The following is a 144,179-nucleotide window of genomic DNA, read 5'->3' as shown; positions in this document are numbered from 1 at the left end:
AGTAAACCTAAATAAATAACATGTTTTCCTTGTTCTTTAATAATGTGATTTTTTCTTTTTGATTCTTTTCTTCTATCTTCCATTCTTCCTTCCTTCTTTTCTTCTTTTTTGTTTTAAAGATTAGTCTTAGTATAAATCCCTGTCTACCCTGAGACTCACTCTACACATTAAGCTATCATAGGACATCAGAGAGCTCTGCCCACTTTTTTTCAGGGTGCCTGAATTATAGGTGGTCACATCACAAGTGGATAGTTTGGTTCATTTAAATAGATTAATAAGAATGAGTGACTGAGCCTGGCTGCTTAGAGTAATAAAGACTCAGGCTCTGGTCCTATCTACAGTTACAGAAGTTGGCTCCCATCAAATTTAGCCCTCCTGCTTTTAAGTCCACTGTCTTCCAACTATGACCAATAATAATTATTATTCCAAACAATAAAAATATTGTTTTAATTTATCATTGATTCTTCTATAACTCATCAAAGGAGTAGGGTAGGGGTCTGTCCTTATTCTCCAGATGATGAAATCTGGGTTCACAGAAATATTTAATTTTGAATATGGTTAAGTGTAACTGTTCTGTAGTGGGTAGCCATCCCAGCATTGGCCTGGAAGTTCCAACCCCCATTGAGGCTTTGGTAATGGTCACGCCCACAAGGCAGGGCTGAGGGAGGAAGCTGAAGACCCACGATCGAGAGGAGAGGTCTCTGTTGGGTGTGGGACCCTGGACGCTGGAGGTAGACTGAGCAGAGTTCTCCAGAGAACACCGCCGCGGACTGCGCCATACCTTTGCCAGACCCTACAACCTATCCCTTCATTTGTAAGCTACCCCACAAAATAAACCTCCCTTTTAACTATGTGGAGTGGCCTTAATAATTTCACCAATATCATTCATCTCACTCATCCTGTCATTCTAATGCCTCATTAAAAGAAGTTTAAGCCTCCTAGGTAAGACATGGTTCTACCGACCTGTAATCATGGTATTTAGAAATTGGAGACAGATATTTTAGTATTTCAAAGACATGCAAAGTGAACCTGGCCAGTTAAGTATGGTGTGAGACTCATGGTACCAAGGGAGACTGTGACTGGTTTCATGGCTTTGTCCATAGCCTTCCCTGCAGCTCCAGAGCTACAGGGACATAGCTCCAGCAAGTGTCTGCTGAGGTACTGATACCCAGGGTTTTCTATTCTTGATTATGTTTCCTGACTATGGCAGCCTAGGTCACTTTGGGGGCAGACTCCTGCTGCTCATTGAAGAGTAGGATCCTCCTGCTGGTGACAGACTTATCTTCAGGTAAGGCTAAGCTCCCTAACCACTTATTTAATGCTGTGTGTTCAGCTCTTTAATCATGCACACACAACCAACAGAAATGGACTCAGCATGTTTTATTCATCTCTTTGTGTATACTTAATCACACATACTTAACAAGGAAGAAATTGGAAGGGGAGAATTTGTGAAGGAATAGAGAGAGGACAAGGAAGGCAGAAGGAAAGTGATGTAAAAATTTTTTATTAAAATATATAAAAATACATTTAAAATAAAAAAGCAGCTAGAGTGATGGCTTAGAAGTAAAGAGCATTTTGTGCTGTTCCTGAGGACACAGTTTTCATTCCCAGAAACTACCTGGTACCTAACCATTTCTTATAGCACCAGTCTGAAAGGGTCTGATGCCCTCTTCTGGCCCCTGAGGGTACTGCACACAGACACTTGCGGGCAAATACCCATATTCATAAAATGAAAATAAAGTTTAAAAAATATAGAATTCTCTACAGTGATATCACAGCCCTGAGACGAGCGCAGGCAGAACTAGTTAAAATGAACTCCTTCCCATCCTGCATGGAAGCACCTGTCTCCTTTTTCTGGGCCAACATACTCAGTGGCAAAAAAACAGCCTTATTCGGAGGTTAGAATTGTTCATCTAAGAACAGCATCCACAGTACCGATATGTGACTTTTCTTTGATGATTTTTGTATTTGTGTGCTCTGCCCTATGTATGTGTGAGAATTAAAGGTAATGATACATCTTGTAAATGTATTGATTTGAATATCATTTAAACATAGGTTATAATGTATGATCTAAAAGATAGATTTTTCTCTCTAAATCTTCATCACTATAAGTGTCAACACTTGAAGTCTTTTGACACTGTTTAAATTGTTTAAAGTAAACTTGTGATTTGATCCTAAAAGAGACTTAAGGATGATATCACATATGGAATGCAAAATCTGTTTTGGCTGGCTTCTCTTTTAGCATTAGCCAGAGATGGGTGCATGCTGTTACTAAAGAAATTTTTGCCTATTAATCATTTAAGTATGTAGAGTGACTGAGTCCTGAGATGACATATTAATTCTAAAACAGTTGTACCTCCAAAAATTAAGAAAATATTTCTGAGACAAGCGTTCTTATATGGACTCAGGTGGCCTTGATTCCAGTCATTTGCTTCCCAGAGAAATGACCTTATTGTCCTCTTGATTAAACCAACTAAATTCTTAAATCAAAGGGCTGTACCACCACTGAGTTTTAAAATTACTCATTTGAGTCATGTAGTCGACTGTCCATTGCAGTAACAGGTAAAGAATTTACATATGGAGCATGGCCTCTACTTCAGACCAGAATAGGAGGAATAATTTCTTGTGCACACTGCAGGGGAACATAGCATAGGCAATCAGCTGCTGAAGTTAACATTTTGAACTATCACCTGACTGTAGCAGGGTTAGTCATTTTGTAATTTCCCATCATGTATTAATTGATGTCATGTGAATGAAGGCAAGCCAGATTGGTGGCTGTACAACTTGGTGGGTGGGGGCGTGTAGCTTGAGCCAATGAAGGATAAATTTCCAACTAGGGGGTTCTCCTTTGCAGATATGTTCAATCCAGTTCAGCATAGTTAAGTCATCTCAGAAAGTTGAGACACAGGTCATTGGCTGTAGCAGTGTGTGTCAGGTTACAGATCTCAGCAGCTAACACTGAACATATAAGCAATGTCAAACAGTATTTTATTAATGCCAGTCCTCTACCAGGAAATGGACTGCTCTTTTTCTTTTAATTAAGAAAATGTCTATTCATTTTACATACCAACCACAGTCCCCCGTCCTCCCTCTTCCCACCCCCAAGCCTTCACCCCAAACCACCCCTCATTCCTACCTCCTCCACATCAAGGTCTCCTATGGGGAGTCAGCAGAGCCTGGTACATTCATTTGAAGCATGTCCAAGCCCCTCCACCCTGTACCAAGGCTGCACAAAGTGTCACACCTTAGGCATTAGGATCCAAAAAGCCTGCCCATACACCAGGGATAGATCCCAATCTCACTGCCTATAGCCCCCCCCCCCAGTTCAAGCTAAACATCTGTCTCACTTATACAGAGGGCCTAGTCCAGTCCCATGGGGGCTACACAGTTATTTGTCCACAGTTCATGGGTTTCCACTAGTGTGGTTGGTCATCTCTGTACGGTTTCCCATCATGATCTCAATGTCCCTTGCTCATAGAATCCCTCCTCTTTCTCACTGATAGAACTTCTAGAGCTTGGCCTGGTGCCTGGCTGTAGATCTCTGCATCTGATTCCATCTGTAACTGGTTGAAGGCTCTATGATGACAAGGTATTCACTAATCTAGTAACCAGAGTAGACAAGTTCAGGCACCTTCTCAAATATTGCCAGTAGTCTAAGGTAAGATCACCCTTGTGGATTCCTGGGAACTTCCCTAGTACCGTTTCTTCCTATTCCCACGATGTCTTCATTTATCAGGGTACCTCTTTTCTTGCTCTCCCACTCTGTCCCTGTTCCAGCTCAAACCTCCCATTTCTTTATGTTCTCATCACCCATTCTTTGCCTTCCATTACTCCCGCTCACTCCCAGTTGCTGTGGATATCACTCTGTGTAATTAAAATGCTGATTGGCCAGTAGCCAGGCAGGAAGTATAGGCAGGAGAAACAGAGAAGAGAATTCTGGGAACAGGAAGGCTGGGACAGACACTGCCAGCCGCCGCCATGAGAAGCAACATGTAAAGAAAGCAACTGGTAAGCCACAAGCCATGTGGCAAAGTATAGACTAACAGAATTGGGCTAATTTAAGATAGAAGAAGTAGATAACAAGCAGCCTGCCATGGCCACACAGTTTGTAAGCAATATAAGTTTTTGTGTGCTTTCTTGGTTGGGTCTGAGTGACTGTGGGACTGGAGGGTAAGAGAGATTTGTCCTGACTGGGCCAGGCAGGAAAACTCTAACTACACCCAGTTTGCTCATATAGGTCTCATCTATTTCTCCTTCACTGGGTTATCTATGTATTCCTCTTAGGGTCTTCTTTGTTAGCTAGATTTTCTGGAGCTGTGGGTTTTATTCTGATTATCCTTTGCTTTACATCTAGTATCCACTTATGAGTGAGTACATACCATGTGTGTCATTCTGAGTCTGGATTACCTCACTCAGGATATTTTCTAGTTCTATCCAATTTCCTGTAAATTTCATGATGTCATTGTTTTTCTCTGCTGAGTAGTACTCCACTGTGTATTTGTAACACATTTTCTTAGTCCATTCTTCAGTTGAATGCCCAAGAGTGGTATAGCTGGGTCTTGAGGAAGACTGATTGCCAATTTTTTGAGAAACCTCCATACTGATTTCCAAGGTGATTGTAGAACTTTACATACCCACCAATAGTGGAGGAGTGTTCCCTTTGCTTCATATCCTCTCCAACATATCTTCAGTGTTTTTGACCTTAGCCATTCTGACAGGTGTAAGATGGTATCTCTGAGTTGTTTTGATTTGCATTTCCCTAATGACTAAGGATGTTGAGCAATTCCTTAAGTGTCTTTCAGCCATTTGAGATTCTTCCATTGAGAATTCTCTATTAAGCTCTGTAGCCCATTTTTTAATTGGATCTTTCAGTATTTTGATGTCTAGTTTCTTGAGTTATTTATATATTTTGGAGAAGTGCCCTCTGTCACATGTGGAGTTGGTGAATATCTCTTCCCATTCTATAGCCTGCTGTTTTGTCTTATTTACTATGTCATTTGCCTTACAGAAGCTTCTCAATTTCAGGAGGTCCCATTTATTAATTGTTGCTCTCAGTGTTTGTGCTACTGGTGGTATATTTAGAAAGTGGTCACCTGTGCCACTATGTTAAAGACTACTTTATACTTTCTCTTCTATTAAGATTTATGAAGAAATCGATTAAGATTTCTCTTCTAATTAGATTCATGTTGAGGTCTTAGATCCACTTGGACTTGAATTTTGTGCATGGCAATAGATATGGATCTATTTTAAATTTTCTCCATGTTTATATATAGTTATGCCAGCACTATTTGTTGAATTTTTTCCATTGTACAAATTTTGGCTTCTTTTTAAAAAAAAAATCAGGTGTTCATAGGTGTGTGGGTTAATGTCAGGGTCTCCAGTTCAATTCCATTGATCCATATTTCAGTTTTTGTGCCAGTACCAAGCTGTTTTTATTACTATACCTCTAGAACATATCTTGAGGTCAAGGATGGTGATGCCTCCAGAGGTGCCTTTATTGTACAGGATTCTTTTAGCAATCTTGGGTTTTTTGTTTTTTCAAATGAAGTTGGGTATTGTTCTTTTCTAGGTCTGTGAAGAATTGTGTTGGGATTTTGATAAGGATCACACTGAATCAGTAGATTGCTTTTGGTAAGATTGCTATTTTTACTATGTTAATCCTACCTACCCATGATCATGGGAGATTTTTCCATTTTCTGATATCTTCTTCAATTTCTTTCTTTAGAGACTTAAAGTTCTTGTCATACAGGTCTTTCACTTGCTTAGCTTGAGTTACCCCAAGGTATTTTATATTATTTGTGGCTATTGTAAAGTGTAATGTTTCTCTGATTTCTTTCTCAGCCCTTTTATCATTTATATAAGAGGGCTACTGATGTTTTTATTTAATCTTATATCCTGCCACATTACTGAAGGTGTTTATCAGCTATAAGAGTTCCCTAGTAGAATATTGGGAGTCATTTGTGTATACTATTATATCATCTGCAAGTGGTGTCTGTGTCTGAGGAAGCCTCTCTTGGTTCAATTGATACTCTTGATCTAATTAAGGCTCTTGGCCCAATAGGTGCTGATGGACTCTGTGTCTTAGTGAGCAGTTCTTAGTCTAATCAGCACTAGTGGGCTTTGTCTCAGGGAGCAGCATTTCCCAATCAGTGCAGGATGGGCTTATGGGTACTATTTTCACTGGTGCCATAGTGGATGACTGGTATGGTGAATGGGGTAGGGGAAGAATCTGCTGCACAGTCTCTAAGGATACACTGGCTAGGGTGTGGGGTGATCGGCACAGAATGTGCCCTCAGGGCCTAGGGGTTAGAGACCTGGTCTGCCCAGTCCAGAGATGCAGTCTTACCTGTTTGCAATAGGTGCAGTGTGGACTTATGGGTCTGGTGGTCACTGGTGTCACAGGGGATGGTTTCTTGGCAAGGGGGCTGGGGAAGAGGCAGGTGCCTGGTCCCTGGGGCTCCACTGGCTGGTGAAGGCCATGGAATGTGCCTCTGGGGCCTAGAGACCTGGTCTGCTCAGTCCAGAGGTGGAGTCTTACCTTTTCCTAATTGGTGCAGGGTGGGCTTTGAGTCCATTCAGCTCTTATACAGCTTTGGGGATATCTGTCCTTTGGCATTTTCTGTAAAGTTACTGGATAAACTATAGTTGACTGTAAAAAACTTAGGGTGTTCTTCTGTAACATTATAATGCAATGTTGAGATTGGTTCTCCTTTAAATTCCTCCTTCTAGGGCTTGGACCTGCCTAGGATCAGTGTGCTGGGCTCTGCTGACTCCCCATGGCAGACCTCGATTTGGGGGATGTGGGGATGCAGGGTAGCTTGGGAAAGAGGGCTGGGGGTGGGAGGAGGGAGGGGGTCTGTGGATAGCATGTGGAGTGAGTAGAAAATTTCTTAATAAAGAAAAATGAAAAAAATTAAAAAAATTACAAACAAAAAAAAAAAAAGAAAAATAATTGAGTCTCAGTAGCCCAGCTAGCTTAAACTCTATTAATCTTAATGTTGGGAGATGTGTTCACAGGTTTTTTTGGGGGGGGGGGGGGGCATCATAGCTGAAACAAAGCTTTGAAAATAACTTAAAGTTAGACTAAAATGTTTTTCTCAAATAGCTTCGAGGTGAAAAACCCAAGAAGGCAATATAAAGTTTTAGAAAGGCACATAGTTGAAAGAGAAACTCATAAAGCTCAAAGAACAAGAACAAAGCAGCCGAATTATACTTAGCTGATGTGACTTTCTTGCTTATTTTAATTGGTTGATAACCAAAGGTGATGATTAATTACTTATACTCATTTATGCTCTCAATCTCCTGAAATAAAAAATAAAAAAAAAAAAAAAAAAAAAAAAAAAAAAAAAAAACTATTGATGAGTGGGTACATACCCTAAAGATTTCAGGTAGAGCCGGGCGGTGGTGGCACACGCCTATAATCCTAGCACTCAGGAGGCAGAACCAGGCGGATCTCAAGGCCAGCCTGGGCTACCAAGTGAGTTCCAGGAAAGGTACAAAGCTACACAGAGAAACCCTGTCTCAAAAAACCAAAAAAAAAAAAAAAAGATTTCAAGTAGAACTGACTGATTCTTTTTCGTATGTAAAAGTTTAAAAGTTTAAATTTGCGGTTCTTTTAAGATTCCTTGTAAGAATTCTTTCAAGATAAGTAATAAAGTGATTGGTCCTTTCTTTGTAACTCAAAATGCAGCCTGACAGTAAAAGAATATCTTGCTTGCTTACACTCTGTTAATCTAAAACAAGTTGCTTGGGTATGAATGTATATGGGTTCTTGGGAGAATTTGTTTTTCATCTATAATACATAAAATGTTTAATCATGTAGGGGATATGGAAAACATGCTGGTTCCCCCCCCCAGCTGAGGATCGAACCCAGGGCCTTGTGCTTGCTAGGCAAGCGCTCTACCACTGAGCTAAATCCCCAACCCAACATGCTGCTTTTTACTTGTATTAATTGTAATAATTCATTTGGAAAACAGAATATAACCATATTGTCATTAAAAATTTTTTTTTCCTTCTAAGTCTGAGTGTCTCTATGATCTGTTTTAAGTTTTTCTAAGACTTGTACCTTGGCACTCACATTAACCAACATTTTTAGTGATAAAACAAAATGATCAAACAGATAATATTTATAATTGACATTATGTAAATACCATCTAATTCATTATCTTCATATTTAATTGTTCCATCTTCGAACTCTCCAGCGTATTTATCATACAGAGACCTAACTCCCTCCAATGTAATAGTGTTTCCAATTTTTAAAGTGAGAAAAAAACTTTCCCTTTTAACTAATTGCTGCCTTTAAGAATTTCCAACTGTCTCACCAAATCTGCCAATGATAATGATGTTTCAGATGAAGAGAGGAAAACCTTGTTGATGGGGTAGTGACTCTGGTTCCATGTAGCTATGGCCTGGGCTGGTAGCTGCAGAGCCACAGGCAAATGACATTTTTGTGGATTGGTGCCCCACAAGTTGGATGCCAGATGTAGCATGAATTCTAACTAGTCTTAATAGTAAAATCCCAGAGCCAGAGTTGGTCAGTTTGGGCCAAGGGAGTCTTTGCCCTGGAGGAGATGGGAATGAGGGGTGGGCTAGGGGGAAGGCAGTGGGGAGGACAGGGGGATCTATGGCTGATATGTAAAATTAAATTAAATTATAAAATTAAAAAAATCATCTTAGCTGAGAAGGAATAAAGATTGCTGACACTTGTCCATGGGGATTTGTTATAATGGCAAGTCAAGTTGTATATATGCTTGAAATTTTCAAAAATAAAAAGGTTGAAAGAAAATAAAAAAACACTTCTAAGAAAAAAAAAAAAAAAAAAAAAGAACACCAGAGCCAGATATTGAGGTAAATGCTAAAAGATCAGAGATACACAGGAGCAAGCTACAGCCACCTTTTCCCTCACCAATACCTCAGTCAAAAAGTGGGTAACTCCTGTCTCCACTCTGCCATATTACTTCCTCTCGCTGCCCAGCTATATTACTTCCTCTTTCCTGTCTGAACAGATCTCCAGATCTCTATGGTTAACTAGTGCCTAGATTCAATCTCTGATCTTCAGGCAGGTTTTACTTGTTAGAGCACAAACAAAATATTACCACCCACAGGCATGTAACAACTTGGCCTATAGCTATACATGCATATTGTACTATACTGCCTACAGTCCTAAATTTGACATTTCAAATTAAATAGATAAAAACTCAACACTGAGGGAAGATTAATGCAGGTATTATAAAGATCAAAGGCAAGTTTTAATCTAATTTAGTACATAGTAAACACTACCAAATATGTGTTCAGTTTGTCTCACTTCTGAGTTTAGAACTTACCAGCAGAGAGAGATTTTTTGATCCTCTTATCAATACTTTCCATTTAATTTTCTTCTTTGTAAAACTGTAATAATATACTATTTAGGCTACTTTCAAATGTCAACAAGAGCGTCAAATGTATCTCAGCAGTTTCTATTGTTCATTCAAAACCATATTTAAATGTACCTTGAGGAGCATAAGGTCACACAGAATATTATAATAAAAAGATTCAGATATTATTCAATTATATCTATATAACTTTAATTACTTCCAATGATCAGTAATGAATAATTCTCCAAGACGTTAGTGTGTAACATTGAAGTTTTCAGTACTTTTTGATATTTCGGATATCTTTAGATTTTACCTGCTAAACTTCTATCATCCATATAGTTTTAAATACTCTAACAGAATTTCAGATTTTCTGATGAGGCATGCTCTACATATCAATTTAATATAAAAGAAGATGAGAACACATTTCCAGGGAAAAAATGGGATAAAAAAACATATACCTAGAAGCTTCACAATCTTAGAAGCAATACTTGTCGCTAAAACATGCAAGTGTCCTGTCTAATAAAACAATTTCAAATTTAAGTAATGAATTAATTTACTGAATTTTCTGAATTCTCAAAATTTAGGAACCCTCAATAATCAATTGATATTGTTTAATATGAAAATGGCATATACTACAAACTCTAAACATAATTTTTCACACTAATTCCTAGAGAATAAGAATGGATATTCCAAGACTGAAGTTCTGTCAATGGTTCCATTGAATTCCTACAAAGACACCACAGACTTCTCTCCTATTATATTTGTACTGTTCTTGAGTTCTTTTTAAGTTTTTGAAAATTTCAAGAATGCTGTAAAGATTATCTTTTCTTTTACTTTTGAACACAATGAAAATAAAAACAGATACAGAAACCATAAACTGTTCTTCTAATCCCGTAAATCAGTAGGCTGAGGCAGTGGTGTGATCATAATAAGGCCCTGTCTCAAAGAAAGACAAAAATATATACATTACATGTAAATGTGTACCTTCAAAGATATACTTATTCTAGAATAAAGAGTAATTTTATGAGAAGCAGGTGGGTCTTTGTAAGTTTGGGCCAGACTTTTCTAAAATATCAAGATCCATTCCAGCCAGTTCTATACTAAGAACAAAATTCTGAATAAAATATATTATTTTATGTTATGTTTCATTCCTGTTATAAAGGACTTTGAAAGAATGGAATTTTGGTATCTGTTATATTCCAGGAAAAGACAAATAAATAGTGGAAATTAATTACAAAGTGAGGTTCAATTCAGCAAATGACTATGGTTGAAAATGACTAACAAACTGCTTGCAAATGCAAGTAATCAACAATAATACACATGAAAAGGAAACAAAGCCAAGAAGTAGTTATGGGTTAGTTCATTTATGAAGAAAAACAAAAATTAAGAAAAAATATAAGTAACTAAACCATCACAAAGCCCAAGTGTCCACTCAAAAATTCTAAGTTACAGCTCTTTTCTCAGGGCAGGGAAACATATCCAGGATCTCCAGCCTAACCCTTGAACAGAGAGAAGATTTGACTCAGGTACTGTATATAATAATTAACCAGAAGATGATTTGCTAGGCCAGATTAGGAAGCTATTGAGGACATTTCCACTGTTCTTTCCTTTAACATGCCACATTTACATGCAATGTTGTGAGATTACTAGGGATATTGAGACCCTAGGAGGATAGATAGATGGAGTCCAACATTAGCAGCTATCTATACTCAAATCAGGAACACTATTGACTATACCCCAAAAGTGAGCAAGCTTAAAAATTCTCTTTGATGTAATTGGTAGGATATTTACATGTGAGAAAATAAAAAAGGAGATGAATCCCAGAAACAATCATATTGCACTTGTACAACAAAGTGCTTTGACCTGATGAGTCACCTCAAGATCTCACAAATACATATAAATAAGCTTTTATAAAGTAATTGTTGACATTTAAAGTCAGTGCAAATAAATGATGATGGATTTCAGAAGGCCTAGGAGGCGATTTCAAGCCTGGCAGTGGAGAAGGTGACAAGATATTGCATGTGGTCTGCATTAGGGGGATGGCAGTGCTGGGAAAGGCTTTATGGTGGCTGGCCATAGCAAGAATAAATGAGAAAAAAAGTCAGTGCAAATATACTGTGTTATGTGATTGTGTTTTGAACATACAATAACTAACTCAGGATTACTACTGAACCATCTTAGGTCAATTTCATGAGTTGGGAGATTTTATTGATTAAAATAATTTTATCGGTTGGAGATTTAGATCAATGGTAGAGCATTTGCCTAGGAAGCGCAAGGCCCTGGGTTCGGTCCTCAGCTCTGGAGGGAAAAAAAAGTTTAAAAAAATAATTTTTTCTAAAGCAATAGTGGCTACAACTACCCAAATTCACTGTATCCACTGGTCTATGTAGTTGCTAACACCAGCTTGAAATTTCTCTAGTGCTAAACATTAGGTAGATGCCTTTGCCACAGGACAAAGTTGGCTATTGAAGATGCATACAAATTATAATACCATCCATTAGTATAGGCAGGTGACAGGGAAGTCCTTATACTTTAAAATATACAGAGTATATGTACTAGCAAATGATTCCTCTAGTTTGGAGATTTCAGTACCATGTTGAGAGTTACTCTTTCTGTGTAACTCTCCAGAGCTACAAATTACAAATATCTACATTACATCATTTTTACTTAAAATTTCATTTTCTAGGATTCTTCTCCTAACTGCCATGATTCAGAGTAACTCAGACAGTGTTGAGTAAGCTGGAGTAAGCTCTTCTTGTAATCCTGACAAGCAGCCAAACTTGGTTATGATTACTCCACTCATGTTGAGTATTTAAATCCCACATATCATCTACCCTCAATTCTGTGAATGGCACAATGGATGTGAACAAATGCCCTCAGTCTCTGCAGATTCTGTTATATTATAGCTCTCATTGTCTGAACCTCTTTCATTTCTAACTCTACAAGAATCAGAAAACCTAGCTCTTCTGGTCTAACACTAAATTTTAATGATTTGTAGGAGTATATATCATATAACCACAGCACTGCAAACCTGGAAGGAAAATGGCCTTGAATCAGTGGCCTCCCTGGGTGAGATAGCAAAACAACAAAACAATTCCATTCAGGATAGTAAGGACAGAAAGAAAATCACATTTGAGGTACCATTTTTTGTTCCAACTTTCTTCTTTGTTGCTGTGATTAAATCCCCTTACCAAAAGTAACTCAGGTAATGAACAGCTTTATTTGGTTGATATCCTAGGTCACATTTCATCCTTGTGGGAGCTTAGAATAGAAACTCAAGCTAATAAATGAAGACAGAACATGAGGAAACACTACTTCCCAGTTTTCTCTCATGGTCTTGTGCTAAGGTAGCTCTCTTATACAGACCAGGCCCACTTGCTTAGAGATATTGTCAACTCAGTGGAAGAAACTTCAAATGTCAATCATAATAAACACAATCTCTCCCAGAAACAGCAATCAGATGTTCTGATCTAGGCACACCTTAAACTGAGATGCCCTCAGATGACTCTAGGCTATGTCATGTTGACAGCTCATGCTAATTAGGAAAAGGAGACAATAATATATGAGGTTTTAAAGACCCAAAGCCAATATATTAATTATATCCAATCACTTAACCAGCAAAATACAAACATGAAGATAGCAAAACAAGAAAACACAGATATGCCAGGAAATGGGATAAGGCAAGCCTCTAAGATCAAGAAAAGAAAACTAAGACTGTCTCCCCACAGAAACTTCCAAAACCAATAAAAACTCAAAGAAATCATAAGAAGAAATTTCCTAAATTCGAAATTAGCGAAGGTCAGTCATTTTCCAGAGAAACAACAGTATAAGTTGGTAATAAAACCAACAACATAAATGGCAGCACTGAAAAAATTGAAACAAAAAAAAACATACCTACAAAAATATATCATGGACCCTTAAACATGAACAACACGATTCTATCAAAATCAAATACAAGAAGTCACTAGTATCACTCATCCTGTACACACTGTAATCTCCTTTGCCAATAACAGAAAACAGGTTGTGTGAGGAAGGTGTTGCACCAAAATTGGAGAGATTCACTCAAAGCCTCCAGAAGTTTTCTTTTTTGGTTTTTGAAATAGGGTTTCTCTGTGTAGCTTTGTGTGTGTGCCACCACTGCCTGGCACCTCCAGAGGTTTTAACATTGTAGGAAATACTTCTGACTACTAAAAGCATGTCGTTCTCTTATGATAAAAGAAAAGGATAGGCCAGATGGTGGTAATGCACTCAGAGGTAGAAGCAGGCAGATCTCTGTGAGTTGGAGTCTAGCCTGGGCCACAGAGTGAGTTCTAGGAAAGGTGCAAAGCTACACAGAAGAAACCCTGTGTTGAAAAAATAAAGAAATGAAGGAAGGAAAGAAAAGAAAAGAAAAGAAAAGAAAAGAAAAGAAAAGGATGTCTATTAGGATCATTTCAACAACATTTTGTTTTCTATGATTGCTGATTGCCTGTAAGTCTACATCAGCGTGAGAAAATGAAAACTTAAAAACAAAATGCAAGATAACAGGTTTTAAAAGAATCAGTCTACACCAAAAGCAACTTGGTTTTCTCTAATTGCTTTATAAGTCATGAGAACTTTTGAAAATAAGTTTATTGCTATTTTTGCATATGTTTGTAAATGAAAGGGTATGTTTTCCGTATGTATACAGAATCAGGAATAGTAGATAGTTATGAACATCTCAACTTGAGTATTGGTATCTGAACTGATGTTATCACCAAAAAGAATATGTGCTGAGGCACCTGCTAAGACATTTTATCCAATAAACCAAGTCTTTCACAGATTAACAACAAGAACAACAAAACCTAAATAAATATAGAAGCAAATAAATAATCCTTGGAAACATGAAGTATCAAAATTAAAATGTTGTATGTGGTCAATAAAGTGAATGCAATCCAATGAAAAATACCCAACAATTTATAAGAGGAATGTTGACTAAAAAGCTACATTTACAGTGGAAACACCCAGAATGATTAATGAGATTATGAAAAATAGTACACAGATTGACATAATATGACTTCTATACTTATCACAAAGCTGCAACAATAACAAATATGAACAATGTTTGTGAAAGAATAATGGAGACAGAGAGAAAAGCCAAGAAACCAGGAAGAATAATATAGTCAACTATTGATCCAAAGACCAAAGGAAACTTAGCCAGGAAAAGTGTAATCTTGACTAATGTTACCCAGCTACCTATGATTATATTGTCTAGAAATTACGGAGTTGGAGATTTAACTCAGTGGTAGAGTGCTTGCCTAGCAAGCTCAAGGCCCTGGGTTCAATCCTCAGTTTCCAAAAAAAAAAAAAAAAAATCAAAAACAAAACAAAACAAAACAAAAACCTGCACTTTGTATTGTCTAGAAATTAAATAAACTGACTTCACAACTACCACAAAATTAACTCAAAGTGACCTTTAATTTGTAGTTTCTGACCCTCTAGCTCCTGATAGCTTTTCCAAAGACAGAAACCCCATGCTATAGAGCTCTCTGCAAAAGGAGGTGATCTTCTGCAAAAGGAGGTGATCTCCTGCTATGACTATGCAGCTTCTTATGCCTCATTGTGTTTTCAGGTAAACCCAGCCCCACTGATGCCCAATCCCAAAGCAACATAGAAGAATAATTTAAAATCTACTTCCTGTCACATGGATTATGGCACAAGATGTCAATTTTGTCCTATCAATCCCCCCAACACCATGCACATTTGAGACACCTCTGAAGCTCAGAAATGCCTTTGGTTCATTGAAACTAAACTTTATTGAAACACACCATTACAGCTGGTGGTAACAGAAATTTAAAAGCATTATAATCATATATTGCCCATAGGGTGATCCACATCACCAACTTTCTAACAGTTTCCATATTATTTGTAGCATTTATATGACAAATCCAAAAGTGAAATGCAATATTCAAAACTTCTAAAAACAAGACACGCCGGGTGGTGGTGGCTCACGCCTTTAAACCCAGCACTCGGGAGGCAGAGGCAGGTGGATCTCTGTGAGTTCGAGGCCAGCCTGGTCTCCAAAGTGAGTTCCAGGAAAGGTGAAAAGCTATACAGAGAAACCCTGTCTCAAAAAAAACAAAACAAACAAACAAACAAAATAAATAAATAAATACAGGACACTTATTTTTCCAAACTATCTTTCCACTGCACACCAAAAGAATGCCTGTGTGTGCACACTGAACACTGATATTACAAGCATCATATCCTCCCATTCCAGAGTCTCCTTCTACCAAGGAAATCCATGTACAGAGAGGCACAGAGGACAAGTATGACTGCCCAGGTCATGACATGAACCAATAAAATCATAGTCAGGCTCATGGTCCATCCAAATCCAATCCGAAATGTCAGCTCAACAGACCTACTCTGATCACTCTACACTCACCATGGCATTACTTCTGGTCTTCCTTACAACTTATTACAGCCAAAGTAAAAGAGAATCCTGGAAAGAACATGGAAGCTACCTGCCACTAGTACTTTCAATTGCTAAGCCTTCCAAGAGTCCCTCATAGGCTAGACTCATCCAGCTGGATGTGAGAATATTAGCAGCTCCCCTTCGGGTGATTAGAGAGCAAATGACTCAGACAACACAGTCCTTCCAGCTCTGCCCTTCCAGCTCAGTAGACAGGGCCACAGTGTAGAAAATTTCTATTTTTTTGTAGACATTCTTCTACTCTCCTAGAGCATATTCTGTTCCTCATCCAAAGCACAGGGTCCTTTGTGTGCACATTCCTTTATACAATCAATGTGTAATGCAGCCAACCCATTGCCTCCTGGCTGAGAAACCCTGCAGCCAAAGACAGGTCACATTCACACAGTAACTGTTGTTACTGGGCAAACTGTTGTTAAAGAAAAACAGGCCATGAATTAGAAAACAATGATGGGTCATGGTAGGGCTTGGAGTCAGGAAAGAGAATGTAGATATGATGTAGTTATAATCTCAAAAAATTATTTTGAAAAGTGAAACAGGCTTAATTGCCATGTGCTCCAGAATTTAGGGATTTGTATTAGCGCACATCAAAAATTTCTCAACGCTCTTATCTTTGGGTGCACATCTAAAACCTAAAACATAACAGTCTTGTTAGGCATGACCACAACATTTTACCCAGATCTATTTTGATTGAACTACTATAACTATAGCAATTTGATTTCATGATAAGGTCAGTACTTTAACCAAGTTCTTAATTGCCCTGATCTATAGACCCCAATAAAAGGCCAAACAGGACATTAATGGAACATCTAAAAATGATTACCTAATTCCACATTGATAATCTCAACTACTGTTGAAGTAGAAATCTCTCAACCCCCATCCTGTGTCTCCCTTTTTGCACTGTTACTCCACCAGCTTCAAAGTTGGTCAATGAACTCAATTCTTGCACAGATCCTCTTCATTTATAAGTCTCCACTAAAAGCCAGAAACATTGGAGGTCATTCATTAACTAACTGGTTTATTTTCTTTCTTAATGACCAGTCAAGGCCCAGAATGGAAGGTGTTGCAGAACTATCTTTCCAGCACTGGGCAGCAGAGACAGGATTAGGTTTTCGAAGCAATTCTGAATTATAGAGCATAAGACAAGCTTAAGCTGCAGAAGATATTGCTGTACATGGAAGTCAAAAATCAACATCACTTGAGAGAAGAGCAACGCAGCTAGTAAAGACCTAGAAATGTTGGAGAAGAGAAACAATAGAGAGAAAAGCAGTAATGCACTTAAAGAAAATATTTTAAAATGTACTGATTAGTGATTTTCAAAATGATAACATAATATATTTTTAAGATAAAAAAAACCTTAGCTATATTGATTTTGAAAAATAATAAGACTTTTGCTAGCAAACGGAATTCCTTACTAAGCAACAGATTAATATTGCCCATATGCATATTTTGGCTGCTGAGATATATAACTTGACACATAGAGTTACAGTCAATGGCCTGTTCCTCAAACCTCTGAGATAACAACTGTATCAAGCAGGATTGAATGTATCTGCGTAGGAGAGTTGCCTAATTGCAAATTCAATATTCATTGGGTTAAGATAATCTTCCCAAACTCTACACTCATACAATCTGGTCTGTGATCATTCATGTGACATGAATTAAAACATGCTGGAAAGTTACAAAATAACTCCTGCTACCACAGTCAGGTCCTTTTTCATAATATTGACACTAGTAGCTGATTGCCTACCCTGCTTCCCACTGCAGTGTATACATTAAACAGTTCCTTCTATTTGGTCTGAAGTCAAAAGCAGTGCTCCACATGTGAAACCTTTTCCTGTGACTGCATTGAAAGTCAACTACATGACTTCAAAGGATAATTTTAAAACTCTGAAGTGGTACAGTCATTTAATTTAAGAATTTGAAGGTGTAGTATAGAGGACAGCAAAATCATTGGCCTGGAGAGCCAAAGAATAGAAGTAAGGCCACCAGAGTCAGCATAAGAGAGCTTGTCTCAGAAACATTTTTTTCTAACAGGATGGAAATGCAGATGTTCTAGAATTAATATGTCTTCCCATAGAGAAACCACTTCATACACTTAGGATATTAATAAAGAAAAATACTTTTAATAATAGTATGCATCCGTCACTAGCAAATGCTCAAAGAGGATACAGCCTAGACACATTTTGCATTCAACAAATGCTATCATCCTTGTGTCTTTTAGCTTCATGCTTCAGGTTGCACTTCGGACAATTTAAATAGAGACAGTCAACTTGTAGATCTAGCCATTTTAGGCAGATTGGTTAGTTACACAGGAAAAATATTCTCAAAATTATTTCTTAAACATACCAGTGAACTGAAACAGCAGGTCATTCTGTAGTGACAGGGTTCTGAATTGAAGCTGGCAGAGGATGGGAATGATAGGAAAAGTAGAAGATGGAAATGATATAAGCTGTATTGGGGAAGTCTTGCACAAGCTATATTGCATGGCATGTAAGCTTCTTAAGAGGAATAGCATCTTGTATACTACAGCCATGGGGGAAGTGGAGGGAAATGGATGACTCCTAGGAAGTCAGCAGAAACTATCCAACAATGGGACATACTCAGAGAGGAGTCTAATCAAACAATGCTGCAAAAGGGAATACAGATCACGAGATCATTATTGAGTAAGCCCACTAGTGGTCTTGGGCCTCATAACCATAGCTCTATATGGGATCTGAAACAACCCTACCACAAAGGCCCTGGTTCTAGACCATTACCAGCTCACCAAAACATATTCCTGATTTTAGGGAAGGAGCTCTGTTTTAATGTCAATACATCAGGCCCTTAGTGAAAGCTCTGAAAAGCTAAGCCTCAGGATGTTACTAGCTCTTCCAAGAATGTTCCTCTTCCTTGCCTGGGGGTCTAAAGAAAAGCATTGGCTGCTCAGGCCAGCCCTTATAACAACAGTGTTTTTCTTTTCAAATAATTGTCTCCTGGTATCATATTGCCCATCTGGCAGAACTATGCTTTTCTCAAGAAGACAACAGGAGCTTTATAGCACACCAGGCCTTAAAGGTTGGTTGTGACCCTGTAATACCTCAATAAGCAGCTGTTGGAATCTCATTTTTTGATATAGGTTTGGGTCTAGTGGCTGGTTATCTATCAGCAGTGGCTCCTTTGTAATGGTTTGGAGCCAAATGTCTGGACAATAGTGATGAACAAATGTATACCCTACCCTTCTAATCTCTAACAAACCTGGTTAGCATGTATTGTAGATGAATTTCTAAGTAGTCTTATTAAATAAAAGACATAGAGTCAAATATAGGGGTGAAAGCCTTAGAGTTCAGGGAAATAGTGAGAGCCACCAACCACCTTACCTCACTAGCTCTGTAGCTTCCAAAACGTGAGCTACTTCTGGTCTAACCTGTGCCTTTATTGCCTTGTTTTGCTTTTCTGCCCTCTCATTGGTTCTTAGCCCAGCTACCTCACTTCTTTGTCACTGCCTGTCTATAGAGACCTCCAGGTCTCTATGGTTGGTACTGGGATTAAAGGGGTGTGTCACCATGCTAGGCTCTGTTCCCTAGTGTGGCCTTGAATACACAGATACTCTGCCTGCCTAGTGATCAGATTAAGTGCTACCACTGCCTAAATTTGTGTTTACCGTAAAATGGCTTGCTATTTTCTCTGATATCCAGGCAAACATTTACTAACATACTGTAGTTAGAATTTCCTGCCTGGCCCAGTCAGGACAAATCTCTCTCACCCGCCAGTCCCACAGTCGCTCAGACCCAACCAAGAAAGCACACAGAAACTTACATTGTTTAGAAACTGTATGGCCGTGGCAGGCTTCTTGCTATCTGCTTCTTCTATCTTAAATTAACCCATTTCTGTTAGTCTATACTTTGCCACATGGCTTGTGGCTTACTGGTGTCTTTACATGTTGCTTTTCATGGCGGCGGCTGGTGGTGTCTCTCTCTAGTCTTCTACTTCCCAGAATTCTCTTCTCTCTTGTCCCGTCTTATACTTCCTGCCTGGCCACTGGCCAATCAGAACTTTATTTACACAGAGCGATATCCACAGCACTACAAATATAATACCATCACATTTCACCACATTGTACTTATCATGGGGGTGCATTAGAGATAGTCCTCCCTCAGGTAAATTTGATTTTGTGAGACTTACTATCTCCTAAGCATTAGTAAATCCATTTTATCACCAATTCTACTTTTCTACATCACGTCTTAGTAGTGGAGTGCTACCCAATGCATGAGATGCCTTACAACCTCCAGATAATTAGCTATAAATTATCTTACACATAAAAGTTAAATGCAAAATACTGAACGTCTAGAAGGTACTGGAATATACTCACCAGGTTTGGCAGCCTGCTTTCCATGAGTGCACCAAAAGCATGTTGAAGTTGACCATAAAGATGTTTTTAAGCACAGCTCCCTATTCCAGTGTTGTGAACAGATTTAGCCACAGAGCAGTTATTCAGAGGCTTGCTCCTGGGTCCAGGAAGTTTTAAGTAATACATGGGACCTCAGAGAACAGGGATTCTGCAGGCAGGTTCCCCTCCAGATATGAGGAGGACCCACCACACTGGATCCTACACCTCACCCTCTGCTCCACCCCATATGGAGACAGTAGCCCCTCACTCACCTTGTCATGGTTTCCCAGTTCAGCCATGCTCTCTGCTTAGCTACTTGCAGCAGGACTCACAGTGGTGTCAGCTCCTCTTCAAAGCAAAGTCTGTAGCCAGTGGCAGCAGGCAGAACCCTGCACCACTTTTTACTGGCAGGTCACCTGGAGGATCTGATTGGCTAGTGACACATGAGTGACAAGAGCACATCCCATAGGTTCACAATGTGCTTAAAAACACAGCACAAGGGTTCCTGTCCCTCCCTTCCACCCCAGACAAAGATTGTTTATAGCAGTTGCCACTGGCTACAAAAGCAGACCCTGCTCTCTTCCTGCTCTCCATAGGCACTTTCCCTTCATCCTCCTGGACACAATGTGGCAAGCTTGTACAGATCACCATACTACATGAGTTGGAGAGATTCCCTGTCACACAGTTGAAAGGCACATGAGGATATGCTTGTTCTGTGACTTCACATTGAGGTCAGGTAAACTGAAGGTACTTTTTACTTCATTGTCACAGGGACTTCAGACAACCAGGAAAGAAATGCAGGAAGTGGATCACAAACAAGATAACAGGCCTTTCTCCCATCAGAAAACTGGGTAATGCCTCTGTTGCTTAAGGAGTTTTACTTCTGAAATTCAGAGCTAACCGTTGGCAAATTAAATAATAATAAAGAGTAGTCTTCATAGAAGATTGAATACTTAGAGAATAATGGAGCAAGGTAGAATGCATTTATGAGCTACATTGTTAGACATCACATTTTCCTCCATAGGCTGGTGAAAAAAACAAAAACAAACCACAACTGAGTTATTCAAGGTTCTCTACATAATTAGGACTGGTGGAATGAATCTCTCCATGTATATAGAAAGTTGATTTCATAGAATGTCTTACAAGCATGTAGGATGAGAAGGAGATCATTTTAACTAGTCCTACCTGCTGTCTGTCTCAGAGTTGTGACATCATTGCAGAGAATTTCATTTTTAAGCTTTATTTTATTTTATGTATGTAGGAGCTTGCCTCCAGGTATCTATGCAGAGTACTTGCAGAGGCCAGGAGAGAGTGACAGGAGATGGTTAGGTATAAGGGAACCTGTGTCCTATGGAACAACACCTGGTGCTGCTTTTACCTGTTAAGCTATCTTCCTAGGCCTCTTCTTTATTTGAAATTTATTTTCATACCTTTTAATTAATATGTATTGAACCAATTTTCCCCTCCATTTTCCTCTTTCCATCCCTTCCAAAATTCTTCCCTTCCAATTTCTTCCTTGTTAAGCATGTGAAAATATGTATGCACAAAAATATGAATAAAACCTGAGTCCATTTCTGTTGGTTATGTTTATAGGGATTTGAGGATGAACATATTGTATTGGATATGCAAATAGGGAGTTTATCCCTGCCTGAGGCTAATTCTCCCACCTGAAGGAGAATTCTACTATTTAATGTGCAACAAGAGTCTTATCCTCAAGTGCTCTAGGTGCCTTGGACAGGAAATATAATCAAGAATAGAAAATATTATCAAGCATAGTAAACTTGAGATGGTAAATACCTCAGCTAGCAATTGCTGCTGCTATGGTGCTAATTTCTGGAGCCACAGGGAAGATTGTGAACATTGTCCTAAGCCAATCAGAGTCTCCCTTGGTTCTGTGATCCTCTCCCCATACCCCAATAACCATTTTTACTTTGCATGACTTTAAAATCCAGAAATTCCTACCTCTACATTCTAAGTACAATGATTACATGCCTGGGTTGGATGGCTTCTGTAGTGGGTAGCCATCCCAGCCTTGGCCTGGAAGTTCCAACCCCCATTGAGGCTTCGGTAATGGTCATGCTCACAAGGTGGGGCATGGGGAGGAAGCTGAAGACCCAGGATGGAGAGGAGAGGTCTCTCTTGGCTCTGGGACCCTGGACGCTGGAAGTAGACCAAGCAGAGTTCTCCAGAGAACACCACCGGATTGCGCCATACCTTTGCCAGACCCTGTTACCTATCCCTTCATTTGTAAGCTACCCCACAAAATAAACCTCCCTTTTAACTATGTGGAGTGGCCTTAATAATTTCACCAATAGTCTTCAACTGCATTTAGTGAGGAATTAGAATGATGGATGAGTAACAAGAGCAGTTACACTTATCTATATTTAAAAACTACTTATGTCTGTGAGCCTGGGTTTCACCATCTGCAGAATAAAGAAAGGTCATTGATGAGTTATAACAGACACAATAATAGAGAAAAATAAAAATTCTCATAGTTGAAAGACAGTGAACTTTAAGGCAGGAAGGCTACATTTGATAGAAACTTTCTTCTGTTACTGGAGAAGGGACCAGAACCTGTGCCCTGGCTACTCTAACTAGGCAGGCTCAGCCACTCATCTTCAGTAAGCCAATTAAATGAACGAAGTTATCCAGTGAGTGACATGCCCACCTATAATGCAGACCACTCTAGAGGCAAGGTAGACAGATCTCTCTTATGTCCTAGGACAGCCTAGTCTATAGTATGGGTTCCAGGTAGCCAGGGAAACATAGTAATACTATTCTTTACAAAAAAAAGAAAAAAGAAAAGGGAAAAGGAAATTATTAATAAAAATTTAAAACATGATATTTATTAAATTGACTAGTTTGGAACTAATAAAAATATAAGATAACCAATCCATTCTTGGGATTCTAAGAAGTTTAAATAGAAGGCAAAAGATTTGCAAAACTAAGAAATCTAATGAAGCCAGGTAATTAATTTTTCTCATCTTTAAAACAATCTGCATTCTCATCTGGAGGATTCAAGTCTTTTTCCACAATGAGATGTCCAGTGAAATTATAATTTCATGTGGTCCACTGTTTCACTATTTGTTAGCCAAAGGGAAAGATATAATATATCTCTTTATAATATCCTTATTCCTACCAGTAATGTAGATTATAGTGATTGACAGGGTAGGGATTGAGGAGCTTTAAAGCCCAAGTGTGGACCACAAAGTGACGTCCTGCAGGAACTTGTCACTGACAGCTACATGTAGGTTTCAAAAACAGGAAAGAATGGAAGACCTGGAGTGCACTGATTCATTGAAAACAGGGTAGAAAATGCCTTCCCAGTTAATAGCACTGGAGTTTCTTTCAGAGCACCCAGTTTTCATTCCTAGAACATATAGAAACTCACTATTATCTGTAACTCCAGGATCAGGAGTCTGCATCTCCAATTCTAGGGGGTCTGACACCCTCACACAGACATCTGGTGATCTTGATCTTATCTATTCTTATGTAATGGTTGGAATGATTGGAATGTCAGGTAATTTTCCTTACTTGCTGGCCCATTCTTGGGTGGATCCCTGGGTGGTGTCATTTTATGGATCCATGTGTTTTCTACCTGTAAGCCTCTCATGGCAGCTGTGTGATCAAGCTGTTTTGTGCCCCCTATACACTTCACCAATATCTTTCAGGCTTGTCCACAAATGTGGTTGAAATGCTGCCAATGTTGTTGGGCGGTGATGGCGCATGCCTTTAATCCCAGCACTTGGGAGGCAGAGGCAGGTGGATCTTTGTGAGTTTGAGGACAACCTGGTCTACATAGTGAGATCCAGGAAAGGTGCAAAGCTACACAGAGAAACCTTGTCTCAAAAAACAAAAGAAAAAAGTAAAGAAAGAATTGCTGCCATTGTCTACTTCTGGGTGGTGCCTGCATAATTTATAGAACCAGCAACTGACCCTAGTCTTCTCTTACTCAGCCAACCAATCATAGGGAATACCCTATGAGCCTATAGGTGCATGCTTGACAACAGAATGCATTGTAACAGGTGCAGCACCATAGGCATTTGGGCAACTTCTTCATGTAGCTTGCTTGTGCCTTCAGATTTGTTCTTTTACTGTGTGTGTGTGTGTGTGCATGTGTGTGTGTGTGTGTGTGTGTGTGTGTGTGTGTGTGTAGACTATGTAGCACAGGCTGTGAAACTCACAGAAATCTTCCTTCCTCTGTGTCCTGATTACTGGTACTTAAAAAATGAACTACCACACACAGTTTGAAAAATAATATTTATGGTTTAAGTCTTCTCTATTTATGGTGGCCAGGGAGGCCAGGAGATGGTGGCAGAACCCCTGACACTGGAGTTAAAGATATTAGTGCACTTCTATATGTTCTAGGAATGGAAGCTGGGTGCTCTGAAAGAAGCTTCAGTGCTCTTAACTACTATGGTATTTTCTATCTTTAGTTTTCTATTCTTGATTATGTTTCCTTTCCAAGGCAGCCTAGTCGAGATCAGACACATGACACTGATTAAAAAGTAGAATTCTCCTCCATTTCCATGAAATAACTAATTCAGTTGTAAAACTATATGGATTTGTATTACTTCTTTTTCTGTAGTTGTGATATAATGTCTAGGTCAAATTATAAGAGTTTATTTTGGCCCTTGCTTCCAGAGAGATACAGGATCACCATGAAAGTGTCATGACAAGTGTCAGAATGTCAGCTAAAAAAGGCTTTATATCTTTAAACTGCACATCCTTAAACTGCAGCCTGAAGCAGAGAGTGGGAACTGGAAATGGTGTGTGGATGTGAATTCTCAAAGCCTTCTCCTAGTGCCATATTTTCTCCAGCAGGGCAGCCTTTCCTGAATCTTCCCAAATTATACCACCAACTTAAAAGAATTGAGTTCTCTAACTTCAAGACTGTATTTCTTGTCTAGACAATACCCTTATAACTTCTGCATTGTGGCCACTGATGGTGTGATATGTTTGTAATACAGTTTTATCCACAGGGTCATGGTCATCAAAAGGAACAAAGTCAAAGCCTATTTTTGGCCTAGACTGCCTATCAGCAATTATTTCAGTAGTACCAATTTTTCAATATTCCTCAAATAATCTCTAAGATGGTGTTCCTCATATCTTTGTTTCCACCAACAAATAGCTTCTTCACAGTCACATGAGCCCCTGGTTTTTCAGATTCCTCTCTTGCTACAGCATGTTTTGGCTCAACTATCCTCCCACCAATGGAATGAGGTCTTGCAGCTATAGCAGCATCAACTTTGGCCATTGATGATAAAATTACAAAACAAATCCTGCTATCTTTTGCTTACAGGATCCCTCATAACCCTACAGTCTTTGAGCTTTCCCCATTGCTCATAGTAGCTTCTCAAATTTTTTTCCTATGGTTTCAAAGCTTAAGCCATCAATAAGGAGTTTATAGAACCATTCCTTTTCTCTCATTTTCCTTTCCAAAGGGACAGTTTCTAAAGTCTCTTGAGCACAGACTCAGTGTCTTCAGGCAGATTTCCCATAGCCTCCCAAGTTGAGAAAGATCTCTGTGGACACATATGCACAGAATTCATGCTGAAATTGTGGTGAGAGCAACCACTGTTAGAGAACTTGCACACAGGACCCAGCACTGCTGCTTCTGCCCTTCTTGATGATTTTTAATTTGATATTATACTGACTGTTTCCTCAATATTTAAGTAAGATAGATTATCAGGGAAATTTTTATTCTTATTTTTTGTTATCTCTTGACTAAAGACTTTTTTGGGAGGTAGTACTTTTGCTTGGCCAAATGTGCTTGCTGATGGAATAAAAGAATGATTAGATTCTAATGGAGATGTAAAATTTGAATTATTTATTAGGACAAAATTGGAGTTTAGTCAAAGTTAGACACATGGCTAGCATTCTGTGGGGAGATCTGACTGAAGTTTTCAGCAGATCTCTGTATAAAATGGTGACTAGGAATGCTAAGGCTCTTAGTCATTGTGTTAGGTGGGTTTGCAAGCCAAAGCTGAAGGATTGTGAGAAAATAGATGTGGCTCATGTTAGTATTTAAGTGGCGCTAGGAACACATCCCGAACACGACAAGACCACAGAAGAGTTTTATTAAAGAGGATAGAGGTGACAGGCCTGCGTGAAACACACGTGGGTGAGGAGATAAGGGGGCTCATGCAAGATGGCAACGGCTTTTTAAAGGTTGGGCCGCACATGCGTACAGGGACTCCTGTGGGTACTCCAAGCATGCGTGTAGATTACATGGCTGCGCGTGCACTTTACGCAACCATGTAAGGCCACAGAGTCCCAGTCCCGCAAGATGTCTGACCCGGAGATGGCTATTCTGAACCAGAAATAGTTAGGTGGTCTGCTGGGCAAGCCCAACCGTGTGGACATGTAATCTCTATCAGCTCATTCCTGAGTAATGACCATAATAGGAGGAAGACATTCTTGGGAAGATCGGGTGACATTCTGAATGTGCTGTAGCCTCCACCAGATCTGAGATAAGGATTGGATGAAGGTAGTGGTTTATAGGAAATAGTATTGCAGTGGTCATCAAATGGATTTGCAGCTACACAATGCTTGGAGTTTAGATTTGGTACAGGTGCATACTCAGAAAATGGAGGAAAGGAAGGTCCCTGCAAAGAGAATATAAACGAAAAATAGATGATATTAATGCAAGAGGTAAGTATAAATGTCAGTATCAGCACACACAACTTGGCATTGGTCAAATTTCTCTTAAGTACCAAGACAATTAGTGTCTTCAATTGCCCTTCCCAGTGTTTATATTTAATTTTACATGATAAAAATATTTTGAGCTGGAGGGATGATGCCTTAATTACTGTTCTATAAAGAGACACTGTAAAGAGACACCATGACCAAAGCAATTTCTATAAAAGAAAACATTTAATTAATTGTGAACTTGTTTACAGTTTCAGAGGTTAGTCTATTATCATCATGGTGGGGAGCATCACAACACACAGGCAGACATGGTACTGGAGAAGTAGCTGAGAGTTCTGCATTCTGATTTGTAGGCAGAGAAAGATAGAGACAGACTTTGGGGTTGGCATGGGCTATTGCAACCTCTAAGCCCACCTCCCAGTGACATACTTCTTACAACAAGGCCATTCCTATTAATCTCTGTAGTCTTTTCAAATAGTACCACTCTCTGGTGACTGAACATTCAAATATATCACCTATGTGGGCCATTTGTATTCAAACCACCACAAATGGCTTAGTGGTTAAAGCATTTATTGCTCTTCCAGAAGACCCAAATTTGATTCTGAATAACTATATCAGGCAGCTCACACCACCTGTAACTTCAGCTCCAAGCAATCTGATGCTCTCTGATATCACCTGCACTCAGGTACACATATCTACAGTAACACACAAATACAAATGATTTTAAATTAAATAAAATATATTTAAAAATATGTTTCTCTCATTTAGGAATAGAAATGAGGCATGCTTTTCTAGCTCAAACTCATTGCTACTTCAAAGTCCACTTAACTCTCAAAAGAAGCCTATCATTGAACTAGGGAGATGGCTCATCACTTAAAAGCAATTGCTGCTCCTTCAGAGGACCTGGATCCATTCCCAGCATCCATGTGGTGGCTCACTGACACACACACACTATCTCTCCTACACGCATCTGAAGATTTTAAAATAAATCTCCAGAATGTGGCAAGAGTTATTAGCATAGGGCTATGAGAATTCTGCTGCAAGCCAGAAATCCCAAAGGCCTCATGTGACACTGAATGTTTACCCATTACAAAAGTTGCTGGATTTCCAATTTGGAAAGCACACTCTTCTAAGTCCATGATTAGCCCTCTCAGAAATTGCATCACCCAGTACATTGGGAACTTCTGGAAACCTAGTCTAACATCTAGAAACCTAGTCTAACTTCTGGAAACCTAGTCTAACACCCCACTACAACCTTGATCAGGTGGTGTGCACAAAAATATTCACAAATTCATTCCACTTTTATAAAAAGGCTGAATAACAAGTGTTCTGGGTATCAATTTTATCTCAAATAATGTCATAAAATAGACTCTCACCAGGGTTTTGAACAGGCTCAGATGACAGCCATCTTTATTATTCTAGATAAAGAATAACAGATGCTTGAGAAACAGGTGAATGAACTAGGATGAGAAGGAAGAAAAAAATAGAAATATAAAAGAGGAGATAAAAAGCTGAAGAGTTAGAGCCACAGCAATGAGCACCAGGAACTGCGATATTCCTGTTTTTTGATACAAGAAGACAATGGCACAAGCAGTCTGACAAAGGGCCTGTAGAGTATGTCTCCTTACCTAAGGTCTATTCAGTCCAACAGAAATTGATTGCAGTTGTTTGGTTTGGAAGAAACTTTATTTATAGTCTGTACTCCTTGGATGCCTACCATGCACATCTGGGACTAAAACTGCACTGACCACTCAGCATCACAAGCCTACAACAGGATTAGGAGATGCACAAGTTGTTCACTGTCAGTTTATCTTCCATATTCTCAAACTCTTCAAAGCACAGTTATAATTGCTGCTTAAGCCCAAAGTTACAGCAACTTCCCTTTCTCCTCCTATTATATAATAATAGTATTGCATGCCAATTCTTTGAGTCCTGTTTAAAATTGAAAAAAAAAAATCACTCCATTTTACACTGAAATTCAAATTTCTCACTATTATTTTAAAAGCTATTTAAAAAACATCACCTCTAGATTGCACTACCAGAAAAGCTACAAAGCTTTTGCTTCCTGGAAAGAAAAGCAATGTTGCCATTAGACTGGTCTAAGTACAAAGAGCACATTCTGCATATCCTGTTTATCTCCTTCTACTGGCAGGTATTTCCATCCTTCTCAGTATGCCACCAAACTTAAATGCAAACTCCTCTTTACATGCTGATGTTCTTTCTTCTAAGCACAGCTGGGGGCCCAGAGCTGGTTTCTGTATGACCTATCCCAGTTCTTGTTCACTGTTGCCCAGAAGCTGCAAAGGCCCTTCGCTACCCTTGAGCCTTCTGGCTGTGGTTCACACTATAGTCCTATTTGCTGCTCCTTCTTGAATCCTTAGGGCTATGGGCACTCAGTGGTCAGTTAGTTGGTCTCTCTGTTCTGGGACATGGTGAACAGTTCTTACTGAAGAGGTCCATGTTTTCCCATGTCTATATTTCCACATAAAGAGTCAGAAGCATTGGTCATACCCAACAACTGTGTAGCCTTGTAGTTGAAAATCAACTGCTTCCCACTTGTTCCCTAGAAGCAGCAGAGAACTGAGAGGGCTTCATATAGGGTTTCTTGGGGTAAGGGTGAAAGAGATCCCTGCACACTGAGGGCTTCCTCTTGCACCCCAGATTAGACATGAACCACATCCAAACATCTGTTTTCATCGAGAGATCCTTTATTAGTGGGAGAAGAAAAGTTACAGTGGTTCCTTTCTCACTCAGTCAGAAGGTCTGTGTCAGAATGGATTAAGAGGAAAATGGGAGGTCTGTGTTAGAATGGGCTAGGATGTGGCAGTAGAGGAGATGGACAATGAGTTGGCAGGGGAAAGGAAAAGGGTTATTTGTTCCAGTGGGATAAAGACTGCCTCTGGATAGAAGAGAGAAAAATGTGGCATATAGGAAGATGGTTTATAAAGGTAAAGGGGGGAAACTTTTGTTACTATAAGATGTCTAATTTTAATTGGACATGTTAATTAGGTGAACCAAAGGGGGGCTTTGATTGCTGGGCCTTGGTTGTCAGCATCAGGAGGATAAAGTATCCAAATAAGGGAATAGTGTTGGTTAAATTCCAGATGTTGGTTAAATAGGTGCTGCTGGTGGCTGGTCACTGTCTGTGGTGGCCAGCTGGAGGGGTGTGCTGGTTGGCAGAATAATCATGAGCCATGGTTACCTTTCTAGAGCTTTATTGAGAGAAAGGGGGAGAGAGAGAGAAAGACAGAAAGAGACACAGAGAGAAAGGGACACAGAGAGAGAGAGAGAGAGAGAGAGAGCAACAGAGAGAGAGACTGCACAGAGGGGAGAAGGGAGAGAAAAGGGAGAAGGGAAGAAGGGGGGAAGAGGGAAAAAGGCACAGAGAGGGCCACCCGCTTTTTAGGCTGGCCAGTGTCCCATAATTATGATGCAATTAAGGACATAAGTCTTACAAATAGAGCTTGGTGGCTAGCATTAGGTAATGTAATCTAATGGTTTTCAGCAAGGCAGAGGGAACAGGGAAAAGGACAAGTTATGCAGGAACCACATGCTTGAGTGGGCAAGTATCCCATAGGGATGGAGGTGGCAAAGCATTCCAGTGTGGCCTGGAATTGGTGAGCTTTATCTGGAAACTCAGGGATCAGTAGGATTTTGTGGCCTGATCTTAGAGCAACTTCAGGGATTGGTGGAATTCTGTACCTGGTCTTGGGCCTCTTTTTTCTGTAGTGTGGCCACCTCTGTCTTGTGGGGCTGAAAATAGCAGCTATGGCAACTATGGTAGTCTGGGGTTGGAGACTGAACACTTGGGCTTCAAGAAGCTAATATTCCCAATTTTTGTTTACTATTGAGAAAAAAATCAGGGGTCAGGACAGCAATGTTATCATTAGTCAACTTCTTGTTGAATGGGGGCATTGAAATCCTTGGGGCAAACTTGATCTTTGCCATTAGGGTATCATCAGCAGTTGTAGGACTCAAGCTCCATACATAGGGGCTGGTAATCCTATAATAACAACTGATTAAAAGTCTTGTAAGAAATCTTTTGGAGGGAGCTGGAGAGATGGCTCAGTGGTTAGGAGCATTGGCTGTTCTTCCAGAGGTCCCGAGTTCAATTCCCAGCAACCACTTGGTGGCTCACAACCATCTAAAATGAGATCTGGTTCCCTCTTCAGGCCTTCAGGCATACATGCAGGCAGAACACTGAATACATAATAAATAAATCTTTAAAAAATTTTTTTAAAAGATTTAAAGTTTAAGATAAAAGAAATCATTTAGATCTGTTATTGAAGAAATCTAGAAAACAAGAATATATGGTTTGTGACTAGTAGGATTAAGAAAAGAAGTGTGTTTATGAAGGATAGTATTCAGTTGCATATTGGACTGTCAGTCATCTACTAGCCAGAGGAATAGAGCTGTTTCTTACATGTTTGGAGATCCATCTGGAGATAAAAGATTGTATTTTTAACTATAATTCACAGGTTGACATGAAAGCAGCATTCCTCCCTGAGAAAGATACAAAGACCATCTCTCTTGCTGTTAATAAACCTAATCCTTGCCTATTTCGTAGTAGCATGGAGGCCAGCAAGTCTATTTGGCCCTGGAGGGTGAGAAGGATCTGAGCCATCTGTTAAAGATCTTGGATAAACTGAGAAGAAAACTGATAATAGATAGAGAAGTAGTCAGTCTTACTGTTCCAGTGACAATGCCAGCAATTATTTCCAGGGCTGCAAGAAGGGATCTTATAGCTGAAAGTTTTTCTGGTCCTGCCTAACTCCTATGGCCCTGCAGTCCACAGCCACTTAGACCCAAGTAAACACACAGAGGCTTATATTAATTAAAACTGCTTGGCCATTAGGTCAGGCCTACCACTGACTAACTCTTACATTTAAACTCAGCTGATTTCTGTTAATCTATATGTTGCCATGTGTTGCGTGGCTTTACCTGTGTGTCATTACATGCTGCTTCCTGGATGGCAGGCTGGCATCTACTGACTCAGCCTTCCTTTTCCCAAAATTCTCTTTGTCTGCTTATACTGCCTGTACTTCCTACCTGGCTACTGGCCAATCAGCATTTTATTTATCAACTAATCAGAGGAACACATTTACAGAATACAAAGCACTATCACCCAGCAGCGTCTTGTTGTTGGTTGTTTTTACCATTTTGGGTTTTTGAGGGTCCTTTGCTCTTGGGAGACCACCACTCATCTTCCAAATAAACACAGAGGCTTATTCTTATAAATGCCTGGTCATCACTTGGCTTGTTTCTAGCCAGCTTTTCTTAACTTAAATGATCCCATTTACTTTTTGCCTCTGAGCTTTGACCTTTCTCATACTTCTCTAAATCTTATTTTCACTCTTATGCCATGATTGACTGGGTAGCTGGCCCTAGCATCCTTCTTTCCTTGTTCTCTTGCTCTTTTTTCTGCCCTAGATTTCTCTTTCTATTTATTTATTGCAGCCTCACCTATTCTTATCTCCTGTCACAATATTAGCCATTCAGCTCTTTATTAGATCATTGGGTATTTTAGACAGGCACAGTAACACAGCTTCATGAAGTTTAACAAATGCAACATAAAATAATGCAACACATCTTTGCATCATTAAACAAATGTTCCACAGCAGAAACAAATGTAGCACACTATGAAATAATATTCTACAAGGGCGCCTTTTAGGGTCTGTTTAAACACTTAATTTTTCATTTGACTTCCTGTCCAGTGCCTTTGCCAGAATCCTGATTGATTTTTATTTGATTAATGATATCTGCATTTTTTTTTTGGCCTGGCACTGTGATTAATGTAGAGGATTCTGAGTCTCCACCTTCAACTCATTGTCAGTAGAGAAAAAATTAGTTTTAAAAGAAAATTAGATTTCAACACTGTAATTGAAAAAAAATCCCACATCCCCAAGTCATGATTTAGAAAAATCTGTAGTAATTCTTAGTTATCCAGAGTAGTGTGTTGAAATAAGACATCATGCAACTTGAACATGTAGGTCTTGAAATTAATTCCATATGTGGACCTAGGTGAACTGCACTCTTCTTCTGTCCCAGGGGCTGACAGAGAGTAAAAATCAACCATTGCCTAATTAAACAGAACCTGGAGCAGCTGTCATGTTCCCAAATGACTTAGTCATTCCCTGATAGTTGAAAAACCATCATACAGTCATACAGTCATTTCAGTAGCCTTCTTTTCTTTCCATACAACATTGTAGTTGGGACCAGAAAGTCCCTTTATTTTATTTTATTTTATTTATTTATTTATTTATTTGTTTATTTATTTATTTATTTATTTGGTTTTTTTCAAGACAGGATTTCTATATGTAGCTTTGTGCCTTTCCTGGAACTCACTCTGTAGCTCAGACTGGCCTCAAACTCACAGAGATCTGCCTACCTATGCCTCTCAAGTGCTGGGATTAAAGGTGTGTGCCACCAGTGCCCAGCTTAGAAAGTTCCTTTAGAACACAAAAAATGGCTGATACTATAAATAAACTTATTGGATTTGCCAAGCCCATAAGTAGCAATGACTTCATATTTGAACAGCAAAGTAGATTATTTGCCACATACATTAAAGTGATGATAAATCTTAAGCAGTTATAAGTTTGGCTTTAGTAAAAGCATGATTAAGGTATTTCATCATTGATATTGTGTTCTAGCTTTTTAAATTTATTCGTCTAGATTTCATCAAATGAGGCAGTATAACTTCTTATGCACACATATAAATACTGAAAAGGGTTCACCAAGCATACCCCTGTGGCACCAGTGACCACTGAAGCCATGTTCCACTCCTGTACCAATTAGGAAAAGAGGTGAGGCCCTGACCTCCTGGCTGGACAGCCCATTTCTCTATCCTCTAGGCTCCAAAGACACATTCCATGCCCCTCCTCACAGTAACCAGAGCCCCAGAGACAGGGCAGCAGTCTCCTCCTCCTCAACAACCATTATCCGAGGCACCCAAAACCACAGAAGGCACAGGCCCCATGTATACCAATTGAAAGAAGAGTGACCCAGAGCTCAAACTGTATGGATTGAAGGAATTACAGGGTAGAAGGCAATGTATTCAACAACATAAAAAAGCAATATGGCATCACCAGAACTAATAATCCTGCATCAGTGAGATCTGAGCATTCCAATGCAGACGACCCTGTAGTTAGAGTTTTCCTGCCTGGCCCACAGTCAGGACAAATCTCTCTTACCTGCCAGTCCCACAGTCGCTCAGACCCAACCAAGAAAGCACATAGAGACTTATATTGCTTACAAACTGTATGGCCATGGCAGGCTTCTTGTTATCTACTTCTTCTATCTTAAATTAACCCATTTCTATAAATCTATACTTTGCCATGTGACTCGTGGCTTATCATTACCTTCTTGTCATGGCGGCGGCTGGCAGTGTCTGTCCACCCCAGCCTTCTACCTCCCAGAATTTTCTTCTCTCTTGTCTTGCCTATACTATGCTTCCTGCCTGGCTACTGGCCAATCAGCACTTTATTTATTTTAACCAATCAGATCAACACATTTGACATACTGAACATCCCACAGCACTTCCCCTTTTCTTTTTTTCAAAAAGCAAGGTTTTAACTTTTATATAGTAAAATTTCACATAACAAAACAATTATCAAGCAAGAATTACAGTTACAATATTAAAAAAGATATCCTATCTATCTTATATTTTTGTGAGTCTAAGGTTTTATATCTAACTTATCTTTTATCATATTTGAGGAAATTATAACTATCTAGTCTTTAACCACATCAAAGACCTCAGAAGGATATAATATTACCTGAGAACCAGGGGAAGGATGCAAGCAACTTTCGGGAGTCTTGCAGGGTAGACAGAGACAGCTGGCAGCCTGGACAGTCACCTAATGTTTCTTTGTAAAGTTGAGGCATTTCTCTTCAGCCCACAGGGCTAGAGTCTCTTGGTCACTTCTCTCAGTGTCCTGTAGAATGTCTGGCAGTTTCCTCTGCAAAGCAGGAATCTGAAGGACCATTTTGTCAAGCAAAGTTCAGTGGTCACCTTTCTATGGGTCCTGCATGTCCAGTTGATCGAGCAGTCCAGGCAAGAACAGTTTCTTGCCCAAATGGCTATTTTTCCAAGGTGAAGATAAGATATGAAGTGTCTTCAATGCCCATCCTCCTCTCTGAAGTACATTGGTATTGCCAGGAGCAGACATGTCTCACTGTCTAGAAAGTCTAAATTTTAAAAATATTTTAAATGCCATATTCTGTAGGTCTTTGAAGTATTTGAAGATTACCTATCTATCTGAAATATCTCTATGTATACCTAGAAGACTTAACTAACATGGTTATGAGTATGATTATCATAGGTGACTAATTATTAATCTATCTTTAATTATCCATTATAATTTTAAATGAGCTATATAAACATAATACCTTAAACAAGAGTAGAAATATACACACAGTATAACAAAATTAACTTTAAGTTTGTATCAATAGACTAAAATCTATACCAATGTAAAACATTTTAAACAAGTTGTTGCTCTTTAGAAGTAAGTTCCTTAATCTACCCTTTCATCCTATTATATCTATATCATATCCCCTTTTCTTCTTTAGAAAGAGATCACATTTATAATCAACCTGCTTTAAATAAAAATACTGGGTTTTTCTTTGTGTGTGTCCCACATCAGAGGGCTCTTCTGATTTGGGACATAAAAATCCCTTAACCTTTTCTTTTAGCAATATGTCTGGGTTTAGAGAAGGAGTGAGCCAATTCCATCTCCAAAGCCAGCTTGATAATTCTGGGAAGTTGGGCATAGTTTCTCTTACTACTTCCTGCTGGAGGGGGGCGCTGTATCTTATGGGGACATAAAGAAAATTTTAGGATTATTAGGAGTAGTCAGTGAGAGTAAACCTCTGAGCCAGTTGCCTTGAAACCATTCTGGATATTGGATCATCTGGGCCATGGTGTCATCAGAGACCTTTCTAATGGTCTTGGCTGATCAAACCTGATGTATCTTAATCTGGAAAAATCCATAGCCTCTGACTTACTGTGGAAATAAAAGCAGAGACTCTTTTTCAAAGCAACATATCCTTATATCCAAGTTTTGAAGTCAATGTACCTTTAAAATTTACATATTTGTTTAACTCAACAGCTTTTATGATCAAATCTTTTTCTGTAGTTAAAAATCCCAAAGACAAGACAAACCAGATTCTCTGTGTAATATCCATCTTAGTAAGATTTAAATGCCTCTGTGGCTGCTGGCTCCACCCACCCCAGCTTCCCAATATGGCGGTGGTACAGTTTACTGCCAGCTCTGGGTCTGGAGCCATGTGTACTATCAACTAACAGAAGCAGTTCTATCAAAGCCGTGCATAGCCCAGAAACTTTTTTTGTTGTTGTTAAATCTACCATGCAGCAGAGTAAAGTGTCACTTGTAGACTCCTCATTTTTATCACACTGTTGGTCAGACTCACATGCCAGGAACCCGCCATAGTAGCTCAAACCAGCAGGCTGCAGCTAACTTGAGAGAGACAACTAGGAAGCTGTTTTTAGCTCCATTTAGAATCTTTTTTTTTTTTTAGGTTTTAGGTGGAAACTCTTGCCAACACGTTGGGCACCATTTGTAATTAGAGTTTTCCTGCCTGGCCCACAGTCAGGACAAATCTCTCTTACCTGCCAGTCCCACAGTCGCTCAGACCCAACCAAGAAAGCAGAAGAAAATGACCTTAAAAATAATTTTATGAAGATGATAGAGACCCTTAAAGAGGAAATGAAAATTTCTCTTAAAGAAATGGAGAAAAAGACCAACAAAAAATTGGAATACATCAATAAATCCCTTAAAGAAAGCTCAGGAAACCAAAATAAAACAATCAAACAGGAGAAAGAAATAGTTCAGAACTTGAAAATTGAAACAGAGGCAATAAGAGAACACAAACTGAGGTAATTCTGGAGTAGGAAAATCTGAATAAACAAATAAGAACTACAGATGCAAGCAAAACCAACAGAATGCAGGAGAAGAGAGAGACTCTCAGGCATTGAGAATACCATAGAGGAAATATATTAATCAGTAAAAGAAAATGTTAAATCCAGCAAATATTTAACACAAAATATCCATGAAACCTGCAATACAATGTAAAGACCAAACATAAGAATAATAGAGATAAAAGAAGAATTCCAGATAAAAATCATAGAAAATATATTCAACAAAATCATTGACGAAAACTTTTCCAACCTAAAGAAAGACATGCCTATGACAGTACAAGAAGCTTAAAGAACCCCAAATAGACTAGACCAAAAAAACTTCCCTTGCCACATAATAATCAAAACACAAAACACATGAAGGCAAAGCTGTCAGAATTACACTTAACTTCTTAATAAAAACTGTAAAAGCCAGAAGGTCCTAGGTAGAACCTGTAGACACTAAGAGACCATGGATGCTAGTCCACACTTCACCCAAGGTTGTACCTGATAACCAGAACTCAGGTATATCATCCAGTTCAGATAACCAGACACAATCCTAGTACCCCATGATGCCCACTGGATGGTACATAAGCAGAGTCTAAGAACAGTGTTCTGCTCTGTAGATGTGTAAAGACAATACTTCAATCAGCCCTGTGGCTAGAGCATTGCTGCCAGGATCCTGACCCTTGAATCAAAGACTTCTGTTAGAGACTGGACCTGAACTTCAGCTAGGATATATTGCACAGGTAGTAGAATTGGCAATATAGGCTTAAGACCATAGTTGGGAATTTAGAGTGGGAACCTTATGTGATGACTATCAGCATTATAATACAACTTTTCTATACTAACTCTGCTATTATATCTACCTCTTGTTCAGGAAAGTTAGGATCACTTTCTTATAATTGATGATCAGACGTAAGTCTATATCCAAGTGCAGAAAGGAAAACTTTTCTAAACCAAATCCAAGATAACAGACTTTTTTTTCAAAGAAGCAATGTATGATTTGTTTTATACACTTAAAGCAACTTGTTTTGTTCTAATTGCTTTATAAGTCACAAGAACATATGAAAACAAATTTATCACCATTTTTATGAGTATATTTGTATGTTCAAGAGAATGTCTTCCATGTGTGCATAGGTGACAAACAAGAAAAGAGACTATCATATCCCCTGAACCTGAACCAGCAGGTACTTATGAGCCTCCTAATTTGGGTGCTTTGATCTGAACTCAGGTCTGCCCCATGAACAATATGTGTTGAACAACCTGCCAAGCCTTCTTTACGATAGAGATCTCTGTAGCTTCCTGCCTTAAACTTCAGTCTTTGATCTAGGTATTGTCTAGTCTGTTTCCCCCTGCAGTGTACACAGTACACCATTCTTCCTCTTCTCTGCTGAAGAGAGAAGACATGATCCACACATAAATCTTTTTTCCCTCACTGCAATGGACAGCATACTATGTGACTCCAACTGGTAATTGGAGAACTCTTTAGTGCCTCAGACCTGTAATCTGAGAATTTAGGGTGGTTAGTAAGGAGGAATGGAAGGGCAATGCTCCTCCAGGCTACCAACAGTGTTCAAATCCATGTCATTCAATGTTGGAGACCTTGACTCAAACTGCTTTTCAAAAAAACTAGAGATGCAGCTCTTCTAGAATTAGTGTACCTTCATGGCACACCAGGACTTAATGTTGATTATGACCCTTTAATGTTTCCTTGAGCAGCATTTAGAGGCTTATTTTTTAATGGAGGGATGGTCCTTTCTGCTGGTTGTAAATCAAGGTTGTCTCCTTTGTTATGGGAATGTAGCTTTAAACCTGGTTAATCCTGAATAATAAACATTTCCATCTTATACAATTCTCTAACAGTCATGATTAGCATACTACTTATCTTGAAGTATTTGGGATGCAGCCCCCACCCTTACCTAAATTTTACTTTGTGACTTAATGTCTCCTAAAATTGAGTAAATCCTTATCTTGTGGGTTCTATTGAAAGGCCATTGTAAGGGAAACAAGCCCCCCCCCCACTAGCTCTGCTAATTGTAGATTCAGTGGAAAATACTACACTCTGCCCCCATGCCCCATACCAGAAAGTTAGCCCACCATGCCGTGCTAACAGGATGCTTGCAGGATAACCGCCTGCGGTTGTGCTTGCAAGATAAATTGCTTGAGAAGAATGCTTGCAAAATAACCCCTTGCTAGATAAGCTTGGAATTCGTTTACCCACCCAGACTCTGTGAAAGACCACGGAGACATCTGGCCTCCAGATGTCTGCATTCTGGATGACCCCGCTCCCCTGCCCTGATAGAACCACCTCATAAAAGGCCTGCGAGCCTTAGACTCGGGGTCACCAGTTACTTCTCGCACTGGTGGCCCATGAGCTCGTGCTAAATAAAGCTTCTTTTGTGACCCGATATCGGAGTGAAGCTCTCTGTTTTGGACGCCAACCCTAACACTATTATGATCAATTCTACTCTTCTACATCACAGTTTAGTAGTGGAGTGATATTCTAAACACAAAATATAATTTTCAAGCTCCACAAAATTAACTCCAGACAGATCCTAAACCTAAATGTTAAATGTTAGAACTGCAGAACTTCTGGAAGATACTAGAGAGACCAGGGCTCTCTGAGTTGGGCAAATCTGCCCTCCATATTGACAATCCAAGCACTACAGGCAACATCATTTCACAGTGATATCAAAAACAAATATATTTCTAAGCACAATCCATTGGTCTGCAAAGACACAGCCAGCAGAGTGAGGTTATTCAGAGGCTGCTACCCTGTCCCAGGGAGTTGCAAGGGCCACATAGGACCAGCAGGAACATGACAAACTCTTTGTCTAGCCACTAGCTCCCACTCAGCCAGAGGAGGAACCACCACACCAGCTCCCTCAGCTCAGCTAGCCCACCTGGTTTGAAGACAGCAGCCCCTCACTCACCATGGACAGCCACTCCTCCTGACATGGGGACAGTGCTCCCTCACTCCCCAAAACCAGCCCCACCTCCCTGTCTATAAAAAGCAGGTCTTCACTCACCATAGTGCAGCTGGCAATCTGACCTGCACTCTCCCCACAGTGGAAGACAGCTTCTGACTTCCTCTGGAGATGAGCTGAGCCAGAAGCATGGCTCTTGGAAGTGCCCTTCCAGCTGACTGGTAGGTTTGCTGGAGGCTCTGATTGGATAGCATGGCCTGAGTGATAAGACCAGTGAGCTGAAGTCAAAAATCAAAGTAGTTCCCAGTCCTGGCTTTCAATCTAAGGACAAACCTAGTACAGGTGGCTAGAGGTTTGTACCAAATTCAACAGCAAGTTACTTGTTAATGTAAACGGGTGGGTTCAGTTTTCAAAGGAAGCATACAAATTCAGAAGAAGGCAAAGCAGACAATGTTGCACAAGAGGAACACAGGATAACTCAAGGACATTATAAACAATGTCCAGAGTATCCTTGGGACTGATAGTCATAGTCCCATGTGTCGAAAGAGGTTGATTCTCATGATCATAAGCCATCCCCCACCCCAAAGATCCTGGCCTCAGACATTTACCAGTTCCACAAAGCATATTCCCTCTTTTAGAGAATGAGGCCTATTTCTTTCTCATTACACCCGGGTCTTCACAGAAATTTTCCAAGGCCTACACAGGTTGCCAAGCTCAAAGAGGCCTAGTATCTAATGTTTTCTAAAAGTTCTGTGCTTTGAATTTGCCATTTAGATGCAAGATTCATTTGGAGTTAAATAATCATCGCATGTACTGGGTATCAGTCTCTTACTAAGCTGTGGTATATAAGGGTGGAATTGGTGATATAAAGGATTTAACAATGATTAGGAAATAGTCACACAATGTAGAATTTAGCTAAGGGTAGGCTACTACTAAAATAACCCAAATATAAGTAGTAGGTTAACCAGGGCTATAAAGAATAGGATGCTAATATATAAATATTCATTCCCCCTTTTTTTTATTCTGTTATCAATCATATGTCCATAACAAAACAGGTAATGGGATGCTCATCCATGGAGAAGATAGACACCCTTTGTAGTAAGATCTTTCTTTCATAAGCTAGGGCATTATAGTTTAAAGAAGGATTTTTTGTTGTGTTGTACTGAAGGCTGTATACATCAATTCGATAATTTTTGTATTGCCAACATATACCCATTAAAAACCAAAAGCACGGTTATAATAGTGATGCCATGTAGTATATGAAGACTGTCTTATATTTTCTTTCAGGTTTAGTTTAACTGATTGTACCTAGGTTATAGTAATTTATTTAATTATCATAGACACAGTTTTTATTCAACTCTTTGATTTAATTCTTGTGGCTCAGCACTATATTAAGACAAATAATATACACATTCCTATAATCAGTTTTGCCTGCTTAAGAGGATAGCCACCACCAGGTTTGCTGACCATTGATATTCCATCATAGAAGGAGCTCTTCTTTCCTTCTGAGTATACAGCCTCTTTCCCAACCAACTGTGAGCAATTCAGCCAAAATGACATGTGACCTTGTGGTTTGCAGGAAGAGCTATAGTACATAGCCTGGGAAATACTAGAAAGAAGGTGGATTCTCTATTTGTATATATGACAAGGTCATCTTCAAAGTGAGTATTTACCTTGAGTGTTTTCAGGCTTATCTCCTTTCAACACTGAAAAATGTAATCAATACCATAGTATATGGACAGTGGAACAGTAGAGAGAAGGGAAGTAACACATATTTAGCTGTGGGAAAACTACTGTATATACTGAGTGAAGACATTTTAGTATGGTCACTTTTGGGTATCTTAGAGTTTTTATTACTATTAAGAAACACCATGACTACAGTAACTCTTATAAAGAAAAACATTTCATTGGAGATAGCTTACAGTTTTAGAAGGTTTAGTCCATTATCATCATGGCAGGAAGCATGGTGATATACAGGGAGACATGGTCCTGGAGAAAGAGCTGGGAGTTCTATATCCAGAACAGTAGGTAGGATGTAGTGAATGTGACATGTTTCCTCCAACAAGACCACACCTACTCAAACAAGGCCACATCTCCTAATATTGCCACTCTATATGGGACTATGGGGGCAATTTTTATTCAAACTACTTCAGTATTCAACTCCTTTAAGTATCTATTCAACTATGTTCAGTAAGTAAGCTCAAAGAACTCATTGATTTCCTAGGACAACATTCGTGAAATTGCATTTGCATTGTCACTGGGACTTATGGAGATGATATAGACATTGCCATGTCCCCCACCACTAGTGAGAAAATTCTCACAACAGATCATAAATATATTTGTTAATGTTCTTACGTCTCATGGAATTAGAAAAAGGAATTGTTACATTAAAAAACATATTAGAAGAATGTAAACATGGAAATGGCCTCAGGAAAGGACTTACATATATTAAGATGATGGATGGCTCCAGAAATAAGAATACTAAAAAGGTTTTGCAAATTATGAAGATGTGAGAAAGTTGTTTAAGATATATTAAAGATATTTGGAGGTCATATATTAAATTTGGTCAAATATCAACTATTTCAGGGACTGGCTAAAAGGTATGTCAACCAAAAGTTTATTGAGTTGTATTTGGCTATTGAAATAATAAACAGTAGTTAAAAGTACCAAAATGGTATAATACTGATCTTTTGGGTCTTTCATAATCATTCTTGGAAGCTATTCTAATGTGGTCAGTGTAGTTGGAGAGCTTCTCTCCAGGTTCCACCAAGCTCCCATGGTCCCATATCCCATGTATAAAATAATCATACACTTATATTATTTAAACTGCTTGGCCATTAGCTCAGGCCTACTATTATCTAGATCTTACTCTTAAATTAACCCATTTCTGTTAGTCTATACTTTGTCACGTGGCTTGTGCCTTACCATTGTCTTTACATGTTGCTTCTCTTGGCAGCGGCTGGCAGTGTCTCCTCCCAGCCTTCTTGTTCCCCACCTTATCCTCTTCCTTGTCCCACCTACCCTATCCTTCCTGTCTGGCTACTGGCCAATCAGCACTTTATTTATACAGAGTGATATCCACAACACTTCCCCTTTTCTTTTTTGTTAAAAAAGGAGGGTTAACTTTTACATAGCAAAATTACAAATAACAAAACAATTATCAAGCGAGAATTACAGTTCCAATATTAAAAAAGATATCCTATCTATCTTATATTTGTGAGTCTAAGGTTTTATATCTAACTTATCTTTTATCATAACTGAGGAAATTATAACTATCTAGTCTTCAACCACATCAAAGACCTCAGAAGGATATAATATTACCGGAGAACTGGGAGAAGGATGCAAGCAACTTTCGGGAGTCTTGTAGGGTAGACAGAGACAGCTGGCAGCCTGGACAGTCAACTAATGTTCCTTTGTAAAGTTGGAGCATTTTCTTTAGCCCACAGGGCTAGAGTCTCTTGGTCACTTTTTTCAGTGTCCTATAGAATGTCTGGCAGTTTCCTCTGAGAAGCAGGAACCTGAAGGACCATTTTGTCAAGCAAAGTTCAGTGGTCACCTTTCTATGGGTCCTGCATGTCCAGTTGATCGAGCAGTCCAGGCAAGAACAGTTTCTTGCCCAAATGGCTATTTTTGCCAAGGTGAAGACAAACTCCATATGAAGTGTCTTCAATGCCCATCCTCCTCTCTGAAGTACATTGGTATTGCCAGGAGCAGACATGTCTCACTGTCCAGAAAGTCTAAATTTTAAAAATATTTTAAATGTCATATTCTGTAGGTCTTTGAAGTATTTAAAGACTACCTATCTATCTGAAATATCTCTGTCTATACCTAGAAGACTTAACTAACATGGCTACATGTATGATTATCATAGATGACTAATTATTAATCTTTTTAATTATCCATTATAATTTTAAATGAGCTTACAAACATAATACCTTAAACATGAGTAGAAATATGCACATAGTATAACAAAATTAACTTTAAGTTTGCATCAAGTCTATACCAATGTAAAACATTTTAAACAAGTTGTTGCTCTTTAGAAGTAAGTTCCTTAATCTACCCTTTCATCCTATTATATCTATATCATATCCCCTTTTCTTCTTTAGAAAGAGATCACATTTATAACCAACCTGATTTAAATAAAAATATTGGTTTTTCTCTGTCCCACACCAGAGGGCTCTTCTGATATGGGACACAAGAAACTCTTAACCTTTTCTTTTAACAATATGTCTGGGTTTAGAGAAGGAGTGAGCCAATTCCATCTCCAAAGCCAGCTTGATAGTTTTGGGAAAATGGGCGTAGTTTCTCTTACTACTTCCTGCTGGAGGGGGGCGCTGTATCTTATGGGGACACAAAGAAAATTTTAGGATTATGGATAAATTTGAAACATTGTCTAGTCTACAAAATGAGGATAAATGTGGGAAAGATTTAATCAAGACTTCAAAAGATGACACAGGACATAAAACAATGCCTTTGATTTATCCTCATGTTGATGGACAACTGATAAACAAAAGGCTAGAATAGTCTGAGATTCTTCTCAAACCCAAGCAACCCTTAAGCCTACTTGTTCAACTGGTCTTGACAACACAGAAAGAAAAACTAGTTTTGGCCACATGCATGGTCTTCAGTACTCAGCAGGAATGTTTAACCAAAGACTAAGAGAATTGGTAACAACCCAAGGGATCTCACTCTACATGAGATATGATTTAGATAACCAATATCACTGATATTTTCTTCACAAAAAGATATTGCCCAGATGTGAGAAATCAGATCTTGGCTCACTGAGTACCTGCACACAGCCAAGGAAGACAAGCCCATGATTGTTTAACCCTCTAAATGATACTAAATACCTCTCTGTTCCTATCCAGAAGCCACATGGAAAGGGCATCATGCTGACTTTTTGCAGATGAAACAGGAATGAAAGAGTGTGAAATATTATGGTGGGCTCATCATTCTGGAGACCAAGTATAGATGTCAAATTTAACATCTATTAGATGGATGCTATTGTGATCCCTACAAGAATGTCTTGTGGACTTTGAACATTTTAGTCCTTGCCAGACATCAATAAAGGAATGCAAAGAATAGGAGATTAATTGAGAATATAGAGATGCATATCATACCACCAGTGAGTAATTTCATCCAGAAAGGCTCCTCCTGCTAGAAGTTTCACAAGTGATTGAAAGAAAGTCACCAAGGAGAGACACACATTTAAATACATCATCCTATTTGGTAGGATGTTCCATTCAATCAACTACATTCTGACCCAGGTAATTATAGTCTCATGATCATCTAAAATTAAAATGCATTTGGTCACTTCAATGACCCTTATAATTTGCAATAGCCCCTGTACTGTTCAAATGTCCAAAGTCTCTTCTGACATTCTTGACAGTGACATTTTGTACAATCAGAAAATGAGCTACATCTTTCCAACATATAATGGCACAGAATACCATTCACATTCCAATACAGAGAAATGGAGACCCAGTGAGGGAAGATTGGACCAAGGTAAGACTGAAGCACAGCAGGACAAAATGTATCTCTGTCTCAAATGCATGGTGCTTTAGTTTTAAAGTGCTTAAATGGCCCTATCCCTGAAACTTCTCATACATCTCTTTCTTTGGTTACATCCACTTCCTATATGCAGCTAGTTTTCTTTGGAAGATGTCTCATAGCTTAGGTATCTCAACATTTTGTCATCTTAAATGGAAACCCATGCTATTGTGGAATATTATTTTAAAATATGTTATATTTGCCTATGTTGTGGAACAATTATTTGAGTTATACAAAGAAATGTTGCAGGCTGGAAAGATGGCTCAGTGGTTAAGAGCACTGACCTCTCTTCCAGAGGTGCTGAGTTCAATTCCCAGCAACCACTTGTAATGAGATCTGGTGCCCTCTTCTGGTCTGTAGGGACATGGGCAGGCAGAATACTGTGTACATAATAAATAAATAAATCTTTTTTTTTTTTTAAAGAAATGCTGCATTCTTTCATGTTGCATTTGTTCAACTATATGAAGCTTTGTTACTTTGCCTGTCTAAAACACCCGATCTGATGGTCTACTAAAGAGTAGACTATCCAATGTCTTGGCAGGAAAGTATAGGCAGGTGTAGATGTAACCGTCTTGTTAAATAAGAAACACAGAGCCAATTGCAGAGTTAAAATCCAAGAGGTCAGAGCAATACCTGAGAGCTGAAAACCTAACCCTTCACTGCTGCTCTGTCTTTCCTCTCTGCAAGAAGAGTTGGAGAACGGCTCTTTCCTTCTTTAAACTCAAGCATGTTGTTAAAAGGAAAATGCAAACTCCCTCTATCATACCAGAAGAAAGAGCCATCTTCTGACATGGGACAGGAGAAAAACCAAATTAATTAAGGGACTATTCTATTAGGCAGAGCTGACATGCAGAGAGAATAAATGGGAGGAGAAATCTGGGAGGAAAAAAGGAAGAAGGAGCAAGAAAAGGAGAGGACACCAGAAGCCAACCAGCTGCACAGCAAGCCAGAGAATAAGAAGTAAAGAAAGGTATGCAGAAAAGAGGAAGATAAAAGCCCAGAGGCAAAAGGTAGATGGGATAATTTAAGTTAAGAAAAGCTGGCTAGAAATAAGCCAAGCTAATGCTGGGCATTTATAACGAAAAATAAACCTTATTTATATTTGTATTTTATGTGTATTGGTGTTTTGCCTGCATCTATGTCTGTGTGAGGGTGTTGGATCCCCTGAAACAGGAGTTACAGGCAGTTATGAGCTGCCATGTGGGTGCTGGGAATTGAACCTAGGTCCTCTGGAAGAGCAACCAGTGCTCTTAAGCACTAAGCCATCTCTCCAGCACACACATGGCAGCTCACAGCTGTCTGTGATTCCAGTTCCAGGAGACTCAACACCCTCGCATAGGCATGCATGAAAGTTAAAAACTATGTACACAAATTTAGCCGGGCGGTGGTGGTACATGCCTTTAATCCCAGCACTCATGAGGCAGAGCCAGGTGGATCTCTGTGAGTTTGAGGCCAGCCTGGGTTACCAAGTGAGTTCCAGGAAAGGCGCAATGTTACACAGAGAAACCCTGTATCAAAAAATTGAAAAAAAATAATAATAAATGAGCCTCTGTGTGTGATTTTTGAGAGCTGGGTGATAGGCCCCCAAAAGAGCAAAGATTAAAAAAGAGAAACAACCAACATCAGGCTTCAATCCTCACAGCTTCACGTAATAAACTCTCACAGTCTCCTCACTGGATTTCTGAATTTGCCGAACATAGATGCCTGTAACAAAGCTGAACTGTAACCACAAACTAAGAATTTATGACCTTAGATTTTGAAACTTTTTTTGTTCCCAGGACCAGCACATGATGGAGGTATGGGAGGCCATTTTCAGGTTCCTAGTGGCTTTATCCAGCAGGTCTGCATAGAGAGGATGATTGGACCATAGGCCTGAGTGCAGGTGTCTGAGATTGTCTGCACTTGGCTGTGCTAGGGGTAGGTCTTTTGCCTACTCCTTTACATTTCTATAAATTCCTTAGGGCAGAGACGAAGAGGGTTCTTTGAAATAAGTTCCAGGCCCTCTTGGGGCTATCCTTTATTTTCTATCTGTTTATCTCCACAATCTAAATCCTTCTATCTAATATTTCCTTCTGCTCCCACTCAAGAAAACTCTGGGGAATTGTGGAGTTGGTGTTAGTTATTTGGCACTCTTACCCTGCGAGGAAACGTCCCAAAACACGACAAATCCACAGAAGAGTTTTTATTAAGATAGGAGAGAAAGAGACAGACATGAACAGGCCTGTGGGAAACACACATGGTCATGAGGAAAGTGAGAGACCGGTGCAAAAATGGCACCAGCTTATAAAGGGTGGGCCGCACATGCGTACAGGAACTCATGTGGCTACTCCATGCATGCGCGTAGATCACATGGCTGCTCGAACACGCTTTACGCAACCATGCAAAGCCACAGAGTCCTAGTCACGCGAGATGTTATGACCCAGAAATGGCTATTTTTAACCAGACATAACTAGGCGGAAGTGTCTAGGTCCGCCAGGCATGCCCAACCGTGTGGGCATGTTGTGACTTCATATCAGTTGGTGGGTAAACACCCTGCAGAATGGGGCCATGAACAGGGATAAAGGAAAAAAATGGTGGTGGGGGACTAAAGACAAATGAACAGGGACTAAAGGCAAAGTAATAGGAACTAAAGACAAAGGAAAATAATAATTTTATTATAGAGTTTTTGGCTAAAGTGCATTGTCAGGCCCTGCCAGTGGAAAAAAAGGGACAAGTCTGGTATTGTAATGGAATATGAATATTAATGAGGGGAAGGGGTTTTTATCCTTGAGAGAAAAGGAAAAAATGGACTGGAAGGATGTCCAATGCTGCAGTGCAAAAATCTCTTCTATCAAAATTTCTGTCTTCTATCTCTTTCTTAATTTCTATCTGTGAAAAATATGTTATAGTGTAGTAATATAGTTGTAAGTATATGATTGTGTAGAAAAAATTTAAGGCAACTAGACAGAAAAACTCTTCAATTTTCTAACTTTGGGTGCTATGAACCCAAACTGGGGGAAAAATTATTTCCTTGAGCTTTACAGGTAGTAAAAAAGCTCTTCTCTGAGCTTATCAGGAAGAAAAAAGTTTCCTATGAAAGCTTTTGGCCTGGGGACAGCTAAAATGCTAAAGCCAAGGGGCAGGGGTGAGTGATTTCTCCCTGAGGCAAAAGTGCCTGTGTAAGAAGCCAAAAAGTTTAAGTGCAAAAATTTTGAGAAAAGTTGGTCTTTCTCTCTTGGGAAAAAAAAAAAAAAATCTTTCTCTTAAACTAAAAAGCTTTTCTTGGAAAATTAGGGGGGGGATCTCTACAAAGCCTTAATCTTTCTCAAACTAAAAGCTCTCTTAAAAAAACTTAAAAACCAAAGCCTTTCAGAACTCTCTCAGAAGGACAAAAATTAGAATCACATGAAGATATCAGTATGGGGACACCTGTGGTTAGCTCTAAAGGAAAACAACAAACCTCTTAAGACAGCAAAACCTCCCTAAATTATGTCTTTCAAGCCAGAAAAATCCAGGACCTCCCAGTTTGAGTGCATTCTGGGGATACTAGACATGAGGAAGGAAGGTGCAGGGCTCCTGGGAAAAACTGCTAATGAACACACAAAGCTAAAACCGGTGGGAACATCACAGTTGTCCTGCAAGTCCCGTGTTGTTAAGTGGGACTACACAGTGTCCACAGCTTTCAAAAGAAATCTTTCTGAGAAAAGCTTTCCTATCAGAGAAGACCTTTTTGGAAAAAGCAATAAACCTGAACTGCATCTGTAGTTGGTCTGCCTAGTCAGGAACACTCTCTGGGGAAAGAGCCCAACTAGGGCAGAACTATCCAGGAGTAAAGTTTGGGGGTGGTTTTGTTTTGTTTTGTTTTGTTTTGTTTTGTTTTGTTTTGTTTTGTTTTCAATCAGAAAGCATCTTTATAAGAAAAGCTTTGGGGCTGGAGAGATGGCTCAGAGGTTAAGAGCAATGACTGCTCTTCTAGAAGTCCTGAGTTCAATTCCCAGGAACCACATGGTGGCTCACAACCACCATGTGTAATGAGATCTGGTGACCTCTTCTGGCCTGCAGTCATACATGCTGTATACATAATAAATAAATAAATCTTAAAAAACAAAACAAAACACTCCTTGTAGAAGAAGAAGGAGAAGGAGGAGGAGGAGGAGGAGGAGGAGGAGGAGGAGGAGGAGGAGGAGGAGGAGAAGGAGAAGAAGGAGAAGAAGGAGAAGAAGGAGAAGAAGGAGAAGAAGAAGAAGAAGAAGAAGAAGAAGAAGAAGAAGAAGAAGAAGAAGAAGAAGAAGAAGAAGAAGAAGAAGAAGGAAGAAAAGCTTTGTTTCACCTCATTCCTGGTGAGATGAGAGAGTGTAGCCCTAGGGAATGATTGCCTCTGGCATAAACTCTGTCCTTGAGTGCACAAACAAACAAATGCAATCCACTGGGGAATTGGGCCAGGTGAAGGCCTGATTTAGCTTAGAGATGGCATAAACCTCTCTTGTTAAAAAAGCAGCAGCTTGATTTTCAATCTGTATACAAGCCACACATACCCTGAAAAGAGAGACAGACAAAAAGCCCCTACCTTCAGTAGCAGGAAAAGCTGCCACTGTGGCATTGGGAAACTGTTTCTGGGGCAGAGGAACTAAACTGAGACCAAACTGGGAACTGCTGGAGAGGAAGACTCTCTGAAGAAAAAAACAGAGAAGGGACATATTCTTCCCCAGAAATTTTATGACCTGAGAAAGTTGCTAGAGTTTGAAACAGATTTTGGGGGAAAAGCCCCTATCTCCAAAGGCAGCTAACAGAGAAGCAGAGCAGCAGCCTGAGATCTCTGAAGCTCTGCATCTAGGGTAAGGGGAGGAAAAAGCAAAATGAGATAAAGATCAGTGGGAGAAGATCTCTCTGAAAGAGCTATGGAAAGGCTCTGTTGTAAATCCTTTTTTTTTACACTGACTGCCTAAGGCAAACACAAGCCTTGAGGAAAGTTGCTATCAGAAATGCCCACCTCAAATGCAAGAGCAGTTCTGATTTGGGGCCAGTGTCAAATGAAGGAGAGACACCTGTTGAAGACAGCTGAGCAGAGAGCAGATATCTCCCAATATCCCATCATTGAAAATGCAAAACGCTTGGTTCAAATCTTCTTGTTGCAAAAGCAAAAAATTTTGAAAGTAAGCCCAGTAAAAAAGAACCAGCAGTTGACTCCTGAACCAGAAAAGAACTATGGGAAATGAAGTCCATAAGCTAGGTTGTGACAGTGAGCTGATGGAGAAAAATTAATTCTGGGAAATGTAGTTTTTCTGCTAAAGATGGGGTCATTGCCAGAAAAAACTTTTCAGCTCAAAAAGACATCTATAGTAAACTTAAAGCACAGCTTTTTTTTTAAAAAGGGAAAATCATCTCAGAGTCTGAATGTCAGTTCCAATGAAAAGTTGAAAGGATACGGAGATTTGCCTTTTTTTGGGACCTTTGCAGAAAATTCCTTATTTTTCCTAATAGCTGTGCAAATGTTTTCTTGCTAAGAGCATTACAGTAGTTCAATAGGAATTTCACCCTCATCCTGAAGTGATGAATTTGGGTAAAGGGACAGCCTCTAACTAGAAACCATTTATCGAGAAGCCTTAAAATCCTTAAAACAAGAAAAAGCAGTTTATACACTGAACATTTAAGTTTAAGATATGAACATTTTAGTTTAAGATATGAAGAAACTTAAGCAAAATTTAAAAAAGATTTTTGCCTTTTGAACAAACAGCCTGCAATGAGTAATTCCTTTGCAAATCTAATAAGGAGACAAGGAAACAGGCATTCAAAAAGAAATGGCTGCTCTATAGATGGAACAAAACTTCAGAACGTATAGCTGTCTTACAAAAGAGTTTCTTCACACTTGAAAGTTCCTTATAAGAAATCAGTGCTAAATATCATAGCTGATAACATCAGGAGTTAAAGCTAATGAAGTGAAAATACTAAATCCTGAAAATGCTTTTCCTCTAAGTTAATGATATGTTTCATGAAAGAACACCTGTGTTCTTGACTTCTTTGAATAGTAGCAGTTTTGGTGAAAATATTGGACTAATAAAAATCTATCAGTAACATCAGCATTGTTAAAGAACTCAAGGCAAATACAGCTTTCAAAATTTAAGAAGGGGAAAATTGTAACAGAGTTTGAGTATAAAAAGCAGCTAAAACAAAGTTCTTGATATTAAGGTTCCATCTTGAAGTCTGGGGATAGTAGGAGAATAAAGAGGCTTCCAGACTGCTTAGGAGTTTGAGACAATTGTAACTAAGTTTCAGCAATGTTTTTAGACATGTTGACAGCTGCAGGTCTGTAACCTCACTCCAATTTAGAAAACTATCTTCTGATGGAAAATTGATTTGTTATGGAATGACTAGCTAAGCAATTCAGAAACAGAATATTCCTTACAAAGTTTTTCTTTTCTTCTCCTTTCTTTCTTTTTGGGTTTACTGTAAATGGAGATAGCTCTTAATAGAGTCTTTGTAAAAGATCTGAAATGTATAAAGTACTGTTTAACAACATTCACTAAATCCCAGAGTTAAGAAAGAGCTATTAAAGAATTACATTAATTTAGGGGGCTGGAGAGATGGCTCAGAGGTTAAGAGCACTGGCTGCTCTTCCAGAGGTCCTGAGTTCATTTCCCAGCAACCACATGGTGGCTCACAACCATCTGTAATGACATCTGGTGCCCTCCTCTGGCCTGCAGGCAGACATGCAGGCAGAACTCTGTATACATAATAAATAAATAAATCTTAAAAAAAAAGAATTACATTAATTTCAATCCATCAAGAACTTTTAGAATATCAAACCTGTCTGTAAGCTCTGAACTTTAGAAATGATTTGTGTACTCTGTCTAGTTAAGAGAACCCTTTTAATAGAGATAGTGATGATAATTAAGAGTAAAAGTAGAAAATTATTCTGTCTTTTTAGAAAATGTTAAATCTCTTCTAAGTGTTAAGAAATCTTTAGGTGTTTGCTAAGTTAGATATATGCTAAGAAATAAAGATCTAAGAAGTAAGAATATAAGCTTGCAAGAGTATAAGTAAAAGATGCTAGTTGTAAATCTAAGGTAGCCCTAAGACATGTAGTAATTTGCTTATAGGAAGTATAGATGCTAGTTGTAAATGTAAGTTTAAATAAGAACATAAGATGAATATAAGTAAAGTGTATTTGCTAAGGTAGTCTTAGAGTTTCCTTAAGGATATAAGCAAATAAGTATACAAATAAGTACATTATATGTGAGTTTATAAAATGTAAATGTTTGAATGTGAGCCTAAATGCTTTGTAAGATATGTTGAATATGAGTTTGTAAAAAAGTATAATGTTAATTGTGAATCTATTTTTAGTGAATATAGTTAAAAAAAACCTGAGATACAGAAGTTAGTGTCCTAGAAGACTGCAAAAGCAGGTGGTCTGAGCAGTTTTCAAAAGCTCCAGAAGCCACTAAGAAGCTAAGAATGACAGACACCAGAACCAGCACAGCAAGGCATCCACAGCTGAGATCCATGGAAAATCAAGGCAACACAGAAAAACCTGAGCTAACAGCAAAAATGGTGCAGTTTAAAATATTACAGTAACAAAAAAGTTTTCTGGCTTGAGAATGAAAGTTGCAGAGACTGGCCAGGCGGTGGTGGCACACGTCCTCAATCCCAGCACTTGGGGGGCAGAGGCAGGCAGATCTCTGTGAGTTCAAGGCCAGCCTGGGCTACCAAGTGAGTTCCAGGAAAGGTGCAAAGCTACACAGAGAAACCCTGTCTCGGAAAAAAAACAAAAAAAAAATTTTTAGTGCATTAATATTTTGTTAGTAAGAAATGCAAATTGGGTATACTAAGAGATTACTTTAAAGTGTAAAGAGTTTTATTAAGAAACTGCTTTGGGATGTTTTGCTAACTTTTTAGAAAGTATTAATGGTTATGGGTTAGTAGGAATTGTGTAAGTTTGGGTTTTTCTAACTAGGTTCGAGATTTTGTTTAAAAATGTATAAGAAAAAGGAGTTATGAGTGAATTAAGGTTGAATGTATATTTGCAGAAATTATGTTAACCTATTGATATTAGCATCCTGATTTTGTGAAGTTAAGGAAATATTTAAGTTTGTGTATACATCAGAAGTTTTTCCTATGTCTGTTAGCAAGAAAATTCAAATGGTTCTATTAAGACTTAAAGTTGTAAGACTGAGGAAATTGTAACTATGTATAGCACTATTTGTTAGTTCAAATGGTTCTAATAAGAGTTTGTTTTAAGTTGTAATATTGAGAGAATTGTAACTATATACAGCAATATTTGTTAACCTGTTAATGGTGATGATGAAGCTAAGGGATTTTTTGTAGTTGCCTTAAGAGTTTTTGATTTAGAAAGGACTGGATTCAGCCAATGACTGCTGTAGTCACCTTGGACCTATCCAAAAAAGAAATGCCATTTTTATCATCCTCTACTCCCATACTGGGAGGTATAACTGCTACTGAGATTGCTATGAGCGCTTAACTTATTTTTTATATATTAAAAAAGGGGGACCTGTGGGAGCCCATTTTTCAGGTTCCTAGTGGCTTTGCCCAGCAGGTCTGCATAGAGAGGATGATTGGACCACAGGCCTGAGTGCAGGTGTCTGAGGTTGTCTGCACTTGACTGTGCTGGAGGGAGGTCTTTTGCTCCACCCCTTGGCATCTCTATAAATACCTTATAGCAGAGACAGAGAGGGCTCATTGCAATAGGTTCCAGGTCCTCTCAAGGCTATCCTTTATTTTCTATCTGTTTATCTCCCAATCTAAATCCTTCTATCGAATATTTCCTGTTGCTTGTACTCAAGAAAACTCTGGGGAATTGTGGGGTTGGGGTGTGTGTGTGTGTGTGTGTGTGTGTGTGTGTAAATGCCCCGCATGGAGGATCCTGCAAAGTTTGACATCTTAATTGGAATGGACACTAACATGCTTGGACCACAGGTGCATCAGGTTTTGTGTAGAGATGTCTCCAGGGCCTAGGGATCACTTTTCTAACTCCTTCCACAAATTGAAGGTTTAGCAGTATGGAGTCTTACCCTTAGGGCACTTTGCTAGGCTTCCATTCCATAGCAACGGCCTTCTCTATAAGGGTGATAAACTTCTAGAAAATTCCTTCCTGTTTCAGTACTTGATTGCACTATGAATCTACCATTTCATTTTCATTTATTTCTGCCCCATTTTTTCCCACTGTAGACCATAATTAGTCATCAGTAATAACCATCCAACAGATTCAATATTCCTTTTAAGAAACTAGCCCATTAATTTTTAATTCTCCATTACTAAATTTCCAGGGCATGGGAAGAATAAGATTTTGGAGCCAAAATATCACATAAATGACCTCTACCTTAATTTTTATGGAGTCTATTTATGACTGAAATCCTTTGATCTCAGTCTCTACTTTTTGCCATTACTCTTAATATTCACATCTTTCCAGTCCTTCAAGAACAGGCAATTAAATTTTGTGTGCATCTTTCTATGGTTTTTGCTACATAAAGTCTTGATATATTACACAAATTCTCCAAAAGGCAACATTTCCAGGTTTTACCTAGCAACAAATTCACCTTTGGTGCTCCATTTTTTTTTTTTGTTCTAACTTGTTTTTATGTTTCGGTGATTAAATCCTCCCACCAAAATATCTTAGGCAACAAATGGGTTTATTTGGCTGATTGTGTCAGACGATCACACTTAATCAGTTTTGGAGCTTAGGATAGAAACTCAAGCTAACATTTGAAGATGAGAAGCACGAGAAAAGATTGTTCCCTAGCTTTTGCTCTTGCCTAATTGCTGTCTTGTGCTCAGCTCCTTTTTCTAGCCCAGGCCCACTTTCTTAGGTATATTGACATTCTTGGTGGAGGAGCCTTCCCACATCAATCATCAATCAACATAATCTTTCACAGACATAACAGTTTCTGGTTATTACAAATATAGCTACTAAACCCATAGTTGAGCAAGTGTGCTTGTGGTAGGATGAAGGAGTATCATGTCCAAGAGTGGTATATCTGAGTCTTGAGGTAGATTGACCCCCAATTTTCTGAAGATTGCATATTGATTTTACCAATGGCTGTACTAGTTTGCCCTATGACAGCAATGAATCTTCTTGCTCCATGTCCTTGCCAGCATTAGCTGTCAGTTTTGTTATTGATCTTAACCATTCTGGCAGGTGTAAGATGAACTCTCAAAGGAGATTTAATATGCATTTTCCTTCTTCACATGTTTCTCAGATGCCTTAGAATTCTCTACTGAGAATTCTGAGGTGTACCCCATTATAATTGGATTATTTGGTTTGTTGTCTAGTTTCTTTTTTTCTCTTTTTTTTTTTTTTTTTTTTGGTTTTTAGAGACAGGGTTTCTCTGTGTAGCTTTGTGCCTTTCCTGCAACTCATTTGGTAGCCCACGCTGGCCTTGAACTCATAGAGATCCGCCTGACTCCGCCTCCCAAGTGCTGGGATTAAAGGCGTGCACCACCACCGCCAGGGTGTTGTCTAGTTTCTTAAGTTCTTTGTTATCCTGAGGGAGGCCACCTAGAAGCACATAGACAAACATGGTATACTCACTTATAAATGGATATTAGCAGTTAAGTAAAATACAATCACAGTAACCACAGTTAATCACAGTACAATCCATAGATACAGAAAGGCTAAGTGTAGTTGAAGGTTTTTTTTTTTTTTTTAGTCTTATCTGGCCCACATTTAGGACAATTCCCTCTCACCCGCCAGTCCTGTAGCCATTCAGACCCAACCGAGTAAACACACAGAGACTTATATTATTTAAACTGTTTGGCCTAATGGCTCAGGCTTCTTGTTAGCTGTTTTTATATCTAATATTAACCCATTTTTATTAATCTATAAGTTGCCACGTGGCTCGAGGCTTACCGGTATTTTAACATCTTTTTATGGCGGCAGCCGACAGCACTCTCTCTGTCCCAGCCTTTTACTTTTCCCGTTTCTTTTTTCTTTGTCCTGCCAATATTTCCTGCCTGGCTACTGGTCAATCAGCACTTTACTTATCAGTTAATCATTTACAGCACTTCCCCTTTTTGTCTTTTTTGATAATTGTTTTGTTGTATGCAATTTTACTATATTAAAGTTAAAACCTTTCTTTTTAAAAAAAGTTTGAGGCCAGCCTGGTCTACAAGGTGAGTTCTAGGAAAGGCACAATGCTACACACAGAAACCCTGTCTTGAGAAACAAACAAACAAAAAAGACACATCTTTAATTTGGATCATTTGAAGTGAAATCCAATTTTAGCTGCTTGGTGGCTATGTACACCTTTAACACAAGCACTCAGGAGGAAGAAACAGTTGGATTTTCCTTAGTTTGAGGTTCTCATGGTCTACAGAATGAGTTCTGGGGTTACACAGATAAACCCTGTCTCAAAAACACCAAAAAACAAAAAAAACAAATGAAGTTTAAAATCCACGTTTAATCTGGATTACACCTCTTATGGCAACCTGCACATATAAAGTATATTGAAGGAGGGGCTCTGTCTCTCTCTTTAGCTCCTTGACCTAACACTGGCTACCAAGTTCATTCCTTTACCAGCATTATAGCCTACTTTCTTTATATTTTGGTGTATACTTAAGACCAGCTAAAATATTTAGCCTCATGAACTGAACAACAACTTTAATATTCAAATTTCCATTGGTAGCAGCCATTGTGGGACTACCTGGAAAACAGCTTGTATGACATTGTATTAAATCAACTTTCTACATACATAGAAAGCTTCATTCTGCCACTCCTTGAATAATACAGTTCAATTTTTTTTTCACCTGCCCACTGAGGAAGATGTGCTAGCTAGCATTGGTGCTCATAACCATGTTCTTCCTAGCTCCATTATTCTGTAAGTATTCAACTTTCCATGAAGACTTCTCTTTATTATTATTATTTAATTTGCCAACAGTTTACTCTGCATTTCAGAAATAAACTTCCTGAAGCAATGGAGCCATTATCCAGCTTTCTGATGGGAGAAAGACCTATTATCTTCTTTGTGATCTGGTTCCTGCTCTTTTCCCTGGTTGTCTCAAGTCCCTCTGAAAAGCAGGTAAAAAGTACATTCAAGTCACCTGATCTCATTGTGAAGTCACCTAACTGATGTCTCCTTTTGTGTGCTTAAGTCTCTCTTTAGTTGTTAATATTCTGGGCACCCTTCTACCTGTGTAACTCCACCCCACTTAGTGGGCTGTATGAGTTAACTAGCCACATTGTGTCCATTAGCAGGAAAGGAAAGTGACAATGGAGGGAAGGAAGAGAGCAGTGTGTGCTATTAGAGCCAAGGGCAGGTGCTATTGAAAAGCAAATTTCTGCTAATTCAGAAAAGTTCTGGGTCTGGGTGGACGACAGATTGGCAACCGTTGTGCTGTGACTTTAAGCACAGTGTAACCCTATGGGAGGTGCTCTTGTCACTCAAGTCTCACTAGCCAATCAGGCCCTCCCGGCGACCTGCCAGTCAGAAGTAGTGCAGGGTCCTTCCTGTCACCATCTTCAGGCTCGGCTTTGAAGAAAAGCTGGCGTCGTTGGTTTTGTGTGCTGTGCTGTGAGTGCTGCTGCAGAAAGCTGAGCAGAAAGCTTGGAAAGCTGGAAAAGCACAACATGGTGAGTGAAGAGCTGCTGTCCCCAGACTGGGAGGAGTGGTCATTTCAGTCATCGGAGCCAGTTTAGCGGGTCCTCCCTTGGCTGGGTGGAAGCCAGTGGACAGATGCAGAGTTCTGCATGTTTTTGTATGGTACTTCATGATCCAGCGTGGTTCTGCTCAACCTGCATGCTCCATTGTGTTTCTGTAAGGTCCTGCACTGTCTTTGCAATTCCTGAGCTGGCAGGCTTTGTGTAACTTCACTCCGAAGGCTGCATCTATGTAGAGCATTGGGACTATGACTGTGCTTTGAAATAACCTTGTTGTTGACATCACTGTGAAATGCTGCCATACTTAGTGATTCTATTGTTGCTACGCAACAAATATTTGCCAGATTCAGATAGCCATGGTTCTGTATCTTTCGCATTTTCCTGAAGTATTGCACTTTGAACTTTTGACATTTAAATTTAGGATACATGTGACATAAATTCTGTGGAACTCATAAACAGTATCTCCTTTGTAAAGTAGCACTCCAAAGCTAAAATGTGACGTAGAAAAGTAGAATTAATGGTAATAGCATTTATGGTACAAGGTGTTACCAGTTATTTGGACACATTAATTCACAAAGTAGCATTTAAATAAGGGAGGGTTCCATCCCAAATTCCCCAAAGATAAATAGTATGCTGTTAGAGATAAATTTGATAAGATATAAATGTTTGTTCCTCAGGATTAACCAGCTATATTCCTATAACAAAGGAGACAACCCTGATTTATAATCAGCAGAAAGGCCCATCTCTCCATTTATAAACAGGCCTCAAATGATGCTCAAGGGACCATTACAGGGTCACAGACAACATTAAATCCTGATATGCCATAAAGGTATATTAATTCTAGAACAGGAGCATCTCCAGTCTTTTTGAAAATCAGTTTTTAGTCATGGTCTCTGATGTTTCTTGAGGTGAACTAGAACCCTGTCTGTGGCCCCACAGGGCATTGCCCTTGTTATCCTTCTGACTAACAACCCTAAATCTTGGATTATATATTATAATATATATATTGTGCAGCACCACAAAGTTCTAAAATTACCAGTTTGTGTCATATAGTCCATTGCAGAACAGGCAAAGGATTTGTGTGTGGAGCATGGCTTCTCCCTTCAGACTGGTGGAAGAGGAGGGACAGTGTACTGTGTACACTGCAGGGGGAAACAGACTAGACAATAGCTTGGTCATGACTGAACTTGAAGGCAGTGAACTACACAGGTTTTCGTTACAAAGAAGGACTGATGGGCCATGGTGAGTGACTTTCTCTGTAATTTTCCTGCATGTGTTAATTTCTTCCATATGAATAAAGACAGACAGTATTGGTGGGTACAGTTTAGAGAGGATAGCTTGAACTGCTAAGTATTCAGTTTTCCATTAGCGAACTCTTCTATGCAGATATGTGCAATCCTGGTTGACACAGTTAAGTCATCAGCTCGGAGGCTTGAGGCATAAGCCAATGGCTGTAGGTCTATGCGTCATACACTCAGTGACTAACATTTTACATGGGACAATGTCATACAATCTCTTATTAATGATATTCACTTTACTATGGAGGTGCCTACTCCATTTCAAAGTCAGTATAGATAAATTTTCTTCCAAGTATTTTTTATCATTTTAAAACATCCATTATTGATATTATTTTAAAAATTCATTTTCTTACATGCATTGCTGTTTTTTTCTATTTTTCCATGTTTCTCAGTTTAAGAATTTCATTCCATTTTTTTTTCTTAAGTGCTGTTTATTTATCTTTTTATTTATATCAGTTTAGAGCAGTGATTATCAACCTTGATCATGCCTCCATTTGAGGGATCAAATGACTGCATCACAGTACTGGCCTAAGATGGTTAGGAACCACAGATATTTATATGATAATTCATAACAATAGCAAAAATATAGTTATAAAGAGGCAGTGAAAATACTTTTATAGTTAGGGGCATTACTATTTGAGTCACAACACTCAAAAGGTTGAGAATCACTTGTTTAGAGAAATGTCTCTTGTAGCTCAGGGTTGTCTCACACCATAAAATTGAGACTTGCTTTGAACAACTAATCCTGCCTCTGCTGCTCACTACTGGGAAGACAGTTCTGAAACTCCTTCTAGACTGGGCCTTGTTTAGTCTGTGGGAAGGAAAAATAGATTAGTAAATGAATATCCTTCAACTTCTCAAGATTTTATTGTGAATGTAAAAATGAAGTGGGACCTTTGTAAGAAGTGTGTTTACTCACCAACTGTAAAACAGGTGTAGTCACAGGATAGAAAGGGATGAGCTAGAATGAGGGTGAAAGCATTCCTGCTGTGACAGTAGATGATGTTAGTGAGGGAATCAATTTTAGATGACCAATAAATGTTATCACTGGCCAGCTCTTGGGTCCCCAGACCAATCAATCAAGAATGTGGATAAAGAACAGAATATTTGAGAAACAAAATTACTAGTTACACCAGTTCAACATAAATAGCAGAAGTGGATAAAATGATGTGACCCTGTCTAATACATGACTGTGTTTTCCAGGTTTAAGATGTATACTCCCGAGAGAAATGATATGAGTAGGACTTGGTGTGCTTGAATACAAATCCCTAGTCTCTGGAGCACATGGCCATAAAGCCTGTTTCAATTTTTTAACAGAATTATTGGGGATTATGTTTACATTATTTTCAATATCTCTTTCCTGCCTCCAACCCCTCCCATAGACCCTTCCTTGTGTTCTAACCCATGGCCTCTTCTTGTTTAACAACATTTACTGTTTGAATGTGACCTGAGTGTGGTTACAGGATCTTCCAGGTATGAAGTAAAAAATTGGCTACACTGAACATTGAGTGTGTAATGGAGTGTGAACACATATGCTTGCAAAAGGAACAGGAAGTGCTCTGGGAGATTGGAGAATTTTACTAAAGTACCAAATCCCCAGATTAGCATCATGTCTGAACATAGTGTGAAAAGAAAAACCTGAGGGTTTTGCTCTCTGAGTCATTTGATCTTTGCTCACCCAGTAGGGTAACTTTTAATGTTCTGAAATGTAACTAGGTGGTCCTAGCTAATGAGGGACTCTGGGAATCTTTAGCAATCAGTAACACCAATAGGAAGTAGCTTACTGATTCTTTCTAGGATTCTCTTCTTGTTCTGCTGTAGGGAGATTTAAGGAATTCCACAAGCCATGCCATGCTGAGTGTGGGGCCACTGTCACCAGACCAGGAAGAAAGGGTTGGCTGAGCTCTCAGAGCTGCTTGGTCTGGGATGAACCATGAGCCAGACTGACCTTCTGTTGCTTCTGTGGTAACCTGGGTAGTAGCCCTTGTCCTCTGAGCTTTGATGAGTGTTGATTCTCTGGGGAGGAGGAGGCTCTGCCATCCTGGCATGGGGGACTATGTGCTTATAATATCACTGCATCATGCTATGTAAATGAGAATTGCTTTGAACACCCAATCCTGCCTCTGCTGCTCATTGTTATGTACACAGCCCTGCAAATCCTACCTGTCCAGATAACAGAATGTAAAAAAAAAAAAAAAAAAAAAAAGCTCTTTGTGCTTTGGACAAGGAATAGCATGTGATCTAGGAGAGTGGAAGAATGTCTACTTTAATACAAACTTTCATGACTAGGACCCTGTTTGCTGGGCTATAAGAGCAGAGCTAAAAGAACTGTGCTTTCTGAATCATTTGATCTCTGATTACCCAGAAGGGTAGCTGTTAATATTCTGAGACCCAACGGGATAGCCCTAGCCAATGAGGGACTCTGGGAAAACTTAGCAATCAGAAGTCCTAGTGGCAGATAGCTTGAATGTTCTTTCTAGGATTCTCCTTTGCTTCTGCTGTAGGGAGTTATAAGGAAGACCACAAGTTATACAATGGTGGGTCTAGGGAGTTCAGAGGACTGTTGAGCTGTCATTTCTACTGGAATTTGGATGGAATACAAGCCAGACTGTGGTTCTGTTGGTCCATATAGTGGCCTCAGCAGTTGTCTTTGTCTTCTGAGCCTTCCTGTGGATGGGGAGGAGGAGACTCTGCAGCCCTGGCATGGGAGGATATGATGCTGAGAGTATCACTGTTCAATGTGCACACATGAACATGTTTTTGGTGTGGAGTGAGAAAACAGATTAGAAAACTGAATGTCTGGTTTCTACAAGTTGTGAACATTGAACTCCTCTTTCACATTTGTCTTATAAATGCTACAAATAATTTAGAAACTGGTAGAGAGATGGTGATGTGGATTGTCTTTCAGAAATATATGATTAGAATGCTTCCAGCTTTCTGCTACCACCAGCCAAAATGGTGTTTTGCAGTGAAATTTCATTCCAGGGCACAAAAGGAGTTTCTGAGCTATGGAAGTTTATCAGGTGTGCATGGTGTTGTGTGGGTGGATAGTGCAGAATCTACATCTTGGGCCATAATCCATGTGGCAGGAAGCATTTATCATTAATAAGAAGTCTTTGTTTCATGATTTGGGAGCTGATTGGTGGCCCAAAAGAAAGCATGCTACATGCCTCCACTTACTCTGTCTCAAACTGGTTGTTTCACTTTTCTTACTTATATGTCTATGCACATAAATGTGAGCTGCTGAGTCTATTTGGCATCTCTTCTAATCATATGATTTCAGTGTAGGCCACTTTGTTTTGGATAACCAACTAGGAGGCTCATCCCTGGGAAAAATAATTTTCCCTCTTAATAGTCATTAGTTTCCTGGAGTACTTTGTCTAGGGAGAAGGTTTCATTAGATCCTTCTTCTGAACCTTGTATGTTTCATTAGATCCTTCTTCTGAACCAAGTATGTGTACTTGCCATTTTGTCTCCTTCACCTGAGATTTTCTTGCAGAGCTCAGGGTCTCTCTACGTTGCCATCTGTGACTCTGGGTTCCCAGCTCCTGTATGATTCTAGATCCGGAGGTTTGGGTCCCCTCTTGCAGGGCTCTGTGGGTGCACTGGATGGGCTGTCCTGCTGTCTCCACTGGCCTTGATCATAGAGCAGCTCTCCAATTTAGCTGCCAAGCACCCCGCATTCTGCGCCTTTCCTCAAAAACTGAGGATTCCCAGGTTATCTGTGTCAGGCTAAAGGTAATGTCTTGAGGTGTATTTCCAGAGAGGGGGAATGTCTGTGAGCAAGTTGTGTTGGTGTGTCTCTGTGGGTCTTGCCTAGGAGTGTATCTGGAGATTGCTGAGCTTGTGAGGAGAGGACTGGAGGAATTTCTGTTGAGTTTGCCACAGGGAGATGGTGTGTTTAGTAAGTGATTTGCAGGCTTGGCCCCAGAGAGACAGGAAGGCAGGGCTGCAAAAGATCACAGGCCTTGTGCACCGAACTAGCTCTTGTCTTGCCTATCTCAAATGACTGTGGAGCTGAAGGGGGCATTGAGTGTTACCTGCCATGATCATTTTCAGTCTTAGAACTATTCCTTACAAATGTCCAGGACCAGAATCAAGCTGAACAAGGAATTACCGAAGGCTGGTGATAAAACTCAGGGAGGTGGAGGTCTTAGTGCTGCTGCTGTAGATGTTAGGAATATCACAATGCAGGTAATAACCCAGGAACAGCTTGCCATGGTTATATAGGTGAGAGTCTGATGCAGGAAAAATGAGGTAGGTGTCCACCTACCATTTTAAAGGACTTTTCTGCTACCAGGTTACCTTCTGATTCTTTAGCCTCTAATCCACTCTTCAGACCCTTCTTTGAGTCCAAATTCCTTCTAAATATTTCTTGGTGCCCAGCTGTTTTACAGAACTTTCCATGGGTCCCCAGTTGTCTCTGAGATTTCAGGTATTGATAATCTTGTAATGTTTCCAGCACAGCATGGGTGATCCTCATAGGTGAGCTCCTTGGTAAAACTGGAAGTGTTATAAGGTAAATAAAATCATAACTGTTGTTCTGAAGCATTTTCTCTTTTGTATTTAAAACTCTTGTTATATTGGCTACTATCAGAATTATGGAGCTTGTTGATATTATAAATTATTGCTGTTTCTATAGATTGTGGTTTTGGTCTCTTAGAAAGAGTTGTGGTTATTGCAGTCAGAATGGCAAAGACCTGCCAAACAGCTGACAGCAAATGCTGGAGTGGAAGTGAGGAAAGAGTAATGTCACGAGCAAGAAGGTAGGTATGTGTGGCTAGTGTGACAAAAGTTTTATTTTATGAGGGTGATGGTCATCACACCAAGTTCACACTCCCGGTTCCTAACTAAGGTCCTAAGACTCCTTCTTCAAGGCTGCTCACCTGTTCTAAGTATGTTTGCTAAAGGTCAGGTCCAGTCTCTAACAGACATCTGTTTTGAGAATTAGGATCCTGGGGGAGAATTTCCAGATGCTGAGTAGATCAATGTGTACAGATGTACAGAGCAGAACATTGCTCATGATTTCTGCTTATGTACTGTCCAATGTGTGTCATGGGGTTCTAAGATGGTATTTACAACTATCTTTCTCTACTACCCCTTCTGTATTCCTTCCACCCTCTGCAAGCACTTCAACAGATTTTTTTTTTTCCTGGAGGAGTGACCCATACCTTCATTCCTGATGGGTCTGTGCCTTTTGTCATCATTCCTGGATTAGATTGTTGTAGTTTTCCATTAACTAATCACAGGGCGCAATAGCGCCTAAAGTATTTCCTGCACTACAGGTATAATCCTTCTTTTTTCTATTATGGAAAGACAGTACAATTTCCCCATTGTAATCTGGATATATCTTCCCTCCTAAAGGTGTTATTCCTTTCTTTTCTCTTGGTTTAAGGGCATTTGAAGCCCAAATGACTGGGGGAAGTCTGAGTTTCCAGATCACTGGAATGTTGGTTGTGGTTTCTGTGAGGAGCACTCCCCACTCTGGAACCAAAACTTCTAGGCCAGCAAACTTAGAGTTTTGAGAACAGAAGCAAAAATTTTCCTAGTTGGTCACTAGGGGTGACATGAATGGAACTGTTTCCTTTTCCACTCCTTGATTCGTGGAACCATGGATCCTGGCTATAGGAGAAGCGATATTAAATATTGAGTGTTGATTCAGAGCATATACTGCCTTCTGGAGAACCTTGCCCTAGCCATCCAGGTGCTGCCACCTAGTTGGTATTGTAACAGATTCTTCAAAAGACCAAAAGTCATTCTATCCTTCTATCAGGCCAGCTTCTTCAGGATGCTGGCAAACATGGTAAGTCCAGTGGATTTCATGATTGTGGGTCCACTGTCATGCTTCTCTGGCTGTGAAGTAAGTTCCCTGGTCAGAATAAATACTGTGTGGAATACCATGTTGGTGGATAAAACATTTTGTAAGTCCACTGATGGTAGTTTTGCAGAAGGATTACATGTAGGAAAGGCAAATTCATAATCAGAATAAGTATCTACTCCAGTAAGGACAGAGTTGTCCTTTCCACAGAGAAAGTGATTTAATGTAGTCAGCCTGCCACTAGGTTGCTGGCTGGTCACCCCTGGGAATGGTGCCATATATGGGGTTCAGTTTTGGTCTCTGCTATTTGCTGATGAGGCACTCAGCAGCTGCAGTAGCCAGCTTAGTTGTGTCAAGTGCAAGTTCATGTTTTTGAGCTCCTGCATAGACCCCCATCTCTGTTACCATGGCCACTGTGTTCGTGGCTGGGAAAGGAGGCTGACTGTCCACAGAAAGAGTCATCCTATCTATCTTATTATTAAACTCTTGCTCAGCTGAAGTCACCTTTTGCTGACCATTAACATGGGATATAAGTATCTTTACACCCTTTCTCTATTTAGAGAGATGTATTCACTTACTTCTTCCTAAGATGTCTTTATTACCAATTATCCAATCATGCTCTTTATGAGTCAATCTTTTGGCTACAGCTCATCAATCAGTGAGTAGCTGCACATTTGGCCATTTCTCCTTCCAAACAAACTGGATGACCATGTGTGCTGCCTGAACTTCTGCCCACTCTGAAGATTTCCCTTCACTAGTCTCTTTCATGGTTGTCCCAGAACTGGGTTGTAATGCTTGCAGGTGTCCACTTCTGTGTGGTGCCTGCATGATGTATAGTACCATTAGTAAACCAGGCCCTAGCCTTCTCATCCTCAGTCAACCGATCATAGGGAACCCTCCCCACATGAAGCTCTAGATGTGTGCTTGATAGCAGAAGGCATTGTAACAGGAGTAGAGACCATAGGCATTTAGGCAACTTCTTTATGTAGGTTGCTTGTGCCTTCAGGATCTGCTTGGGACTAATCACTTGAATACCACTTCCATTTGATAACAGATTGCTGCTGTACATGTCCTACTATATAACGTGGTGTGCTGATAACGTTGAACTCATGATTGGCAGTTCAGATAACATGGTAAGGTGATGGCCCACTGTCAAATGTTCAGTTTTTCTCAGTGGCTTGAATTGATGGCATGTACTTCTATGCTTGGCCATACTTATTTTTTGAAAATGGTTCTATGGGCACCAGTGGCAGACACTTGAAATGACTTTAATAGGTATTGTATGGTTCCAAATCTCCATTAAGATTTGTTCTTTTACTACATGTCTCTCTCTCTCTGTGTGTGTGTGTGTGTGTGTGTGTGTGTACCATGTACCACAGGCTATAAAACTCATAATGATCTTCCTGCCTCTGTGTTCAGATTGCCGGTACTAGAAGAATGTACTCCCACCCACAGCTTGAAACATAATATTTATGATTTAAGTCTTCTCTTCTTATGGTGGCCAGGGAGGCCAGGAGATGATGTCAGAACCCCTGATACTGGAGTTGCAGATAGTAGTGCACTTCTATATGTTCTAGGAATGGAAGCTGGATGCTCTGAATGAAACTTCAGTGCTTTTAACTGGTAAGGTATTTTCTATCCTAAATTTTCTATTCTTGATTATGTTTCCTGTCCAAGGCAGCCTAGTCATGGTCAGACACCTGGTGCTGGTTAAACAGTAGAATTCTCCTCGATGTGAGAGAATAAGGCAGGGAAGAGCTACTTAATTATTTGTCCAATACAACATGGTCAGCCAATTATTCATATATGTACAACCAACATAAATGGATGCAGCAGGTGGTATTCATGTATTTTAGCATACTTATTCACCCACACTTAAGAAAAAAAAAATTTAGAAGGGATTTGGGAAGGGACTGAATGAAGAGATAAAAGGGAAAAAGGGGGCTGTAACATTTTTTAATTAGCAATTTATGAAAATAAATTTTAAATAAAAAGAGGGGCTGGAGAGATGGCTCAGCAATTAAGAGCACTGGTTTTTTTTATAGAGGACCCAGGTTCCATTTCTAGAACCCACATGGTAGTTAACCATTTACTGTAACTACAGTTCCAGGAATCTCCTGCCTTTTTCTGACCTCTGTAAGTACTGTGCACTGACACGTGTGGAAAACACCCATATAATTTTTTTTTTTTTTAAAGTTAGAAAAAGGGAAGAATGGAATTTTCTACAGTGATGTTACAGTGCTGAGACAGACATCAGCTAGGGCTAGTTAAAACAACATTCCTACAGTCTTGCATGTTAGGAGCTGTGGCCTTTCACTGAGTCAGCTGGCTCAGAGGCAAAAGCAGCTTCATTCTGAGGTTAATATAATTCATCGCAACCATTCATCTAAGGTAAGAGTGTACAGTGCTGTTCAGTGACTTTTCCTTGAAGGTTTCTGTATTTGTGTTCTCTATCATTTCCATCTGTGAGAATGGCATTGGTACAGTTATCTTTTAGATTGAACATTAAGATTTAGAGGTGGCATAGAGATTTTAAATGTGTCTTTTATTAATTTTTAGCTAAGATCTTGTGGTAAAAGATGAACATGACAGAGGCTTTTCTTTACATCATTATTATAATTTATATACATTTTTGCATTGGCACTGCAGTAAGAATACCCCTAAATGTTTCTGCTTTTACATTGTGACCATGTTCAGAATTGGATATATTTACTCTCCTGCTTAGGAATAGAGAGAATTCTCCATGAACATGTTCAGATTGAAAGAATGAATGGTGCTGGTTGGTCAGTGGAAGAGTCACGGGCCATGGCTACCAGAGTTAGAATTGGCTTTATTAGAAAGAAGAGGGGAGAGAAGGGGGAAGGCAGGTCTGGTGGGGGAAGGAAGAGGGGGAAAACAGACAGCAGAGAGGAAAAAGAAAGAGAGAGGTAGGGGTCTGCATCTAACTTTTTAAGGTGGAGATTGCATGACCACGCAGTGGTATGCAGATGCCCTGATGACATGAGAGCAGGATAGTAAAACAGACTTCCTGAGAAAAATCCACATACTTCCTTTGTTTAGAAAAAGCATGCTTTCCCTGCCTCCTGCAGGTAAGAAATTTTTTCTCATTTTTTTCTTTCTTGGCTGTTGGGATGGCTATTCTTGGTAGTCAAACTGATTACTTCTAGAATTAACTAAAACCCAAAGAGTTGGGTATACATGTGATTGATTTTTTTTTTTCCGAGACAGGGTTTCTCTGTGTAGCTTTGGAGCCTGTCCTGGAACTCACTCTGTAGCCCAGGCTGGCCTTGAACTCACAGAGATCCACCTGCCTCTGCCTCCTGAGTGCTAGGATTAAAGGCGTGCCAGCATGATTGATTTTTTTTTTAATGTTTTAAACTTAATGACCCATCTTTAATATGTATCATTTGAGGTGAAATCCACCTTTAGCTGCTTGGTGGCTGTGTACACCTTTAACCTGACCACTTTGGAGGAAGAAGCAGTTGGATTTTCCTGAGTTTGAGGCTGGCCTGGTCTACAGAATGAGTTTCTGGGCTACACAGATGAACCCTATTTCAAAAACACCAAAAAAGAGAAAAAAAATCAAATGAAGTTTAAGGTCCATCTTTAATTTGGATTGCATCTCTGGTCACAGCCTACATATTTAAACTATATTGAAGGAGGGAGCTTTGTGTCTCTCTTTGCCTCCTTGCCTAAACACTGGCTACCAAGTTCATTCCTTTACCAGCATTAGAGCCTACTTCCTTGGTGTTTCGGTGTATACTGAAGAAGACCAGGTCTAATAACTAGCCTCATGAACTGAAAAACTACTGGACTCTTCAAATTTCCATTGGTAGGCAGACATTGTTGGACTACTACCAGGACCACAGTTTGTAAGACATTCTATTTAATCCACTTTTTATACACATGGCGAGATTCATTCTACCAGGCCTGTTCATGCATAAAACCTTGAATAATACAGTTGTCTTTTCTTTTTACCTGCTCATTGAGGAGGATGTGCTAGCTAACAGTAGTGTTCATAAAAACATTCTTCCTAGCTCCATTATTCTCTTAAGTATTCAACTTTCCTTGAAGACTACTCTGTATTATTATTCATTTGCTAAAACTTTGCTCTAAATGTCAGGAATAAAACTCCTTAAGCAATGGAGCCATCATCCAGTTTTCTGATGGGAGAAAGGGCTATTATCTTGTTTGTGATCTAGTTCATGCTTTTCTTTCCTGGTGGTCTTCATGAAGTCCCTGTGACAAGCAAGCAAAAGGTTCATTCAGTTCACCTCACCTCAATGTGAAGTCACAGGACTAATATCTCCTTTTGTCTCCTTAAATCTCCCTTTAGTTGTTAATATTCTGTGTGACAGGAATCACTCCACTCCACATAGTATAGTGGGCTGTTCAAGTTAGCTAGCCACATTTTGTTCAGGAGGAAGAAGGTGAAGTGCCTGTGGAGAGCCAGAAGAGAGCAGAGTCTGCTGTTGGAGCCACGGGCAATTGCTATTGAAATGCAAATCTCTGTTGGTTCAGAAAAGGTCTGGGTCTTGGGTAGGATCAGGAATCATGTGCTGTATCTTTAAGCATAGCTTAACCCTATGGGAGGTTCTCTTGTCACTTAGGCCTCACTAGCCAATCAGGCTCTCCAGGAGGCCTGTCAGTCAGAAGTTGTTTCTAGTTTTGGATTGGCTTTGAAGAGAATCTGTTGCCAGTAGTTTTGTTTGCTGTGCTTTGCGAGTGTTGCTGCAAAGAGCTGAGTGGAGATAGTGGTTGAGCTGGAAAACAAGAATATGGTATGGGACCGGCTGCCATCCCCAGACTGGGAGGAGGGGTCAGTTGAGTCATGGGAGTCAGTGTGTTGAGTCCTATCCTTTCTGGGTGGGAGCAATTGGTAACCTGCATAGTTCCACATGTTCCTACTTGGTCCTGAATTGTCCAACATGACCCTATTCATCCTGCATGCTCTAGTGTGGATCTTTGTGGTTTGGTATGGTCCTGCATTGTCTTTCCAATTCATGGGGCTGGTTGGCAGCCTCTGAATAACTTCACTCTGCTGGCTGCATTTGTGCAGAGCTTTGGGAGCTGGGCTGTGCTTTGAAATGGCATTGTTGACATCACTGTGAAATACTGGCACCCTTAGTCCATGTGTTGTCGCTATAGAACAAATTTCCAAACTCAAAGAGGCCTGGTTCCTTGAGTATGTTGCAGAAGTTTTACACTTTGAACATTTAACTGTAGTGGATAGCCATCCCAGCATTGGCCTACTCCAACTACATTTAACATTAATGTTTAGGATCCAACTGAAATTAATTCTAGGAGCTTGTAAATAGTATTTCCTGTGAAGAATTGCATCCAATGCTAAAATGTGATGTAGAAGAGTAGAATTGATGGTGATGGAAATGGTATAAGGGCTTATGAGTTCTTAGGAGACATTAATTCACAAAGTAGAATTTAGGTAAGGGATGACTGCATTAAAATACCCCAAAGATAAGTAGTATGCTAGCCATGCTGGTTAGAAATTAGTATGATAAGATTTAAATGTTTGTTCCCCAGATTAACCAGCTGCATTCCATAACATGAGAGACAACCCTGATTTACAACCAGTAGAAAGGCCCATCCTTCCATTAAATAATTGGCTTCTAACATGCTGCTCAAGAGACAATTACAGGGTCACAACCAACATTAATTCCTGCTATGTCATGGAGGTATATTAATTCTAGAACAGGGGCATCTCTAGTCATTTTGAAAAGCTGTTTTGGGTCATGGACTCTATGTTGAGGTGGACTTAAGCTCTATCTGTAGCCCTACAGAGCATTGCCCTTATTATCGCCCGACTAATCACCCTAAATTTTTGGATTACACATCTGCACTACCTCAGGGTTCTAAAATTACCAGCTTGAGTCAATAGTGGACTGTCCATTGCACAACAGGGAAAGAATTTGTGTGTGGAGCTGGCTTCTCCCTTCAGACCAGAAAAGGAAGAAGAGTGGGCTTGGCCTACAGACAGGGGTGGGGCCTGCAGTCAGGAGGTGGAGCCACCTGTCCCCTTTCTCCTTTCCCCTCTGTCTGGTAGGATGGGGCCTGCAGACAGGGAGATGGGCCATGGTGTACACTGCAGGGGACATTAGACTAGGCAATAGCTGGATCACAGACTGCAGTTGAAGGTAGTGAGCTTCAGGGGTCTCCATTAAAAAGAAGGACTGATGGGGCCAGGTGAGTGACTTTCTCTGTAATTTTCCTGCATGTATTAATTCCTTCCATGCGAATAAAGACAGACACTATTGGCTGGTGTACAGTTTTGGGAGAATAGCTTGAACTACTAAGTATTCAGTTTCCAAATAGCAAACTCTCCTATGCAGATTTGTTCAATTCTGGTTGACACAGTTAAGTCAGCTGAGAGGATTGAGATACAGGCCATTGGATGTAACTCCATGTGTCAGCTTACAGCACTCAGTGGCTAACATTTTACATGGCACAAAGTCATACAGTTTCTTATTGATGATATTCACTATACTGTGGAGGTGCCTACTTCATTTCAAAGTCAGTATAGGTACATATGCTTTTATTTATTTTTATTATTTTAAACATCAATAATTGGTATCATTTTTAATATTAATTTTCTTTTAATGCATTACTGATAGCATTTTCTATTTCCTATGTTTACCAGTTTAAGAATTTTATTCCATTTTTTTCTTAACTGCTGTTTGTTTATGTATTTATTTATTTTAGTTTCTAGCAGTGCTTCTCAACCTTGGAGGTCATGGCACCCTTTGTGGCATAAAATGACCTTATCACAAGACTGACCTAAGATTGTCAGAAAGTACAGATATTTATATTATAATTCATAACAGTAACAAAAATATAGTTATGAAGTAGCAGTGAAAATAATTTTATAGTTGGGGTGTCACCACATCATGAGAAACTGTATTAAAGAGTCACAGCATTAGGAAGGCTGTGAACCATTGGTTAAGGTCAATATCTCTTGTAGTTCAGGGTTGCCTCACACAATATAATTGAAAATTGCTTTGAACACCTAATCTTGCCTCTGCCTCCCAGTGCTGGAGAGATAGTCCTGCAACTCCTTCCAGGCTGGGTCTTGACTGGTCTGTGGGGAGGAAAAATAGACCAGTGAATGAGTATCCACCTACTTCTCTAGATTTTATTGTGAATTTAAAAATAAAGTGGAACTTGTATAAGAATTGAGTTTACTGACCTACTGTAAAGCAGGTGTAGTCACAGCAGAGAGAAGGATGAGCAAGAAAGAGGGTGAAAACTTTCCTGCAGTGATAGTAGTTGACCTTAGCAATGAGTATTGAGGTAATCAATGTTACAGGATCAATAAATGTTCTGACCGGCCATTTCTTGGGTCCACAGACCAGGCAACCAAGAATCTGGATAAAGAACTGAATTTTCATGAAACCAAATTAGAGTAGTTATACCAGTTGAACCTAAGTAGTAAAACTGGACAGAATGGTGTGGCCCTGCCTAACATGACTGTGTTTTCCAGGTTTAAGATGTATACCCTAAGAGAAACGATGTGAGTAGTACTTGGTGTGTTCTAATACAAATCCTTAGTCTCTGAAGCACATGGCCATGAAGCCTGTTTCAACTGTTTAACAGAATTATTTGGGATTATATTTACATTATTATCACTATCTCTTCCTGCCTCCAACCCCTTCCATAGACCCTTCATTGTGCTCTAATCCATGGCCTCTTTTTGTTTAACAATAGTTACTGTTGAATGTGACCTGTGTTTGGTTGCAGGACTTCCCAGCCATGAAGCAACAGGTTGGCTGCACTGGACATTAAGTATGTAATGAACTGTGCATCCATAGGACCCTGTGCCTTGGAAGAGGAACAGGAAGTGCTCTGGGAGTTTGGGGGACTTTACTAAACTACCAAATCCCCTAGGTAGTGTTCTGTCCAACCATAGTGTGGAAGTACCCACCTGAGAAGGTTTTTTTCTCTCTGAGTCCTTTGATCTCTGCTCACCCAGTAGAGCACTGTTAGTGTCCTGAAGCCCAGCTGGGTGATCCTAGCTGATGAGGAACTTTGGGTTGGTTAGCAATCAGAAGCACTAGCAGGAAGCAGCTTCCAGGTTCTTTCTAGGATTCTCCTCTTGTTCTGCTCTAGGGAGTTGTAAGGAAGCCCACAAGCCATGCCATAGTGAATGTAGCATGTTTAGAGCAGTTCTGATGAGACTGTAGTTTTGTTGGTCCATGTGGTGACCTGGGCAGTTGTCCTTGTCCTCTGAGCTTCCCTCTGTGTGGATTTCCTGGATATGTGAAGACTCTGCAGCCCTGGCATGAAAGGATATGATGCTTGTAATATCGCTGTCAGTGTACACAGACAGCCAAGCTTTTGGTGTGTGGTAATAAGACAATTTGGCAAACTGAAGGTCTGGTATCTAAAAGTTCTGAACTTGCACTCCACTTTCAGATTTGTCTTATAAATATTACAGATAGTTTAGAAATTGGTAGAAAGATGGTGATATGAATTGTCTTTCAGCAATATATAATTAGAATGCTTCTAACTTTCTGCTACCACCAGCCACAATGGTATGATTTGGTGAAGTTTAGTTCCAGGGGACAAAGGGAGTTTCAGATCTGTAGAGATTTCTCAGGTGTGCATAGTGTTGCGTGGTTGGATAGGGCAGAATCCACATTTTGTGCCATAATCCATGTGACAGGAAGCATTCATAACTAATAAGAAATCTCTGTGTCACAATTTGGGAGCTGGTTGGTGGCCTAAAAGAGAATGTGCTACATGCTTCCACTAACTCTGTCTCAAACTGGTAGTTTATCTTTTGCTATTACTATTGTATGTGTCTATGCACATAAATAAATATGAGCTACTGAGTCCATTTGGTATTTCTTCTATTTATATGATTTCAAGGCCCACCACTTTTTTTTTTTTGAATAACTAACAAGGAAGCTCATCCATGCAAAAAACAATTCTCCCCCTTCATAGTCATTAGTTTCCTGTAGCACTTGGTGTAGGGAGAGGGTCTCATTAGATCCCCTCAAACCTCCTATGTTAGTATGTCTACTGGCCATGTTTTTTCTTCCACATGAGATTTTCTTGCAGGGCTCAGGGTCTGTCTGCTTTATCAGCTGTGGCTTTGAGTTCCCAGCTCCTGTATGAATGCAGCTCTGGAGGTTCAGGTCTCCCCTTGCAGGGCCCTGTGGTTGTAGTGGATTGGCTGCCCTGCTGTCTCCACTGGTTGATTTTAAAGCAGCTCTCTAGTTTAGCTGCCAATCACTCCACATTCAGCCTCTTTCCTCAAATCTGAGGTCATGACAGGATTTCCATGTCCTCTTAGTCAGGCTAAAAATAATGTCTGGAAGAGCATTTCTAGAGAAGGGAAATGTCCCTGAGCATGTTTTATGGGTGTGTCTGTAAAGAACTTGCCTGGAGGTGCATCTGGAGATTGCTATGCTTGTGAGGAGATGAGCAGAGCAATTTTTGCAGGGTTTGCATCAGGGAGAGGGTGTGTTTAGTAGATGATTTGCAGGCTTGGCCCAAAGAGGCCAGAAAGTGGGGCTGCAAAAGGCCCTGTGTACCAACCTAGCTTTTGTCTTACCTATCCCAAATATCTCTGAAGCTGAAGGAAGTGTTCATGGAGTGTCACCTGTCTTGATCATTTGCAGTCCTGGAACTATTTCCTGGAAAACCCCAGGACCTGAATCTAGCTGGAAAAAGAATCATCCAAGGCTGATGATGAAACCCAAATACATGGAGGTCATAGTGATGCTGATGTAGTTGTTAGGATTAGCAGGATGCTGGAACAGTGCAGGAAGATCTTTCTATGGTCATATAGGTGAGAACCTGATGCAGAGAAAGTGAGGGGGGCATCCACCTACTATTTTTAAGGACCTTCCTTCCATCAGGTTGCCTTCTGATTCTTTAGTTTTTAAGCCACTCTCCAGATACTTTATTGAGTCCAAATGCCATCCAAATTCTTCCTGGTGCCCAACTGCTTTACAAGGGAATCCCATTGCCTTCTGAGACTTCAGATACTGCTAGAGTCTTGGAATGTTACTGAGATAACATGGGTGTTCCTCATAGATAAGCTTTGTAAAACTGGAAATGTTATAAGCTAAACAAACTCATAACTATTGTATTGAAGCATTATTTATTTGTATTTAAAAATCTAGCTATATTGGCTATTATCAGAATTACAGAGCCTGGGGATATTCTAAATTGTTGCTGTTCCCATAGATTGTGGTTAGACAAGTCAGGGTTAGACAACTGTTTGGAAGCTCCCTCTTATATAGAAAACTGTCATGTTTTGAATAATGAGCCAGTGGTATAGAATAAAATGTTTACTGGAATTTTTTTTTTAATTTTGTTTTGCTTTTGTTTCTTGAGAGAGTGTTTCTCTGTGAAACCATCCTGGCTATCCTGCAACTCACTCTGTAGACCAGGCTGGCCTGGAGTTCACAGAGATCAGCCTGCCTGTGCATCCCGAGGGCTAGGATTAAAGGTGTGCACTGTCACCGTCTGACGAATTTGTCTTATATATTCAATGTATATTATTTTATATTTGTTTTATATATTCCATGTTTTCAATATGTATTATTCATTAAACTATACAGTGTGAGTTTTAGGTTAGCTGGAATTTTCTACTGGGATCTTTTCTCAAACAACAGAGCAAAATTATATTCAACTATGTTTGTGTGTGTGTGTGTGTGTGTGTGTGTGTGTGTGTGTGTACACTATGTAGACCAAATTCAAAGAGATCTACCTGGCTCTGATACCATACTCAGCTATATTCCTTTTGAGAATGATTTATCAGAAAACATGGCTGATACCTGAGAAGACTTTGAGATATTGTCCTTAACCTGAGGACCTCTGCAGCAGTTAAGCTGGAACACTTCAGTGCATTTTGGAAAACATATTCAGGATGAGTCAATACAAATCAGAGTTGGTATTTTATTTGGAGACAGGGTTTCTCTATGTATCTCTAGCTGTCCCCAAACTTCAAATGTAGGTGAGATTGTCACCAAACTCCCAGAACTCTGCCTGCCTTTCCTGTACAGATATTGGAATAACAGTTTTGTGCCATATCATTCAATAGTAATTTTATTATTTATTTACTTATGTCTGTTTGTATGTATGTGCTTATTTGTTTGTGGAAAGGTGTGCATATGTGACATAGTTTCAGTGTAAAAATCAGAGAACAATTTTGGGTACTGGTCCTTTCCCTTCAGCATGTTTGAGACAGGGTCTCCAGTTTGTTGTCACATGTAAATAGGCTTTCAGAGTTCTCCTGTCTGCCTTTTTTCTTGCCTTAAAAACACCAGATTTCCCTTGAACCTTGTCCTTCATTACCCCCACTCACTTCCTGGTTGTTTATGTAGATCTCATCCACTTCTCTGTCATTGGGTGATCCCTGTGTCTTCTTAGGATCCTGTTTTCTAGGTAGCCTCCTTGGAGTTGTGAGTAGCAGTCTAGTCATCTTTGTTTTACATCTAGTATCCTCCTATGAGTGAGTACATACCATGTTTGTCTTTCTGAGTCTCACTCAGCATGATTTTTTCTAGATCCATCCATTTGCCTGCAAACCTCATGATGTCATTGTTTTTCTCTGCTGAGTAGTACTCCATTGTGTATATGTACCACATTTTCTTTGTCCATTCTTCAGTTGAAGGGCATCTAGGTTGTTTCCAGGTTCTGGCTATTACAAACAATGCTGATATGAACATAGCTGAGCAAGTGCCCTTGTGGTATGATTGAGCATTCCTATGCCAAGAGTGGTATAGCTGGGTCTTGGGGGAGCTGGATCAAGAACAGAGAGGGAGAACAAGGAATAAGAGACCATGATAAATGAAGACCACATGAGAATAGGAAGAAGCAAAGTGCTAGAGAGGTCCCCAGAAATCTACAAAGATACCTCCCCTGTAGACTACTGGCAATGGTTGAGAGAAAGCCCAAACTGACCTACTGTGGTGATCAGATAACCAAATACCCTAATTGTCATGCTAGAAATCTCATCCAATGACTGAGGGAAGTAGATGCAAAGATCCTTGGCCAGGCCCTAGGTGGAGCTCTAGGAGTCCAATTGGCAAGAAAGAGGAGGGATTGTATGAGCAAGAATTGTTGAGGCCAAGAAAAAGCACAGGGACAAATAGCCAAACTAGTGGAAACACATGAACTATGAACCAGTAGCTTAGGAGCCCCCAACTGGATCAGGCCCTCTGGATAAGTGAGACAGTTGATTAGCTTGAACTGTTTGGGAGGCACCCAGGCAGTGGGACCGGGACCTGCCTTTAGTGTATGAGCTGGCTGCTTGGAACCTGGGGCTTATGCAGGGACACTTTGCTCAGCCTGGAAGGAGGGGACTGTACCTGCCTGGACTGAATCTACCAGGTTGAGCTTAATCCCCAGGGGAGTCTTTGCCCTGGAGGAGATGGGAATAAGGGTGGGCTGGGGGTAAGGCAGGAGGGGTGGGGGAATCCATGGCTGATATGTAAAATTAAGTTAAATTATAAAATTTAAAAAAATAAAAAAAAAACACTGGATTATAGGCATGCACTCTTGAAACTGTATTTGTAATGCAGAAGTAAAGGGATAGTTGCATGGTGAGCACTTTGTGTTAAACCATTTTCACAGCCCAAATGTTTATGAAGTAGAGAATTTTGGAGTGAGCCTCTTTTGAAACACAGTCTCATATTCTAACCTTGTCTGGCTTGGAACTTATTATGTCATAGATAGGCTAGGCCTGGAACTTGAAGAAGTCCATCTGCCTCTGCCACATGTGATGGCACCTGTGTAAAAAGAAGTTTTTATTATGGATTTAGCACAGATATTAGTAGAAAGAAATTTGGGAAACTCTAGTCTTGTGAGGGAGAGCCACACTTAATTGATAAAAAGCCATGTTACAGTTTTGGTGCCTCTGTAAGATCAATTTCAATGGGTTCTTAGGGAGTCTCTCTCTGTGTCTCTCTCTTCTCAGTGTCTTTCTATCTCCTTCTCTCTTTTTCTTTGGTAACATGATCATAGGTCAGTTCCTGAGGATGCTTGGATGGGATTCTGTTTTAATGAGGTAAGAGCATGGGTCAGAAGAGTTCTGCACTGTGCCTTCCTCTACATAAGGTTCATAATTCTGCCCTGTAATCCTCAGATAATTGCTGCTTCATATAAAAAAGGAGTAAGTCCATACTCAAAATGTTTGACATCATTTGGCCTCAAACATGGCTCATTTGTATTTGAGATATTACTAAAAACAGGAAAATTTTGTATCTTCACAGCAAATTTTATTAATTTTGTGTGATGGTTAATATTGATTTTCAATTTGAAAGGATCTGGAACAGCCAAGGAAGACTCCTTCAAGCACACCTATGATGGCTTATCTAGATCATGTTATTCTCTGGGGTGTGCTTATGAGAGATTATCTTGTATATAAAGTTCATTGAGATAAGACTTTTCTCCCTTCCAGAAATGATAGCACCATTCCAATTCATGGTTTTGGTACTGGATTATGTAATAAGAACCAACATTTATCATTCTCTGACTTCTGACTCTGATCAGGTTAATAGTAGAATCAACATACAGTAGATTGAAGGAATAGAAACTACCTTTGCTTATTATCTGTCTAGAGCCCAGATGTTTAAGAGTTTGCTGAAATTCTGCCTTGGTATCTTGACTGCCAATCCAAGACTGAAGGGCTCATGGAGAGCTGATGACCATGTCACCAATTTGAAACACCTGCAGAGAGGACCTGAGAGGACACTGCTTACAGCAGACACCTGAAACTGTGGTAGATTTTTGAACCATAGGATACGCTGGAGAGATGCAGGTGTGGAATAGTATTGGCACTGCAGGAAAGGTGTGTGTGGTAGAGATGGCAAGGCCTCAAAAACTAAGCTTCCCTAGTCAATGAGATCATAGAATATCATTAACAGTCTCAGAATTTACACTATGTCATACAAGAAACTGTTCAAAAAGGGAAGAACAGGAGTTTGGCTTCCTGTTTTATTTTCCTTAAGTGTGATTGATTGCTATGCTCCTGTTTTGCCCTTTTTGAAAACAGTGGGCTGTTACTCTTTTTTTTTTTTTTTTTTACAGAATATGCATTTAGGAGACTGTAGACTTTTTTAAATGTTTGTATTTTTAAAGACCATGGGATTTAAGAATTTGGAAGTGTTTATTGTTATGATTAATATGAGACTCTGGACTATGGATGGAAATGTTTTATTTAATATGTTTGTACCGTAAAATTATGAGTCATATGAATATTTTTCCCCAAAGTTACTTTGAGTCAGGTTATTTTATCAATTTAATGGAAATGAGACTACTCCGCTGCCCTATTTGCTGCTCAAAATAAACACAACCTGGTTTTCAATTCATGGACATCTGCAAACATGTGTTTAATAGTGATCTTTGACATACAAGTTGGAGTCCTGTTTGGTGTCACTAATGTATAAGTCCTTATTTCTCTCATGCCTGCACTAATGGTACATAAAACCAACAAATGACTCAGCAGGTTGTTTTCACATATTTCAGCATATTTATTCATACATACTTTACAAAGAAGTTGGAAGCAAAGTATTTGAGAAGGGATGGAGTCAAGAGAGAAAAGGAGAAAGTGGTGTAATATCTTTTAAATAAAATCTATAGGAATAAATTTTAAGTAAAAAGAAGGGCTAGAGAGATGGCTCAGCAAATATTAGCACTGGGCATTCTAACAGAAGACCCATGTTCGATTCCCAAAACCTACATTGTAGATAACCCTTGTTGTAACTCCTGTCCCAGTCATCTCTTGCCTTCTTCTGGACTCTGTAGTGTTGTGCACTCATACATTCAAGCAAAATACCCACATAACTAAAATTAAAAACAGGTTAAAGATGAAAAGAATGGAATCCTCTACAGTGATGAAACAAGCCTGAGACAGATGGCAGCCAGTCATAGTGAAAATGAATTCCTTCTTGCCCTGCATGGAAGTAGCTGTGGCCTTCTTTTGAGTGAGCCTGCAGATAGGTAAAAGCAGCCTTGTTCTGAGTTGAAAATATCTCAGCAGAGCCATTCACCTAAGAGCAGTGACCACAGTGCTGATAGAAGACTTTTCTTTGATATTTTCTGTATTGTGTTCACTGTCCTTGTTTATTTTTGAGGAAATTATGGCATTGGTCCATCTATTTATTAGATGAAACATGATTGCCAGGTATCATAGACTCCTAAGCAATCTACTTTCACTTTATCATTTACCTGAATTTCAACTAAGACCTTGTGGTACAAGATGTAAATGCCAGAAGCATTTCTCTCCATCATTTATATAATTCATATGTGTTCCTGCATGACTTAGAGGTGAGAATATCCCCAAATGTCTCTGCTTTTACATTGTGATCAAGTTCAGAAGTGGATTTGTTAACTTAGAATGCTTAAAAAGTAGGAGAAAGTGGTGTAATATTTTTTAAATAAAATATATAGGAATAAATTTTAAGTACATGAACTTGTCCAGACTCATAAAATAGGTTTTTCTCTAATCAGAAGGCTGAATGATCACTCCTTTGTTTTGTGAATTTTCTTCTTAAGTTCATTTCAATCTCTTGACAATTTAACAGAAACAAAAAGTGTAGTGTTCACAATAGGTGGATTAGAGAGAGGTGAAGGAAGGATGAATGACCTTATGAGCACTATTGTTTCCTGACACATCTTACTCAGTGGGCAGCTGAATAGAAAACACAGCAGTAATATATTGTCAAGGTTCTCTGATTGAACAGAACTAATTGAATTTATCTCTGTATGTATTTATTAAGTTGATTTATTAGAATGTCTCACAGGCTGTGGTTCAGCTAGACCAACATTTGCTGTCTACCAATGGAAAGTTGAAGAATTCAGTAGTTCTTCAATCTATGAGACTGGGTGTATCAGATGGTCTTCAGTATATACCAGAATTACTAAGAACTTTGCTATAAAGATGATAAAGGAATGACCTTCCTAGATACCATCAGGGCAATTAGACAAAGAGAAAGATCTTCCTTCTTTGATATCCTTTATATAAGTAGTCTCACACCAGAATGTCTGACCTAGATTAAAGGTGGATCTTATTACCTCAAAGGATCCAGATTAATGAAGGGATTTTCCATTTCAAAATCTTTAATTAAGTAAAATGCCTCACAGGTGTACCTAATTCTTTGTGTATTGGTTAATTCCAGAGGTAGTAAGCTTACTCCCCAGAATAACCATCACAGCAGCCAAGAGGGAAGAAATGAGAAGAATTTCTTGCCTATAGGAGGCAAAGAGATCATGGGAGTTATTTCCAAACCAATGTTTTCCTAAACAAAGGAAGTATGGGGAATTTACATAGTGAGATTGGACATGTTCACATAGCATTCTCCCTTCTCGTAAGCAGGCTCAGTTAACAAATCTACTTCTGAACATGATCACAATATAAAACCAGAAACATTTAGGAACATCCTCACCTCTAAGTCATAGGGAAACATGTATGAATTATATAAATGATGGAAAGAAATGCCTCTGGTTTGTGATCTGCCTCCTGCATTTCTGTCTGGTTATCTAAAGTCCCTGGGACAACCAGGTAAAAAGTATCTTCAGTTCAACTGACGTCATTGTGAAGCCACAGAATGAACATGTCTTTTTTTGTCCTAAAAACTCTCTTAATTGTTAATTGGGCACCCTTCCACCTGAGGGAGAGGGGAATCATTCTACTCAACATTATGCAATGGGCTGTGCAAGGTAGCCACATTGTGTCCAGGAGGAAGAATGGGAAGTGCCTATCAAATACAGGAAGATAACAGGGTCAGCTATTGGAGCTAGTGGCAAGTGCTACTGAAATGCAAATCTCTGCAGATCTGGAAAAGTCTGGGTCAGGAATGGAAGGCAGAGCCAGGAACCACTGCACTATGTGTTTAAGCACAATGTAACCCTAAGGGTGATTTTCTTGTCACTCAGACCTCACTAGCCAGTCAAGGCCTCCAGTCTCACCTATCAGTCAGAACTGGTGCAGGCTCTTTTTGGGGCCTGGATGCAAGCTTGGCTTTGTAGGTGAGTGTGATCCAGGGTATTTTTGTGCTGTTCTGTGAGTGTTGCTGTGGGAAACTGGGTGGAGAGTATAGGTTATCTGGGATGCCATCACATTGTGAGTAAGATGCTGTTGTCCCCATATGGGTAAGAGTGGATAGTGAGCCTCTGGAGCTGGTGTGGTGCTCTCTGGGGCTGGGTGGGAGCCTGCAGCTAGATTCATTGTCCTGTGAAGTCCCATATGGTCCTTGAAACTACCTGGACCCAGGTGCCTGCCTCTGAATAACTTTCCTCCCTGAGCTGCCCCTGTGCATAGCATTGGGAGCATGGAGCTGTGTGTGGAAACATCTTTGTAGTCCAGGTCAACATGCTTTTGGTACACCCATGGAAATAGGTCACCAAATTTGGAGAGGCCTAGTTTTTCTGCTATCTTCTAAAAGTTCTGCACTTCACATTTAATATTTAGGTGAAAGGTCAATTTGTGTTTAATTTTGTAGAAGTTGTAAATGGCATCTTTTGTGTTGGGTAGCACTCCACTTCCTGTGATATAGAAGAATAGAATTGCTGATATAAATGATTTTCCCAATGCTTAAGAGAGAGTAAATCACACAAAGCAGAATTTTAAGGAGGGCTGCTTCTAAAATAACTCAAATATAAGTATATGTGGATGAGGCCTGTTACAGCTTAGGATGCTTAGATACACATTTCTTCACCAGGATTGTGGAGACATGACTGCAAAAAAAAGGGAGACACTCCTGATTTACAACCAGCCGCTAGGCCCATCCCTACATCAAAGAACAGGCCTCTAAACAACCTGCTTAAGGGGACAGTACATGGTCACAAACAACATTCAAGCCCGGTGTGCCATAAAAATTCAGGTTTATTTTTGAGAAAAGCATACTTCTGTCAGATGGGCAATATAAAACCAGGTCACAACTATTTGAAAAGTAAAACAGTGTTGTGTTAAGGACTTGACTGATTAAGCCAGACTTCCATTTAGGCCCTCAGTCAAGGTGGGAAAAGGATCATTCTTGGGAGAGCAAGTAACAGTCTGGGGCCTAGGCCTTGGGAGCTTTCTCTGAGGGCCTGATGTATTGACAATAAAACAGAACTTCTTATCTAAAATCAGGAATATGCTTAGGAGATCTGGCAATGGGTCTGGGCCCAGGGCCTTTGTGGAGAGGGGTTGCTTCAGGAGTTGCTGAGTTCATAATTCTTCCTAGCACATAGATCTGTGGTTATCGTTCCAATGCCACCAGAAACTTACTAATGTTCTTAGGATACCCTGTGTTTGCTTTATGCAGCATTGTTTGATTAACTTCCTTCTGAATTTGTCCCATTGTATGATAGTTTCTTCTGACTTCATAGAACTCATCCATTTCTTTCCATTCTCTCCCCAACCACACACACTGAATGCAGTATACAAGATGCTGTTCTTCTTAAGAAGCTTACTTGGTATGTGACATAGCTTGTGCAAGACCTTTCCAAATGAACTTTTGCCTTGTCTACATCCTACTTTTCCTATATTTCTCATCCCTGGCACCCTCACCTCAGGACCCTGTCACCAAAAAAATGACCTGTTGTATCAGGTCACTGGAGTACTTAAGAAATAATTCTGGGACTATTTAAGCTCTTTAATTCTCCCATCTACCTACATGGCTAGACTTGTAGTCTCCTCTCCATATTGAAATGGCTCAAAGTGTAACCTTGAGTATGAATCTAAAATATGTTATGGATGACTACATATGTAGAATGCAAAAATCTGTCTAGGCTGTCTTCTCTTTGAGCATTAGCCATGCATAGTATCATTAAAGTGTTTTTAAGTGTGTGGAGTGATTTCTCCCTGTGGCACATTAATTCTATAACAGCTGCGTTTCCAGGCTTTTAGAAAATTGCTTCTGAGATAAGCTTTCCTGTGTTGATTCTGATGATCTTGATCTCAGTCTGTTTCTCTCCAGGGCAGTGACCTTTCTGTCCTCTGTATTTCACCTTCAACATTATTAAATTAAATGACTGTACAACCTCAGAGGTTTTTTTTTGTTTGTTTGTTTGTTTGTTTTTGGTTTTTCCAGACAGGGTTTCTCTGCGTAGTTTTGGTGCCTGTCCTGGATCTCACTATGTAGACCAGGCTGGCCTCAAACTCACAGAAATCCACCTGGCTCTGCCTCCTGGGTGCTGGGATTAAAGGTGTGCACTACCACCACCCAGCCAGCCTCAGAGTTTTAAAATTGTCCATTTGAGTCATGTAGTCAACTCTCCATTGCAGTCCCAGGAAAAAGATTTGGAGCTTGACTTCTGCCTTTAGATCAGAATAGTAGGAATATTTTATTTTGTACACTACAGGATAAACAGGGCAGACAATCAACTACTGCAGTCGCCATTATGAAAAAGGACCTGATTGTAGGAGGAGTGATTTTATAATTTCCCAGCATCTTTTAATCAATGTCATATGAATGAACACAAACCAGATTGGTGGGTGTACAGTTTGTGATTGTTAACTTGAGGCAAAGAATATTAAACTTCCAATTAGGAAACACTCCAATGCAGATGTGTTCAATCCTTCTTGACACTATTAAGTCAACACAGGATTGAGAAACAGGCCATTTGACTGTAACTTTTTCTATGTGTTTGGTTACTGATCTCAGTAGCCAACATGTACTTATGGGAAAAGTCAATCCATCTCTTATTAATGACATTCCCTCTACTGTGGTAGAGGATATTCTTTTCCAATGTCAATATAGTTAAGATTTTTATCTTAAGAATAAATTATTTTTATCATTTTATAAAGTCAATTATTGGTATCATTTTTTAAAATTTCATTTTCTTTAAAAGCATTGTTACTCTATTTTCTATTTGTTTCTTTTCTCCAATGTTTCTCTGTCATTAATAATATCATTACATTTTCTCAAGTTCTGTTGATTATTTGTATCTGTGTAATGTCTCCTGTAGCTTAGGCTTGCCTCGTAATTGAGAATTGCTTTGAACATCTAATCCTGCCTCGCTACCCACTACTGGGAAGACAGTACTGCAACTCCTTCCAGGCTGGGCCTTGACCAGCAGTGAGAAGAAAATATAGACAAATTAATGGATGACCCCCAACCTCTCTGGTTTTTACTGGGGAAATAAAAAAGAAGAGGAACCTTTGCAAAAATTGAGTTCATTGAATAACTTTGAATATGGTATAATGTGACAGTGCAGAAATGGAGAGGCAGAAAGGAGGATAAAAGAAAGCTTTACAGCTGGTCCTTGACTAGTCAGTGAGAAGGAAAATTGGACCAGTAAATGAGTATTCTCCAATATCTCTGTCTTTTATTGAGCACTTACAAATGAAGAGAGACCTGTGCCAGGATCAAGTTCACTGACCAACACTGATGGTGGTGCAGTGCCAGAGCAGAAAGAAAAGACAGGCAGGAGGGTGAGGGCTTTCCTGATGTGACAGCTGTTGAGATTAGCCATATGGAGTCAGGTCATCAATTTTAGGTGATCATAAGTGTCCTAACTGGTCATGTGTTGCAATCCACTGAGCAAGGCAATAAAGAAACTGGATAAGGGACTGACCTTATTGTGAAACTAAATTACTGCCCTTATATTAGTTCAATCAAAATTGAAGATCTGATAAATGTTGTGGCTCTGACTAACAGGACTGATTTTCCTGGTTTAAGATGTCCAGCCTGAGAGAAAAAGTATGAGTAATCCTTGGTGTGCTCTCATACAAATCCCTAGATTCTGGAGCACATGGCCATGAATCCTGTTCAAAGTTTTCAAAATAATTCTTTGAGATTATAACTACATCATGTCCACAGTCTCTTTCCTGTTTATAAGCCATTTCTTGATCCCACATTGCTTTCTAATTCATGTCCTCTTTTTGCTTTAACAACAGTTACTATTTGAAGGTGACCTATGTTTGTCTACAGGACTTCCCAGCCATGAGACAATGTATTGGCTGCACTGGACCTTGTGTCATGGGGTGTTCACCCAAAGACCCTTTTCCTTGGAAGAGGAACAGAAAGTCATCTGGGAGACTGGAAGAATTTCTACTAAAATGCAAATTTCCTAAATTAGGGTCCTGTCTTCCCCTAGAGTAAAAGAGCAGAGCTTATATACATTTTTCCACCCAGCTATATTACTTCCTTCCTAGTGCTGGGATTAAAGGTGTGTGATTCCCAAAAACTGGGGTATAAGGTGTGTTTCTGGCACTGTTTCTCTTCTAGTCTGAGTCAATGTCATGTAATACTGAATGGCTTTGAACTCCCAGAGAGGAAAATAGATCTCTGCTTTCCAAGTGCTAGGATTATAGTGTATGCCACCACTGCCTAGCCTCACTGTTTAATCTAGTGGCTTGTTCTATTCTCTCATTTACAGGCAAATTTTATTATTAGAGCTAGGCCTGGAGAGAGAGAAAGGTGGTGGTGGGGGGAATGAGGGAGCAGAGCAGAACAGACAGAGAACAAAGGGCAGAGAGATTGGATGGGGTCTGCATCCAGCTTTTAAGGCACATGTGTAGTCACCAGCACACACTGATGTTGTAAGATGCAAGACCCCAAACTGTTCATGTGCAGTCATGTAGCTGGAGGGGCACAGAATCCTAACAGTTTACCTCTGTAGTTCCTGTTGCCTTAGCTAACTTTCATTTCCAGAATTCCTTCAGCTTGTGCTTTTTTATTGCTTCCATACCCATTATCAGATATTGAAGGGTTTTCCTCATGGCTTTCAACTATTTGTTTTTTCTTAGCTTTCTTTAAGGGATTTATTCACTTCCTCTATAAGGACCTCTATTATTTTCATAAAGATGGTCTTTAGGTATTTTGCTTGTTCTTCAGCTGTGTTGGAATTTTCAGGGCTACCTTCTGTACTAGGGTATCTGGGCTTTGGTGGTGACATGTTGCCCTGGCTGTTGTTGATTGTGTTCTGAAGGTGATATTTAGGTATCAATCTAGGTTTTGGGTGATTATGGGTCGAAGTGCCTATTTCTCAGTTTGTCTTTGTTGTATCAGTGCTTTGTCCTTGGTTTATATTTACTCTGGTCTTCTGGTCTATATGCCCTATTAAACAGAGGTTCCTTGAGCCCCAAATTGGCAGCTGGAAATCTGGTAGCAGGATTGGCTTATGTTCCTTCAGGGAGTTTCCATTCAAGTTGGGGGCAACAATGAGGCAAAAAGGTTAGAGGGAACAGGGAGTAGTGTGAAGGGGGTACCACAAGAGAGGGGAACATCTGTGGGCAGGTGATCTACATGGACTTCTGGCAGCTATTGTGTTTTTTGATCCAGCAGGGCATTTCTGCCTGAATTGGAGTCTGAGACACAGTGACAAGGAAGTAAATGGGGTTGGATATAGAGTTGGGGAATAGTGAAAGAGTGGAGGAGGTCCATGGCAAGACAGCATACCTGCATTTCTGATGGCTGTCATGGCCTCTGGTCCAGTAGTGTATATTCAACTGAGCTTACTTACCTGTTCTTCAGGCTGGTATATCCTGCACTTGAGCAGAGGATGTCCACTTAGTTAGGGGCTGGGACATGGCTACGCGGTGGTGGCTGGAAGGTTGGTGAAGTATTGTGTCTGTGCGAACTGAAAGAATGGGGAAGTTCCATGGGCTAGTATCCTACATGTAGTTCTGGCTGGTGTGGCCTGCTCATGAGCATGGGATGTCTGTCTAAATTGGAGGTTGTAATATTGCTACATTCCTCTCTTTCTGATTGGGTACATATATTGTGCCATTGTCATGTTGGAAAGGTTTAATTTTTTTTTCTTTTTTTGATTTTATAAGATGTCACAGTCAAGAGATTGTTTTGAGTATCAGAAGACATTGGTAGAGTATTGTCGCTGTTACATACTATGAGAATTATTGAGTTAGACTAAATGCATTTTCATTTCTGTTTTCTTTTTATTTATTCTTCTCTCATACAATAAATCCTGACCTTAGATTCCCCCTCTCTACTCCTCCCAGTTTCCACACCGCATTCTCCTACTCACCCAGATCCACTGATCCTCAATTTCCCTTCAGAAAAGAGTATGAATCCCAGGGATATCAACTGAACACATCATAACAAGATTCAATAAGACTAGGAACAAACTCTCATGTGAAGGCTGGATTAAGCAACCCAGTAGGAGAAGTGTCCCAAGAGTAAGCAAGAGTCAGAGACCACCCCCCAAATATATAGTTAGGAGTTCCACAAAAACTCCAAGCTAAACAACTATGACATATATATATAGGACTGGCCACAGACCCATGGAAGCACCATGATTGCTGCTTCAGGCTCTGTGAGTCTCTATGATCCCTACTTAGTTTATTCTGTGGGCTATGTTCTCTTTGTGTCCTTGACCCTTCCAGCTCCTACAATCCTCCCTCCTCCCATCTTCAGCAGGGTTCTCAGTACTCCAGTTAGTGTTTCAATAGGATCTTTGCATCTGCTCCAGTCAGCTGCTGGAAGAAGCTCCTCTGATGATAATTGTGTAGGCACCATTCTCTGATTATAGTAGAATATAGTTAGGAATCATTTCATTGACTTTTTTTTTTCCTTTTGGGTTGATTATATTTGGTTCTACCCTAATTCTCTGAGCCATTCAACTTCTAGTTCCTGTTCATCCAGGAAGTGTTGGGCATGGGCTCCTTCTCGTGTCCTATGCCTCAAGTTACACTAGTCATTGCTTAACTGTTACAAAAGCTCTGAGCTGCCATTGACCCAGCATATACTGCAGACAGGACCAATGTGGGTTGAATATTTTGTGGCTAGGTTGGTGTCCCAGTCCCACAACTAGAAACCTTGTGTGGTTACAGAAAATGGCCAGTTCAGGTTTTGTATTCTCACTTACTTGGAGACCTTATTTTGGTCACACTCATAGCTTCCAAGAAGTTTCCACTGCAGTAGTTTTCCACATTGCCCCCTAAAATCTCCCCTATTCCAATAAACTTTTCCTATATTCTCTCCCACTTTTCTTCTCTCCCTTACGTGATCATTCCTGGTCCTGCCCCCATCGACCCACATAATCAATTCTATTTCCCCTCTTTAGGAAGATCTGTGCATTCCTCCGTACAGCTGTCCTTGTTACTTAGCCTCTCTGGGTTTGTGGATTGTACTGTGATTATTCTTTATTTGAAAGCTCATATCCACTTATAAGTGAGTACATAATCAAGTTTGTCTGTGTGGTTATAAGTTGCCACACTCAGGATAATGAACTCAGCAAACTAGACATGAAGAAACCAAATAATCCAAAAAATGTAGTATAAATCTAAACACCGAATTATCAACAGAGAAATCTAAAATGGCTGAGAAATACTTAAAGTAAACAACATCTTAAGCCATTAAGGATGTGCAAATAAAACTATTTTAAGGTATAGCTTATAGCTTTCATTATTGCTTAAGGCAGCGGCGCTGGGCAGCGGCCATGCCAACGGAAGAGAGTGCTGGAGGAGAGTCACAAGCCATAGTTACCTTTTTAGAGCTTTTTTGAGAAAGAGAGGGAGAGAAGGAGAAGGGGGGGAGAGAGGGAGAGAGGAAGAGAGAGAGAGAGACAGAGAGAGAAAGGACCAGAGAATCAGAGAGACGGAGCAGAGGGAAGAGAGCGGAAAGAGAAAAGGAACGCACAGAGGGCCCGCCTGCTTTGGGACATGTCGCAGGCTGATGATGTAATTAAGGACATAGTGTTAGTTGGCAGCGCTCTTACCCTGTAAGGAAACGTCCCAAAATACGACAAATCCACAGAAGAGTTTTTATTAAGATAGGAGAGAAAGAGATGGACGTGAACAGGCCTGTGGGAAACACACGTGGTCAAGAAGAAAAGGAGAGACCTGTGCAAAATGGCGCCAGCTTATAAAGGGTTGGGCCACGCGTGAGTACAGGAACTCATGTGGCTACTCCATGCATGCCTGTAGATCACATGGCTGTGCGCACGCTTCACGCAACCATGCAAAGCCACGGGGTCCTAGTCGCGCGAGATGTTTTGACCCGGAAATGGCTATTTTTTTTTTTTTTTTAATAAATCTTTTTCTTTTTTTAAAAAAGATTTATTTATTATGTATACAGAAGAGGGCGCCAGATCTCATTATAGATGGTTGTGAGCCACCATGTGGTTGCTGTGAATTGAACTCAGGACCTCTGGAAGAACAGACAGTGCTCTGAGCCATCTCTCCAGCCCGGAAATGGCTACTTTGAACCGGAAATAACTAGGCAGAAGTGTCTAGGTCTGCCGGGCATGCCCATATGTGGGGGCATGTTGTGAATTCATATCACATAGTCCTTACATCCATAATGGCTAAGATCAATAACACAAGAAATGTATCATGCCAGCTTACATCCATAATGTCTAAGATCAATAACACAAGAAATGTATCATGCCAGCATAAATGTGGAGTAAAGGGAACACTCCTCCATTGCTTGTGGGAGTGCAGCCTTGTACAGCTTTGAAATCAATATAGTGGTTTGTCAGAAAATTGGGAAATGATCTATATCGAGAACCTGCTATATTGGGCATATTCTCTTGGGCATATTCTCTTGGGCATATTCCCAGAAGCTGCTACTCCATCCAGCCCCACAAGAACACTTGTTCAACTATGTTCATAGCAGCTGTATTCATCATAGTCAAAACTGCTATGTCTGCTTTGGTTTTTCATAATTTCATAAATTCCATTAAGATGTTTGTTATTTTTCCTGGTTTGGATGTCAGTAATTAGTCAGAGATACATTTGAACTCATGATCCTTATGTGTCAGCTTCATTAGTACAAGTCCTAGGGTAGAAGATGTACCCCTAATGTGTACTGTTTTATCAACATGTTTCAACATTGTTAGTATTAAGATGCTTATTAGAAGAAAGTATAAAAAAGACATTAAATACCCCATGTGTGTATCCAAATCATTTTAATTTTTCTAGTAAAGATGTAATAATATAAGATAAACATCAATAAATTGTATATTTTGTTGGAGACCTGCTTGCAGAGGGGCTTCATGTGCCAAAGATGATGATGTGTGGAGTCAGAAGAAGGAGACAGACATGATTGATCTAAGGGTGTATTGGGATTGCTACCAGCAGTGTTTCATTGAGAAAAATACACTTTTTTTTTTATTATGTGTTTTAAATTTTATACATCAGCCATGGGTTCCCCTGTCCTCCCCCCTCCCGCACCCACCCCCACCTTCCCCTCAGCCCCTCCCCTCCATTCCCATGTCCTCCAGGATCAAGGCACCCCTGGGGATTCATTTAAACCTGGTGGATTCAGTACAGGCAGGTCCGGTCCCCTCCTTCCAGACTGAGCAAAGTGTCCCTGTGTAAGCCCAAGGTTCCAAACAGCCAGCTCATGCACCAAGGACAGATCCTGGTCCCACAGACTGGGTGCCTCCCAAGCAGATCAAGCTATGCAAAAGACACCTTTTATACTCTATAGTTACATGTAGGATTCAACATGTGAGAAAAGGGCTTGTGAAACATTGTGTGGCTTGAAATCATGGGTTGAGGAAGCTAGCCTTGACCTTTACAGTAGGCATCAGCCATATGTTAATGAAAGGACCAAGTTCCTCCTGCCACAGATAAGAGAATGAGTGCTTTAGCAACTGGGAACTTTTCTCAAGCCCCTGAGGGAATGGAGATCCTTATTCAAAATACCTGACCTTAATTAAAGACTTCTGGTGAGCAGACACTATACCACAAATTTTACTCTTGCTATATGGATCTGTTCCCCTCATAATGCTCCCCAAAGGGAAGGTCCTGATATCTTCCTATTTTCCCATTATACCATACATTCTAATTTCTCTGTATTTATTAACTGAACTCTTGATCTCAATTGCCTCAAACTCTGGATCCAAATAGTAGGCATTTCATCCTTGGGATCAGGTGTGTCTAATAAATCTTTAACTTTCCTGTTCTTGGTATAATTAGAAGGACACGATGGTTCTGCAGTGGCAGGGATTTTTGTCCAAAGAATCATTTTGTTTAGAGAGTCTACCACTGTATACATTTTTATCTTTTATCAAAACCTGCACAAATTTTCCCAATGAGAAATTAATAGTGAGAATAATTTAAAATAATTTAATAATTTAAAATAAATAAATTTAAATAATTTAAAATAAAAGTAAAAATATGCTGGAAAAGTGTGATTGGTCTGAAATATTAAAATGCTGTAAAATTTTCAAGCATCAATGGTCACCATGTGGTCCACATCAATATTTTACAACATAGCTTGATGTGCTATGGATATGTATATATTATTTGAAGTCCCCATACTTCTTCATGCCCCCATTAATTTCCCATTTGACACTTCATCTTGAAGTACTGCCTTCTGGGGGATTATCCTGAGATGCCCGATAATATTATGGCAATTACATTTATTAAAAAATAAAGATTTCTGGTGTGTGTGTGTGTGTGTTGTGATTATGGGTTTTTAGGCCATGACAGATATGAGGATACCAGAAGGTAACTTTGTGGGACCTACTTTTGATCTTCATCTGGTAATCAAGGTCAGGTCCCAGCCTTGCACAGACATCTTTCACAGTTGTCTCTCAAATAAAATTATTTGAAATATTACATCACTAAAATATTGTCTTTTCAGATTGTAAACATATTGTCATCTAATGATAGAGGAAAACAGGACAATTTGAATAATAGATCCTATTTGCAAATGGGAATAATATATTGCTATCTCTTTTTTATTCTTTTTACTTTTCTTTCGATTGTATTAGTTTATTCTGAGGATTCAACTCTTGTTCCTAACACTTTTTCAGAACCACAGTCTAATGTCATAGAAATTTTGGGTGGGTAAAGTTGGGTGCTGCTAAGCCTAATGACCTGAGTTCAATCTCTGGAAGACTCAAATTACTCCCATAAAATTTTCACTTATTTCTATACTCTGGCTGTGGCATGTGTACACTTTCACACTGGAACATACATAAATAATTTTTAAACTTAAATAAGTGTCATTTGCAGCCAGATCACTCTCTGGGTTTTATCTCTAGAACTCACATAGGAGAAGTAGATAATAGACACCTTTAAGTTGTCCTCTCACTGCCACATACACATGATGACACAGGTATAGATACACAGACATAGTTCAAACATTTTTTTTTTTTTCTGAGACAGGGTTTCTCTGTAGCTTTGGAGGCTCTCCTGGACTAGCTCTGTAGCCCAGGCTGGCCTCAAACTCACAGAGATCTACCTGGCTCTGCCTCCTGAGTGCTAGGATTACAGGCATGCGCCACCACCGCCCAGCCAAACATTTTTAAATGGATGAAATTAACAGAATAAATAACCTAGTTCTTGAGAATATATGAAATGATTTACCAGTTTACATTTTTATTACAGAATTTCAGGGGGTATTACTGTTCATTAGAACATTGATAGTTTCTTTTAAAGTCTTATTTTATCCTTTAATTCTCTGATTTAAAGATAGATCATTTAAAAAACACATCTCAGCTGGGCTTCGAGGTACATGCCTGTGATCTGAGGACTTTTGAGACAGCGGGAGTGCAATCTCTCTGAGTTTGAGGTTTGAGGTCAGCTTGTTTCAAATAGTGACTTCCAGAACAGCCATGGCTATGTTGAGGAATCCTGTCTCAAAAAAATTCAAAAAGAAAGGCATATCTCAAATTATAGAACTTTTCCTATATAATCTGACTGGACTTTGACAGGTTTCAACAAATCAGATTTGTTATGTTACTTGTACTCACATCAAGAGAATTATGTTAATAATAAAAATAAGAAGCAAAGTAGAGAGTCCATTCAAGAGAGTTAGAAAAGCCATTGAATTCTTTGACAAGGACTTTTATCACCCTCAAGTGATAGGAGACAGAACGAGTAATCTGGCAGATTTACCTACATTTTAATGTCATATTGGAAGCTAGAGAGTACACTGAATAGTCTTTTTCCTCTTGAGTACCCAAGGTTGATTCCTTGTATCTACATCAGATTGCTCAGAACTATCTGTATTTCTAGGTCTAGGAGATCTGATTAATTCTTTGGGCCTGCTAGGATACCAGATATACAAATGGTGAAAAGACAGATATATATGTGATACCATATTTTAAAAACGATTTTCTTTATGTATGTTATTTTCAAAAGGAATGAAGTTTAATTTAGATGTATAAGTTTTGCCAGTGTGTATACCAAGAGGTTGGGGGTACCAGTGGAGTTTAGAAGAGTGGGTCTGATCCCCAGTGCCTGTAGTTAGAGATTGTTGTGGCTGTCTTCTGGGTGGCGGGAATCAAAGTCAGGCCCTGTGAATAGGAATCCAGTGCTCTCAGGTGTTGAACTATCTATTCAGCCTCATGAACATGTCATTATAGCAGTAAGGTGTGAATGGATGGTCCTGATTTCATCTTTACCTCAACCCTGATCATCCAAAAAAAAAAAATACAAGGTTGATGGCTTCTAAAACTAACTTTGAGATGGTTCTTAAAGAAGTTTCCAGGGAGAGGTTGAAGGCTGAGCTCTCGAGGGGTTCGTTTTTTAGAACGCTTGGGTTTGGGTGTCCCAGTGCAGTAGCCCAGCCTCCTCGTGTAACTTCATGGTCGGCTAACTCAGGAAATCAGCTCACTAGGAATCTACAGATTAAGCCATGGGAATTCAGTGAACACAGGACCATGTGGGTTAGATCCTACAGCATGACTTTTTCCTGTTTGACCAGAGTAAAAACTGACAGGTCCCCTTGGAAAAGCTTATACAGCACTTCACAAACAACGGTTGACAGCAAGGAGGTAAAAACCTTCTGGGCCCTACCTCACAAGTGGTGGGATGAGCATGGAGCATTCGCACCTCTTCATTCTATGAATGACCTGAGGGTGCCCTTCATTAGAGATAATCTTTTGAAAACAAGTGCTAATCACCATCCAGGGAAGCCTTTGTCTGGGATGAAGATTCTTGATGTTGGCGGTGGCGATGGTTTATTAACGGAACCTCTAGGGCGACTGGGGGCTTCAGTTACTGGAATCGATCCTGTGGCTGAAAACATTAAGATAGCACAGCACCATAAGTCATTTGATCCGGTCCTGGATAAGAGGATACAGTACAAAGTGTGTTCCCTGGAGGAGACTGTGAATGAGGATGCAGAAGTTTTTGATGCTGTTGTGGCTTCTGAAGTTGTGGAACATGTGATCGACCTTGAAATGTTCATACAGTGCTGCTATCAAGTATTAAAACCTGGTGGCTTCTTATTCATTACTACAGTCAACAAAACACTGCTGTCCTACGCCTTGGGCTTTGTTTTCGCAGAACAAATCGCGGGCATTGTTCCAAAAGGTACTCACACTTGGGAGAAGTTTGTTTCACCTGAAAAGCTAGAGAGTATTCTGGAACTAGATGGTCTGCCAGTTAAAACTGTGGCAGGGATGATCTATAATCCCTTCTCAGGTTATTGGCATTGGAGTGAAAATACCAGCCTTAACTATGCAGCACATGCTGTGAAGTCCAGTGCATGGGCACACCCAGAACCTGCCGAGTCTGCTTTAAAGGCGGACCCAGAAGCACCGCAGGCTAATGCCTCCAGTAGCCCACGTGTACAGAAGAGCTGAAGAAAAGAGATACCTCCGAGGACAGTAGTAATATGCTGAAAAGTTTATTGTTTACAAATTCAAAAAGCTTTTTTGAGTGAGGTCCTGAAGAACTAAAGGTCAATAAAAATATCTAAATCATTGGGAAAAAAAAAAAGTTTCCAAACCCAAATCTCCATAAAATGAGGGACAAATAAAAAAAAATGTTTAGGAGTGTAATTAGCAATACAAATTCTAAAAAGACTGCTGGACCAAAGCCACAAGACTTGAGTTTATCTCCAATGCCAAAAATAGAGGAGCAATGTAAGCCTACAGGGACAATTGTCAGATGTACCTGTGCTGGAGTTTATACCTCCTATAAGAGAAGAGGAAATAGCAGGCATGAAGATTGACTTGTCTGAATGGGATGATATTCTGCTTTCTTGATGCATGTAAAACTTTTAGTTAGGAGCCCTGAATGGTGGTGACTCCAGATCATATCTGGATTGTCAGGAGATGCTGAGACTTAAACAGAAGTCACTAGAAGATAGGGCAATCAGGCTTTTACAAAGAGCTGTAAAATATGGAGGAAGTGTTTGGGAGGGAGCTTCGATCATGAAATCCCATGATCAGATGACCAGAGAGGAATTCTTGGGGTGTTCCTAAGGACAAACTGGCTTCTCTTGTGCTCTCTGTACCTACTTAGCTATGGTAAATCAGTGCACTCCAGGTCTTCCACTCTATCCTGTTTTTGACAACTACATGTAGCTGTAAGTGATACTTTCTTGCAGGACCCAACTTTGTGGTCCTCACTTGGGCCTTAAAGCTCCTCAGTTCCCACCCTGCCAATCCATGTAACCTACATTCCTGGTAGGAATAAGGATATTCTAAAGAGACATTTACATTTCTCCCTTTGGGTAACAACTAGTGAAACCACAGACCCCATGAAATTCTAATTTCACTGGGCATCTCATTGTGGGAAAATATTTGAATCCTCCAGATGAAAATGTGGGAGTGTTTTAAAGATGGAAAAAATTAATTACATGGCTTCTTTAGATTTCTTAGTTTTGAATATTTTTTTTTACCTTCTACCTTAGGACACCAAAGATGAATTAGTTAGCTTGTATTTCCTTTATTGTTCCAAATTAGTCAATTTGAATAAATATTGTGTATTAAATTTTTATTAATTGTGGGAGCCCATTTTCAGGTTCCTGGTAACTTTATCCAGCAGGTCTGCATAGAAAGGCTGATTGGACCACAGGCCTGAGTGCAGGTGTCTGGGATGCTCTGATCTTGGCTCTGCTGGGGGAGGTCTTTTGCTCCACCCCTTGGAGTTTCTATTAGTACCTTAAGGCAGAGACGGCCAGAGCCCGTTGGAATAGGTTCCGGGCCCTCTGGAGTCTATCCTGTACTTTCTATCTGTTTATCTCCGCACTCTAAATCCTTCTATCTAATATTGCCTGCTACTCTCACTCAAGAAAACTCAGGGGAACTGTGGGGTTGGTGGGTAAATGCCCCACAATTAATAATTTGCTTTTTCCACTTTTTTCTTTTTTGTAAAGAATAGTATTACTATCACTCCCGGGCTGTCCAGGAACTCACACTACAGACTAGGCTGTCTTAGGACATCAGAGAGATCTGTTCACCTTGCATCCAGAGTACCTGCATTATAGGTGGACATATCACTCACAAGATAACTTGGTTCATTTAATTGGCTTACTGAAGATGAGTGGCTGAGCCTGCCTAGTTAGAGTAGCCAGGGCACAGGTTCTGGTCCTATCTCCAGTAACAGAAGAAGGTTCCTATCAAATGTAGCCTTCCTGCCTTAATGTTCACTGTGTTCCAACTATGAGAAATTTTATTTTTCTTTATTATTGAGTCTGTTATAACTCATCAATGACCTAGGAAGAATTCTTTCCTTATTTTGGTGATGGCAAAACTCAGGCTCACAGAGATAAGTAGTTTTTGAATATAGTTAAGTGTAACTGCTCTTGTTACTCATCTGTCATTCTAGCTCTTCACTAAATGCAGTTGAAGCCACCTAACCCAGGCACAGTGGCACAGGCCTGTAATCCATACTCCTTAGAGTATGGAGGTAGGAATTTCTGGATTTCAAAGTCATGCAAATAAGAATGGTTATTGGGGTGTGGGGAGAGGATCACAGAACCAAAGGAGACTGTAAATAGCTTAGGACAATGTCCATAATCTTCCCTAAAGCTCTAGAAGTTCAGGGTCATGGCACAGCAATTGTTAGCTGTTGTATTTGCCACCTGAAGTTTACCATTCTTGATAATATTTTCTATTCTTGATAATGTTTCCTGTCCAACATCTAGATCACTTGGGGATAAGACACTTATTGCTCATTAAATAGTGGAATTCTCCTTCAGGTGGGAGAATTAGCCTCAGGCAGGGATGAGCTCCCTAATTGTATATTCAATACAGTGAGTTCATCCTTAAATCCCTATAAACACAACCCACAGCAATGGACTCAGCAGGTTTTATTCATATATTCATGCATATTTATTCTCACATACTTAACAATGAAGAAATTAGAAGGGAAGAATTTGGGAAGGGATGGAGAGAGGAAAATGGAAGGGAAATTGATTTAATACATATTAATTAAAATGTATGAAAATAAATTTCAAATAAAAAAGTGGCCTAGGGAGATATAGCTTAACAGTTAAAAGTAGCACCAGTTGTTGTTACATAGGATACAGGTTCTATTATACCTGACCATCTCCTGTAACTCTGTTCTGGCCTCTGCAAGTTCTCTGCACAGATTCCTGGAGGCTCCTACATACATTGAAAGACCCCCCCCCCGACACCCCTATAGTAATACTATGTTTGTAAGGAACAAAAGACAGTTCCAGGAAACAGAATGGCCCCACCACAGCCCAGATAGCTATTAAGAAATGTTGCTCAACCCTTTGATTGACACTGATTGTTCTCAGCCAAACCTTCGTCAATGCCCTGTTGTGCAAACCCCCTAAGAGCCATTGGAAATTCCCCAGCTTGTGAGATGAGGCACGTAGGGGAACGAAGGAATTCAGCTAGAAGGCAAAGGTGTAGAGATAAGCAGGATGTCAGGGACAGACCACCTGGCGTCAGTACGGGAGGAATTCTAGATAGGGGTTGAGTCAACACACATATCTGGTTACCAAGGAGACCCACAAACCGCCCTGAGCCTGAGTTCACGCCCTATTGGATTTATACTTGTATACTCGCGCCTCGCTTTGTCCAATTAGAGCTCTGTAACCATTCGCGCCTTGTTTGAATTATCCAATCAGAGCCCTTTGACCAATGCTTTCTGCTTCTGTACCCGCGCTTTTTGCTATAAAAACCCATCTCACCAACCCAGAGGCGCGCAAGTCTTCCGAGAGGCTTTGTCGCCCAGGTACCTGTGTTTGAATAAACCTCGTGCTGTTGCATCTGATTTGTGGTCGCTGCGTGCTCCTTGAGACGGGGGTCTCACCTGAGGGGAGATTCCCTCCGGGGGTCTTTCATTTGGCGAGCCAGCCAGGAGCCAGAGACCCTCTACTCACGGACCACCAACCCACCATCAGGAGGTAAGCCGGCCGGCCTCGGTATTTGTGTTTAAGCTCGAGCCGTCCTGTGTCTGTTTTGTCTCTGTGCTGTCTGTTTCTGTGTTCGAGTTCTGTTCCTGCGCAGCGTCCGGAGGGACCAGGAAAGGAGGCGGACAAGGCCTGCCGTGAGGCCGGGCCGCCTGATTGTAGTGCCGGGAGAGGAGGCAGGCAGACTTGTCGTGAGGCCGGGCCGCCTGAGTCCCGCACTAGGGTATCTCCCCTAGTGCCCTGTATCGGGGTGAGGCTGAAGGGGCTGACGAGCCCGGACTTCGCTCACCAACCCTGGAAGACGTTCCACGGGAGTCTGAAGTCCCCTTTGGGGCACGGTTTTTCGGGGCCTCCCAGGTATCCGAGGGATACGTGGTGTTGGCAGGGGACGGAGGGCGCAAACCCTCCCAATCCCCGACCGAATTCTTGCTTTCGGTTTTGCGCCGAAGCCGCGCAGCGCGATTTGTTGTAACGTCTGTTGTTTGTCTGTTTCTTGTTTGTTGCCTAATTCTTCTTTATCTAGACACCAGAATGGGACAAACTGTCGCTACGCCCCTGAGCCTCACTCTTGACCGCTGGTCGGACGTAAAAGGCCGTGGCAACAATGAAGGAGTCATCATCAAAAAGAATAAATGGACCACCCTCTGCGAGGCCGAATGGGTTAGGATGGATGTCAGCTGGCCCCGAGAGGGCTCCTTTAACCTCTCTTTGATTTCACAGGTTGAAGGGAAGATTTTTGCCCCCAAACCCCACGGGCACCCAGACCAGGGCCCCTACATAGCCATCTGGAGATCCCTGGTAGAAAACCCATTTCCATGGGTCAAGCCTTTCCTCCTAGGTCCCTCTACAACCCCTTTGGCTTCTCCCCCGCCCTCCGCACCGCCTGCGATTTCTTCCTCCTCCTTATACCCTATACTTCCCCGCAAAGAGGCTCTCAAGCCTTCCGTCCTCCCCCCCGACCCCGACTCTCCCCTCATTGACCTCCTAACAGCTGAGCCGCCGCCTTATCGCGCGGCACCAGCCGCGCCAGCCGCGGGACCGGAAACAGGGACGCCGGCCATCGGAGGGGCAGCAGCCCCTGAGAGGATGGCAACTAGCAGGAACACAGGGGGGACCCCGGCTCCCTCACCCATCGCCGGTCGCCTTCGGGTCCGCCGGGATGACACCCCCCTGGAATCCAAGGCCTTTCCCCTCAGAGAAGGGCCTGGCCGCCACCTCCAGTACTGGCCATTCTCGGCCTCTGATCTCTATAACTGGAAACAATTTAACCCCCCGTTTTCCAAAGATCCCGTGGCGTTAACCAACTTGATTGAGTCTATCCTAGTGACCCATCGGCCAACCTGGGATGACTGCCAACAGCTTTTGCAGACCCTCCTGACTGTGGAGGAGAAGCAGCGGGTGTTCCTGGAAGCACGGAAGCTGGTCCCTGGCGAAGATGGGAGACCTACCCAGCTCCCCAATCTCATTGACATAGCTTTTCCCCTCACGCGCCCAAATTGGGATTATACCACCGATGAAGGTAGGGGACACCTACGTCTCTATCGCCAGTTGCTCTTAGCGGGTCTCCGTGCCGCTGCCAGGCGGCCCACTAATTTGGCCCAGGTAAGAAGCACCATCCAGGGAAAGGAGGAGACTCCAGCCGCATTCTTAGAAAGGCTAAAAGAGGCTTATAGAATGTACACCCCCTATGATCCAGAGGACCCAGGGCAGGCACCAGGAGTTATCCTGTCATTTATCTACCAGTCGAGCCCAGATATCAGGACTAAGTTACAGAGGTTAGAAGGACTGTCGACATTGAATCTTTCGGATCTGTTGAGGGAGGCAGAGAAAGTATTTAACAAGAGGGAGACTCCGGAGGAAAGGGAGGAAAGGATATGGCAGAAACAGGATGAGAGGGACAAGAGACGACACAAGGAGATCAAGACACTGGCCGCCGTAGTGTTGCAGGGCCAAGGCAGAGAGGGAGTTAGGATGGGAGAACGAAGGCGACCCCCCTTGGAGAAGGACCAATGTGCATACTGCAAGGGAAAAGGACATTGGGCTCGGGAGTGCCCACAGAGACCACAGGGACCCCGACGACCCAGACCCAAGGCTGTGGACCTCCTTAATCTGGAAGACTAGGGGGGTCCAGGCCAGGAGCCCCCCCCTGAGCCTCGGATAACCCTCAAGATCGGGGGGCAACCCGTAACCTTCCTAGTTGATACGGGGGCCCAACATTCGGTCCTAACCCACACTGGAGGCCCCCTCAGTGACCGTTCCGCTTTGGTCCAGGGGGCCACCGGTAGTAGGAGATACCGGTGGACGACTGAAAGAAAAGTCCAGTTGGCGTCGGGGCAAGTAACCCATTCCTTCCTACATATACCCGACTGCCCTCACCCGTTGCTGGGCCGGGACCTACTGACCAAATTAAAAGCACAAATTTACTTTGGTGAAAGAGGACCCACGGTCACGGGGCCTGGGGGAACCCCTTTGCAAGTCCTCGCCCTAAATCTGGAAGAAGAATACCGCCTTTTTGAGCCTGAGCCCCCGGAAGAACCACCGGGTGAGATGCAGGACTGGCTAGACAGGTTTCCACAGGCATGGGCAGAAACAGGAGGCTTGGGGCTCGCGCACGACCAGCCGCCCCTTGTCATTTCATTGAAGGCCTCCGCAACTCCAATCTCAATCAGACAGTACCCCATGTCTCGGGAAGCGCAGGAGGGGATTAAACCCCACATCCGGCGGCTAATAGACCAGGGAGTGCTCAAACCCTGCCGATCTCCCTGGAATACTCCCCTCTTACCCGTCAAGAAACCAGGTACGGGGGAATTCAGACCGGTCCAGGACTTAAGGGAGGTCAATAAGCGGGTGGAGGACATACACCCCACAGTACCTAACCCCTACAACCTCCTCAGCACCCTCCCACCGACCCATACTTGGTATACGGTGCTGGATCTAAAAGATGCTTTCTTTTGCTTGAGACTGCATCCTCAGAGTCAGCTACTGTTTGCTTTTGAATGGAGGGACCCAGAAATCGGACTTTCAGGACAGCTGACCTGGACCCGGCTCCCCCAAGGGTTCAAGAATAGCCCAACACTCTTTGATGAGGCCCTCCATGCAGATCTAGCCGGATTCCGGGTAGAACACCCAACCTTGACTCTGCTCCAGTACGTAGATGACCTCCTCTTGGCCGCCAGGAGCCGGACCGAATGCTTGGAAGGAACTCAGGCTCTGCTGACCAGGCTTGGGGAAAAGGGCTACAGGGCCTCGGCCAAAAAGGCCCAGATATGCCAGAACAAAGTTATCTATCTGGGCTACACCCTGGAGGGAGGGCGAAGATGGCTGACCGAAGCCAGAAAAGAGGCGATAGTCTCAATCCCCCCTCCCAAGGGCCCTCGGCAGGTCAGAGAATTTTTGGGCACGGCCGGCTACTGCCGCCTCTGGATTCCTGGGTTTGCTGAACTGGCTGCCCCCCTGTATCCTCTCACTAAGCCGGGAATTATGTTCCGATGGGAGGAAGAACATCAACAGGCCTTCCAACAAATTAAAAGAGCATTGCTCGAGTCACCAGCCCTGGGCCTACCAGATCTAACCAAGCCCTTTGAACTATTTGTGGATGAGAACTCAGGCTTTGCTAAAGGGGTATTAGTGCAAAAACTGGGGCCCTGGAGGAGGCCGGTGGCCTATCTATCCAAGAAATTGGACCCGGTAGCCACTGGATGGCCCCCTTGCTTACGCATGGTAGCCGCTATTGCAGTCCTGCTCAAGGATGCGGGTAAACTGACTCTGGGTCAGCCAATGACTGTGCTATCCTCCCATGCGGTGGAAGCCTTAGTCCGGCAGCCCCCAGACAGATGGCTCTCCAATTCCAGAATGACTCATTATCAGGCCTTACTGCTGGACACCGACCGAGTGACCTTCGGCCCCACAGTTTCCCTCAATCCGGCCACCCTACTACCCCTGCCTACCTCCTCGGGGGAGCATGATTGCCTCCAGATCCTGGCAGAAGCGCACGGCACCCGTCCAGACCTGACCGATCAACCATTGAAGGACTCAGACTATGTCTGGTTCACGGACGGGAGCAGCTTCCTCGAGGAAGGGATGAGAAGAGCAGGAGCAGCTGTCACCACTGAGTCTGAGGTGGTCTGGGCCTCGCCGTTGCCGGCTGGAACATCGGCCCAGAAAGCGGAGCTGATTGCACTCGCCCAGGCCCTCCGGATGGCGGAAGGTAAGAGACTCACAGTCTATACTGACAGCAGATATGCCTTCGCCACTGCCCATGTGCATGGAGAAATCTACAGACAGAGGGGCCTCCTGACTTCAGAAGGTAAAGAAGTCAAAAATAAAAAAGAGATTCTGGACCTCCTACAAGCACTATTCCTCCCATGGCAGCTCAGTATAATGCACTGTCCAGGGCACCAGAAGGGGAACACAGCAGTGGCTCGGGGAAACAGGCTGGCTGACCTAACCGCCCGAGCCGCAGCCTCCCAACCACCCAAGGAAGGGCAGCTGTTGATGCTCCTGCAGGGTCACCCGCCGCCTAGCAGAGGCCCTATGCCCTACAGCTCTGAGGACCATGAGCTAGCAAAGAAAATGGGGGCGGAATGGGACTCTGAGAAGCAGGCTTATACAAAAGAAGACAAACTAGTCATGCCTACTTCCCATACTCAATACATGCTCAAGTTCCTTCATGCACTGACCCATCTAAGCAAGGGCAAAATGAAGGCCCTACTGGCCGACGAGGCTTCTGGGGCTATACTACTGAACCAGGACCAAATACTCCAGCAAGTGACCTCTAGCTGTCCAGCATGCGCCCAAGTGAACCCCGGAAAGGCCCACTTAGGCAAGGGAACCCGCCTAAGGGGCCATCGCCCTGGGACTCATTGGGAAATAGATTTCACAGAGGTAACGCCCGGACTCTATGGTTACCGTTACCTCCTGGTTTTTGTGGACACCTTTTCTGGATGGATGGAAGCATTCCCCACCAAGAAGGAAACAGCCAACGTCGTGGCCAAAAAGCTGTTGGAGGACATTTTTCCCAGATATGGGATGCCCCAGGTAATGGGGTCCGATAATGGGCCTGCCTTCGTCTCCCAGGTAAGTCAGAGGGTGGCCAGATTGCTGGGGATTGATTGGAAGCTTCATTGTGCATACCGGCCCCAGAGCTCAGGACAGGTAGAACGAGCTAATAGAACCATTAAGGAGACTTTGACCAAATTAACGCTTGCAACTGGCTCTAGAGACTGGGTGCTCCTACTCCCTTTAGCCCTTTACAGGGCTCGGAATACTCCCGGACCCTATGGTTTGACTCCCTTTGAAATTATATATGGGGCCCCCCCACCTATTGTAAATTTCCTTCATCCTGACATTTCGTCCTTCGCCACCAGCCCTACCTTAGAGGCACACCTCCAGGCCCTCCAGCTAGTACAGAAGGAAGTTTGGAAACCTCTGGCAGCGGCCTACCGAGAGCAACTGGACCACCCAATAGTCCCTCATCCCTTCCAGATCGGGGACTCCGTCTGGGTTCGGCGACATCAGACCAAAAATTTGGAACCACGGTGGAAGGGACCATACACCGTCCTGCTGACCACACCAACTGCTCTCAAGGTCGACGGGATTGCTGCCTGGGTCCATGCCTCCCACGTGAAGGCTGCTAAGGAGATTGACCCGACCAGCGCCAAGGAGTCCACATGGAAGGTACAGCGCACTCAAAATCCACTGAAGATAAGACTCTCTCGTGCCTGATTCTCCTCCTTACTCTCACCCCTCTCCCAACCCTGGGGTCAGGATCCCCTCACCAGGTTAAAAGGCTCACTTGGCAAGTTATATCCCAAACCGGGGAGACCATATGGTCAACCACAGCCAACCATGCCCCCCACACCTGGTGGCCACCCCTAACTCCCGATATTTGTCAGCTGATAGCGGGCTTGGACGCTTGGGACATTGCTCATTTGAGTCACTCTGACTTCCCGGTTCGCACAGCCCGGTCAATCAGGCCTGGGGGAGGACGGGGCCATGTCCCACAGAGGGGACCGGGATGTATCAATGCAAACACCCGTTGTTCCTTGTCCACTTATGACTTTTATGTCTGCCCCCGTGATGGCCGCAACCGGAAGGAGGCCCATAGATGTGGGGGATATGAGGAATTCTTCTGCAAACAATGGGGATGTGAGACCACCGGCGGGGCCTATTGGAAGCCCAGCTCTAGTTGGGACTTGATAACGGTGTCTAAAAATTATTCCAGCCCCAACAAATGTACAGTCAGCACTGAGGGAACTGTCCCCTTACCAATTGTTATCTCTTTCACTGAAAAGGGCAAGGAGGATAGAGGATGGCAGTCCGGGCATACTTGGGGACTCAGGTTTTATATGACAGGGTTTAACAAAGGCCTGACCTTCAAAATTCAGCTCAAGGCAGAAACCACCCCCCTGTCAGTTGGCCCCAATACAGTCCTCTCAGATCAGAAACCCCCATCCCAGACGGGACAGGGTAAGCAACTCCACACTCCCACTATGTCACCCAATATGAATGTTCCCAACATAACTGCAGCCCCAACAACTGCGGCCCCCGCCAGGACCCGCCTAGGGACAGGGGATCGACTCTTTGGTCTATTGCAAGGAGCCTATTCCACCCTAAATGCCACCCAGCCTGACCGAACTCAGGAATGTTGGCTATGTTTACTCTCTCTCCCTCCCTACTATGAAGGGGTAGCAATACAGGGCCCGCATTCCCAGCTGGACACCCCCCCAGCTCGATGCCTGGGAGAGACCCAACATAAGATGACTCTGTCAGAAGTATCTGGACAGGGACTATGCCTGGGGAATCCTCCCCCATCCCATCGTAACCTCTGTAATACCACTATGACCTCGGGAACCGGATACTCCATTGGTCCTAATGGAACTTACTGGGCATGCGACACGGGACTCACCCCCTGTGCATCCTGGTCAGTACTACAAGGCAATGAATCCAGCTTTTGTGTATTAATTGAACTGTTTCCCAGGATAACCTATCATGAGCCTGAGGACATTTATGCTCAATTTGAGATGAGACCTGCCCGAACCAAGAGGGAACCTATGTCCCTGACCTTAGCCGTTATGTTAGGAGGTCTCACTATGGGGGGAATTGCGGCTGGGATAGGAACAGGAGCAACTGCCCTAGTTGAAACTCAAAACTTCCTGCAGCTCCAAGCCGCCATGAACCAGGATATACAGGCTCTGGAGGAATCTATAAGTGCCTTAGAAAAGTCCCTAACCTCTCTCTCTGAGGTAGTACTCCAGAATCGTAGGGGACTGGACATCCTGTTTCTACAGGAGGGGGGACTATGCGCCGCTCTGAAGGAAGAATGTTGTTTCTATGCTGATCATACAGGTTTGGTCAGAGATAGCATGGCGAAACTCAGAGAGCGGTTGAAGCAGAGACAGAGATATTTTGAAGAACAACAAGGATGGTTCGAGGGATGGTTCCACAGGTCCCCATGGCTCACCACCCTCATATCGACCATCATGGGCCCCCTACTGATTCTTGTGCTTATTTTGATGTTCGGCCCTTGCATTTTAAACAGACTCATCCAATTTATTAAGGAGAGAATTTCGGTGGTTCAAACTCTGGTACTAACTCAACAATATCAACGACTCCATCAGTCAGAGACTGAACCACCACCCCTGGCCCCTCACCTTTATGCATCCCAATAAATGAAAGATTCCATTTAGTTAAAAAGAAAATGGGGGAATGAAAGACCCCCCCCCCGACACCCCTATAGTAATACTATGTTTGTAAGGAACAAAAGACAGTTCCAGGAAACAGAATGGCCCCACCACAGCCCAGATAGCTATTAAGAAATGTTGCTCAACCCTTTGATTGACACTGATTGTTCTCAGCCAAACCTTCATCAATGCCCTGTTGTGCAAACCCCCTAAGAGCCATTGGAAATTCCCCAGCTTGTGAGATGAGGCACGTAGGGGAACGAAGGAATTCAGCTAGAAGGCAAAGGTGTAGAGATAAGCAGGATGTCAGGGACAGACCACCTGGCGTCAGTACGGGAGGAATTCTAGATAGGGGTTGAGTCAACACACATATCTGGTTACCAAGGAGACCCACAAACCGCCCTGAGCCTGAGTTCACGCCCTATTGGATTTATACTTGTATACTCGCGCCTCGCTTTGTCCAATTAGAGCTCTGTAACCATTCGCGCCTTGTTTGAATTATCCAATCAGAGCCCTTTGACCAATGCTTTCTGCTTCTGTACCCGCGCTTTTTGCTATAAAAACCCATCTCACCAACCCAGAGGCGCGCAAGTCTTCCGAGAGGCTTTGTCGCCCAGGTACCTGTGTTTGAATAAACCTCGTGCTGTTGCATCTGATTTGTGGTCGCTGCGTGCTCCTTGAGACGGGGGTCTCACCTGAGGGGAGATTCCCTCCGGGGGTCTTTCAACATAAAATAAAATGAAGCTTAAAAATGAAATTCTCTGCAATGATGTCACAGCCCTGAGACAGACAGCAGGCCAGACTAGTTAAAATGATCTCCTTTCCATCCCACATGCTTGTAAGACATTCTATAAAATCAACTTTCTACATACATGGAGAGATTAATTTTACTAGTCCTGATCATGTAGAGAAGCTTGAATAATACATTTTTTTTTAAACTGCCTATGGAGGAAGATGTGCTGGCTAACAGTGTTGTACATAAATGTATTCTTCCTAGGTCCATTATTCTTTAAGTGTTCAATTACCATGAGTGCTGCTATATATTGTTATTTAATTTGCCAGCAGTTTGCTCTGAATTTCAAGAATAAGGCTTCTTAAGCAGTGGAGCCATCATCCAGCTTTCTGATGGAAGAAAGGCCTATTATCTTTGTTGTGATATAGTTCCTGCTTTTCTTTCCTGATTGACTGATGTCCCTGTGACAACCAGGTAAAAAATACCTTCAGTTTACCTGATGTCAGTGTTAAGTCAGACAACAAACACTCTCCTTGTGTGTCTTTAAATATCTCTTTAGTTGTTAATTTTCCAGTACCCTTCTACCTGTGTGACAGAGAATAACTCCATCCCATGTAGTATAGTGGTCTGTACAAGCCACATGGTGTCTGGGAGGAAGAAGGGGAAGTGCCTATAGAGAGCAGGAAGAGAGCAGCATCTGCTTTTGCAGCCAGGGTCAAGTGCTATTAATATGCATATTTCTGCTGATCTAGAAAAAGTCTTTGGGGTACAAGGGACAGGAACCATTGTGCTGTGTTTTTAAGCACATTGTGACCCTATGGGATATGCTCTTGTCACTCAGTCTCACTAGCCAATCAGGTCCTCCAGGTGACCTGCCAGTCAAAAGTGATGCAGGCTCCTTCCTGCTGCCACTGGCTTCTGACTTATCTTTGAAGAGGAGCTGGTGCTATTGGTTTTGTGTTGTGTGCTGTGAGTGCTCCTGTAAGGAGCTGAGCAGAGAACATGGCTGAGCTAGGAAACTACGACATGGTGAGTGAGGGTCTGCTTTCTCCAGATGGGTTGGAGCAGAAGGTGAGATGTAGAATCTAGTGAGGTAGGTACTCCCCAGATCTGGGTAGGAACCTGCCTGAAGAATCACTGTCATTTGAAGTCCCATGTGATGCTTGAAAGTCCCTGGACGCAAGGGCATGCCTCTGAATAACTGCTGTATGGGCCGAATCTGCTCACAGAATTGGAAGAAGGGAGCTGTGCTTAAAAACATCTTTGAAGCCGGACAGTGGTGACACATGTCTTTAATCTTAGCACTTGGGAGGCAGAGCCAGGTGGATCTCTGTGAGTTCTAGGCCAGCCTGGTCTACAGAGCAATATCCATGACAGGCACTGAAACTACACAGAGAAACCCTGTCTCAAAAAACAAAACAAAACAAAAATCTTTGAATTTCAACATGCTTTTGGTGCACCTGTGGAAAGCAGGATGCCAAACTTGGAGAGTACCTTCCAGTACTATATAGAGAGTCAATACTTTGCATTTATTGTTTACATGTAAGATCCATTTAGAATTAATTTTGGGGGGTATTTTAAAAGGCATCTCATGCATTGGGTTGCACTTCACTACTAATGTGTGATGTAGATGGGTAGAATTGTTGATTTAAAGGATTTACTAATGCTTAAGAGACAGTAAGTCTTACAAAATAGTATTTAGCTAAGGGAGGACTGCCTCTAATTCATCCTAAAGATATGCGTATTCTCACCAGGCTTGTTAGAGATTTGGACAGTAGGATACACATTTGTTCACCAGGATTTTACAGACATTTGTCTCCACACCATTACAAAGAAACTACTGTTGATTTACAACAAGCAACTAGGCTCAAACTTTGTAAGAATGAGATTCTAACAAGCTGCTTATTGAGGCATTACAGGCCTGTAACCAACCTCACGGCCTGGTATGCCATAAAGTTCCAGTTTTCTACCTGAGAAAAGCATAGTTCTGCCAGATGGGCAATATGAGACCAGGTGACAACTCTTTGAAAAGAAAAACACTGTTGTGATAAGGGCTGGCCTGATCAAGTGAGACTTTTATTTAGGCCCTCAGTCAAGGATGAGGAACATTCTTGGGAGAGCTAGTAACAGTCTGGGGCCTAGCCCTTGGGAGTTTTCCCTAAGGGCCTTTTTATTGACAATAAAACAGAGCTCCTTCCCTAAAATCAGGAATATGTTTGGGTGAAATGGTAATGGTGTAGGACCAGGGTTTTTATGATGGAATTGCTTCAGATCCCACATGGAGCTATGGTTATCAGTCTCAAGACCACTGGCGGGCTTACTCAGCAGTGTTCTTGAGATGTACTGTGTTACCCTTTATGGCACTGTTTGATTGGCTTCCTTCTGAGTCTGTCCTATTATATGATAGTTTCTTTTGATTTCATAAAATTCATCCATTTCCTTCCATTTCCCCCTTAGAAGTAGTATATGAGATGCTATTCTTCTTAAGAAGCTTACATGACATGCAACATAGCTTGTGAAAGACCTCCCCAACCCAACTTTTACCTTTTCTACCTTCTACTTTTCCTATCATTCTCATTCCCTGTCAGCTTCACCCCAGCCCACTGTCACTAAAGAATGGTCTGCTGTTTCAGGTCACTGGTATATTTAAGAAACAGTTCTGGAAATATTTTTGCTGTCTAACACATCTGCCTAAATGGCTAGACCTACAAGTTACCTGTCTCTATTTAAATGGTTTAAAGTGCAACCTACAGCAAGAAGCTAAAAGACACCAAGATTGCAGACATGTTGAATGCAAAATGTGTCTAGGCTGTATCCTCTTTGAGCATTTGCCAGAGATAAGTGCATACTACTTTTAAAGGTATGTTTCTTTCTTAATATCCTAAGTGTGATTTCTCCCTGGGAAGTCTTATTAATTCTAGGACAGTTGCATTTCTATCCTGTTACAAAAATGTTTCTGAGACAAGCTCTTTTTTCTTGACTCTATTGTCCTTGATTCCATTCTCTTGTTCTCCAGGTCAATGATCTCACTCTTTTCTACACTACATATTCAAAATTCTTAAACGACTGTTCTACCTCAGATTTTTAAAATTAACCCATTAGAGTCATGTTGTCACCAAAAAAAGGTTTTGCATGTAGAGCATTGCTTCTGATTTCAGACCAAATAGCAGAAATAGTTTATTGTGCACATTGCAGAGGGAAGCAGGGTAGGCAATCAGCTGCTGGGGTCACTATTATAAAAAGGGACCTGATTATGGTAGCAGGAGTTGTTTTGTAATTTCCCATCATATTTTAATTCATGTCATATGAATGATCACAGACCAGATTGTGTGAGTGTAGAGTTTGGGAAGGTTATCTTGGGTCAATGAATATTGAATTTGCATTTAGGCAATTCACCTATGCAGATATGTCCAATTCTGGTTGACACAGTTAGGTCTCTACCCATGGTAGAGAGAAGCAAGTCCTGAAAGTTGTCCATTAGCCACTAAATATAAGGGGTAGAGTGTACCTGCACTCACATATCAAACAGACATACAGATCACAATACCTCTCTCTTGCACACACACACACACACACACACACACACACACACACACACCAGTCATATGACATACATCACACATGCAAATACACACACACTACTCAAACACACACAAACACATATACAAACATACACAAAAACATAAGACACACACACAAATAGATGCACATAAACTACACACAAATACACAAACACATACAAACACACACAAATACACACATATCACAGAAACTCTCACACACACAGAAAATTTTATAACCAATATTAATATTTAAAGAACACTTAGAATTTGTGTGTTGAATAAATTTACAAAGACTACCATTTTTTTCAGATTTTATTCTTTATTGTATGACATAACAGCATGTTTGGAAAAGTTCTGACTTCATAGAACAAGTCTTTTCTGGTAGACATAAAATATATTTTATCAAAGTATGATATTTGGAATACTTTGGCTCCTATTAGAAGCAGATACATGAAATATATTTGTATTTAATAATAATGGTTTAGAATAATCATTTTTGAATCCTTATCAGTACATAAAAGGCTGTGATTGTTGGAAACACTGAAATTTATATACTCTTTAGGCTTAAATAATAAAGTACTTTAAAATTTTGATGTAACAGAAATAGACTTTCTTTTGACACATTCTTTCTTTGTAGCCATGTCTGACTTTGACATTACATGTAGACTAGGCTGACCTTAAACTCACAGACAGATCCTCCTATGGTGATATTTTATTTGTGCTGAAATGTTATTTTATTTGTATGTTAATAAATAAAGTTGCCTGGAGATCAGAGGTCATAGCCATTAAGTAGAAGTCTGGTGGTGGTACCACATGCCCTTAATCTGATCACAGGGCAGGCGGAGTCTCTGTGTGTTCAAGGACACAGCCAAGTGTGGTGATACGAACCTTTAATACCAGTACCAGCCATAGAGACCAGGAGGTCTATATAAGCAGTCAGTGATGAGGAAGTCATGTGGTTGAGTTTAGATCCAATGACAAGGCAGAACAGAAAGGCAATAAAAAGACAAGTCACACAGGAAGAAGGTCTCTCTCTCTCTCTTTCTCTCTCTCTCTGTCTGTCTCTCTCTCTCTCTTTGGGAAAGACAGTGAGCTGGTAAGATTAAGGTAGTCATGACTCTCTTATGTCTTTGGCTATTTACCTCTGTATTTGGCTCTGTGTTTCTTATTTACTAAGACTGTTTAAATTTTTTCCTACATCCTCCTGCCTCTGACTCCCAAGTGCTGAGATAAAAACTTGCACCAGCATGCCTAGCCTTCATTTAGGTTTTTTGAGACAGTCTCAATATGTATTCTTTGTGGGCCTGGAATTGCTGAGTAGAGCAGGCTGGCTTCAAGCTCAGCAGTCTACTGGCCTCTGACTCCAGACCCTGGGTCTAAAGTCTATGTTGCTACCCCTGGCTGAAATAATTTTCATATGACCACTAAATGTCAATGTTGGTTGTACTTTGAAAAAGTAGAATAATGCAAAGGGGCTAAAAATTTTGGGCCAGACTTACTAATTTCCTGACCTGGTCTTTAGTAAGCCGAGATGGCTTTGAATTCCATATTCACCTGAGGATGATCTTTTCTTGATGCTCTTAACCCCACACAAATCACTATCCAACTTATGATTTATAAATGTAAACTGTGAAAATATTGCTCCTTTATTCAGAGTTGAAGAATAATCTTGTTTTTCATTCAGATCTGTGTGATTTCTGTTTGCTTTTTCTCCTCTTTGGCCCATGTCTACACAAATTAGTTCTAATTCATCATTATTACTCAGCTTTTCTTTTAAAATGCTTATTTGGTTTTAGAGTTATGATTTTTTTTTTTGCTTATCTTATATTCATTATTCTAGAAAATTTCATCCTGGAGTAAAATCCCGTCAGGGCTCATGCTAGGCAGTTGCTCCACCACTGAGCTGCTTTCTTCTTAGAAACACTTGTTTGATATTTGAAAATATTTTTCTGTTTGTATGATTTCAGTGAATAGATCAAGCCCTTTGCTTAATCAGTCTTGTTCATTAGTTTTTACTTCATGTACTTTTCTTATAGTAGGATAGTTAGATGACTTCATTTCTTAGTTTTTAAGGATTTTTGTCTCATATATCCTATCTTTGAACAAAGACTTCTGGTTTTCTTGTGGGTAGTATTGAGACTGTGTAAGCAAGTCTCTTCCATTTTGTCACAAAGCCTAAAAAATGTTGTAGCTAAATTACATTTGCCCTGTTTTTAAAAATTATAATTAATGAATTAATTAATATATCTGAGGTAGTTTTGCTGGGTAGCTTTCCTGGAACTCATCTATATAAACCAGGCTGGTCTCACCCTTGGGGTGATCCTACTACATTCCAAGACCTGGGATTACAGGTGTATGTCCACTAAACTATAATTTATCTCTCAGTTATTTTCTCCCCTAATAAATGTCTAAATAAATGATTTTGTATTCCAGCAAATGTGAAATCTGCTAACAAATGTAGCTCTTGCTTACAAGTATAAAATCATGGGGATAGATATTTTTTATTCCTCAGAAGTTAGGATTTTCAAGTTCAGACTACTTAAATTCAGGATACATTTTCAGTCCTGTGGTAGTATGGAGACATTATATTAGTTTAAGTAAAGTTATAATTACTTTTCTATAGCAGTAACAGTGTACCAGAAAGATCCAGAAAAGTACAAATTAAGGAATAAATTTTTCCTGTAGTCCTAGAGTGTGTTCTAGGCCACTGACAACAGGTTATGCACCTTGGAGGGAAACTCAGTGCTTTGTTCTGTCACAGCACTAGACCTGCTTAGCCAGTTTGACTTTTAGGATTAGTTTGGTATTTTCTGTGAGTGTAGGGGCCCTGGGTTAAGAAGGTGGGGAACAAAATATTAAGCATAACCCAAATCCAAGTGCTCCTTGTCTCTAATTCAGCCTCGTAAAACTATGTATGTCATCATGGTGCTTGGTTTTACACTGTTGTGTATGGTTGGGGTGGGGTTATTTTATAATTTAATTTTACATATTAGCCACGGATTCTCCTGTCCTCACTCCTCTCACCCTCCAGCCTTTCCTCCAATCCAACTCCCATTCCCACCTCCTCCAAGGCAAGTTCTCCCCAGGGGAGTCAGCCTAGTCTGGTAGATTCAGCTGAGGCAGGTCCAGTCCCCTCCTCCCTGCACCAAGGCTGAGCAAAGTGGCTCAGCATAGGTCCTAGGTTCCAAAAAGCCAGCTTATGCACCAAGGACAGGTCCTGGTCCCACTGCCTGGGGGCCTCCTAAACGGTTCAAGCTAATCAACTGTCTCACTTATCCAGAAGGCCTGATCCCGTTCCATAGGGGCTCCTCAGCTATTGGTTCATAGTTCATGTGTTTCTGCTAGTTTGGCTATTTGTCCCTGTGCTTTTTCCAATCATGGTCTTGTTATCTCTTGCTCATATAATCCCTCCTCTCTCCTGCTGATTAGACTCCTGGATCTCCACCTGGGGTTTGGCTCTGGATCTCTGCATCTGCTTCCATCAGTCACTGGATGAGAGTTCTATCATGACAGCCAGGGTGTTCGGCCATCCAATCACCAGAGTAGGTCAGCTCAGGCATGCTCTCGACCATTGCCAGTAGTCTATCATGGAGGTATCTTTATGGATTTCTGGGGACCACTCTAGCACTCTGCTTTCTTCCTATTCTCATGGGGTTTTCATTTATTATTGTACCTCTTTCCTTGTTCTCCCACTCTGTTCCTGATCCAGCTGGGACTTCCTGCTCCCCTAAGCTCTCTTTCCTCTGACCCTTGCCCTCCATTAGCCCTCTCCCCTTACTCCCAGTTTGCTCATATAGATCTCATCCATTTCTCTGTTGCTGGGTGATCCCTATATCTTTCTTAGGGTCCTCTTTACTAGTTAGCCTCCCCTAGCTCTCATCAGGCCTAAAAGTGAGTGACTCTGTTCATACCCAGTGAGGCCTTTCCTTAGGACCCATTCCTGGGCCCCATCGATTTCCCACAGGAACATCTGCCCAACTTGGCCCCAGTTGCTGGCCAGCAGGAAGGGCCCTCCTTCACCAAGACCCCCCCCCCAGCGGACTCTGCAATCTACTCACCCTGCCCCCATACCCATCTTCCCAAGACCCCAGCCACTTCCTGAGGCTTGGAAACCAACCCCCATCATTCATTGGCCCTAGAGCTCTCATCGGGCCTAGAGAGAGCTCTCATTGGACAAAGAGCTGTCATTGGACCAAGAGTAACCTCAGGAGATGGAATCTGCCTGGCCTCATTAGACCGAGAGTGGCTTTCTGAGAAGTTGAATCTGCCAACTCTCATTGGACAAAGAGAGGCTTCCTGAAACACAGAATCTGTCAGCTCTGACTAGACCAAGAGCCCTGATAAGACCAAGAGCAGATCAGTGAGTCACAGAATTGACTAGCTTGTGTTGACCCAAGAGCAGCTCCCTGAGACACAGAATCTGCCTGCTCTAATGAGACCAATAGCTAAGATAGGACCCAGATGGGCCCCCTGAGACACAGACACAACAAGCACAGAGTGGACCACAGCAACTCACTCAGACACAGGTACATTTTATACCCATTAGAGGAGGAGGTGGGCAGAAGTACATACAACAAGATAAAGGGCAATACAGCATCACCAGATCCTAGCCCTCCTTTAACAGCAAGACCTGAACATCACAAGTTAGAAGAAGCAGAAAAAAGCAACCTTAAGAATAGCATCATGAAGATGCTAGAGGCCTTTCTAGAAAAAATGAAAAATGAAATTGAGGAAATGACAAACTAAAAAAGTGGAAGAAATCTATAAAAAGAATATAGAAAAAGACAAAAAAAATTGGAAGAAATCAATAAATCCCTTAAAGAAAATCATGGAAAAGCAATTTAACAGGTGAGAGAAACAGTTCAAGACCTGAAAGGGGAAATAGAAACAATGAAGAAAACAGAGGGAATGCTGAAAATAAAATTAAAAAAAAAAAAATCTGAGTAAATGAACAGGAAATACAGATGCAAGCATAACCAACAGAACACAAGAGATGGAAGAGATAATTTCTGGTGTAGAGCATACAATAGAGGAAATAGATTCAACAGTCAAAAAAAACAAACAAAACAAACAAACAAAAAAAGCCAAAAATATCATAACACAATATGTCCAAGAAATCTGCGACACCATGAAAAGACCAAACCTAAGATAGAGGATGGAGAATAATACCAACTCAAAGGCACAGAAAATATATTCAACAAGATCATTGGAGAAAACTTCCCTATCTTAAAGAAGGAAATACCTATGAAGATATAAGAAGCCTATAGAACACCAAACAGACCAGACCCTGCTGTGGGATGTTCAAGTATGTCAAATGTGTTGCTCTGATTGGTTAAAATAAAACACTGGTTGGCCAGTAGCCAGGCAAGAAGTATAGGTGGGACAAGCAGAGAAGAGAATTCTGGGAAGTGGAAGGCGGAGGTGGAGAGACACTGCCAGCCGCTGCCATGACAAGGGAGATGTGAGGTACCAATAAGCCATGAGCCATGTGGCAACTTATAGACTAACAGAAATGGATTAATTTAAGATAGAAGAAGTAGATAACAAGAAGCCTGCCATGGCCATACAGTTTGTAAACAATATAAGTTTCTGTGTGTTACTTGGTTGGGTCTGAGCATCTATGGGCCTGGCGGATGAGAGAGATTTGTTCTGACTGTGGGCCAGGCAGGAAAACTCTAGCTACAAGACCCCACAAAAAAGTCTCCTCACCACATAATAATTAAACAACTAAACCTACAGAATAAAGAAAGAATATTAAGAGCAGCAAAGGAAAAAAGCCAAGTGACTTAAAAGGCAAGCCCATCAGAATAACATCCGATTTCTTAGTGTATATGATTTTTCATATTCATAGCCACACCATATGTAGCCACTCTTGTCCCACTTTTTTTCTTAGCACATTTCTTACTAGAAGATGGTAGCTTTAATTTAACGTTACCTGTTTGTACTTTGCCTACATTTATGTCTGTATTCCTAGTGCACGTCTGGTGCCTATTTCAGAAGTGGGTATAAGATCCCCTGCAACTGGAATTAAAGATGAGTGTGAGCTTCCCTATGAATGCTAGAAATTAAACTTAGGTCCCCAAGAAAAGTAATCACTGCTGATACTTGCTAAGCCTTTGCTACATCCCCTCAGTTTTTGCCCCCATTGTATGAAATCTGATCTTATCCCTGTTTGACATTATTGCTATTATTTATTTAGTTTTTTTGGGGGGGGTTGGTTTTTTGTTTTTTTTGTTGTTTTTTTTTTTGCAACAGGCTCTCAGGTAGTCAGACTGACCTTGACCTCATTTGAATCCTTGATCTTCTGAACCTTCTATGTTTCAAGAAGTGCTGGGATTACAAGTGTATACCACTACCACAGCTGTTATGACTCACAGCATCTCTTCTGACTCTGCCTTTCTTCTTGCTCAATTGTTCTGCATTGCTATAAGCTATGGCAGCTTTTCTGTGGAAGTAATACATATTCACAGAATACAGAAAGACTATGCATGTCCAACTTTATGACTTGGTGGGTTGGATCACACTCAACTGACAGTGGGCAGTTCAGGTCATGAAGTAAGGTGGTGGCCCACTGCTGTGGGATGTTCTGTATGTCAAATGTGTTGCTCTGATTGGATAAAATAAAGTGCTGATTGGCCAGTAGCCAGGCAGGAAGGATAGAGTAGGCGGGACAAAGAGGAGGAGAATTGTGGGAAGTGGAAGGCTGGGAGAGACACTGCCCTCTGCCATCATGACAAGCAACATGTAAAGATACTGGTAAGCCACAAGCCACGTGGCAAAGTATAGATTAATAGAAATGGGCTAAATATAAGAGTAAGAGCTAGACAATGGTAGGCCTGAGCTAATGGCCAAGTTTAAATAATGTAAGTGTCTGTGTGTTTATTTTATAAATGGGTTGTTGGACTAAAAGGGCTTGGCAGGGGCTGGAGAGATGGTCTCCAGCTACAGCCTACTTTCTGGACAGTGAGATGTGTCTGCTCCTGGCCAGCAGGGTTTCAACGGGCACAACCTACCTGTGGGAGAGAATGAAAGGGATGGGGGGTACAAAGGATGACAGCAAGACAGGATTCTGATCAAGCTGCAAATTTTATTTTCCTCAGAAAGGCATATATAGCACAGGAGGGGGAAGGGGGCAGCAAGGAGGGAAGGGGGAAGAGACGTGGAAGGGGTGCAGGATGTGAGAAACATGCAGATCATGCAACTGCAGGATGTTGGGCTAAGGTCACTGGTCAGAGCCCATTTGTTCTGTTGCTAGGCTACCTGACTGTGGAATGCTTTTTATGTTCGGTTGTCATGGCACCTAACTGTGGAATGTTCTCTTATCTTTGGGGGCCTCTGGTTAGTAAACAGGTGTTACTGCTCTGGGAAAGGGCAGTGGGCATATGACTTGTTCTCTGGCCTAGCTAGTACTTTTCCATGGTTCATGTTTGGTCCCTGACATCTTGGTGTCTGGCATCAAATTTCAGTTTCTCCCACTGAGTGGGATTAATGGAATGTGCTCTCATTCTTGGCCATATTTATTTTTGAAAATGATTCTATGGGCACCAGTAACAGACACTTGAAATGATTTTAAGAGATATTGTATTGTCCCAATTCTTCAATGCTTCTTTTCTTGTAGGTAATTCAGTGGTGTGTGTGTGTGTGTGTGTGTGTGTGTGTGTGTGTGTGTGTAAACTGTGGCACAGGCCTTAAAACTCACAATGATCTTCCTGCCTCTGTGTCCAGTTTGCTGGCACTAAAAGAGTGGACTACCACTCACAGCTTGAAAAGTAATTTTTATGGTCAAGTCTCCTCTACTTATGGTGGACAGGGAGGTAAGGGATGGTGTCAGGACCCCTGATACTGGAGTTACAGATGTTAGTGACCCTCTATATGTACTGGGAATGGAGGCCAGATGCTCTGAAAGAATCTTCAATGCTCTTAACTGGTAAGGTATTTTCTAACCTAAGTTTTCTATTCTTGGTTATGTTTCTCATTCAAGGTTGCTCAGTCAGTGTCAGATACCAGCCGCTGATTAAAAAGTGAAATTACCCTGAGAGAATTAACCTTAGGCAAAGATGAGCTTCCCAATTCTTTTTTTTTTTTTTTGGAGCCAGGGCCTTGAGCTTGCTAGGCAAGTGCTCTACCACTGAGTTAAATCCCCAGCCCCAAAAGATTTATTTATTTATTATGTATATAGTGTTCTGCCTGCAGGCCAGAAGAGGGCACAAGATCTCATTACAGATGGTTGTGAGCCACCATGTGGGTGCTGGGAATTGAACTCAGGACCTCTGGAAGAGCAGTCAGTGCTCGCAACCTCTGATCAGAGTGTGTTTTACTGAGCATGCTTAAGAATACGCAGAATGCTACATGAACGTGTCCAGACTCCCTACATAAAATCCACATGCTTCCTTGGTTTAGAAAAAGCATTGTTTGAGAAATAACTCCCATTCTATCATTGCATCATGCAGATACATCTTTTCATTTCTTCTGTCTTGGCTATTGTGATGGCTATTCTTGGTAGTCAAACTGGTTACCTCTGGAATTAACTAAAACCCAGAGTTGGGTACAACTGTGAGAGGTTTTTTTTTTAATGTTATGATATTAAAGACCCATCTTAAACTGGATCATTTGAGGTGAGGAGTCAGTGCACACCTTTATCCCCAGAACCCAGGAGGCAGAAGCAGTCAGATTTTCTGAGTTAGAGGCCAGCCTGGTCTACAGAGTGAGTTCCAGGGCTACTTAGATAAACCTTGTCTTTAAAACTCCAAAAAAAAAAAAAAAAACAATCAAACAAAGAATAAGATCCACCTTTAATTTGGATTTTACCTTCTGGTAGCAGGTGACATAAATGAAGGATATTAAAGAAGGAAACACTCTGTTTTTGCCCACTTGCCCTAGCTTTGGCTTTCAACTTTCTTTGCTAGCACTAGGACCTACTTCCTTAAAATTGTGGTGTATAGTGACGACCAGCTGAGACATGCAGCCTCATGGACTGAACAACTACTGGATGCTTCAAATTTCCACTGGTAGGCAGCTATTGTTGGACTACATGGACCACAGCTTGTGAGACATTCTAATGCATCCACTTTCTACATACATGGAGAGATTCATTCTCTCAGTCCTGTTCATGTTGAGAACCTTGAATAAGGCAATAAGCTGTGGTGGTTTTTTTTTTTGTTTGTTTGTTTTTTGTTTTTTTTTTTCTTTTTCAACTGCCTATCAAGGACAATATGATGGCTAACAATAGTGTCCTTAAATCTCTCTTTAATTTTTAACATTCTAGGCACTATTCTACCTGTGGGACAGTGAATCACTCCACCCATATGTAATCCTGGGCTATAGAAGCTAGCTAGGATCATTATGTCCAGAATGAAGAAGGAGAAGTGTCTATGGAGTGCAGGAAGATATCAGGGTCTGCTATTAGAGCCAGAGGCAAGGGATATTGAAATGCATATCTTTGCAGATCTAGAAAGGTCTTTGTCTGGGGTGCAAGACCTGACCAGAAACCACTATGGTGTATCTTTAAGCATAGTGAAAACCTATTGCAGGTGCTCTTGTCACTCAGGCCCCACTTGCTAATCAGGTCCTCCAGGTGACCTGCTGGTCAGAAGTTGTGCTTTGCTTTGAAGAGGAGTTGGAGCCAGTTCTTTTGTGTGGTTTGCTATGATTGTTGTTGCAGGTAGCTGAGCAGAAAGTTTGGGCAAGCTGGGAAACCACGGCATGGTGAGCAAGGGCCTGCTGTCCCCAGATGGGTTGGAGCAGATTGTGAGGTGCAGTCCCCAGATCCGGAAAAGAACCTGCCTCAGGAATCTCTGTCCTGTGAGGTCCCATGTGGTACCTCTCTACCTAGGGGCAGGCCTCTTAATAACTTTGCTCTGTGGGATCAATCTGCTCAGAGCATTGAGGGCAGGGAGTTGTGTATAAAAACTTCTTTCTAGTCAACTTCACCATGCTTTTGGTGCTCCCATGGAAACCAGGCTGTCAAACTCTGAGAGGCCTAGTTTCTCTAGTATTTTATAGATATTTAGCACTTTCATTTAAGCTTTATATATAAGACCCATGTATAGTGAATTTTGTAGAGGTTCTGAAAGGCATCTCATGTTGGGTAACATTCTACTACTACACTGTGATGTAGAAGACTAAAATTGGTGATTTAAAGGCTTTTCCAATGCTTAAGAAACAGTAAGTCTCACAAAGTAGAATTTAGCTAAGGGAGGGCTGCCTCTAAAACACCCCAAAGATAAGTATATACTAACAAGGCCAGTTAGAAATTAGGAGGCTAGAATACATATTTGCTCAGTAGAATTTTTCAGATATTTGGCTCCAAACCATTACAGAGAAGCCACCCCTGATTTATAACCATTCAGTAGGCCTATCCCTTACAGGCCTTTTGAACAAGCTGATCAAGGAGGCATTACAGGGTCACAACCAACCTTAAGGCCTGGCATGCCATAAAGTTTCAGTTTTCTTCTTGAGAAAGGCATAGTTCTGCTAGATGGGCAATATGACACCAGGTGACAACTATTTGAAAAGAAAAACACCGTTGTGTTAAGGACTTGACTGATCAAGCAAGGCTTTCATTTAAGCCCTCAGGCAGGGAAGAGGATTATTCTTGGGAGACCTAGTAACAGCCTGGGGCCTAGACATTAGGAGCTTTCCCTGAGGTCCTGATGTATTGATAATAAAACAGAGCTCTTTTGTTAAAACCAAGAAAATGCTTGAGAGAGTTGTTATGATCTGCAACCAATACCTTTGTGGAGAGGAGTTGCCTCTCTGAGTAGAATGGTATGGCCCTGCTAATAGGACTGCCATTTTCCTTGTTTAAGATAAAAAATAGATGTGAGTAATCATTGGTTTGCTCTCATACAAATCCCTAGTATAAGGAACACATGGCCATGAATTGTTTCAACTTTTCAAAATAATTATGTAAGATTATAACTACATTATGCCCATAGTCTCTTTCCTGCCTAAAAGCCCTACCATTGACCACTCATTGTTTTCTAATTCATGGCCTGTTTTTCTTTAACAGAATTACAGTAACAACAGTTACTATTTGAATGTGACCTTTTTTTTTTGGTTGAAGGACTTCCCAGCTATGAAGCACTGGACAATAAGTGTGTATTTTTACAAAAAGGAGCTTTGGAAAGGGAGTAAGAAGTACTCTGGAAGAACAGAAGATTTTCTACTAAATTACTGATTAGATCCTGTCTGCACCTAGGGTGGAAGGGCAAAGCTGAGAAGGCCTTTGCTGTCCATGTCATATGATATCTCATCATCCAGTAGGGGAGCTACTACTGTCCTGAATTCCATCAGGGTGGCCTTAACTAATGTGAGACCCTGGGAAGCCTTAGCAATTAGGAGCATCAGTGGGAGGTAGTTTGCATGTTCCTTCCAGGATTCTCATCTGATTCTGGTGTTGGCAGCTGTGAGAGAGAACACAATCCATGTCATGGTAAGTGTGGGGACCACTGACCCAGACCAAGAGGAGCAGTTCTGCTGAGCTGTCAGAGCTTCTGTGACTGGGATGGACCATGAACCAGACTGTGTTTCTTTTGGTCCATCTGGTGATCTGGGTAGTAGTCCTTCTCTGAGCTTCACTTAATATGTATTCTGTGGAGAGGGGGACCTCTGCTTCCCTGGCTGTAAGTGGCTCTGATACTTATAATATATTTGCATGTTTTTAGGTGGGTGGATAGAGCAGATACCATATCATGTGCCATAATCCATGTGAGTGGAAATAGAAATTAAATTGTTCTTCTACATTGTTTTGTAATTGGGCATCATTGGGCTGGGTTTGCCTGAAACAATGAGGTGATATGAGACTTTGCAGAGCTACAGCAGGAGATTACCTCCATTTGCCAAGAGATTTCTAAAGATTGGGGCCTATCTGTTTGGAAGAAATATCAGTAGGTGAAGTGTCAGAAACATGACACTTAATGGTCACCTCATTTAATTTTGTGGGAGTTGTGAAGCCTTTGTTAATTTCTGTATACATAGAATTATAGGTAGTTGGGTAATGTTGGTCAAGGTCACACTTTTCCTGGTTGAGTTTCCTTTGACCTTCTTATTAAAAGTTGACTATATTTTCCTGCTTTTGTTTTTGGCTCTTTCTATCTCCTTTATTCTTTCACAAATATTGTCAATATTTTTGATTGTTAATTTTGTGGTAAATATAGAAGTCACAGGGTATCAATATGTATGTTATTTTTTTTCATAGTCCTATTGTTGACTATATCATTCAAATCAAAAATCCTATCATAAATTGTTGAGAATTTCTTGGGATTACATTAAATTCATGCTGCAAATTTCCCATACAAAACATCTTAATAGTGATGCATCATGTTTCCATGGATCATTTACTTACTTCTCTGTTTATTTAGTTTTTGTTGTTATTTTTTTTCTGGAGCTGAGGACCGAACCCAGGGCCTTGTGCTTGCTAGGCAAGCACTCTAACCCAACCCCATGCTGTTGTTAATCTGTGGAAAACTTTTATATTATTGAATAAAAAGTAATAGAGTGATGCACAGGTGACGCAGCATGTATTCTTCTTGGGGATGACTTGAGTTCATATCCCAATATCCAAGTAGGGAGTCTCCTAACCACCTGCTATTTAAGATCCAGCAGATCTGACACCTTCTTTTCTTGTATGTCACCTGTGTACACATGGAAGACATTCTCCCCCAAAAAACATACACAAAATGTGGAGATAAACTTGTTCTCAAAAGTTCTTGTGACTCATAATGTAATTAGAGCAAAACAAATTGCTTTAAGTGTACAATACAAATTATACACCATTTCCTTAAAAATCTGTCATCTGGCATTATTTTTGGAAAATTTTTCATTTCCCCACTCTCATGCAGACATACAGCGATCATCAGTCATAGGAAACAAAATGATGCCTAAGTGATCCTTTTTATTATAAGATAATGAGAGCCTTAGTAATCAAAATGATTCAAGATCATCTCTCAAATGTTAGTGGTACAGCTTTCCTCACCCTATTCATTTTCTATTATTGCCAAAGACAGAACTGCAGTGTGTAAGACGAGTGTTGGCCAGTGACTTCCTGTGGGCTAATTTTGTAGAATCTGTTCCTGTTTAAGAGACCATGATATATATTTGTAGACATGTCTTTTTGTCTTGTTTGGTCAGTGGTTCCATATATTGTTGATTTTTATTAATTGTCATCTAAAGTTATTGTTTCTCTAGAAAATGATGGATCTTCACCAATTTTTTTTCAGAAAATTTGCTATATGATGTTATGAGTTCCTTGAGTTTAGGTTTGTGTGGGAAATTTCTGTAGAGAGACAGTTTTGCTTTTTTGTTCTTGATCTTTAATGCTCATTTCTCCTTATTACTTAACATAACTGTGTTTTCCAGTTGTTGCCACCTTCATGTTTGCGTTCTTGCTGCTTAAGTGATTGACATGGTTAATATTTTGTGACTGTGTTTTTAAAATTTTCTAATATTATCATCTCTGTCTTAATTAGCTTCAGCTGTCAACATGATGTAGCCTAGAGTCACAAACATCAGTTGAGGATCTGCTCAGATCAGAATCACTAGTTATTATGTTTATGAGAAATTTGTATTTATTGGTGTGGGAATGCTCTTCCACTGAGGTTTCAATACCCTAAGCAACTGGGCCTCTGATGGTTAAGAGATCTATCTCAGGACACAACAGTGACCAAGCAAGAAAGGATTCTGATAAATAAAATTTTCCTGTGACTTTTGCCTCCAGCTTGATTTTCTATCCTAAACTCCTACAATTGTTGATTATGATCTGGCAATATCAGCTAAATAAGCCTGTTCATTACCTGAAATGGTATTGGTTAAAAAATTTAATCACAGCAAGATTCAAGCAAATTCGATCAAAAAGTGGTACACCAAAAGTGATTTTGTTGCTGAGTAGAATGTGAGAATATGGTCTTTTGGAGAAATGTGGAAGATATTAGGACTTTAGAGGGCAAAAGCCATAGAAAGCTACACACAGAGTTTAATTGTCTATTATTGTGGGACTAGGAATATGAGAGTGTTGAAAGTAATGCAGACAGTTTAGCTTAAGATCATAGGATTTCAAAGGGAAATAGACAACATAAGAACTATAGCTACAGGTCATTTGTATAATATTTTGTCCTCAAATCATTCGTATTTTCCCTATTCTCTGAAAAAGTGAGGAAAGCAGAATTATGAAGTAATTGCAAAAAGTCAGTCTCAGAGAGAAAAACAGCCCTAAATAATTGCAAATGGAAGTCCTGTAGTGAAGCAGAGGCAAGAAATTTCAAGAAGCTTATCACCATTAAAGAGAAGACCCTTCTTGGCATTTGAAACCTAGGAATGTCCCCTAGAGTAGGTCTCCAGCCACCTAAGCCTTCAATATATGGAAGGAATAGGCAGCTTGTTTCCTAATCCAAAGAAGTAACTTCATACGAAACTTTCTGCCAGGTGGTGGTGGCAGCGCACGCCTGTAATCCCAGCACTCAAGAGGCAGAGGCAGGTGGATCTCTGTGAGTTTGAGGCCAGCCTGGTCTACATAGCTAGTCCAGGAGAGCCTTCAAAGCTACAGAGAAACCCTGTCTCGAAAAACCAACCAACCAACAAACAAACAAACAAAACAAAACAACAACAACAACCAAAAACTGTAACTGTGGTCCAATCATGGTAGCATCCATCAAAACTTAGAAGTCAAATTTGGGGGAATAACCCATGTTGTACTTGTTCTTAAAACAAGAAAGATGCAAAACTGATAGGTCATAAGAATTTTCCTCTGTGATTTCAGTTCAGCACTGTTACACTCATCTATGTTTAGCAGAGTCAGAAATCCAGTGAGGATCCTGTGAGTGTTAATTGAATGAAGCTGTGAAGTTGAAGCCAATTGGTATTTTGAGATGATAAGATGTTTCGATTCCCATGCTATAATACTGCCATGGAGTGCTGCATACAAGGAGTGTAGTTGCAAAGGATAGATATGTATGAAAATTTTCAGGGCTAGAGTTACTTATGCCCTTTGAAAATGAAGCCCCACCTAAGACAGAGTTCCAGGGTTTCTTGTTTGCCCTGCTGAGTTTTAGTCTTGCCTTGTTCCAATATTCCCTCTCTGTGACCACATCCCTTTCTTTCTTTTCTTTAAAAAATTTATTGTCTCTCATACAATACATCCCAACTGCAGTTTCCTGGAAATGCCTCAGAGATCCAGACTTTAGAACAGCACTCAGGCCTCAAAGGGAAATAAACAGCATTGTGAAGCTATGACTTTTCTGTTTTCTATTTCTATTAGAAAAAGTAAGAACACTTATATACTCTCTTGATGGTTTATTTTCTTTATTCTCTCATGTTGTTCTCATCATGCTGTTCTCTCTCATGTTGTTCTCTTTCATTGGTCTGTCCTATCATGCCTTTTTACAGTTTATATATTCTAAAAAACTCAGGCAATAAAGTCATAAAAGTTACATTCATCGATAAAGACATGACTAAAATCAGAAACATCCTGACAACTCTCATCTAATATATCTAAGTGGCCTCTCATGAGCAAGCAAGGGGCTGTGTATAAGTATCTGATTATTCATGAAGACCTTTATCCTGTCACAGCTTGGGCTTCAAGTTACACTAGGCATTGGAGGACTGTAGCTGAAGTTTTCCTATCGATTCCCCAGGGTCCAAGGGGGCTTTGCTATGTCTGTCATGGGATATCAGGGAAAAAAAACAAAAAACAAAAAACTATGTACACTGTTTTCTTATGTCTGTTAATTTTATTCCTCTGAGACAAAATTATATCAATTCAGCTATAGTTCCAGCAGACATTCAAGGCAGGAATAACTCTAGATATAACAAGCTCTATATCCATCTACTTTATTTCTCTGGTATGAAATCTTGTCTCCATAACTGCAGTTCCATCCAGCTCCCCAGCTAATAGCCATGCTAATGACTAACTTCTATGCTTTCAGCCTCATCTTCATCCTCTGTACCCTCTTTCTTGATCTCTGCTACTCTCTCCTCCTGGCACTCAGAAAACTCTACTGGAGATCTGCTTAACCTCTGTGGAACCTCTGTCATCCTCTCTTCTATCTTGCCATGCTGTTCTGTCCTTGTCTACAGAAAATTCCTGCCCTTTCTTTCCCTGGGCATGTGGTTCCCTGCCTCCTCAGGAATGTTGTTTTATCTCTCACCTTGATATGTAAAAACCTCTTTTGTTTTTAGTCAAAATGCTCTGGATAACCACTAGGCCTCCTCAAGGTGAGAGAATGGTCTGAGCTTCATTAGCAAGGGAAACAAAGCTAGGCATCTCCTGCCAGCTTGTCTCCTAAGCTCAGCAGGGCAGTTAGTAACTTAGTTAGTAGGTACATCAGGTCTGGGGAGCTGAATTGTTTACCAGTTGGTCTGGGCATGCAAGGATTTCATAGCAGAAGACAGCTGGAATATTAAAGGCTGGGTAACACCAAATGTTCATAATAAATGGCTTTGCTTTTTGACAGACCTTTGGCCGGTCAAAGTTCAGCTTTAACACACAGCTAAATCTCTATGATACATTCTTGCAGCCCACAAGATTTTCCTGCTCCTGTCTGGCCCACAGTCAGGACAAATCTTTTTTCCCTGCCAATCCTGCAGCCACTCAGACCCAATCAAACATACAGAAACTTATATTACTTATAAACTGTATGGCTGTGGCAGGCTTCTTGTTATCTAGTTTTTGTATTTTAAATTAACACATTTCTGTTAATCTATACGTTGCCACATGTTCTGTGGCTTTACCTGTTGCTTTTACATGTTGCTTCCTGGACAGCAGTCTGTCATCTCCTGACTCTGCCTTCCACTTCCCAGAATTCTCTTCTCTGCTTATCCTGTGTATCCTGTATTTCCTGCCTGGCTACTGGCTAATCAGCATTTTATTTATCAATCAATCAATCAATCAATCAATCAGAGCAACACATTCACAGCATCCACAACAGTGGACCACTAAAGAAGTTCTGAGCCACCATTGCTCCAGCATGTATTGCAGATAGGACAGGTGTATTTCTAATGTTTTGTGGCTGGCTTGGTGTGCCAGTCCCACCACTGGGAGCCTTATGTGGTTACAGAAGATGGTTGAGTCTGCCTCTCTATTCTTGATTACTAGGAGTCCTCACTAGGGCCACCCTTATAAATTTCAGGAACTGCACTGTTTCCATGTGTCTGCTAAAATTTCTCCCATTTCAGTGATTTCTCTCTGTTTTTCTCCCCTCTGTCTCTTCCTTGCTCACCTAACCAGTCTTGTTCCTATCACTACCTACCTCTATTATATTCATAAAATCTATTCTATATCTTTTCAGGGAGAACTATGCATCTCTCCCAGAGCCATTCTTGTTATTTAGCCCCACTGCATGTATGTATTATATTGTGATTAATTGTGTTTTCTGTGATTGTACTTTATTTACTTGCTGATATACACTTATACGTGAGTAAACCATGTTTGTCTATGTGCTTCTGGGTTGCCTTACTGAGGATAGTAAAGAACTCAAGAAACTAGACAACAACAAACCAAAGAATCCAATTATAATGGGGTACATCTCTAAACAGAATTTTCAATAGAGGAATCTAAAGTGGCTGAGAAATATTTGAGGAAATGTTCAGCATCCTTAGCCATCAGGGAAATGGATATAAAAAGTACTTTGAGATTTCATCTTACACCTGTCATAATGGTTAAGAACAATAACACATGTGACTAATGCTAATGCTGACAAGGACATAGAGCAGGAGGATTTGTTGCTTTCACTTGTATAGCCACTGTGGAAATCAATATGCAATTTTCAGAAAATTGAGAATCAATCTACCTCAAGACCAAGCTCTACCAGTCTTGGGCATATACACAAAAGATGCTACTCCATTTTACCACAATAACACTTGTTCAACTATGTTCATAGCTGCTTTATTCATAATAGCCAGAAACTGCAATGCCTGTAATAGTTTGTGTTGATTGATAATTGATGTGGGAAGGCTTCTCCACTGAGGTGTCAATGTCCCTAAGAAAGTGGTCCTTGGCTGGAAAAGAGAGCTTTCTGAGTGAGTTGGCAAGAAAGAAACCAGGAAACATTCTTTGCCCTCAAAACTCCCAAAATGATGGAGTGTCATCTGACACAAACAGCCAGATAAACCCTTTCATTGCCTGACATACATTTGGTTGGAGGATTTAATCGCAGCATCACAAAAGCAAGTTATAACAACAACAAAAAAGGAACAAATAAAGTAATTTATGACTAGCTAGAACCTGAGAATGTTGTCTTTTGGAAGAATATGGAAGATATCAGGACTTTGGGTGAAAAAACCATAGAAAGTTGTACACAGATCTTAACTGGCTGTTCTTGTAGGACCAGGAAGATGAGAATGTTAAGAGTAATGGCAGAAAGTGGAGGTTGAAATCATAGGATTTCAGCTGGAAATAATTAGAATTTATAAAAATTAATTAAGGTAGATGTCATTTGTGTAATATTTGTCTCCAAAATCCTATTTTGCCCATATTCTGGAAATGTAGTAATACAGAATTAAAAAAATAATAATGGGCTAGTTTCTTAAACAGAATATTGAATCTATTGGATGGTTACTACTGATGACTCATTTAGATCTACCGTGGAAAAAAAACAAATGGGGCAGAAATAAATGAAAATGAAAGGGTAATTTCAGAGGTCAGTCAAGTACTGAACAGGCAGGAATTTTCAAGATGTTTTTCACCATTATAGAGAAGGCCCTTGCTATGGAAGGTAGCCTAGCAAAGTGCTCTAAAGGTAAGACTACATTCAACTTCAGTTTATGAAAGGAATGAGCAAAGGGATTTATAGTCCCAGGAAGCAACTTTATACAAAACCTGCAGTATCTGTGGTCTAAGGATGTTTGTGTCCATCACAATTATGAAGTAAAATTTGCAGGATTCCACATCATGTGCTGGTCCTGGAAACAAGAAAGAATCAAAATTTCTAGTCTGTGGTTACAGTTTAGCATCTATGTTTTGGCATATTGTTATGGGCTTCTATGGTTGGCAGAGTCAGAAACCCAGTGAGGAAACTGTGAAGCTGTGAGGATTGGAGCCTACTGCTGTTGGTTATTTTGTTCACTCCTTACTCTTTGGGGGGCCTGCCACCCATTTCTCAAACAAATCACACACACTGAGGCTTATTCTTTCTTACAAATGCTTGGCCTTAACTTGGCTTATTTCTAGCCAGCTTTTCTCAACTTAATTTATTCCATCTACATTTTGGCTGTGGTCTTTTATTTTACTCTTATTCTGTATACCTTTTTTGTTTCTTACTCCTTGTCATACCGTGTACCTGGGTGGCTGGTCCCTGGTGTCCTCCACTTTTCTTGCTCCTTCTTCCTTTTTTTCTCCCACATTTCTCCTTTCATTTATTCTTTCTGCCTGCCAACCCTTCATATCATTTACTGCCTAGCTATTGGCCACTAACTCTTAATTAGACCAATCAAGTATTTTAGACAGGCAAGGTAACATACCTTCATAGAGTTAAACAGTTGCAACATAAAAGAATGCACAGACAACTAAAACACATCTTAAAATAATATTCCACAACAACCTGGGTTTCAATTTGAGACCACAAGATTTTGAGATACCTAATCTATGAGACATCTTCCCAGGAGAGCTAGCAGCATATAAGGAGTGAAAGTAACCAAAGAGAGAATTTCATGGTTAGGGCCATCAAAGCACTTTGAAACGGAAGCCCCATGCATCTGAGATAGAGATACAGGATGTGATGTTTGTCCTGCTGTGCTTCAGGCTTGCCTTGGTCCAATTTTCCCTCACTATGTCTACATTTCTTTATTTTGGAATGTGAATGACATTCAGTGCTGTTGTATATTGTAAAGATGTAACTCATTTTCTGATTTACAAGGTGTCACTGTCAAGAGATCATCTTGAGTGTCAGAAGAGACTTCGGACCTTTGAACAATGTAGGGGCTGCTGCAGACTATGAGGGTGATTGAAGTGACTAAATGCATTTTCTTCTTGGATGACCATGAGCCTGTCATTTCCTGGGTCAGAATGTAGTTGATTGAATGAAAAATCACCCAGATAGGATGATTTACTTAATCACGTGTCTGTCCTTGGTGACTTTCTTTGAATTGCTTGTGAAACTTTTAGTAGGAAAATATTTTCTATATGAAATTCCTAGTTTGGGGTGTAATATCCATCCCTATAGCCTTAACACATTTTCTGTTCTTTGTATCTACTGTGTTGTTGTTGAAATTAATCTAATCCAGTTTCCTTGTGTTTTCATGCAGTCACCACCATTACAGAATCTAACTCTATGTCAAATAAGATTCAGTAGAAGCCATTGCTGTTCAGTGTTAAGGCACTTGGGTAGCCTGCTCTTTTAATTTTTTTTGTTTGTTTTTTAAGACAAGTTTTGTCTGTGTAGCCCTGGCTGTCCTGAAAGGAGGTCTGTACACCAGGCTGTCCTTGAACTCAGAGATCCCCTTGACTCTGGGTCCCAAGTCCTGGGATCAAAGGTGGGCCAACATTCATGGCTTTTTAGTTTTTATATTATTTGGTAATGGGATGGGCATGGGATATAGGTTTTTGCACATGTCAAGCATATGCTGTTGTATTGAGCTTCACCCATATTTTGAATTTTAAAATTTTTCAGAGGGTATCATTCTGTTTCTCAGAATGGCATGCATGTGTGATGTTAATATTGACTGAGCTGATGGGTGGTGGTGCTGTGCATGCTGTGAATGTGTTGTTCTTATTGGTTGGTAAATAAAATGCTGATTGGCAGCAGCTGCAGGTAGGAGCAAGTGAGCAGGAGGCAGGAGGCAGGGTAGGCAGTTTACAGGGTCCAGGAGAGGTGAAGTACAGTCCAGTGATGCTCTCTGGAGAACTCTGCTCAGTCTACCTCCAGCATTCAGGATCCAGGAACCCAGAGAGCCAGCACATCTGGATCTCAGGTTTTAAGGGTTCCTATCTTGGCCGTGCCTCATAGGTATGACAGCTACCAAAAGCCTCAATGAGGGTAGGACTTCCAGGTCAAAGCTGAAACAGCTACACACTACACTGAGTCTTCTGAGTCATTGGATTGCAGGTGCATGACCTTCCTGCCTGTTTTGTTTTGAATTTTTAAATGAAAATGCATATTTTACCTGTATGCATGGATATGTACCACAAACATGCATCACACTGATCAAAGGATGGTTTCAGAAACCCTGAACTTGGAATAATGGATAGTTGTAATCCTCCATGTAAGTACTGACAATTGAGCCCACCTCTTTGCAAGAACAACAAAAGCTCTTTACTACTCGACCATCTCTCCTGCCATGTGTTATTTATTATCAACATTTACATTGCTAATGTTTTCATTTGTCCATTTGTAACTATTACAACATGCAGTTCTATTTAGTAAAATTTTATCAATGTTACAGTTTGAATTGGGGCATTTCAGGTTTCTGGAAGATGAATACAGAACTGGAGAGAATGCATAGCTCTTTGTAGGATTCTCAGTAAAAAATCTCTGTGTTCCTTCTATCTTTTTTGTTGGATTAACTAATTTTTGCAAGGAAGACAGGGTCTTACTATGTACTTTTGGCCATCCTGGACCTGATTGCATAGACTAGGCTGGCATTCAACTCTGAGGCAGATATACCTGGCTCTGTCTTTTGAGTGTTAGGGTTAAAATTTTGAGCCAATATACCCAGCTTGTCCATCTTATTCGTCTTCTTTGTAGTTTGTAATTGTTCATACAATTTCTCTCATGAGTACTCTGTACTGTGGATTTGTTTACTTGTTTCTCCATGTTTGTTAATAGGCATTTCTCTTGCAAGGTGATATGTCATTCAAAGGGTACATAAATGACAGAGGTGACCCTTTTATTCACCTTCCTTCTAAAGCAAATTGGTAATTACATTTTGATGTCTGTCATGGAGTGAGAGTAGGGAGCACAAGAAGTATATGACTGTACTGTCAAAGAAGTATATATTTACAATATTGTCAGTATCATGCTTTCTGTTCTCTATATGTATGGGATGTTTTAGAATACAGTGACCTATGATGATGTGCATATTGGCTTCACTTGGGAAGAGTGGACGTTGCTGGATCCTTCCCAGAAGAATCTCTACAAAGATGTCATGCTGGAGACCTACAGAAACCTCACTATTATAGGTAAGACTGTTCTTTCTCTCATGTTTTATAATAAGGGGACAACTATTCCTTGGTTTTGGATCCTCCTCTGTAATTTGATTGAGAAAGAAGAATGAGTTGAGTAAATAAGTCATTGTTCTAAGATTCACTGAAGATAGTAACTTTAATTTTGCAAAGTGTTTAATAATATACATTTTCTGGTGCTATATTTTAGGATACAGTTGGGAAGACCATAATATCGAAGAGCATTGTCAAAATTCTAGAAGACATGAAAGGTAATTGTCTTGTGCAAGCAGATACAAATGTGTACCTGAAGAAATTATAATGTGCCCTGGATGTTTTATACAAAAGCAGCGGTATTAATAAGCACCACTTAAAGTGCATTGATGATTACTAAATTCTCACAAAACCATATACCTCAATTTTACATAGGTGGATTACATATGCAAGGCATTCTTTTAAGAAAGAAAACAAGGAGACAATGCCTTTTGAATCATAGCACTGTGAGAGCTATGCTGTAGAACTGCCAATCCATTTATTTCATCCTACTCATATTACAAAAAGTATACACATTGAAGACGTGATAAGTATGTCTACAAAACATTCTAGTAAGCAAAGAGTTCATAGTAAAGCTCATATTGCTCATATACTCGTTGTGGCTATGATGTATCGTGAGAGGGGTAGTTAGAGTCAAGAGCCGAGGGGCAGTTGTTATGGAGAAACTCAATCTCTATACCACAAGTCTGAGGACAAATGTAGCTGAAAGGTTTCCTGTGCCCCACCTAGTCTGCAGCCACTCAGACCCAAGTAAACACAAAGAAGCTTGCTTATATTCATTAAAATTGTTTGGCCATTGGCTCAGGCCTACCACTAACTAGCTCTTATACTTAAACTAACCCATTTCTGTTTAATCTATATGTTGCCATGTGTTCTGGGGCCTTACCTGTGTGCCATTACATGCTGCCCCTGGATAGCAGGCCGGAGTCTCCTCACTCAGCCTTCATCTTCCCAGAATTCTCTTTGTCTGCTTATCCCACTTATACTTCCTGCCTGGCTACTGGCCAATCAGCATTTTATTTATCAACCAATCAGAGCAACACATCCATAGTATACAGTGATATCACCCATTATTTCCCCCCCCCTCTCTTTTTTTTAAAATTTTTCAAGACAGGGTTTCTCAGTGTAGCTTTGCACCTTTCCTGGGACTCACTTGGTAGCCCAGGCTAGCCTTGAACTCATAGAGATCTGCCTGGCTCTGCCTCCTGAGTGCTGGGATTAAAGGCGTGTGCGACCACTGCCTGGCATATTTCCCCCTTTCTTTCTATTTAAAAGGAAATTTTTAACTTCAACATAGTAAAATTACATATAAAAGAACAGTTATCAAGCAAGAATTACAGTTACAATATCTAGTCTATTTGTATTTTATAAAATTAAAGAAAATATTCTATTCTAAATTTGTGAGTCTAAATTTTCATATCTAATTTATTTTTTATCATAATCAAGGAAAAATTTCACTATATCTATCTAGTCTTCAACTACATCAAAGATCTCTGAAGGATATAATAATATTACCTAAGTAAACAGGAAGTACACTTTAAGCAACTTCAAAAAATCTAGAATGAAAGAGACAGCTGACTGCCTGAACAGTCACCCAAAGTTCTTCTGAAATGTTGGGGCATCCATTTTCAGCCCATAGGTCTAGAGTTTCTCAGCCACTTATCTCTGTGTCCTGTAGAATGTCTGGCCATTTTTCTGCAAAGCAGGAACCTGAAGAATCATTTTATCTTGCAAAGTTCAGTGGTCACTTTCCTATGGGTCCTGCATGTCCAGTAGATAAAACATTTTTTCACACAGTGCAGGCAAGAACAGTTTCTTGCCCAAATGACTATTTTTGCCAAGAAGAAGATAAACTCCATATGGAGTGTCTTTGACGTACATTCTGCTCTCTTAAGTAAATTGGTGCTTCTGGGAGCAGACATGTGTCTCATTGTCCAGGAAAGTCTAAGTTTTTAAAACATTTTAAATGCCATGTTCTGTAGGTCTTTGAAGTGTTTGAAGATTATCTACCTAATTGAATTATATCTATGTATACCTACAAAAGTTAACATGACTATAAGTTTGACTGTAATAGAAGACTAATTATTAATCTGTATTTTTAATTATCCATTACAATTTAAATGAGTTACATAAACATAATACCTTAAACAAGAGTGGAAATAAATATATAGTATAATAAAATCTACTCTAAATTTATGTCAATAAACTAAAATCTATAGCAATGTAACACATTTTAAACAAATTGCTCTTTAAAAGTAGGTTCAGTAATCTATCCTTTTATCCTATATTTCTATATCATAGCCCCTTTCTTCTTTGAGAAAGATATTGATTATGTCCAATAACAATTTGTAACCAACAACCTAAACACAGACAAACATCCATAATCCATTTTTTTGGAATGTGGGTGTAGTTTTCTAGGTGACTTCCTGCTGATAAAGGGTGTTATATTCTTATGGGCATACAAAGAATATTTTAGGATTATGGTCAAGTTCTGACTGGAGTATTCTCTGGGGCTGTATTCTCTGAGCCAGTTTCCTTGAAGTTGATTTTGTATGTTAGATGATTTGTGCCATGGTTTCATTGGAGACCTTTCAGGGGGTCTTGGCTGGTCAAACCATATTAGCCTGGAAGCAATCCACAAGTTCTCATCTACTGTGGAAACAAAAACAAAACCTCTTTTCCAAATCAGTGTATCTATAGACATAAATTTTGAAATTGAGATAACTTTAAAGTATATATATTGATTTAACTCAGCAGTTTTTGTAGTCAAATGTCTCTCTGCAGTTAAAAACCCCAAAGATAATATAATCCAGATTTTCTGTGTAATATCCATCCTTATGTGGCTTACATTTATACTACTTTTACTGTCCCTTTAAAGACTTTAAAAAAAACTATTTCTTTATATAACTGTGTATATTCCTTTTCTTCTCTCTTCCACACGTATGTACATTTTTACACACAATGTAAACTGTTTAGGGTTTATCCCATCTGCGTTTGTCTTATTTTCAATCTATAATTCTTATCTGGACAGGAGAGACTTTAAACTGCTAAACTGCATGGCCAGGACATAAAGTGGAAGGCTTAGCTGTTGATTCCTCCCATTTCAGATTTTCAACATGGTGGAGGTAATTCACCTCCGGCTCTGATTCATGTGTACCACCAGCTCTTGGAAGAACTGGGTCTATGCCTCCATTAAAGTAGTCTGTAGCTCAGAAACCTTTTTTTCCCTTTCTATTTTTCTCCTCCGTATTAGCAAAAGCTGTATCCACCATGCAGCATACTGCACAGCTTGGAGATGCCTCTGTGCAATGTGGTGGAAATCCGCCAGGCTGCAGGTCAAGCACACACACTGCTGTGAACCCATTATATTGTAGCTCATGTCTTGTCTGAGATACACAACTATGAAGCTATTTTTAGCTCCATTTTAGAATCTTATTTTTTAAAGTTTTCTCACGTTTTAGGTGGAAATTCTCACCCCATGACTTGACTCCATTTGTAGCTGAAAGTTTTCCTGTTTCCTTCCCAGTCTGTAGCTGCTCAGACTACAGTAAACACATAGAGCCTTATATTTATTTATACTGCTCAGTCATTAGGTCAGGTCTACCACTGACTGGCTCTTACACGTAAACTACTCCATTGCTCTTAATCTATATGTTGCTACATGTTCTGTGACTTTACCTGTGTACCATAACATGTTTCTTCCTGGATGGCAGGATAGTGTCTCCTCACTCAGCCTTCATCTTCCCAGAATTCTCCTTGTCTGCTTTTCCTGCTTATACTTCTTACCTGGCTACTGGCCAATCAGCATTTTAGTTACCAACCTATCAGAGCAACACATTCACAGCATACAGAGTGACATCACCCATCAGTTAAACTAAATTCAGTGTGGAAATCTTTTATTTGTTTTTCTTCCTTTACTAGGTTTATCATATGTCACTTTGGATATAAGCCACTTGAGCAAAGGGTTACTGAAAGACATAACAATCTTTCCCTCAGAACAATTATAAGATGTGTAGCAGTTTCCACATTGAATACACTTGGTAAATTTGCTTAAAATATACAAGTAATTGGTTTCTAGCTTCATTGGTGACTCATCAACAAACTCACACTAGAGAAAAGACCTATGAGTACTAGGACTGTGTAAATGCAACATGAATGTAAACACTGTGATGAAACCATAACATCTGATTCCTCTTTACATTTGGAACAAATTGTAAAATTAAGTCAACAGAATGTTGAATGTGGTAAAGTTTTTACTTGTACCAATTATCCTTTCAGGCATGAAAGAAGCCAAACTGGAATGAAAACTTCTGTATATATGCAATGTGGTAAAGCCTTTGCATATGATAGTCAGCTTCAAAGGCATGAAAGAAGACGTACTGGAGAGAAACCCCATGGAAGTAGTCAGTGTAATAAATCCTCTGCATGTCACAATAATCTTCAAAGGCATCAAAGAACATATACTGGAGAGAAATGTTGTGAAGGTAATCAGTGTGGTAAAGCCTTTGCACAGCACAGTCATCTTCAGATTCATAAAAGAACACATACTGGAAAGGAACCATATGAATTTAATCAATGTGATAAAGCCCTTGAACATCATGGTATTCTTCAACTGCAGAAAAGAATACATACCACAGAGAAACTCTATGAATGCAATCAATGTGGTAAAACCTTTGCTCATCACATTACTCTTCAAAGGCATAAAAGAACACATACTGGAGAGAAACTCTATAAATGTATTCAGTGTGATAAAGCTTTTGCACTTCACAGTAATCTTCAAATGCATAAAAGAACACATACTGGAGAGAAACCCTTTGAATGTAATCAATGTGGTAAGACATTTACACAACATGGTCATCTACAAGTACATAAAAGAACACATACTGGAGAGAAACCTTATGAATGTAATCAATGTGGTAAAGCCTTTGGTCATCACAGTACTCTTCAAAGGCATGAAAGAACACATACTGGAGAGAAACCCTATGAATGTAATCAATGTGGTAAAGCCTTTGCACGCCAGAGTCATCTTCAAATTCATAGAAGAACACATACTGGAGAGAAACCCTTTGAATGTAATCAGTGTGGTAAAGCCTTTGCACAACACACTCGTCTTCAAGAACATAAAAGAACACATACTGGGGAGAAACTCTATGAATGTAATCAATGTGGTAAAGCCTTTGCACAACACAGTCATCTTCAAGGACATAAAAGAACACATACTGGAGAGAAACCATATAAATGTAATCAATGTGATAAAGCCTTTGCATGTCAGAGTAGCCTGCAAAGCCATAAAAGTACACATACTGGAGAGAAACCCTACGAATGCAAGCAATGTGGTAAAGCCTTTGCACGTGACAGTGATCTTCAGAGGCATAAAAGAACACATACTGGAGAGAAACCCTATGAATGTAATCAGTGTGGTAAAGCCTTTACACGCCCCAGTACTCTTCAAATGCATAAAAGAACACATACTGGAGAGAAACCCTATGAATGTATTCAGTGTGGTAAAGCTTTTGCACTTCACAGTAATCTTCAAATTCATAAAAGAACACATACTGGTGAGAAACCCTATGAATGTAATCAATGTGGTAAAGCCTTTGCACAACACAGTGATCTACAAGAACATAAAAGAACACATACTGGAGAGAAACCCTATGAATGTAATCAATGTGGTAAAGCCTTTGGTCATCGCAGTACTCTTCAAAAGCATAAAAGAACACATACTGGAGAGAAACCCTATGAATGTAATCAATGTGGTAAAGCCTTTGCACGTCAGAGTCATCTTCAAATTCATAAAAGAACACATTACTCGAGAGAAACCCTTGGAATGCAATCAATGTAAAGCCTTTCCACAACAGTCATCTTAAAGAACATAAAAGAACACATACTGGGGAGAAACTATATGAATGTAATCAATGTGGTAAAGACTTTGCACAACACAGTCATCTTCAAGGACATGAAAGAACACATTCTGGAGAGAAACCATATAAATGTAATCAATGTGATAAAGCCTTTGCATGTCAAAGTAGCCTGGAAAAGCACAAAAGTACATATACTGGAGAGAAACCCTGTGAATATAATCAGTGTGGTAAAGCCTTTGCTTATCAGAATGCTCTTTAATTGCATAAAAGAACACGCAGTGGAGACAGACTATAAATGTAATCAATGTGGTAAAACATTTACATATCAAAGTAACATTCAAGTACATAAAGAACACATGCTATGTAGAAACCCTGTGAATGTAATCAATGTGATAAATCCTAGTTACAACACAGAGTAACCCTATAACTAAAACTTTTAGTGTGTAATTGATCTCTTAAAGCCTTTGAATATAACATAAGACTTTGATGATCTGACAAAACTCATACCAAAGGGAATCTGTATATTTATAAAAATTGGTATGATCCTCAGTCAACATATTTACATTCAGTTATACAAGATGATTCATTCTGAAGAAAAATTTGACACATGTAAATAGTCTATTTAAGAATTATGATGTCTCTCTTTATTTTTATAGCCGCAATCTTATATGGACAAAAGGCCTAGGAATTTAAATGATAAAATAACCCTCTTAGGTTTCATAATTTTCTTCAGTCATATGAGATAATGAATCCATGTGTAAAAGTTCATAGATTTGCATTATTGCTTTTTCTGTTGCTTTGATAAAATGTCATGTCTAAGTGAACTTACAGAGATTTTATTTGGCCCTTGGTTCCAGAGTAATATATGAACCCTGTGAAAGTTGCATGGATACAAGTGTCAGACATGGCAGCTAAAGCAGGAGCCTAAGAGTTCACATTATTTACCTGCACCATGAAGCAGAAAGTATAAATTGGAAATGGTATGCAGATATAATCTCTCATGCCAACCCCCAGTGACATTTCATCCAGCAGGTCACCATTTCCTAAATCTTCTCAAATGATATCACAGACTTAAAATGATTAATTTCTATGACTTCAAGACTGCATGCTTGCTTTCTGTTACATAAACCAATTCATAAAGGAGAAAAACTCTGTAACCCTTTAGATGCCTCAAAACCCTTGATACCAAAATTGCAGTAGAAAAACATTCATGATATTAAAATAATTTAAATTTTTGTTTTTATTTTAATTATGCAATATCTGTATGTCTTTGTGTGTGTATGTATATGTGCATTCTGGTTCCCCAAAAGGTTAGACTCTTGGAGCTTCTTGTCGCAGGAATTATTGCAAGTCATCAAAAACCAGACTTTGGTCCAGGGAATGAAATTGTGTTAAAGGCTTGGCTTTGTCTATATTCTTGTCAATATTTTAAAGCTTTTTGTGGCATCCTTATGTCAGGAAATAGGTAGGTACTCATACAAAAGAAAATCCTTATTCATGTAAACAATTTGGTTAAAACATTAGACATTACAGTTATTTTCACTTTCAAGGAAAACACCCTTTTTCATTGTCACCTTGAAGTAAGTAAATTATTAATTAAGTTTACTAAAGACTGATGTGAAGACCACATTGTGGTCTTTTTTTTTTTTTTTGCAACATCTAAGGTACATATTGAAGTGTGTTATATGTGCGGAAAATTCAATTAGTGATGTTTATTTTGTGGTACCTATATTCCTTCTGTAGCCCTTGTTGTTCTTTTGTGCTTTGAATTAGAAAGACATATCTGCTGCAATGTGTAGAATGTGATGGCTATCATCTAAGTGGTCCATTGTTATTTAACTCTCAGGCAGCATGTGATCATACCTTTCAAGTAAGGGTGTCTTTGAAAGGGTAGTGGATTTTTGTTCCTGATTTTACTTTTAATATTTTTGTACAAATTCCCATGAAATGATGTTTATTATCCAGCCTGGCTTGAATGTCAGTAATTAGTCATTGATACATTAGAATTCAAGATCCTTTTGTGTCAGTCTCCTGAGACAAGACTAAGGGAAGATGATGTATTTTCAATATTTTTGTTTTGTCAAAGCATTTTAATGATGTTAACTTTAAAATACTTAATAGAGAATATACAAATCATTAAATACTTAATGCGTGTATCCAAAGAAACATTTTCATCTTTTTGGAAGAGGTATAATAATTTATGTTAATTAGCAATCAACTGTATATTTCATAATATACAATTTCGGCAGGTTATCTGAGCCAAAGAATACTGAATTTCCAACTAGTGGACTCTCCTTTTCATATGTGTTCAATCCCTTTTTGCACTGTTAAGTCAGCTCAAAGAGTTGAGACACAGGTCATTGACTGTACGTGTGTGTGTCAGGTTACAAAGCTCACCAGCTAACATAGCATATAGTGGTAAGGTCAAACAGTTGTTTATTTAATGCCATTCTACCAGGAAATGGTCTGCTCTTTCTCAAAGTCAGGGTAGCTGTGTGCTTTTCAATTATATTTATATTTTTTAAATATCTATTATTAGTTTACTTTTTTTGAGACATGGTTTCTCTGTGTAGCTTTGGAGCCTTTCCTGGAACTTGCTCTATAGACCAAGTTGGCCTTGAGTTTACAGAGATCCACCTACCTTTTCCTCCCAAGTTCTGGGATTAAAAGTGTGCAGCACCACTACCTGGCTTAGTTTCACTTTTTAAATTTGATTTTCTTTAATTATATAATTGCTGTAGTCTATTGTTTCTTTTATTCTACATATTTCTCAGTCATTAGGATTTTTTTTTGCATTTTCTCTGATGCTGTTTTTGTTTGTTTTGTTATTTGTTTTTGTTGTTTTGTTTTTGTTTTCTATTTAGAGCACTTTCTTCTGTAGCTCTGGCATTCATCACACAATGTAATTGGGAAGTGCTTTGATCATTTAATCCTGACTGTGCTGTCAAGAACTGGGAAGACAGTCCTGCTACTCCTTCTTTTCTGGGTTTTAACTGGTCAGCGAGAAAGAAAATAGACCAGTGAATGAATAGCCTCTCAATTCTCTGCCATTTATTTGGAACTTACAAGTCAGGGAACTTGGTGGTAGCCACCCTTTTAAGCAAGGAAAACTGATCATAGGAAGGTTCCAATTGTTTGTTTTAAGATAGTGCTAGGCAATGAGAATTAAATAAAAGACAGTTGAATAAAAACTGTGTAAAGATAATGAAATAACTTACTGTTTCCTAGGTACAATTGGTTAAGATAATCCTTAGAGAAGACACAAGACAGTTTTCATGTAATACATGGCTTCATTACTATAACCATGCTTTTGGTTTTTAATGGGTGTATGTTGGCATTACAAAGAAACAGCAAATATATAACCAAGCAGTATTACATTGATATATGCAGACTCCAGTACAACACAATAATCCTTCTTTAAAATATAATACTATAGTTTATGTTAGAGAGATCTTTACACTGAGGGTCTCTACTCCATAGATGAGCATCCCAATAACTTTTTTTTTAATTACAGATATGTGACCAATAACAGTATACAAAAAAAAAAAAAAGATGAGTGAATATTTACATCCTAGCATTCTAATCTCTAACAGCCCTGGATAACATACCATTTACCTTTGGGTTATTTTAGATGCATCCCACCCTTAGCTAAATTCTACTTTCTGTGTCTATTTTCTAATTATTGGTAAATCCTTTATATTAACAATTTCACCCTTATATATCACAGCTTAGTAGTAAAATGCTACCCAGTATATGAGTATTTACTTCCAAATAAATCTTACATCTAAATGTCAAATTCAATATGCAGAAATTCTAGAAAACATTATAAACTAGGCCTCTTTGAGCCTTGTGATCTGTCTAGGCCTTGGAAGGTTTTTCTAAGTCCCTGATACACTGAGAAAGAAACAGAACTTCTCTAAAACATGGAATATGCTTTGTAGAGTTGGTAAATATCTGGGACCTGGATCTTTGGGGATGGGGCTGGCTTCTGATCATGAGAACCCACCTCTTTGTACACATGGGGCTATGGTTATCAGACCCAAAGCTACAGTGGACTTTGTTTATAATGTCCTTGAGTTACCCTGTGTTTCTCTTCTGCAATTTGTATACTTCCTCTTGAAACTGAACCCAGTGGTTTACATAACAAGTAACTTGGTGTTGAATTTGCCACAAACCTTTAGCCAGCCTGGGATAGGTATGTCCTAAGATTGGAAGCCAGGGCTGCGAACTATTGTGCTTTGTGATTTCAGCTCACTAGTCCTATCACTCAGGCCCTATTATCCATTCAGAGCCTCTAGCAGACCCACAATCAGATGGGAGGGCACTTCCAGGAGCCACAATTTTGATTCAATTCATTTCCTGAGTTAATGTCAGAAGTTCTCTTGTGTGCTGTGCCTGGCTTCCATCATGGGGACAGTGCAGGTCACCTTGGCAGGTGCACCTTGGTGAGTGAGGGACCACTCTGCTCATGTCAGGAGGAGTGGCTGGCCATAATAAGTGAGGGGCTGCTGTTTTCAGACTGGGTGGGCTAGCTGAGCTGAGGAAGGAGGTATGATGGGCCCTTCCCTTGTTGGATGGAAGACAGTGGCTAGACAACAGTTTGGCATGTTCCTGCTGGTCCTGCATGGTCCTTGTAACTCCCTAGGACAGGGGGGAAGCCTCAGAATTATGTCACTGTGCTGGCTGTGTCTGTACAGAGCAATGGGAGCTGGACTGTGTTTAGAAATATCCTTGATTTTGACATAACTGTGAAATGATGTTTCCTGTAGTGCTTGTATTGTCACTACGGAAGGTAGATTTGCCAAACTTGGAGAGCCCTGGCCTCTCTAGTATCTTCCAGAAGTCCTGCAGTTTTAACATTTAACATTTAGGTTTAGGATCCATCTGGAGTTAATTTTGTGTAGCTTGTAAATGGTATCTCAGGTTTAAAGTAGCACTCCACTATTAAACTGTGATATAGAAGAGTAGAACTGATCATAATTGAATGCATAAGATAAGGATTTACTCATTCTTAGGAGACATTAAGTCACAAAATAAAATTTAGGTATAGGAGGGCTTCATCCCAAATACCCCCAAAGTAAGTATTATGCTAATCATTCATATTAGAAAGTAGTATGTTAAAAGGGAAGTGTGTATTAACCAGGATTAACCAGTTTAAAGCTACATTCCCATAACAAATGAGACAACCCTGATTTAGAACCTGCAGGAAAGGACCATTCCTCCATTAAAAAACAGGCCTTTAAATGCTGTTCAAGCCAACACTGAAGGGTCACAATCAACATTAAGTCCAG

At 40.4% G+C, this 144,179-nt stretch overlaps 2 protein-coding genes across 3 annotated transcripts; both read left to right on the top strand.

Annotated features, from left to right (window-relative positions):
* The first annotated feature begins 57,643 nt into the window (after positions 1-57,643).
* LOC118576003 (zinc finger protein 431-like) lies at positions 57,644-139,222 on the top strand. 2 transcript variants are annotated; one of them, XM_036176385.1, is made up of 6 exons: positions 57,644-57,767; positions 132,865-132,991; positions 133,185-133,245; positions 137,306-137,389; positions 137,726-138,831; positions 138,996-139,222. In XM_036176385.1, exons 1-6 carry the CDS (start codon positions 57,765-57,767, stop codon positions 139,145-139,147), a joined length of 1,533 nt encoding a protein of 510 aa, XP_036032278.1. In that variant the 5' UTR covers positions 57,644-57,764; the 3' UTR covers positions 139,148-139,222. The 2 variants fall into 2 exon arrangements, with proteins under 2 accessions (XP_036032278.1, XP_036032277.1); XM_036176384.1 differs by lacking the exon at positions 138,996-139,222 and having other exon boundaries at positions 137,306-138,948.
* On the top strand, positions 94,173-95,518 carry LOC118576004 (ubiquinone biosynthesis O-methyltransferase, mitochondrial-like). The gene has a single exon (XM_036176386.1). The coding sequence runs from the start codon at positions 94,230-94,232 to the stop codon at positions 95,373-95,375; it is 1,146 nt and encodes a 381-aa protein (XP_036032279.1). The 5' UTR covers positions 94,173-94,229; the 3' UTR covers positions 95,376-95,518.
* Positions 139,223-144,179: the final 4,957 nt, after the last annotated feature.

The sequence above is a fragment of the Onychomys torridus genome, unplaced genomic scaffold, assembly GCF_903995425.1.
Source record: "Onychomys torridus unplaced genomic scaffold, mOncTor1.1, whole genome shotgun sequence".
In the NCBI taxonomy this organism is placed as follows: Eukaryota; Metazoa; Chordata; class Mammalia; order Rodentia; family Cricetidae; genus Onychomys; species Onychomys torridus.
The sequence above is the reverse complement of the archived record's forward strand: the minus strand, read 5'-3'. Positions and strand labels throughout refer to the sequence as shown.

What these genes read in the sequence shown, in the direction of transcription:
- LOC118576003 (XM_036176384.1), top strand. An exon ending in CAGAAACCTCACTATTATAG is followed by an intron (nt 132,992 to 133,184) that starts GTAAGACTGTTC and finishes GCTATATTTTAG; the next exon opens with GATACAGTTGGGAAGACCAT. An exon ending in AATTCTAGAAGACATGAAAG is followed by an intron (nt 133,246 to 137,305) that starts GTAATTGTCTTG and finishes TTATCCTTTCAG; the next exon opens with GCATGAAAGAAGCCAAACTG.
- LOC118576004 (XM_036176386.1), top strand. Translation starts at nt 94,230, where the DNA reads ATGGCTTCTAAAACTAACTTTGAGATGGTTCTTAAAGAAGTTTCCAGG.